Source organism: Anarhichas minor, unplaced genomic scaffold (genome assembly GCF_050575085.1).
Source record: "Anarhichas minor isolate MPS153535 unplaced genomic scaffold, ASM5057508v1 ptg000012l, whole genome shotgun sequence".
In the NCBI taxonomy this organism is placed as follows: Eukaryota; Metazoa; Chordata; class Actinopteri; order Perciformes; family Anarhichadidae; genus Anarhichas; species Anarhichas minor.
The window spans coordinates 640,510-776,433 of NW_027466458.1; the positions used below are offsets into that span (position 1 = coordinate 640,510).

The 135,924-nt window shown below is 45.1% G+C and overlaps 1 protein-coding gene across 1 annotated transcript; it reads right to left on the reverse strand.

Annotated features, from left to right (window-relative positions):
* Positions 1-29,045: 29,045 nt before the first annotated feature.
* adgrl3.1 (adhesion G protein-coupled receptor L3.1) lies at positions 29,046-111,633 on the reverse strand. The gene is made up of 24 exons (XM_076090829.1): positions 111,579-111,633; positions 105,180-105,393; positions 91,880-91,989; positions 83,179-83,193; positions 81,263-82,051; positions 68,488-68,910; positions 67,194-67,297; positions 66,061-66,246; positions 64,722-64,760; positions 57,898-58,081; positions 53,419-53,541; positions 53,026-53,231; positions 50,604-50,780; positions 49,437-49,646; positions 44,660-44,880; positions 41,933-41,999; positions 40,747-40,838; positions 37,679-37,847; positions 35,830-35,958; positions 34,625-34,718; positions 32,047-32,175; positions 31,332-31,349; positions 30,470-30,757; positions 29,046-29,647 (listed from the first exon to the last, which is right to left on the reverse strand). Exons 1-24 carry the CDS (start codon positions 111,631-111,633, stop codon positions 29,046-29,048), a joined length of 4,644 nt encoding a protein of 1,547 aa, XP_075946944.1.
* Between the last annotated feature and the right edge of the window lie 24,291 nt (positions 111,634-135,924).

Here is a 135,924-nt window from a genome sequence, read left to right on the forward strand (position 1 = left end):
ACGTTAGTCCCATTACCCTGAGAAATGGAGGGAGAAGTGGCTGAATTTGGCCCGACCCTTCAAGATCCAGAGGTAAACATCATGGAGGAGTGTATTAATATTCCATAACACCAACGTATGGAAGATGAGCAGGAAGTTGAAAAGCAACGAGAAGAGCTGGAAACAGGATGTTCAGGAATAAAATAGACAAGAGATGAGACCAGAAACAAAAGTAAGGTAGATGTGAATACTGAGGAGGAAAAGAAAAGAGAAACACAGCGGAGCAAAGGATTTTTTTTTTTTTCATCTCACTTTCATTCAATCTCACTTTCTATTTCTCTCCCCTACTGCTGCTCTCATGGGAAACAAGTTTTGAGTTGCTTGAGCTGTTTTGAGGTGCTGCGAGTGTTTACCAGTGTGTGTGTGTGTGTGTGTGTGTGTGTGTGTGTGTGTGTGCGTGTGCACGTGGGAGGTGGTAAATTGAGCAGCTGTATCAGGAACAAAAGAGCGCGGAGGATCAGTGAGTCAACTATTGCCGTGCTGTGTGTGTTCAAGCGCATTTTGCGAGTGTGTGTGTGTGTGTGAGAGAAGGAGAAAGAGAAGGAGAGAGCGTAATAAAACTGTCGACCTGGGGGATTTGTCAGGGGAAACAGCACACGACGAATCCCACTTAATGTACAAGTGAATACACACAAGTGCACAAACACCGCACCGGATTATGTTGATTTTTTTTTTTAGGAATTCCAGTAGGCACTCGGTGATGCAAATATGTTTCTGATTGTCTCTTGGTTTGAGGTGAAGGAGTGGCTCTTGACAAACAGAAAGTATTCCAAGAGCTAAGTTTTTATTTATTGAACGTCAGCCTCTATAAACTTTATAAAGCGTTGCGTCTTCTGTTCATATACAGGGGAAGGCAAATGCCTAACTGGAGAAACTTGAGCTCCAGGTAATAGTAGGAAAGAGCTCCATCTTCTTGGGAAACAGAATCCTTCAGACATATTTACATATGTATTTAGGCAGATACACAATTTGTCAAAAAACAAAACAAAACAACCCCCAACAAACTCATTTTTTTTCTTCCGTTTGAACCCTCTCTTTCAGAACTTTAATGAGGTGCAGCGTGGGTGATGCTTCTCTCTCTCTCACCAGTCTTTTCCTGCATCCCTCCACTATATTGCTCTACCCCAGTCCAGTTAAACTGCCTCCACATTCTACAGGGGGCACCCATAGACGCAGCTGTTGATTACACAAACAGAACATTTCAAATTCCTCTTAAAAGCTCGATCAATTTTAAACACACACTCATCTGTGTTTATTATCTACGCCCAACAATTTACGTATGTTACGAGCAACCACGGATGCATTGGGCTGAAAGTCACCAGTTGACACGGCCCCTCGTTAAACTGAAACACCTGTTCAAGTTCTGTAGAACTTGAATCCGCTGTTGGAATAATTTATTCTGACAACCGAGCGTGCAACAACCAGACATTTTGAAGCTGCAAACAGTTTTAATTCAGTGTTTAAAGCTGGCCACTTCCGTTGCCAACATGAGCATGCATATTTCCGAGGACGTTGGCTGTGAAAGGGTCTTCGTACGTGGTCAGTTCGTAACTGTCGGTGAGCACACATTCTGTATTGTAGGGTAGTGGTGAGCTGGGCTGTGGCTGTTCAGTGCTGCCAGACTATGCTTATTAAAAGATACAGACAGTTTGATTAACGCAAACGTTTAATTGTCATAAACCTCCACAGTCAGTCAACACAGAAATAATCTTGTAATCAAAATGTCTGCATGTTAGCGGTGCCATCCAATACACTTGTTTTGGTCAGGGTATATATTTCTTGTTGTGTTTTGATGCATCTTGCTAATATATTTTTTTGGAATAGTGACTAGCACATTTTAAAAGGGGTTTGTTGTCCTATTGGCTGTCAGGAACGATTTATCACCTGTTTGTTTTTTTATTTTTATTAGTCACTTCACCTTGTGTGCTTTACTGCTTTTAACTCCGCTGGGATTCGATCCATGTTCACCGTGTTCTTCTGGGAGATTCTGGGGGCGGTGAGACTCACCGCAAAGAGTATCATCCTCAGCAGTCACGAACACACAAAACCAGAGAGAAAAAGAGGAGTCCTGAGGACGCTGTGGGAAATGTACCTTCATGGCGATAAGTTTACACGCATCGTGACATTCACAACACTTTTCCCCTGGATTTGCACTGGATTTAGAATCAGAATCAGCTTCATTGGCCAACTTTGTGTGCACATACAATGAATTTGACTCTTTATTTTTTTTGCATCACCCTCTGTTTGGTCCCTCTGCTGCTTCCGTGCTTTCTGTCCCCAGGGCTCCAGACCTGATTGAGTGTAACTAGCGGTATGGGACACAGCTGGGGCCCGGTTGTTGCCCATGCATAAAAACCTGCAGCAGCAGCAGCAGCCCTTTGATGGCAGAACTCCTCCTCTGTGTCGTGGCTTTTTGGGGTTCTTCTGCACAACATGCAATCTCTACACCACCGACTTTACAGATTCCTTCCATCCATTCATTTGACTAATTTTGACTTACTTTTTGGTTTATAAACCACTTTCATTACATTAGAGAGGCAGCCGCTCTTGACATTTTCAAGCATCACTTAAAAACATATTTTGCCTTTCTTTTTTAACAGCACTTTATCTGTCTTTCAAATCTTTTATGTATTTAAGCACATTTAAGTCTAAACATTTTAATATTTTTTTTCTTTTGTCATTTTAAATGTAAAATGTTTTCTTGTTTTTAAATCATCTTTTGACATTTTTAAATTACACTTAAAATGTAATGCTTTCTTCCTACCACTTTTATTTAACCTGTAAAAGGAAGGTTTTATATTTTCATTTATTTTTAAATGTACAGCACGTTGAGCTACATAGTACATATGACATGTCGGAGATAATAAAATATTATTATTATTATTATTATTATAAGTTTACCAGTGTGTCTCCCATTTTTTTCACAGCTTTAGAGCCGGGCTGTGACACACACACAATAAAGCATTGTGTTTGCTTTATTGCAAGGCAGCTCTCTCATTAAAATTCCTGTCGGTGGGTGTGTTGGAAGGTCTGTTTGTGTTTGTGTCGCACCGGTCACGGTGTAACAAAACTTTTCTTGCTGAGGATTAAGAAAAGTGTCATATTAAGAGAGAAATGACATTATGTGTAAGGTTTTCATGTGACAGATGGGATGTGGGTGTCAATATCTCAGCCTGTGCTGTCTCCTTTATGGATGCATGTTCTGTAGGCGTTCAGACCTTCTTACCTGCATTCTCTCTCTCTCTGCATGTTCCATCATCCCTCCTTCTCTCTTTAACTATGCAGTGAATGTTTGTGTGTCGTGTGTACAGATAAGTCAGGGGTAGGAGGGACAGCGTGGTTCTATGTGGGTGTTTAAGAGGGATGGATCGAAACGATGGAGCAAGAGGAAACGATGGAGCAAGAGGAAAGAGGTAGAGATAGAGACATTTGTGCATAGCATGCATGCGGGTTACACGCAATTTCACTGAATGTGTGTCTCTTGACAATGGTACATTTTGTATGCAGCATTTTTTACACCTTTAAATTTAGATATTACATTTAACAGCACAGGGAGTGTCTTCAAGTCATTATAATCAACACTAATTCTATGGAAGCTTTTGGTGCAGTATTTCTCTATTCTTGACATATATAGTTTAGTTTAGTGACCAGACTCTGTGTTGCAGGATGATGTGATGCAAACTGGTCCGAAAAGCCTCTTTACCGTACACATTACATCAGGAGTAATCCCAATAAACACATTCTGCATTAATATGTAGAATATGTAGGCAACAGGACAAGATTTTGGGATCAGAAGCGTACTGGTTTCCATTTGCCCACGCACATTAAGCAGGCCTTGGTTGAATGCAGGTAAACCGGCACACTCTCATACCAACTCATCACAAACTGACATTTGGACCCTTTCTAACGCACTGGCTAGCCCAGCGCGTCAAAATATGACGTTCCACTACTGTCGCAGTAAACACGTGGTTAACGTTGTGACTTCCAACAAAAGCACTTCGTTAGGCTTAGGAAAAAACGTCATTAGTTGAGCTTAAAATTAAAAACTTTGAAAAATAAGTGTGTAAACTAAGCAAAACATAAACGACGGAACGTAAGTATGCAAAACACGTCGCAAACATCCATAACGTAACTTTAAAATAGCACTTTGGGACAGGAACACCGGTCACCTTGTTGAAAGTCCTGTGTTTGTTTGTCCCCTCCCTCCTCCCTTGGCTGGGTTTTTAACAGTCTTTATACTACATCATCACCTCAGCATTTTCTTTGAGCATCTACTAATGACATGAATGGGTTACGTCGTAGTTGTGCTTGAAAGTCTGGTACATCTCAATGGTGCCTTGTGTGTCGGTATCAGACGCCGAGGGGCAAGAAGAAGAAAGAAAAAGTCTGAGCCGGATATCCGATGGCTGCACCGGCAGAAAATAGGCCCATGGGAGAAGTTTGCCTTCAGTGCTTTCTGCCAGAAATCTCCTTAGGTTTAGGCAACAAACTTAAATTAGGTTTAGGAAAAGATCATGGTTTGGGTTAAAATAAAGTCCTTGTGGCAAAGTTCTCCCATGTGCGAAATATAGCCCCTTGCCCAAAGAGGCTTATCCGTCGTCAGAGCGATAGCCAATGGTTTCCAAGATTGCATAAGAAGCAGCTGTAACACGTCATTAACACTCCAACTTGCATAGTTTTGAATAGGACGCTATCTTGGAATGTGGTATTCAAACAACGTACTTTGTCATTTCATTTGGAGGACTTGTTGTTTTGGTACCAGTAAATAAGAACGTCATCGATTTGGAAAATAAAATCAATAACCCCATCTCTAGTATTTCTCTCGAGAACTTCAGATGGCATCAGCTCATCTCACTTTATCCTAGAAGTTAAATGTCTTTTTTAAATGCACATGTGCCTGCTGGGATCCATGGTGTCTGTAGGCGTGTCTCTTTCAGGCCTTAGGTGTTGTTTCATGTGTGTTGGTGGACTCTCCAACTTAAAGTGTGATATGAAATGAATATGTGGGCAGACATGTGTCTGCCGTTGGCAAAAGTCTGAATTTAAATGCCTTTTGCATCGTGCTGGCCACCTGGACTGTTAGCCCACTTATGCTATGTGTGGCAAAAACTTACCAACGCTTGCTGTGATCGACTCCAGCTGCCCGGGTTCACATTGTAAACAGTGTAAATGTATTGTTTGCTATACTCTAAATGAAGCCTTTTGAAATTAAATTAAAGTTCTAACCAGATTTCAGCAGGATATAAAGAATATACACTAAATACTGTTCAAAACGAATCTGAGTCTTTCTGTCCAGGATCCATTATGAACATTACCAACAGACATTTGCATTGCATAAAGGAGTAAGACTGATTCATTGCTCAGACCTGACCAGTTATTTTAGAAAAATATCACTTCAGGCATGTGGCATCAGTGATGAGTCGAGCGTGCCAGTTTTAGCTGGGCATGTTTTTGTCAGGCGGCTCTGCCATCCAAGGTCATACAATTAATGCGGAAATAACAAAATATAAAGTGGAACATTTCAATTCAGTGGGTTTAGGTCAGTGAGACAGAAAATGTGTCAGAAGGAGACGATGCAGGTGAAATGAGATGAAAGATGAATGAATGACACATTGTCAGATATGGAGAGACAGAAAGACTCCAGACAAGCGGCCAGATGAACAGTGGAGTATTGATTCGGGTTGACACTTGCTTCGGCTAAAAGCTACTGCCAAACTCGTTGCGGTTTCCAAAAAGTCCACGGATTTTCCGATCACTTTCCAAAGATGTTGTGTTCAAAGGTGCTAAATACGAGACTGGGAGCATTTCTATTGGCTCTCAAAGGCTCTCAACATTGCGACGGCTGAGCTGGCGGCTAACAGTGCTAACAGTGCAAACTACGGCAAAGCTAACAGTGTTTACCAGGGGGAACCGGAGGGTAAGTCCTATGGTTGGACATTATCAGCATTAACCACCATATGAGCGTAGTGCAGATCGGGTCATGACCTTAGTGGCGCACGCTCACATGCACTAACATGCCTTAAAAGCACACACGGCCATTTTAACAAAGCAAGGAGAAGCTTGTATAACAACACACAACTTAATTGTCTGCTCAAGTAGACATTACTCCACTATATCTTTTACATAGCAAATAGGTGTGTGCTTCTATACTAATGCTCTAAAGTTAATGCTGATGTTAAATTTACAATTACATTGGTACTGGTGCTCTTTCCTCCCTCACCCAGTGCTTGTCCCTTTTTGATTTTGTCCTAAATCGCTTCCTTTTGTCTAATCTGACTGCAAAAGATACAAAATGCAAAGGTGGGAAAGATCAGTAACAATATCAAGAGTTTTGCTATTTAGGCCCATATCTTTGTTACTGGGGCTTCTTTGCAATTTTACTTATCCTTATTGCTTGCGATATTTAGTGATTTAAGCAGTGTTCCTTATAAATAACATTCAAGCTTTTATTCATATATGCCATTTCTAAAACAAATCCTGGAGCTTCCTATGGTAATATTATTGGAGTGCCATTTTTATTTTTCTATTCTAATTCTAATGCCGTGTTCCAATCTCTTTTTTTCCATCATGGATTCATTAGAAATAAAATGTGCAGTTTGGGAGCTCAAGAGGGGATAAAGAGGCGGAGAGAGAGAGAGAACATGAGGACCAGAATTAGATAAAGCAAGGAGGAGGAGATGTGGGATTAAAAAGAAGACATGAGGAAGGAGATGAGAAGAGGAGATGTCGTGTTGTGAGTGGCTGGATGATGAGACAAGTGGGCTTGAGACTGAAGTTGCTGTTTTTTTTCTGCACTTCTCCCACCAGCAGTGAGCAGATGTTGGACCCACAGGCCTCTACCAGCATGGAGCCCCCTAAAGCTGGCACTGCAGCAAAACACACATGTGCAGCATACATGCTCGTATATATGTGTGTAGCACATATACGAGGTCATAGAGCTGGGTGAATTCACAGTGAAAGCAGTGTCAAGCGCATTGAACGGTTTCATTCCCACACAGTTGATTGCGGGTTAAAGGTGCAACTGTTATTATTTTGTCAGCTGTTTCTCGTCCCCATGGCTTCATCGGGGTGAATATGAATTTGAATGATGATGAAACTACAAGGCTCATAATGGCATTCCGCATTAATTACAAAGCAAAATGAGTTTGTGTTTTCCTAATGTAATCCACGACATACTGTAAAACAATCAGTTTCCTATAAAATCCACTCCCAGGGGACGCTATGAGGGTCTCATCTTTCTCGTTGATGATCTCATTTGTTTATGTCCCGTCTCAAAATCAATCCCCGATTGATGGTAAAATGCTACATGAAGCTATAATAAAATGATTTACACATACAGAAAAGCAGCAACTTTGCCGTCTGCCTTAATATCCATAAGAACATGATGACAAAAGTTGACACAAAAACACACGCTCGTGTTTTCATGACTTTTGGGGACATTCCATTGACTTACATTCATTTCCTGGAGACTTACCCTAACCACAACCGCAACCAGCCTTACCCTTACACTAATCTAAACCTAAACCTAAATGTAACCTTACCCTAATCTTAAACCAAGGGTTCAATCTAAAAATAATGATTTCCATTATGGTAACTTGTGTTTTATCCCCATAAAGTAAAAGGCGAATCCCCACAAAGTGACTCTGTAAACAGATTCATGTCCCCACAACATGGATAAAACGCATCCACCCCCGCCACCCCCCCTTCACACACACGGAAATGACAGCAGGGGCACTGGGTCGATGAACATGTGGCAGAAGATGAGAGACCACAAGAGTGCATGATAAATATTTGAAGCTTAGCACAGCAGATCTGTAAGCCATCAATCAATCTGCAGATTCCATGGTGAGATATGTTTGTGAGGCTATTTGTGTGTGTGTGTCGGGGTTGTGGCTGCATGTCAGTGTTTTATACCTGTGAGTTGCAGAGACAGTTTACAAATATGCATTTCGATGCCTTCGTGCACTGCACTACTGTATATATGACGGCTGCCGGTGTCCCAAATTTAGCCGGAAGTTTCAATACATTTAAGAGGCATCACTTCTGGCACACACATCTGCGAGGTCTTGCAGTCTTTGTGTCCTTTTACCTCCTGAGCGTTCCCAATGTGAAAAAGGCCAGATCTTCAAAAGAAAGGTCAACGATGCCATCCGGTCAGCGGGTCACAGATTGGTCACCGCGCTGCACTGGCAGCTTTTGTAAGCTTTTGTAAGCTTTTCCTTTAAGGCCATTGTCCGCCAACACTGTCTCACAACAGACACAAGCAGAAAAGGTGATTCCTATTCCAGCCCTGTCTACTAGAAATGACCTTCCCATATAATGAAACTGCAATGTGAATTATGTTTAGAGGGAAACCTATTTTGTCCTGGATTACGTTTGCTTTTGACATATCACAAATTAGTTTCAAATGAGTCCACTTAAGAAAGGGGTCAGAGTGGCGGAAGGGTCAAAAAACACAGGTCCTTTCACCCAGGAGACCACTGTTTGTCTCGAACCAAGTACTTTTGTTTACGCTTTGTTTGATTTTCATCATTTTAAGCCAAATAGTTTTAAAGCATTTCTTGTTTTGTTTTGTTTCAGTTTACAACGTTAACCACAAGTTTCAAACTGTTTCAAACTGTTTCAAACTGCGACCAAAAACCTGGGAGAAAACACATTTCCCTTGAAACGGGAATGGTTGCCGCACTATGCACACTGCTCCAGTGTGGTTGCTTTGTATTTATTGTAATTATCTATCACCATCTGAAAGTCCAGCCAGGTTCAATTGAATAATATACTAATATGTTCTCTAAGAAGAGCCTCCCATAAAAAATACAATTGCGCATGAAGGAAAAAAACGGAAGTAACCTTAGGGAATGCAGTTCAAAGAGAGATCCCCTCCATGGACATCATTAGGAGCAATATCAAAGTAATTACAATTCATCCTGAGGGCAACATGAATATTTGTACCAGATTTCACGGCAACCCATTCATTACCCTCAAAATATTTCAGTCGGAACCAAAACTGTTCAACACGCTCTCATTCCCAACAACATTCAGTCAAATACTGATGCTTGGTCAGTGGCCCCACACTTTAAAATATGACGCTCTAAGTTCCCCTCTAGCGTCAGTCGGGGACAATGTTTCAGTTTTGGCTCGTTACATCCTGAGTGGCTTTTCAAAGTAAACTTTTGTGTTCACAGGAAACCTACAGTTTCTGCTTGTGAAATACATAATGTCTTTTCAAAATATATCGGTGTTCACAGAAAACTGTTTCTGCTCGTTATATGCATAGTGTCTTTTCAAAATAAACTTCTGTGTTCAAAGGAAATGTAGTTTCTGCTCTTAACATGCATAATTTATTTTCAAAATAAACTTCCGTGTTCACAGGAAACGTATAGTTTCTGCTCGTTTTATGAATAGTGGCTTTTCAAAGAAATCTTTTGTTCACAGGAAACGTAGTTTCTGCTTGTGACATATTTAGGTTTTTTTCAAAATAAACTATGGCGTGTTCACAGGAAGTGTACAGATTCCGCTCTTAACATGCTGTCTTTTCAGAATAAACTTCCGTGTTCACAGGAAACTTACAGTTTCTGCTTGTGATATATTTAGGTTTTTTTCAAAATAAACTACCGCATGTTCACAGAAGTGTACAGATTCCGCTCTTAACATGCACAGTGTCTTTTCAGAATAAACTTCCGTGTTCACAGGAAACTTACAGTTTCTGCTTGTGACATACATAGTGTCTTTTCAAAATAAACTTCTAATGTAGGTTTACTTAGTTTTGAGGTTGTCTTACACAACAAAACTACTCGTAGGTGAAGGACAAGATTGTGGTTTGGTTTAAAATAAGAATGTTTGTTTTGTAACTGGTGTTAGTTAAGTTTGGAAGTTATTTAACAAAACAAAGTTGACTTTGACTTTTGGTTTTGCACCAGACACAAACAGCGGCCTCCTGGGTCTCCTTGCAGGTGGAGCTGGAGGCTGGAGACTTTCTACTTGAACCAAAACTCACCATAAATGGTGGGAGAACCAGGGGATCGACAAAGTCAGTTGGCTTCATGACCATGAATGTCAGTGCAACACATCATTGCACTCCATCCAATGTTGGTGAGATAGATTGACAGACTGACATCCCCTGAGCCACACTGCTAGTGTGGGTAAGAACGGAACAAACCTCAGAGGAGGCAATTAAAAGAGATACCCCCTGTCAGATAGCTATATGAACCATAGGTAGAGAAAAGCAATTAAAAAAAATCATATTAGACTGTGTTGGTGTATGTCCATCTAATCATATGACACAGCTATGACAATGACAACATTAGTGACTTTGTACGTGCGGTATTTTTACTTCTTATCTTGACATCTATTGAAGACACAAACAGGTCACATATATGTGGAAGCACCTGTTTCCTTTCTCATTGGTATTCAGTCCGGTCTACTCAGACGGATACAACAGGATGATATTGGTATTCAGCCCAGTAGTCTGAATTCCGGGTATCGGTACACAGCCCAGCAGTCTGCTGCCCCTGACCTGATGAGCTGAGACGGCTGTCTGTCCAGATGAGAGCTCGGATCCTTTGGGTTGGATTTGTTCTGATGACGGAGCAATCCCCAGATTGTCGTCCTGCGCCAGGCCCTGTATGATTGGATCAGCAGGCATGGATGAAGGACTTTGTGTGCCTTTGTTTGTGTGTGTGTGTGTGTGTGTGTGTGCGTGTGTGTGTGTGTGTGTGTGTGTGTGTGTGTGTGTGTATCCGATGTATCGGTGTGAGTTTGTATGACCTGAATGCAAAAACGTTGACCCCCGTGTTTCTTCTTTTTCCTTTCTGGAGTTTAACTGTTTTCTTTCATTCTTGTATTTTCTTAGGCTTGACTTGTGGTAGCAACCAAATAGAATAAAGTAGACTGACTTGGAATCACATTGAAAAGCGAGGTCTGAGCTCAGGTATTAATTATACATTTGATTTTGCTTGGGAAATTGAGCTTGTGGAAAGGGTTTATAATTGTATTTTATAACACCACAGAAACATAGAAACAAAATGGGTAAAAAACAAAAACAGATAATCACTTATCCGTGCAAATTCCAAAGTTTAATTAAGATTAAGCAAGTTAATTAAAAGAGAATAATTAAATGATTCCTTATTTTAGTGGCTTAGCTAATGCTAGATAAATGACAATACACAAATGAAAATCCAGTTAATGTATCCCTAAGTTTTTGTGTACTTCCTGATTGTAAGCTTCTTAAATAAGAAAGATACAATCTTGTGAACGGGCATAGGCACTGCAGTAAGCTGACAAACCAATCTGCATACCTTGGGGCCTGTTGCCAGAGCTTTTCATTTTAAATCTTCCTCAATAATATTCTCACTTTAAACTGAATTGGCCCTTGGCTAAACCCCACCTCCTGCTGCTGCTCCGTCAAGCTGTTAGGGCTACCGTAGAGCCCATACTGTCACTAACTGCACCCCCTCAGTAAATATCAAATTTTTGGAAGAACAAAAAAGTGATTTCAGAAGGTCTTACAATATGTTTGAAGGATATGCCCAGCATGTCAAACTAATTCAGCAACGAAAAACAGGTTAAATAGATAAAGATGGAAGCTAAAGCGTACAGATCACAGTGTAAAAGTGAACCACACATCACCTGGCGATCGAGACCGAAGACAATGAAATGAAGAAACAACGGGTAGGGTAGGTCTTTGTTCACTGTTACAATCATTACAAAGCAAAAGCAGCATTCAGTATACCTTCAGTAGCTAGCGTAGCATAGACGTGATAACGCTATTAGAAACGTATATCCCCATTCCAACCTCTCCGAGTATGACTATTACACAACGTTTAACCATGAATAGCATCAAATCCACAAAACCAGCCTGAAAATGAAGAAAATCTGAAACGACTGCATGAGAGTCTATGAAGCAGAGCCGGATAGTTGTCGGACCCTGTTCAGAGCTGGCTGATGCTACGCTAGTGACCGGCCAGTGTGCATTCGAGGGGCAGGACTCCCGTTCAACTTTGTTTCACCTTCTTGCCCCCGACAGGATGTTTGAAGCTGGACTCCTGAAAATGTTTCAAATGAAACTTTGAAATGAAAACCATTTATAGGTGGTCCTGGAGTTTAACAGAAGCTGTCTCCTCGCAACATTGTTTTCCAATAAAACAACCCCCGTCGCCCGTCCTTGAGAGTCTCTTCTCAGTCAAACAGCCAAGAGATCAAAACCCCCCTCATGCCGTCCCTCGACATACAGCGGTAGCATTTGTACAAAGCGATCCTCAATCAAAGGTTGAGATACGCTTGTAGATTTGAGGGTTAAGAGTCCGTGTGTGCGCATGTGTGTGTGTGTGTGTGTGTGTGTGTGTGTGTGTGCATCCGAATGAGGGGTAATCGAGGCGCTTCATCCCTTAGTTTTGATAAGGGGACTAATGGTGCATGTGGTTGCTGTGGAAACCTTTGTTTGAACATAACAGTACAAGGATCTACATTCCTCCACACAACACACATATAGTCTCTCTCTCTCTCTCTCTCTCTCTCTCTCTCTCTGTCATATGAGAGCGTACTTCTTGCATCAGTGATTTGAAAAGAGGCAGGAGATACATAATGAAGAGTCCTTGGATGTGGCAGCAAACAGACAGCGTTTTAATCCTTCTCCTGCCTTTAAGGGTGTCTACCAACACAGCAGTATCGAGGGTTTGAGTCGGGCCAGATCTCGGGAGGATGTTGAACAAGTGCAAAAAATAAATATATATATGTATATATACTGTACATATATATATGGGCCGCAGCTCGTCAAAACACATAGAAAAAATGAATGTAGTGACACACACAATACAACCCACACACACTTTATCTTCCCAGGTGACCCGGCATTGACGCTGAGAGCGTGTTGGTAAATTGTTAATATTGCGAGGTGCATTGCGCCTTATACATTTGAATGGTTCCTAAATTACATTTTAAATTTAGATGAGCTGCTTCGGTTAGCTGACAAATGTGTTGTCCTGTTTGCTGAGGGAGGGCTCGGGGGCATCTCGCTCCTACGGAGGCAGTTCAGGAAGGACCGAGCAGCCAATCGAAACGCACAACACATCTTTTCTTTTTTTCCGCACACAACATGCGCCTGTGTAATGTTTAAGTCTTTGGGCTGTGGAAATTAATTAACAGTCTTTCAATCAGGCACATCCATTATGGCAGGTAATCATGCTAGCAGAAAATATCATCAAATTGAATGTTTGATGATGCTTCTCCAATTTCTTCTGTAAACTCCCAACATTTGCACAGCTACTTCTCGCACAAAACCCCTACCGGTTATTGTCAACAGTCTACCCGTGCCGACCCGGCCCACCCACCGACTCTATGCAAATATCTATGATCTATGCAAATAATGCAGGTACATGCACGATGGAGATATGAGCCTGTAAATGTTTGCACCCAAAATTCAACCCACATACTTCAGCAGCAGTGCACCCAAAAGCCAAATACTTTGTTTTCAGGATCCTTGTGTAGGTGCTCCGTATTCTTGCATTCACTGATTTATGTGAGCTAAGTATAGCTCACATAAATCTCCTGACTGGAGTTTGAGATTCAGAGCCCTGGTGCTGCATATATACCCACACACACACACATATATATATATATATATATATATATTCTTTTAAAAAATATATATATCGATGCATACATATCAGCATGCGCCGACTTAAATGGTTTTCAAGGGTGTGTTCAATCTAACTCTTAGGACATGCAACAGAAAAATAAATTGATAAATAAAAAGGAAAACCTTGAACATGTGACTTATTCAACCTTGGGCTTGAACCTTCAATCCTCACAATACACACTCAACTTCATATGAGGTCTATTCACGCGGTGCTGAAGAGTGGACGATGTCAAGGGTCAACTGGAACGGCATTCATGAGAGGAGGGAAAGACGGACTGAAGAAATAAGTCTCACCGGTCACATCTATCTCACAAGGTGTCTCTCTAGAGCCACGATGTAGTGTAGCCATAGCAACTGGCGCCCAGCATCTCCTGAAGGGGAATGCGAAAAAAAGGATCCGTGATTCATATCCAAACAACAACAGCCTGAGAATCCAAATATACTGAGGTAAACTGCCACCCCCAGACAGTCAAGCTGACAGCTGTGAGGAGGAGGGGCCAAGCAGAAAACAAACAAACAAAAACAATCAGCCTCGTCCTCCGTTCGCTCCACCGGAACCGCATCACTCGTGGTCATTGTTTCTTTGTTTGCCTCTTGTGATCTCAGCCGTGTTGACTCGTACCGACAAAACTGCATGATGGTAAGAAGTAATAACTTCGTCATGCCAGCAGAGCGGAATGAAGGACAGTAAGACTGGCAGCTTTAATGCACGCTATGGCCCTGGTCAGAGAAAGGGCCTCATAGCAGCCTGGGGCAGCTTTTTTAGGGGTCGTTCAAAATGACGTGTTTTTTTGTTTTTGCTCCCTCAAATCTATTGTTGTAAATGTAGCGCGAGCTATGCTGTCGCATTGCGCAAGCGTTCCCAAGGGCCTTTTTTTCAGGTCACGACGGCTGCGCTCCGAGATAAAAATAGTTCAACTTAATTCAAAGAGAAGTTAATCCTTTTAGTTTAGGACTACTCGGAGCTTTGCTATCCGTCCCACGGAATATTTAACTTGCTTCACCTTACAGTCGAAGGAAGCCGCAACATCCGGTTGACAGGTCGGACAAATTGCCAAGGACAAATCAAAACAGTAAAGCTACTGTGAGTGATTCATGGTGCTGGAAATCCATTTGTCTTTGTTTAGTTTTGTCGGTGAGACTTACTGGTAAATTATCGCAACTTCATCATCATCGTCATCGCAGCGCACAGGTACTTGTTGCTTATTAACGGTAGGCGCGACAGTAGCGCAACCCTCCCCAAGCCTCTAGGATGAATTGATGAAAGTGTCACAGTGGGCATTTTCCACGCGTTTTTAGACGAAACATGTGAACGTAATTGTCAAACTGCAATTGTCAAACTGAGTTTTATATGAGTCACATATAATTGGATGTACGCCATTCAAAAGAATAGCTATCAACCTCCAACTACAGCTGTTTCACCCCACTTCCAGCTTCGCAGCTGTGCAACTTTCCATATTTATTTTTACAAAACCATAAACCAGAAGGAACAGCCATGTTTACAGCCGCCCCCCCCCCCCCCCAAAAAAGAAGAAGTATTTAGCAAAGAGCTGTATCATAATAACCAAGATTGGGATCTCTTCATTAGCAAAAGTCACACTCACACCTTGCTATCCAGCCGGCTTCGACACATTTTGCCTGCTCAAGTGATCAGCAATCAGTGCCCTGCCTGCTGGGCCCACTGTAAGGCAGCTGTGCCCCATTACCAGTCCCAATCAGAAGCAAAAAGGGAGACATGGTCCCTGGGGGACACTCGTTTGGACTGCGGTGCGACAGTATGTGGAGATGAAGCGTGGAGGTTGCTCTTCCTCTCTCCTGTCCCTGTCTGTCATTCGCACCACTCTGCTGCTAGGTAGCCTTGTCTCTTCTTTTGTCATATTACGTTTTTGCATTCCTTTTCCATGGTGTTGTTCTTTTCCCATCACTATGTTTATCCTGAACCCCCCCCCTGTCATGGTCCCAGGTGTGTCTGCCTGGGCGTGGCCTTCCTTTCCCCCTCCTGCTGCCAATCAACTCACACACATGGAACTCATTCCCTCATCAAGCTCCCACAGTATATCTACTCAGCTCTCCCTCAACTCCTCGCCAGATCGTTTGTTCTCTCTCCGTGAACGACAGCTCCCACACCTCTCTCTGGCAAATAAAGAAAATTGTGTTTAACTCCAACTCCGAGTCCTTGCTTTTGGGTCCAGCCCCGCACTACCATGACAGAACGATCTGGCCATGTGGACCCAGCAGTGGACCCAGCAGAACCGGTGCAGAAGCCCACCGTCTCGACGGCGCTTTCCAGCCAAGGAGCCTTACTCGGACAACATCAAGCGTATCTCCACACCCTATTTGACAACGACCGGGCAATGGTAGACCAAATCGCGGAATTAACAAGGAAAGTGTCTCTGTTAACCTCTCGGTTGCCTCCCTCAGCTGATCCTGCACAGCCCGGCCTCCAGCCCTCTCCAGCTCTGCTCCCGGAAGTACCCACTCCATTTAGAGAGTCCTATGCTCCGGACCCTGAACCCTTCTCCGGAGACCTGGGTAGGTGCCGAGGTTTTCTTCTCCAGTGTTCTCTGGTTTTTAGCCAGCGGCCGTTGACCTTCCCCTCCGATGTTTCCAAGGTACGCTATATTTTGGGACTGTTGAGAGGAAGGGCTTTAGCCTGGGCAGAAGCCGTTAATTCTAATCTGGCAGTTACAGCCCTTTCCTATGAAGACTTCCTTTGCAGGATGAAGGTGGTTTTCGACCACCCGGACCACGTTGGTAATGCGGCTAGACGCTTGCTTAACCTTCGCCAGGGCCCCAGAAGTGCGGCTGATTACTCTGTGGAGTTTAGAACACTCGCAGCGGATTCCAGATGGAACGATGAGGCCTTGCAAGGGGCGTTTTTGAATGGGCTCAGCGAACACCTAAAGGATGAACTGGCTTCTCGTGATGAACCTGTAGACTTTGATTCTCTGGTTTCCCTAGCTATCCGGCTCGATAACCGCCTGCGTGAGCGACACAAGGCGAGGGCCGGCCGTCCCAGTCAGTTTGCCAGCTCCCACTCGTCACCACCTCAAGCTAACTGGGGAGTGCAACCCCCCATCCCGGTTCAGTACCCCATGCCGGCTCATCCCTCCACGCCTCCAGACCCTGCTCCTCCTGGCGAGGAGCCCATGCAGCTGGGCCGGGCTCATCTTTCTCCTGCTGAACGGTTGCGCAGGATGAGGGTGGGTGAGTGCCTGTACTGCGGCCAGTCCGGTCACTTCATTGCTCTCTGCCCAGTCCGCCCAAAAGACAGGGCTCGCCAGTAGTAGTAGGGGTTCTGGCGAGCCAACCCAGTTCCCCATCTAGTTCCCTGTCTAGTTCAGAGTCCAGCTCCCCGAGCCAGTCACTCCCATCTAGGTTGCTGATTCAAGCCACTCTTTGTCACAAACAACTATCCTTGCCCCTCCTAGCCTTGGTCGACTCTGGCGCTGAGAATAGTTTCTTAGATAGAGATGTGGCCATCCAGGCTGGTTTTCCCTTAGAACGATTACAGTCCCCCCTCTTGGCAGCTGCTTTAGATGGCAAGCCGTTTGCGCAAGTTACCCATCATTCAGTCCCTTTGTCCCTTGTCCTGTCTGGTAACCATAGTGAGATTATTCGGCTCAACATAATTTCTTCCCCTAACTCGCCGCTAGTCTTGGGCCATCCCTGGTTAAGGTTGCACAACCCACACATCGACTGGTCGGCAGGGAGAGTCCTTAGCTGGAGCCCCTTTTGTCTCTCTGCCTGCTTGCAGTCAGCACTGCCCCCTGCAGAGGGCACCACATCACCACCGAGCCCTCAGCCTCCTGACCTGTCCGCCATCCCAGCGGAGTATCACGATCTTGGGACTGTGTTCAGTAAGGACTTAGCCCTCTCCTTGCCTCCTCACCGCCCTTACGACTGTGCCATAGATCTTCTCCCGGGCGCTCCTCTCCCGTCTAGTCGGCTTTATAACCTGTCCCGTCCTGAGAGGGAGGCCATGGAGAAATACATCAAGGAGTCGTTGGCAGCTGGCATAGTCAGACCATCCTCATCCCCTGTCGGAGCTGGATTCTTTTTTGTTTCCAAAAAGGACCACTCTTTGCGACCCTGTATTGATTTTCGTGGATTAAACAATATTACAATAAAAAACAAGTACCCCTTACCCCTAATAAACTCTGCTTTTGAGCCTCTTCAGGGTGCTACGGTTTTCACGAAGCTGGACCTCAGGAATGCCTACCATCTGGTCAGAATCAGGGAAGGGGACGAATGGAAGACCGGCTTCAACACTCCACTCGGACATTTTGAGTATCTGGTAATGCCTTTCGGCCTCACTAACGCTCCCGCTGTTTTTCAAGCCTTAGTTAATGATGTGCTAAGAGACTTCCTCCATCGTTTTGTCTTTGTGTACTTGGACGACATCCTTATTTTCTCCCAGAACATGTCCGACCATGTCTCCCATGTCCGCCAGGTCCTTCAGAGACTGTTGGAGAACCGGCTCTTCGTCAAAGCAGAGAAATGCGAGTTCCATGCTAGTTCAGTCGGCTTTCTGGGTTACATCATTGAGAGTGGGAGGGTAAGGGCCGACCCAGACAAGATCAAGGCAGTGACGGAGTGGCCCCGACCCTCCAACCGAAAGCAGCTACAGCGCTTTCTGGGCTTCGCAAATTTCTATCGCAGATTCATCAGAGACTACAGCAGGGTGGCAGCACCTCTAACCAGACTCACGTCCACCTCCATCCCCTTCGCTTGGACCCCTGAGGCGGAGTCTGCCTTCAACGACCTAAAGGGTAGCTTCACCTCAGCCCCCATCCTGATTCAGCCCGATTCCTCTCGTCAATTCATTGTGGAGGTGGATGCTTCAGACAGTGGAGTGGGGGCAATCCTTTCGCAACGCTCTACCTCCGACCAGAAACTCCATCCCTGTGCCTTTTTCTCCCATCGCCTCTCCCCAGCCGAGCGCAACTATGACGTTGGCAACAGAGAGTTACTCGCAGTCAAGCTGGCGTTGGAGGAGTGGAGGCACTGGCTGGAAGGAGTAGAGCAACCTTTTGTGGTTTGGACCGACCACAGGAACTTGGCGTATATCCAGTCGGCCAAACGCCTCAACTCCCATCAAGCCCGCTGGGCATTGTTTTTTGGCCGCTTTAATTTTACCCTCACCTATCGGCCCGGCTCTAGAAATACGAAACCTGATGCCCTCTCTCGCCTTTATGTCTCGGTGGATTCTCTACCCAGCCAAGACTCCATCCTTCCTCCTACCTGTGTGGTAGCGGCAGTTACTTGGGAGATCGAATCCATGGTCAGGGAGGCTCAACGGACACAGCCAGACCCAGGTAACGGCCCCCCAAACTGTTTGTTTGTCCCTAACTCTGTCCGGTCTCAGGTTCTCCAGTGGGTGCACACTTCCCGTTTTGCCTGCCATCCAGGGATGAACCGTACCCTGTCCCTCCTGAAGCGACATTTCTGGTGGCCATCCATGGAAGCAGACACCCGGGCCTATGTTGCTGCATGCACGGTCTGTGCACGAGGGAAGACCTCCCATCGTCCGCCGGCTGGGTTACTACGTCCACTTCCCGTTCCTAGCCGTCCCTGGTCCCACATTGCTCTAGACTTTGTAACCGGTCTACCCCCGTCTCAAGGTAACACAGTCATACTCACCATCGTCGACCGTTTTTCTAAAGCTGTTCATTTTGTGGCCCTTCCTAAGCTGCCCACTGCCCGTGAGACCGCCGACGTTTTAGTGAGCCATGTTTTCCGCCTCCATGGCATTCCTCTGGACATAGTCTCTGACCGTGGCCCACAGTTCATCTCACAGGTATGGAGGTTATTCTGCCGTGCTCTTGGCGCAACGGTCAGTCTTTCCTCCGGTTTTCACCCGCAAACCAATGGCCAGTCGGAGAGGGCTAACCAGGACCTTGAGGCTGCTCTACGGTGTGTAACCGCCACCAATTCCACCACCTGGAGCTCGCAACTGGCATGGGTGGAGTACGCCCACAACTCGCTGACCAGTGCTGCCACGGGTTTGTCTCCGTTTGAATCTTCTGTGGGCTATCAGCCACCTCTGTTTCCCTCCCAGGAGTGCGAGTTGGCTGTCCCATCGGTGCAGATGCACCTCCGCCGCTGCCGGAAGGTCTGGAGAGACACCCGCGAAGCCCTACTCCGCTCTGCCGACAGCAACCGGCGCATTGCTAACCGCCGCCGGACCCCTGCCCCAGCATACCAACCAGGTCAGAGTGTTTGGCTTTCTTCCAAAAATATCCCGCTGAAGACCGACTCTAGGAAACTGTCACCCCGTTACATTGGCCCTTTTGTCATAGAACGGATAATCAACCCAACTGCTCTCAGGCTAAAACTACCTCACACTATGAAGATCCACCCCACGTTTCATGTCTCGCAATTAAAACCAGTTTCTTCCAGCCCTCTTTGCCCTCCTTCCGATCCCCCACCTCCCGCCCGGGTGGTCGACAACCACCCAGCCTTCTCTGTTCGACGGATCTTGGACGTACGTCGTCGGGGCAGAGGGTACCAGTACCTGGTGGACTGGGAGGGATATGGCCCAGAGGAGCGGCAATGGGTACCTCGGTCCTTCATCCTGGATCCTGAGTTCGTCCGGGAGTTCCACCGGACCCATCCTGACAAGCCCGGCGGGTCGCCCGGAGGCTCCCGTTGAGGGGGGGGTACTGTCATGGTCCCAGGTGTGTCTGCCTGGGCGTGGCCTTCCTTTCCCCCTCCTGCTGCCAATCAACTCACACACATGGAACTCATTCCCTCATCAAGCTCCCACAGTATATCTACTCAGCTCTCCCTCAACTCCTCGCCAGATCGTTTGTTCTCTCTCCGTGAACGACAGCTCCCACACCTCTCTCTGGCAAATAAAGAAAATTGTGTTTAACTCCAACTCCGAGTCCTTGCTTTTGGGTCCAGCCCCGCACTACCATGACACCCCCCCCAAAAAAAGCATCTGTCACAGTAAGAAGCTACCTCTGTTCTGCTCTATTGCAGATATGCACTACTTTCAAAAATGCATTAAAACAAGGTGCAGAGTCACATTGCACCTTTACCTAATTTAATACATTACGGCGAACATGATGGGAGCAGAGCCTGGGGTACACATGAGGGTTGTTATTGGGTATTTCAAAAGCCAGTGAATTAAAAATCATAGGCAGCCTGATTCTCCATCACATTCTAAATCATCTCCTGGAAGTATTTATTATTTATAATTATTATTATTTAATCACTCATGTTGAATACTCCTGACATCCTTTTTATGGCTTATCTTTGTTTCTGTCCTTGCTCGTGTATTTATATTTTTTATATGCTGTATAACATAGACCTATGTGCCTGGTGCAACGAATCCAACAGACTGACAGCTTCATTTGACAAATGCTTGTTGCGTACGTATTTTTAAATTAGTGCACAGGAGCCGCAGCAAACACACCAGTCAAAGGCCAATTAAAGGTGAAATCGGAACACTGAAGACAGAGTGAGCGAGGCTTCAAAGATCTCCCAATGAGGATGGTGGAAGACAAAGAAAAGCGAGGTTAGGAAATAAAAGTAGAGGTTATCTTGGTTACAGTGCGAGGTGCTTGTGCGTGTTCAGCAGTCTCTGCATTACAATAGAGAACACGTGGACAAAGACACATTTTCTGTTCTTATTGCAAAAGAGGCTTTTTTTACTTTTCTGTTAGCTGGAAAAACATCGCTCATGTTATGAATGAATTAACTTTGGACTAGACCTAACGTTCATGTCACCAGCTACAATCTCTATTACAGCTTAGTGGTGCATGCAATTACTTAGCGTTGGTGATAAAAAAACACACCAATTATGTGTAATTTAATTTAATTATCCTGGTGGTAGAAATCAAGAGCAAGGTGGGAAAGGCACAGTAGAGGCAGACACACTGGGTCCGTTTAGCATCCAGTAGGAATAAAAGTAAAACTGTCTGTAAAACTGTCCTCACAAAGAAACAGAAACTGCATGGTCTCGCTTTAAAATGCAGTCCAATACCTTGCTACAGGAAAAAGGTTCCAGAGTGCCGCGAGACCTGACGGTACATCTCTTCATGTGCGCTGGCTCTCCTCCTGTCCTGTGCGACCACTACATATTATTAATTGGAAGTGTTTCCTCATCCCAACCTTTGCTCCGTTGTGTCGTTAGAATTAAGTGGGATTTGCACATTCGGGACGATGTAATCTGTTCTTTTGCTGGTGAAGCTCGCTCCGTGAAGCAAATGAATCCTCAGAAAGTCATTTCACACATGGGTCTGGCCTACTGTACTGGCTCCCCACACAAAGCACACTCGCCGTGTCTGTCTGTCATATACACTGGTGACTAGCCCTCTCCCCCCTCTCCCAGCCATCCCGGCGATCGTCTAAATGTCAGTGTTTTCCGGGGCTCCTAATGCGTTCCTAAAATAGCATCGCCATCGCTGAGTCTCCGTGGAAAAAGGCGCGCTCCAGAAAAAGGCACGGAGAGTCTGACTCACAGCAGAGGCAGCAGAAACACCATGCCATCCCAAAGCCAATTAAACATGCATGGGGGTGTGTGTGACCTCAAAAAGAATTCGATGGATGGCCAGTCTTTTCCCCCGTCTTTCCCACTCTGCATCTCACCCGTCTGTCACTCTTCTTCTACAGCCCTCTTTTAGCCAATTAGAGTGAATTATTCAGGGTTTCCTGTGTGTACCTGTTGAGTGTTTTTTTTTCTCTCTCCAATGAGCACTCTAAATTGAGGTGAGGAGACGATGAGCCGATGAGGCTTTGCAGACATGGCTGTGCGTGCACACACATACAGCGGAGGGACCACTGTCCATTTTGATGTGTCTCCTGAGGTCAGGGCAAGGCTAGAAGCTAATGTGATGGCCTGGAGAAATACTAATTAGCTTTCTCTCACAGCGAGCCTCGAATCAACTAAGCAACGGCCGGATGACGATGGATGGATTTCCCGGACGGTACAATTAAAATCCTGTAATTTGACACAATAAATAAAATCCAATGACAGGAATTCTAGAATGTGAGGTCATGTGTTCCATTCCATTGTCTACCTAAACTGGAGCGCCAGAACGGGAGACATGCCTCTTGTGCTTTATAATGCCTAACAGTGCAGAAGAAGGAAATGGGATGGAAATCTTGAAATGTCATACCGTATATGGATGGGCTGATTTTCCGCATTTAATCAAATTCAAACTCGGCCTTAAATGTCATAGTTGCCTTAATTAACGGAGACCACAATGTAATATCCGTTTCACAATGGGGGCTGCTTGATGCCGTGCCATTCATTCGCATTCATCGCCGACGCCGGATTCCACTTGAGCGGCAGGTTGCATTTGCATTTTTGGGGCCAAGTCGCCGGGAGAGAGGAGCGAGCACACTGAACAGCTTGGGAGCCAATTAATAAACCTTTGCTGACACAAACAAAATGAAAACTTGAGTATGATATGGGCAGCCTCTCATCGCAAGCCGTGAAATAGCCACGAAAATGCAATCTATTGGTTTCGTGGACATGTGTCGCTCAGGACGAAAATAATGCCAATGGAAACTCAATTAGGATTCCTTTTTTCTTGGCGGACACACAAATTAAATGCGTCCACGTGACTAAGCAACAGACAGAGCAAGTGAGTATCCAAAAAGGCCGCTTATGGTGGGCGGGAGGGGAGGTAACACAGGACTTTCAACCACGAGAACGGTGTTTGACACCTCGTTGAGGTTTCTATTTCTCAGCCTCGGCTAAAAGAACTGCGAGAACTTTTCTGAACATTCCTCTCAGGACTATTTTCAGCGACGAGCGGCTTTCCAGGAAGAATTCGCTGCTGTGCGCTCTTTGCTCTGTTTGCCGTTTAGTAGTCCCTGCATTGTAGGCGCCACATTTAGATTCCCCCAGCTTGCCACAGTCATTAATTAATCATACACAATAAACAGATTGATTCCCCCTTTAATTCACAGCCCCTGCTCGTCCTTGCAGCAGTCTCCTGCCTCCTGGTTCGTGAGCCGAGTCTGAGAGACGTGTCACCTTGTAAGACACACTGAATGCCTTCCCTTGAAGGGAGGGAAACAGAGAGAGCGGGAAGATAACACAGCCAGGCAGCACTAACCGATCAGAGCACTCCAGCAGAGATATGACCCACATAGACCGACGCTGGTTCAATCAGCCTGCTACTGGCAGCGTGGCGGGGAAAGGGAGAGAGCGGGAGTGAAGGAGGGACAGGGGGAGTGTCAGATGGCTCCAGTTAGTTTTAAAGTAAATCCAGCGTGTACTATGAAGAAAAGACCAATGTGCAAACATGCACGCAGGACTCCATTATTTACAAATCTGCTACATACACACCTTTAAGTCCATTTTCTTTGTGCGATTCATTCGCTCGTCAGTATACTTTTTCAAAACTGTTGTTTTTCCCATAAATACTTTCACACACAACTGTGAAAAAGTGGAACAAGGATGATTTTTCTGATGGTTCGCGCTGCAAATATAGGCATCAACCAATCACATTGTGGAACGGGTTGAGTTGCGCCTCCGTTTATGGAACAAACAACATGGAGACTCTGTACTCCGAACCAAGACGACAAACCTTATCACGCCTTTCAACCTCAACAAAGGCAGCGCATACCAGATCTACTGTCTCCGTTCCTTCCTTTCACAATAACATCATCACGCGCCCCTATGTGCAAAGGCCACACACAAGTACTGCTGCTAAGAGCAAATGCGTCGGGCGCTACCAAGGTGTTGCCAATCTCGCTATAGCACTACAACCAAATGAAAAGAGCGCAAAGGCTGCTCGGTCCTCCCCTCAAGAGGAAAAAACGAAAGGAAAGGGTAACCCCAGTGGGATTTACCACAGTCCACTTAGGGAATCATTAAGAGTGGTTATTGCTGGGCAACGCCAAGCCCCTGCTCCCTAAAGGAGGTTCCTACCGCCACAGTACATTAAGCAGGTAGTTCTGTGTAAATGTTGAGTCGACAGACCGAGTAGAAGAGGCACGTGTCTCAGCAAGAGTGGACCTAGACGCCACAATGCCCATGATGCCAGGGGCCTGAATGAGCCCGAACAATTCATGGATGATAAAAAAAAAGAGAGCTGTTTTGTAGCATCCAGTGGGTGATAGGCTTGAAAGAGACAAATGAAACCGTCTAATTTCTGGTGGGCTTGTCTTTCATGTACAAGCACACACTTTTAGAGTGCTGTTCAGGACTGACTGCAGGATTTGATTGCAGGACCACACCCTGCACTTTTAGACAGAAGCCTGCACTGCCTACATTTTTGGAACACTCCAGCAACAGCAAGAGAGCTGCCTCATATAAGTGGATATTTTGCAATTCTTGCAATTTTATTTTCATCCAGCATTTGCTTGAGAGTAGAATGGGACAGAGTCTAGGAACCCTTGAAAAAAAGCAGGATCACCAGCCAGTTCTCATCCCCAGGGCGACAAACACAGATGCTTTGTCAGGCAACCTCGCATCTGATATCGATGCACAAGGCACCCTGTAGCGTCATTTTTCAGTTAAGTTTGTGATGTTTGTGACAATGTTTCTGTAATTATGTTACGTTGTTTACGTTTTACTTAGTTTACATACTTATTTTATTTTATTCACAGCGTTAACCACGTGTTTACTGCTATGAGTCTGTACGGAGCATGGTTCCGTATATGTCGAACAACGGCATAGTCAATAGCCCACCTCCTCTCGAGGGAGGAAGGAAAGGACATGCGTGTAACCGCGACTGAGGCTTCCTTTCCAAGGTGGCTTGTTCCCTAGAGAGGACAGCTGACCATCAGTCTGTCCTTCTGGATTATTGTATTGTCCCTGCACATGGACCACCCTCGGAGGTACAAAGCGATCTTTGGGCCATTTTGCAGAAGCTTGGGGAGGGAACCTAACCTACCTTGCCTGTTGATGTTGCTGCAATCATGCCTTCCAGACACAGAGGGAAATGGCAGAGGACTCGCTGTATTGTCCTCATCTCCAGCAGAACTTCCTTTTAGACTACACAATCTCGTCCCTGGGGCACTACAACCAGTGGGTTCGTCATGGTCATGGTTGTCTCTCTTATAATGTAAACATATTATATACCAAACCAAGAGCACAGCTGCTGATGTGACATGTTTCTGTACTATCCAGCAGGCCAAACTAGAATGCTATACCTTTCCTGACTTTCTTTATCTTGAGGTGACTGGAAAAGTAGACACCTGTACCATAACATACGCAATGTACAGGCGAACAAACTGAATCTTGTATTGTGATACGCCTTCTTTTCATCTAGTATCCATACTGTTGTGGCATCGGGGTATACATTACATTCTGCAACGCACATTGCTTCAGATGAAAGATGTTACAGCAGGTTTTTGACCTTTGACACAAACATATGCCTATTACCACAACCTGCTCTCAACCTGACCAATGAAGGTTGGGCACACCGGGGCTTTTATGTTGTGCATAGCCTCTTCACAGGTGGTTCGTGTGAAAGTAATTACACTCATCAACGGATCCTTGGGGGTCAGACTGCCATACATATGCAATATGTAAATGGCTTGGAGAGTTAGTCTTAAGGGGATAGTTCACGGCAAAATCAAAGATGAACATTTTCTTACCTGTAATGCTATTTATCAGTCCACATTGTTTTGGTGTGAGTTGCCTAGTTTAGCGGATATCGGCCTTAGAGACGTCTGCCTTCTCTCCAATAAAATGGGACTAGATGGCACTCGGCTTGTGGTGCACAAAACAGATGGAAAAATACATTTCAATAACTCAACAGCAATGTTTCGTTCCAGAAATCATGACGCAGTTACTCAAGATAACCCACAGACCGGGATGTTTCATGTAGGAACTATTTTCTTTCAACCATAGTTCCCTGGCGCTTTGAGCACCGCACGCTGAGTGCCATATAGTGCCATTACATTTGAGAGAAGACAGATATCTCTACGGCCGATATCTCCCGAACTAGGCGACTCACACCAAAACAATCTGGACTGATAAATAGCGCTACAGTTAAAAGGAACAATATGTGTTTTTGATTTGTTGGTGAACTGTCCCTTTAATGCGATGGAGAACTGTGGCATATGTGCCAGACAGTCAAAGTTCTTCCAAAAAGACTTAATATTAATCTATACACGTTTGCCTTCCCATACAGAAACAGGAGTCTGCTCCATTTCTGTTTCATTCTGGGATAAATATTCTGTAAAAAACATTCAAAGTGTCAACACACCAACGTTGCCTCATCTTCCGAAATGCCGACAGTAGAAATGATTATCTGAAGTGAAAACACAGTTGGGTTGAACTCAATGTTTGAATGTTTGCATTCGATTTCAACGTAATGACTGATAACACTCAAGAGGCGGGAAAACCGCAAAGCTATGTCAGTAATTTATTTGTTGGCAAACAACTTTCACTGTTACAACAAATATTAGTTATGAGATCATTCAACTTGGAACCCATACAAAAAGAATAAATAATTAGCAATAATATTGTAATTATAATCATGATCATAATAATTTAAAAAAAAAAGAGCCATAAAACAAACCCAGTGCCCTTTTATTTACTCCTGCCTAAAGCCAGCGTGCTCTCCTCCAAGCCTGTTTTGCCGCCTTCAAACCAATAAACAGATAAATAAATAATTTCTCTCGGGGACATGGAGGGGGGCTTGTGGGATACATGTGCAAGCTACACTTCATACACTTATGATTTTTTTTGTTCTTCTCCTAAATAAGTAAACATTGGCTTTCCACATTGGACAGTGCTACCGTGTGCAGAGTTTTCACATCTTCAGTTCACATATATACGGTGTATTTATGGCATTCTTTCAAATAGCGGACATTTTCTTCCTTTTTAGTTTAAGAGAATGACATTTCTTTATCCTCAGCATTCTTCTTCTATACAAGCTCAACCAGCACAGCAAGGTAATATCAATTGGTAGAACATTTGGCAATAGAGAGGGTATGCTTCATAAACCATTCTTGCGTTGCTCCAAATATCTGCTATCTCTGTAAAACAACAACAAAAAAAAACTTCACCCAGGCTTGTGCCTAAAGGAAGGAAACGCTTTATTCAAGAACAAATGAGATGAGACCCACTTCCAGCAAAGACTAAATGGCAGCATTTCCATAGCAACCGCCTCTTTCATAACTTAGCCACTTCATTGCCTCTTTAGTTTTCCATCTACACAGTGGTAAAGCATATGATAACAGCTGATTTGCAAAAATGTAAGTGACAGTGGTGTGGCTATAAAAGGACCAGAATGAAGTGGGCGTGGGGTATATGCGTATTAATTAAGGAGTGCTTAACTGTCTCTGCGTTTACGGAAAGGAACGACAAAGACAAATTGTTCCTCGCTCGTTCTGCCATCTACACGTCACCAGAACTCCTCGTGACGTTTCAGAACAGCTCCGCGGACAAAAGGTTTGCAACTTAAAAAGAAGTTCAAAAAAATAAAAGACTTGGTCATACGCAACATTTGTATCTGTATCTGTATTCTGTACAATACATAGAAACAGTTTGTGAATTCTTTATAATCCTTTGATAACTGAAAACTTTTACAGAAGAAAGGAGAAGAAACTGAACCCATTCTTTTTTTTTTTTTTTTTTTTTTCAATTCAGTCTGTTGTAATATGATCTTCCTTCTTTGTTTTTCACTACAACTTGCAGGAATGTTACACCAGCCCAGACACAACTCCAGTTTAGCAGATACGAAAGTGAAGGGGAATTCAGAACATCGGCGTGATATGGTTACAGTTCGGTTGCCCAATAAAATAGTTCTTTGGATGATCGGTCGTGAGGGCATATATCGTACATCCTCCACTTGATTGGCAGGTAGTGGGGCGGGGCCTCTTCAAGGCCAGTTTATGTCACGGACACCGGAGTTCAATACCCTGCTCTGAGGTGGAAACATCATCCCAGCACGTGTCAGACGAACAGACGAACAGACAGGCAGCTTCTTTTTAAACCAGGGCTGGGGGGCCACGCCCCCCCCCCCCCCCCGTTGTGGTGGTAGTGGAGACTATACACTATGATCTGCTAGAGGTCCATATTGGGGAACTTGTAGGGCTACGGTCAATCCAAGATTCCATATCAAAGTAACAGGTAGGGTGAAATTACAGAATCCCTCCCCCTTCCGCTCCTTTCCAGGGTTTAAAGTTCCGTTTCTGTTTGATCTTCCCTAAAAAGTCTCTCAGAACCGCCCTTTCGCTCGGCACCATTTGTGACAATACATTCAGTCCCCGCTTTCATCAGACCGGTGAATTCCCAACCCTATTGTCATGAGCCACAGTTAATGTCACACACAGTATATCGATCCAGGTGCGGGCCAGCTCAGTCTGTCGGTCAACAACACAGAATGTTTTTCGTTGGAAGATTGGAAGTGTGAGAATGGGCTGGGGAGGGATAGGAGTCTCTCGGTCGGCTCTATAGACTGGTGACTAGGTGGGAAGGGTCTATTGGCGGCTCCTCGGGCGACGAGTCGGACTCGTCCTTGCTGCCGGACACCATGTAGCCATCGCTGCCACCGCGGCCCATGTGGTAGTAGCTCTGCAGGTCGTGGAGATGATTCCTGGAGCCCAGGTTTGGCATGCTCTTGTAATAGACGTCGTCCAGCTCCGGAGCGGTGGCGCTCTTACAGGGCTGCAGCTCGCCGGAGCTGTCCTCCTCTCCGTCCGTTAAGCCGTTCACTTGCCCGTCCGGAAGGTCCGTCAGCACCGGCATGCTGGTGTACAGCGAGTCTCTGTGGTTGGGCGAATGCGTGTGCTCGTCGGTGTGCTCGTTGGTCAGCAGGGGGAAGAAGCTCTCGCTGGTCTCTTGGGGAATGCGCCGCGGCCGGGAGAAGCTGTGCGGCGGTGGCGGAGGCGGCGGGTGGCTGTCGGGCGGAGGGGGCCGCGGCGGCAGGAGCGGGGCGTTGGATTCCTCCCTGATGATCTCCAAACCAAGGTTCTCCTCGTGGGGAAAGGCTGCGGGGTTGTCCAGCACCATTGGCCCGTTGTCCTCTTTACCGCTGCCCACGCACCCACTAACTCCACTGCTGCTGCTGCTGCTGCTACCTCCCGCCATGCTCCCTGAAAATGAACCAGGCAGGAAAAACAGTTACAGCATGTTTCAACAAGGAGTAGTGCTATGGCTGGTACGGTGACATGGGGATGAATTCAGCACTTCACAGTAGAGATCTCAGTGTTAAAAAAGACTCAAATGGCTCAAATGAACATTGTTATACTAAAAGCAGATACAATGTGTAATGTGAAATGGGTTGCTCGTACCAACCCACAGAAAAACGTTTTGGCTGAGCTCACCGCTCTCTTTACGTTTTTTTAAAAAACTTTTTGCTGTTTTGTTTTTAAGTCTGTAATTTGTGCTTTTATGCCTGAAACTTTAATGCTTGGATTTTAATTCTCAGTGGGACTATCCCGGATAAGTAAGAGTTAAATAAAAATACATTTAAAAATACAATAAAGTTAAAAGGTAATGATTTGTTAGTATTGTGTTTACAGGGTGTTTCAGCTGCCCCCAAGTGTCCCAAACAAATCTGGTAATGCAGGTTTCAAGCCACTGACCACCCACACAGGTATTTTCACCTACGCTGGCTGAGTAGACCAGTCATGTTGCTTAGTTCAAAGCTTCAACAACATGTTTTGCAACCCATGTATGTATCAATAGTACGACTGTATTTGTATGCCAGCAAAACGCATACAAAGCAAAGTTTCTCTCCTTCTCCCGGTTTGGAAAATGTTGAGGCACAAAAGTGTTTCAGGCACCCTACTTAGATGTGGACTTTACAAAGAGGTGTCCCCGTCTAAACCTGAAACAACTGAAACCAAAGCAGTCACCTCCGTTGGCCATGCTGCTGTTCACCAGCTTGTTCATCAGGTTGTGGTTGCGCTCGGTGGTGGCCCTCTCGTGGTTGTTGAGGTAGGACGGGATGTAATTGGAGGTCAGCTCCTTCAGGATCTTCTTCTCCAGGGTGGTCTCCTTGTGGTTGCTGTGGGTGCCGTAGCCGCCGCTACGGTCCAGAATCTGGACGCAGTCGCTCAAGTACTCGCTGCTGGCCATGCTGTAGTTGTTGGCGTGGTTGCCATTGAGAGGGAGTGTATCCATCACGCTGGAGTCTCTCGCGTTGTTCAGGATACCCTCTGAGGAACAAATAATCATTTAAAAAAAAAAAAAGTTATTTGTTAGGATTAATTATTAGGATTTCTTAAATAAACTAATTGGAATCCTCAGAAGAGTAGATTTTAATTATTGTTTGATATCATAGCGTGCGCTGTGAAGTGAGGATTAAAAAGTAGCAATGATAATTTTCTTGGAGGGAGAAGTGCTCCGAGCGTCCGTAATTCATTCATGAGAAGCCTCAGAAGTACTTTTTATTTTCTCAATTACTGCCAGCACGACAGCGATACGCACACAAAGAGCTCGAATTTCACTGCAAAAATAAGTATGTTCTGGAGTGACATTTAAAGTGATTACATTGTCAGTAATTTTGAGGGCAAACCTATTCCATCTCAGTTCTAACAATTTGCACATTTGATTAACAATATTTCAATTAAATGAGATTCAATTGTAATGCTTCTTTTTCTTTTAGAATACTATGCTCAAGAAAATTGCATATCCTAGAAAAGAAATCTGTGACAAATCTAATAAGACAGCCGTGTCACATGCGGAGGAGGTCGATGCTATTGAAGCAGTAGTATAAAATCTAGCCCATACTTGTGTCTCGGTACGGTGCTAATGGGCAGCATGAGGGAGAAGAGAGAAAACAAACAGACGTGAGTTCAAACGCGGAGAGAGACAACTTTCAGCAGCAACAGAATCAACAGTTGGACGGTAATTGGAAGGCCTGATGGAAAATGTCTTCACAAAGAAACCCTGTCTGGTAATCAATATCAAAGTCTGCTTCCCGAGGCCTCGTTGGTAACTTGTTATTACGTGGTTCATTAGTTATTTAATACAGAGAAAACATAAAAAAATACACTTGAAACATACAGTAGACGTGCACTAAGCCAAGCAATGCAAGTCCCAACCGACGCACAAAAAATGACATTTCGAAGCACATGCTGCATGAAAGTGAAAATAATACAAAACACATCATGGCTCCCAAGTAGCTTATAAAACGGCAACATGCTGCGTGCATAGCGCACAATAAATCAGCACGTTATGCTGTTTTGATAAATCGTCGGCGGAATTTTTTTTTTCCCCGTCTCCACCTTGGTGCGCTGTGACAGCCGCCCCGGTGGGTGTCCTTTGTGCGAGATTGTTGCAGCGTGATTGATCGCCTCCACTCGGGAGCCACAATAAGGCGATATCAGATAGGCGGCTAAAAGTGTATCACAGTAGCACAGTGTTTAAAATGACATAACCATGCAAAAGCAATGTAGTGCAAAAAAAAAAAGATGTATGTTTATAGTAGGAACATCAGGCACACCTTGGGTGTTGTACATGCCCACGGCTGGGTTGTTATAGACTGCCGAGTCCCCCAGGAGAGTGTTATAAGGATTGTTAGTACCATGGGGACGAAGGAGAGCATTAGTTATAAGATGATTAGCCATGGCTCCTGGTACAGGCAGATAGAGAAAAGGGAGAGGAGGAAGGAGGAAGAGCAACAGCCGGAGTGGAGAGAGGAGGAAGAGAGAGAGAGAGAGAGAGAGAGAGAGAGAGAGAGGGAAAGAGAGAGAGAGAGAGGGAAGCACTCGAGGAAAAGAACAAAAAACAAAAAAACACAAACAAAGGGGCAGAGTGGAGAGGTTGAAGGAGAGAGCACGTAGACGTTGCAGAGTGGAGGTAAGCAAGAGGGGGGGGGGGAGAGAAAGAGGTAGAGTGAGATGGAAAGGTGAGTGTGTGGAAGAAGGAGGGAGAGAAGAGGACAAGTAAATCAAACAAGCAAACAGTTTTGAGTGTGAAAGCCAAGAAAAAGCTTGGCATGTCGTTCTCGCAGCCGCCGCATACAGGCTGAGGGAGGGGAGAGAGAGGGAGAGAGAGGGAGAGAGAGAGAGAGGGAGAGAGAGAGAGAGAGTGGCGTGGCTTGGAGAAGACTGTGCTGCAGTTCAATACGCTTGAGCAGAGCAGCAGCATGACTACAGGATAGTTAATGGACAGTGAGGCCACAGAAAAATGGTCTCGGTGCATTTCCTTCCCCAGGTGGGAGACAGATCATGTACACATGACGACGCTGCAGACGAGCAGAAGACAAATGGCCGTGACAGCATCCATCCCAGTGTTGCGTCAAACAACCCGCTACCTCTACCGCCACTACTAAGTGTGCATGTATGTCATACGGCATCCAAACGTCTCTGTGGTGATTTTCTTTGTTTTTGCTAAGAGGCAGAGTGTCGAGGTGTTTAGCAAAAAGAAAATGCCACAACATTTAAGTTGTCTGACTCCTTAATGTAATGTTTTAGGATACCACAGTTTAGTTCATATTTGTAGGAATTCATGACTATTTCGGAAACGAGAAGTCGGCCAGCGGCCCCGAGCTTGGCCGACGAAATAGAGAATAAATTAGAAAGGCTGAAGAAAGTGCCGTCAGACTTGATTATCTGGTTAAAAAATTAAATTAAATTAAAAAAATAGATAAATAAATAGATAAATAAATAGATAAATTAATGAATAAAATAATAAATAGATAAATTAATAGATAAATAAAAACTGGGAAGAGACCCCGGGGAAGACCCAGAACACGCTGGAGGGATTACATCTCCCAGCTGGCCTGGGAACGCCTCGGGATCCCCCAGAATGAGCTGGAACATGTTGCCGGTGAGAGGGAGGTCTGGGTCAGCCTGCTTGGCCTGTTGCCACCGCGACCCGACCCCGGATAAGCGGAGGAAAATGGATGGATGGATGGATAAATAAAAAGTAAAATAATAAATAGATAAATAAATAGAAAAATAGATAAATAAAGAAATTAATAAACAAATACATATGTGAGTAGATAAATATAAATGTACTTATATACTTTATATATACGGTACTAATTTGCACTCCCACACAACAAAAAAGAGACAAAAGTAATACGATATATTAGACATAATAATGTCTTCAAACTGAACTTTAAAGTTGAAACGAACACATTTTACTCTCTCCCAATTTCAACAAGTCAATCTGCTATCAGCACATCCAATTCATTCCATCCCATCCTTATTCACTACTATTCAGTACATAGCCATTCGAAATCTACTGGCTAAGTAGCTCTCTGCACCATACTTTAAAGTGTGAGGGAGGGGGGGGGGGGGGGGGGGGTCTTAAGCCCTGCCTCGCTAAGTGTGTGATAATTCAGGCGCTGACACACACCGTGTCTGCTCGGGCATCAATCTGTCATGCTAACAGCTTATTAGTGGCCCGAAGGAAGCGAGGGCCACACCTCGACTTGGAGACTAACAAATGGCAGTGTGTGCTTGTGTCAAAAATGTCTAGGTGTCTATGTCCTCGTTACCCTCGCCCCCAGACAGCTATGCTGATGGAATCCATTCTTACAGCGACATTCTCTTGAGGGGCAGCTCAGAATACAGTAGAAATACAGCGAGCTGAGCCTAATGCACACTTAAAAAGCTCTGCGACTAACAGCAGCCTTCCGATGATGAGATGGACATTTCTGGTACTGTGGTGAAAACAGTGCATTTGAGAATCGGCAACCTGAAGCGACATGTTTGGCTAATGATAAAGCATGATTTCTAAAAACCTAAAAGTATAATAATAAAAGGGACTAGACTGATGTAAGGCTCGAGACTCTCACACATACTTTAACGAATTATCACGGACAAATGCTTCAAAAGATGACCCCTAACTCCGGAAAAAGTCAACCTTTGATGCCTGCAGCACAAAAAACATAAAGCACTGAGTCTGTTCTGCTAATCTTCCTCTCTACAAGAACACAGTACCATTATCAGGAGCTTAGCGCTTCTATCACTTTACTAAATGACAGTGCTGCAGGAGCATCCCCCACTATTAAATAAAGTAGATATGGTGACAGTGATGAGGATGCGAATGCTGCGGTATCCCGCGGTTACCTCTGTTGAGCGTGGCGGAGCTGTTGATGTCTCCGGTGATGAAGGAGGACTCCTGTTTCCTCACGGTGTCGTTCCACATCCGCCTGATGCGACTCTATAGGCGGGAGAAAGGAAGCGAGAGGGGGAAAAAGGGAAGGAGTGGACAATGACAGAGAGGAGTAGCAATGATGAGAGGGAGAAGGAGGTAAAAACAAAGGAAGAAGCGGGAGGGAAAGTCAGGAGAGGGAGGACGCGGCGACGAAACATGGTAAGAAATGTAATATATGAAGGTGTGATGTGCAAAAGGAGGGCAGGTTAGTGCGGGAGAGGCAGTGAGGGAGAAAGCAAAGAGACGGCCAGCAAGAGAGAAACAGGTGGAGGGGGCGGAATAATCACCCGTCAATGCGACTTATACTCCATCTGTCAGCATCAATATGTGAAGGTCTAAGTCAGTGTTTGGGCGATCTCACTTTCCACATTTTTTAAAGGAACAGTGTGTAACACTTAATTAATTGGCAGAAATGGAATATAATATCCACAACTATGTTGTATCAGTGTATAATCACCTGCAACTAAGAATCGGTAGTGTTTCAGTTAGCTTAGAAAAAGGCATTTACAGTATATCTACACAGGGAGCGGGTCGTCATTCCACGGAGTCCGCCATCTTGCACCGCCATGTTGGCCTTCTGCGTTTTACGTTATCTGAAGGTTAGGGATGCGTTCTGAACCCGGTACTAAACGAACCCCCAGGGCTAAATTATTAAAGACCGGGGGTATTGATAAGCCCCGACGTTACTGGGGCTTTTTATTAGTACTTTTTAAATGCTTAGGCGTCATTTATTATCACGCTGCAGCACACACCTGCTCTGCTCTCTTTGTCGGGCTGATCTCCTCCAACTACACACACACACACACACACACACGTAGCGCGAGTAGAGAGGCCGCTGTGGCGAGGTGGACCAGGTGACGTGAAGGATACTCGAGTGGACAGCAGCCACCCTTGTTACTGTACCTGCGATAAAATATTTGGACGGGGACGGGGGGACGGGGGGGGGGGCTGAGGCTCATGTTGTTGCTTACTACAACCTCACCACTAGATGCCACTAAATATTACACACTGTTCCTTTAAACTGTTTTTGTCCCCCCCCCCCCCCCATGGCGCTCTCCGGCCTCACCTGAGAGTCTGCTGTGCTGTAGCGTCCAGGTGTGCAGGCAGGTAAGCTCACCTGTGAGCCCGTGGAGTAGCGGCCCGGCGTCCGCGACGTGGTGGTCTTGCTGGAGGAGGAGATGGACGTCTCCACGCTCTTGCCGCTGCAGCAGTGGGTGCGCAGGCATTTGCCGTACTCTTTGCGCACCTAAGCAGCGGAAGGTGAGAGGTGGAGAGAGTTACGGACTGACACACAACACACATTGATATATGCGTATATTTAAAAAGCACAGGAATTGACTTATGTTCCACTTTAAACTCGCATATTTCTAAGATGACGCACCAGAAAAGTCTGGAACGGCTTTAACTTGATATGGCGACCCCCTTTAACTTCTTGCACTCAAATTCCTTGCGCAAACATTTACTCCATAAAAGAAAATGTGGACATTAACAGATTAACTTCATAACCCCCCCCCTACAGACACACATCAACATCAACCCCAAATGTTATTACTGCCACAAATCCATCTGAAATGGACGCGCCCCCCCCCCCCCTTGAGGGAGACACCCGATGCGGCGCGTACACACTGAACATCTGCATTTAGATCCCAATCAAGTTTCGAACAAACAGGGCCGTGATTGCTTTTTAACAAGCTCGTTGGACTGGCGGGGCGGGCGGCCGTGTGTTTGCCGCGCACTCTGTTTGAACAGCTGTGTAGTGAGCTGCTCCATGCGTCTTGGGAGAAAATGGTGTTGGATGGCGGCCAAAGAAAACCTCAGCACTGTTCTGAGGACATCTCTCAGGACACCTGATTCCATGGCCTAACACACACTTAAGTGCACTGCACACACACACACACACACACACACACAAAGTGCACTTGTTTACTGGTTGTACACTTAAGAATAAAAACTCTCTGCGGGGCTGCAGCCAGACGAGAGCATTAAGCATCTGATGAATTTTCTTTCCATGTCCTACTCCTCTTCCGTGCTCCCCGGCACTGACAGTGTGTGGGAGACTCCCAAAAATATCTCAGGATGTGTAGGCTCTCTTCAACTCCTTGAGGGCAACCAAACACTGAACATATATAAAGGAGATCATCTTTTTCGAAAATGAGAGGGGGGATCTCGAGGGGGGAGCTGTGCGTCAATGTGAGTGGGGTTAAAACAGAAAGGAGGAGTGTGAATGCAGACACGTGTTTTTCTCCGTCTGTGTGGAAGATTTGAACAAGCTATATGCAACGGCCGAAAACTCTGAATTTCTCAAAACTAAAATCATGAATTATACTCTGGATATTCTCTGAGATGGCAAGTGCCAAATGTACGAGGAAAAACTCACAAATTTGCGAGATTATGAAGTCGTAAATTTATGAGGAAAACAAACTCGGAGCGCAAAATCTCTGTCACTTCCTTTTGCAAAGTTGAATCCACCTCGTCGAACCACAGATCCCACCGCGGCAACGTGACTTTCCATCCGTCCAGGTCAGGTCACAGGAGCAGCAGGCTACGCAGGGTATTCCCTCTCTTTCCAGAAAACTCTAAGAAAATATTTGACCAAAATCTGTGCTTCACAACACAAGCAGTGATTTTTATAATCCTGCAATTTTTTGGGGGGATTTTTCTCGCAAATTTGCCACTTTAATCGTGGAAATTCGGAGTCTTTTTCTCAGAATATTATCCCGTTCCCTTGGCTCTGTAATTATTATTGAATTTTCTGTTGGGGGGAAGACAGAAACACTGTTTGTTACCTGCTACCAAGAGGCCAGACAGACCGTTAAAGAGAGAGAGAAAGAGAGGTAGTCGGTGTGAAAACGAGAGAGAACTAAGCAGCCGGTTGGGGGATACCGAGCGTCCGATCAAACCTGTGACAGCTCGGTGGGTGTTTTTCGATGCTATAAAGTGTGTCTGCGCAGCTTCGTCTCGCTCACCTTCTTCTGCAGTATGCAGTGAAAGATGAAGATGAACATGCCCTGCAGGGAGTTGAAGATGGTGAAGAGGTAGGCCATGATGACGGTGCTCTCGTTGATGTACATCAGGCCGAAGGCCCAGGTCAGGCCCAGCAGACACAGCAGGGCTATGGCCCCGATCACCCAGGACCTGGAAGAAGAGGAGACACGACTTTAGACGGAGAAATGCCGTCCCTATCAGTTACAAATGTCATTCAATGTGCTATAATCTTGACATTTGCTACGTCAGATAATACGTTAAGTATATATTGCAATTCGTAACATGAGAGCATGAGAGGCTCTCTTTTTTATTTTTACTGGATCAGAAAAGCTGTTCCGCCAAGTTTAATGCACGTGGGATCATGAGGCGGGAGAAAGTGGGTTAGCGAGGGTTCATTCGGAGTCCCAACACCGTGGGAGTAGGATGGAGAAAAACAGCGGGAGGCTTTGCCCTAAAAGAATCCTACTCTTACGAAAAAAGGGCGAGAGAGAACAGAGAGAGAAAGTGCATTTGATACCATCTCCAGAGAGGGAGGCGGCGGTCAGAAGCCAGCTGACGTCAGCCAAGAGAAGGGCCAACCGCGCGGGACCCCTTCCTAGCTCCGCTGTTCGGAGGGTCAAGAGGCTTTCACAGGCAGAAGTGGGTGCTGGAGTCTGTTAGTGCAACTGCGACTGTAACACTTTAATGGAACGGACTTTAATCCAAGTTTTCAAGGCTGTGAACCTCCATTTCTTATAAAGCCTAATATGCAGGAGTGAGTCATTAGGGCCAAATGTCAGAGGAATGTGGTCGTGTCGGGGCATGTGTATGCATCGTAAGTCCCTGTCTGAGCGTGTGCATGCGTGTGTGTGCGAGTGTGTGTGCGAGTGGGCTCCACTGGGCAGTAAGTAGAGGGACATTACAGCCATTATAAATGACATTTCCCACTAAAGGTCACCGTTTTCTGGTCTGTCGAGGCCGCGATGATGGCTGTTAATTTGATTGGCTGACTGGACAGCGATCACCTCTCATGCGAGGAATGGGAGACAAAGGGAGGGAGGGGTGAGGGGGGGGGGGGCAAGAGGAGAGGAGAGTTTGAGATATTAGAAGAGTTAGCAGGAAGGAAGAGGGAAAGAGGAGGAGAGTAAGTGAGCGAGACCGCCGGTGATTGATTCGATGTTGCCCTCTGTGGCACCGCTCAGGCGAGACAGAACCTCCAATAAAGCTCGTTTGACGACCCTCTTCGATAAAGGGTACACTCATCTCTCACCCCCCCCCCCCCCCCCCCACTGTCTCTCCGTTCTACCTTTTCCTTCCCGCATCTACTCTCTGTTTCCCCCTCATTTCACGTCGCGCCATTATAATATTTCAATAGCGCGTCGGGTTTATGGGTCAGAGGGGGCTCACAAATCACACATGAACACGTAATCCATTCCACAAGGCAGGTTAATGGTAAATGTAGGGATATGCACGGACTCCGGGCAGGTTCTACGGACAAACACGACGACAAGCAAACCAATGACAAATGTCTCCAAGAAGACGAAAGTATCCTGATTGGAGAGAGGCCTTACCGGAGCCAATCCACAACAAAGACAACTTATGGTGGCTTGGATTCAGAAGGAAACAAAAGGAAGAAAGAAAATAATAAGATAAAAAGGAGCACGATGATGATGATGATTAACAAGTAAATGAACCACAGTAAAGACATGACTAATGAAGTGAAATATATTAAAATCTACTCAGCCTTTCGTGTGCTCAAAAAGACAAACGAAAGTCATTAAAAAGGGGGAGGAAATAAAATGCGTCACGATCTAAATTGTCTTTGATTTTTCATCAGGGATTTTTTGATTGAGCACAGTTCAGGGGGAGCTCAGTTGGTTTCATGAAACTTGCTTCCCACTTGGAAGACCAACTCAAAACTGCTGTCTTTAAATATACATCGGCAGTAATATTTAAATGATAAATCAAACGGGGTAAGCCACTCCGTGATTTACATGACAAATTGCGAGCTGTGCCTCAGTCGGGCGTCGAGCTAAAGCCACGGCACACTGTTTGAATTAGACTGGGCCTTTTGTCTTGAGCTGCACTGGAACGAGAAATAACACAATCCTGATTGGTTAGCTTAGTAGACAGAGTTCAGTGGAAATGAAGTCATATTTCGTTCTCTGAGGGCAATGTGAGTAATGACATGACTGGGGAATTCAACGAGGAGCATCTTGAACTGATGTGGGACAAAAGTCTGCTTCGTGTTGCTGCTAACATACAAAAAAAAAGGACAATGGACATTCGATTTCAAGGAATAGTACTTGGGGAATACACTTCTTTGCGTCCTTGCTGAGCGTTTGATGAGAAGATGGATGCCACTCTTAACTCTGCGAAATAAATATGAAGTTGGAGCCAGCAGCCCATCAGATTGGTTTAGCATAAAGACTAGAAACAGTTAGCCTGGATGTGTAACAAAATATAAAGTTTGCTATTAACATGTTGTTTGTTTGATCATCTAAAAAAAGTGTAAAAACAAAAATTTGCAATTTTACATGAGGTTGACAACAGGACTATTTCTCTCCCGGCTAAGAAATAGTCTGGCACATAATCTCCCGTAAATCCAACGGTTGTTGTTTTTACTCTTTGGTTCATGCGCAAACAAATGGGATAAACTATATATATATATATATATATATATATATATATATATATATATATATATATATATATATATATATATATATATATATATATATATATATATATATATATATATATATATATATATATATACTATATTAGTTTCAAGGTAGGTCTTGGAAGGATAATTTTGTTGGGAACTATTAAGTCTGAAAAGTGAAGCCAATGCAGAAGTGCCTTAAACTTGCATTCTCTCTACTGGACAGACAGACATGAAAGTCCTCTCTATCTTCAGATTTAACTCTCGTCAAGAAAGCAAACGAGCCTGTTTTCCAAAATGGTGAATTATTCCTCTTCCACACACACACACACACACACACACAAGCATGCATAATCACAATGCACTGTGGTGTGACGGCAGGACTGCATGCACACATGTACTTACTTGATGTTGTCCAGACATCCAGAGTCTGGTTTGAGAATGGCCGTGTGATGGAACATCTTATAAAGGGCGATGCCGAGGAAGATTACATTCAGCTGAAACACATGCGCACACAAGTTAATATTCTTCAGTAACAAGCCTAATTAAAGACACAATGTCACCACAACAATTCACTCACACTCACACACACACACACACACACACACACACACACACACACACACACACACAGTGCATATTATTTTATTTCGACCCCTTCCAGCAGTAATTGGCTCGGGGAGACCGTATCAGCCCACGATCACCAGCCCTTTATGTGCTCAAAATACTGCAGCTCAAGCATCGGGGGGAAATACAGCAGGCGCTACATCCATCGACGGTCAATTGTTACAATAGAAAATCCAATTCTCGCCGATGGGGCCTATTTTATCGGCCTGGAAATGCACAGATAGGGTGGTCTGACAATGGCCGTGTTACCAATAGGCGTAGAGGCATAACAGAGCGGTCCCACCTGCACCGCTTCCACTTAGATCAGCGACGGCCTGCCTGACATTTCCAAAAATGAGTGCCGAGCGTCGGTGTGCATACTGACATTCACCTAATTGGGAACATGTCCTCATTGCTTTCATTCTCTCTTACCCAAACGCAGCTTTTTAGATATTCTTTTTGCTTTTTCTGTCCGTCTTCCCAGTCGTCTAACTCTTGTCTGTGTTTACTCCTTTCGAGCTATAAGGACCGTTCCCGCTCCTCAGAACGGTTTATTGATATGAAAAGGAAAACGGTCGGACTGAGCTCTTCCTCTTCATACTGTGTAACGGGCTGCCTCGTAATAAAGCAGCCGGGCCGGGAGGAAGCACAGTGCCTGGATCATCAAATAAGTGGCAACATAACTTTTGTAGAGTTCTTATCGTAATCTGCGGTTTGCGCTTGATCTCCTTTCCGAAAAGATTTCCAGCTCGTTGGAACGTGTGCCCACTTGAGAGTTAATCCACGAGCGGGATTTATTAAGATTGACATATAAAGTTCCTTCCGCTTCCAACGTACACTGGCGAGGAGCTCCGGCGAACCTCGCGGTGTGATTAATGAACACCTTATATGTAAACTTTCCCGCGCGAACATGTGGCAGTCTACTACTACTGCGCATGGAGAGCCTGTGTGAGCATGCGCCTGTGTGTGTGTGTGTGTATCTCACCATAATGATGAGCGTAGCAGGGCCTATAAAGCTCCAGATAAAGTACGTGTCCAATCGCAGCCAGCACCTAGAGAGACAGAGACATGGAGAGAGAGAGAGAGAGAGAGAGAGAGAGTGAGCGAGAGGGAGAGCCATCATGCACAAGAAACAGAAGGGGGGGGGGGGGGGGGGGGGAGAGGACGCATAGGGGATTAAAAACATACTCCGGTCTCCAGATGGATGTAGGGTAGCAAGGATTTACCATCGGAGGACAGGGCATGCATCATAGATACACATGCACACACCCACACACACACCCACACCCACACACACACACACACACAGGAGGCACGGTGGTGGGAAAAAAAGTAGCACATCACTTTACGCCATTTATCAAATGAATCACGATGGAGGGAGGACAAAAGAAAAAAGTGATAAGAGAGTTGTGGGATGAATGGAACAGACTAAACGCACATCACAAAAGGAAGGGGGGGATGGGGGGTCAGCGAGGGATGAGCTCCCATGATAAATTCACCTTTACACCCCTTTAAGGGCACATAAACTGATTATATATATATATATATATATATATATATATATATATATATAAATATATTCGACACGCCCACCATCCTCGTGGTCTTGAAAATATGACACGATGGCGTTCATTTAAATAGTGAGTTATGGATGCAGCCCTCGCACAGTGGGGCTATTTATGGAGTCTGGGAATGGGCTGAGGTTAAAGGAGAGGGGAAGGAGGGGGAGGGGGAGACATGCATGAACACACACACCCTCACACACCCACGCATTCATTCTCTGGCCACAAGGTTAGCATTGGTAGAAGATATACTGCTCTATTCTAAATCATATCACCCGAACATCTTTACTCGTCAGTGGCAGCAAGCAGGAGAGGGGGAAAAAGAAGGGAAAAAAAGCGCCTCCCTCATCCCTCCTCCTCCCCCGAGTGCCCTCCACTGAGGTCAGACCCGACGGGTTGCAGTGGGAAAGGCGCGGAGAGAAAAAAAAAAGCCGCTGGAGCAAAAATGGCTCACTGATTCATGACCAGCTGCTTTTGCATTATTAATCTTTCAATTTCCAGCACATTAGAGAGCCCTCCATTATGGGTCCCCGGCCGTGTCACTGTATCCTCCATTAGGGCTCCTTTGCGAAGTCACTGCCACCTTCATTACGGGAGGCGAATGAGACTCAGCGCCACTGGCTAATAAGTGGGAGAGGGCGGGGGGGGGGGGGTGCGTTATGTGACAAGGTGACACAGCAGGCATGGCAGATGATATTTCCAGAGGTTTTGTCTCGTGTCGCGCCGTGTCAAGACCTGAACTAGCGGCGCCATTTTCGGGGGGGTTGGACCGATTAAGGTGTCATAAAACGTACTTCCTGATTTGACTTTCCCATCCAATAAGGACATTAAAGGAAGAAAATGGATTGCTTGGGTGACTTTTTTTTTTCTTTCTACAAGAACAAATCATGTTGGGCATAATATCTTTTTCACTCCCACTGATTTTAGTGTGACTATGTTATTTTCACTAAACACATCACGCCATTTTGCTTCTTTTTTTGCACAGCTAGCTACCGTCTCAAGGCAAGTCTCCCAGTCTGTTAGCTAATGGCACGCGGTCTGATTATTCATCCCGAGCTTGGCATTCAGACTCTCATGTTTTAGTGATCAGAGCCACGATGAAATATTGATCTAAGTTGGCATACGGATTGGCGTGGCTTGACGGTTAAACAGTGCTAACTTAAACCCTTCTTCCCCCCCTGTCTTCAAACCCCTAAGATCTGATGTGTAGCTTAGCGGAGAGCTACCAGGTCTTAAATACAAAAGGCCCCACGGAGCGCGTGAATCATTTAACACTCCTGTAGTGTTCTGTCATCTTCTCTTCCTCTTTCTATACGGAGCTGCTCATTCATAAGTCATCGGGTTAGGAGATATTTTTGCAAGTTTTGAAATGCAACAGCCACATTGTTAATGTCCCCCTTTAGTCCTTGATGATATTATGCGGTCCCAGAAAAGAGCAGAGGTCGCGGAAACATATACATTATATGCGTATTATGAGCGAAACATGCATATGCATTGCATGAATAAAATGTTGACCTCTTAACGGCCGCATTAGGGTGACCGGCTCACACATGTGAAAGGCATATTATGCTAAATCCGGTGTATTTAAGGGTGACCTATTATGCATGTGCTCCATATGAATGAGATGCCGGCCGACTTCTGCTGGATTCGTGTCTCGGGGTTGGACAAGTCAAGCATGCATGAATACGTAACCGCGTGTGCTCTTAATGTATACTGTATGTCCCCCGTCCCTCTGGCTTCCTCTGCACTTTCTCCAGGGTGGGGGGGGGGAGGCAGCGTGGACGTGTACACACTCTGGCTATTCCATCACTCCCTTTTTTCCCCGTCCATCCATTCTTACACTCGCACTCCTATTTCTCCCTCAATCTGCTCCGCTGTGCACTTCCTTCCCACCCCTTTAAATCCTTCCATATTCACACATTGTCGCTGCTGTGCTCACGCAGGCACTCTGCGGCACTTCATCCTCTGCTCGTCCGCATGCTTCCCTCCCCCCGCCGCCTCTCTCCCCCTTCCCAATCTCGCCGTATTGACTCTTCAGAAGTGCCACAGCTCGGTGGAGTCCACTGTGGCAGCCAAAATGACAGCAGGCACTCCGGCCTCCCTCCCTCCCTCTTTTCCTCCCTTCACACTACACTCTCCTCCGTCCTTACACTCGGTCGGTGCCGTAGCTCCTGTAGTCCACTGCAGCGGAGACGGCCACTATGACAGCAGGCACTCCGTAGCCTGCCAGGTAGAAGTACTTAGTCCTGGAGTGTTCGCTCTCAAACACCTCCACCAGCATGATGTAGAGCTGCACCCCTTCCAGGAACATCCAGGTGAAGGCTGCCAAGAAGAAGAAATGGAGCAGGGCCGCGAAGACCGCACAGGCAATCTGGTGAGAGAGAGAGAGAGAGAGAGAGAGAGAGAGAGAGAGAGAGAGAGAGAGAGAGAGAGAGAGAGAGAGAGAGAGAGAGAGAGAGAGAGAGAGTAGGTGGAGGGGATTTTAAAAAACACACAGTAACACTTTACACGAGAAAATGCACAAGCAGTATTTAATCTGCGTGAGTTGGAAAGTAGAAAAAAAATACACAAACTGTGCGGGCGATAAGAAAGTAATCATTTATCACATTAAAAGAAGGAAATGTGAGGGATTAACAATTGGGCCGCCGATACTGGAATAGACAGGAGAGGGAGAGGATAAGGCAAACAGAAAGGGGAACTCACAATCACAGCGCACTATAACAACAATTATAGGCGACAGACTGACTCAAATTCACTTCCAGATAGCGACATTAGTTGCGCTCCCCTTCACATTTCCCTCCACGTCTACATCTACGAGTCATCTAAGAAGATAAATGAGGAAATAGAAGTGACAAGTCGGTGCTGCCACCGCCTCTGATTGTCCACATTTCAAACAGAAGTAGCAAAGCACTTCTTTCAAAATGGGCTGAGAGAGAAGGAGAGAAGGAGGGGGACTTCAACACTGTTAAAAATACAATGTGATTTTTTTTTTGGTCAACGTCAACAATGAACAAAACGAGTGGAACAACTGCAAAAATAACTCATTGGCTCTGCATGAAAGAGACAAAGCGCACAAACAATTTGGCACTTTTTTGGGAAAAGCCATCAATTTTCATAATACTGGATAGTTTGGGATTTTATGCCATCATTAGAGCTGAACTGTATGTTTTAATGATCATAATACTGTGAGCTAATTGTCCAATATAAAAAATCTAAATAGATACCATTGGTACCCACCTGTACCAAGCATTGGTGAGACATTCACACTGAAAGTGAGTAAGTGGGTCTTTAAATCACATTGTTAGTAGCCAGTGGAAAGTGACGGATAAAAGGAATGTAAAAGAGTTAGAGAGGTGGATGATAAAATACTTAGAGAGCCCTGTGAGAGAGTTTCCTGAATGTAAAAGAGACAGAGAAACACAGAGCAGCAAAGGGGGATGAGCGGCAGGAAAAATGAAAGAGGGGTATCAAACCTGAAACTGCATTAACAATTTTGGCAAACGGATGAGAAGAAAAGAGGGGTGCTTAAGAAAAGCAGGCGGGTGAGATGTGGCCCGTCACGTTCATGGCGACGTTCTAATCTACAGAGTCGCTCCTAAATCTTTGGATGGAAGAGCTAACAGACAGATTTTTACAAGCGAGGGTTTTGCAGCGAAAGACAATTACCTAATGTCTGAGAGACAATGAGTTTAGGGGGCGAGGGAGTCACTCATTTCCATTTCTAATGATCGCACAGTGTGGCTTACACACACAAAGACGCGCACACGCACACGCACGCACACACAGGTAAAAAAAAAAAAAAAAAGAGTGTCTGCTTCTGTAAAGTCATTTCGTTTTTCCTGCTGGAATTACTGGCTTAACCGTCTGCGAGCTAAGTGACGCCAAAGATGTTAATGGAGGTCACAAATAGTCACCGGTAATTAACGGCACACACAAATACGACAGCGCATGTACAAATGAAGCAACATGATCCCTCCCACGCAAACACACACCCACATACACAGACAGAGAATTACGCAAAACTCTAAAAAATGTTTTCTCATTGAACGCTCAGAGGGACGCGAAGAACTGAGGCTGCTCTAATGCTTCAGACGCAGGAGATAAATGATACGGCCCTGAGCACTTCCTCCAAGAGACATGCGGTCCGTAATGATTCAAACAGCATCAAGGTTTCCTCCAGCATACGTTGACCTTGCCCAGTGGAATTAAAGGACAATGTTTCATCTCAGAATCTGACCCATTGGATTTTTTTGTGTAAGTGCTTGCATCCAAGTGAGGTTTAAAGCACTGGTGGACTCAGGGTTCGCCCCCAGTTTGTGCCCTCATGTTCAAAAGAAACACAGCAAAACAGCCCTCTTGGACACCCCTATGGTAGATCAAATATGATGAAGTGCCCTCTAGGATGCCCTTCCAGTGGAGAAAACATGAGAATGTGCCCTCTAGAGTGCTCTATCAATGGAGAAAACATGATAAAGTGCCCTCTAGAGTGCTCTATCAATGGAGAAAACATGATAAAGTGCCCTCTAGAGTGCTCTATCAATGGAGAAAACATGATAATGTGCCCTCTAGAGTGCTCTATCAATGGAGAAAACATGATATAGTGCCCTCTAGAGTGCTCTATCAATGGAGAAAACATGATAAAGTGCTCTCTAAGGAGAAAATATGATGAAGTACCCTCGAGGACGCCCCTCCAGTGGAGAAACCCTTATAAAGAGCTGTCATAGGTGCCGTCCAGTGGAGAAAACATGATGCTGTGCACTAATGGGTGCTCTTAAATGGAGAAAATGTGATGCAGTGCCATAAAGGCTGCCCTACATGCTAGAAAACATTCCGCGTGCTGGTGCCCTTTTTATTTCATTTTTTTTCGCCCCTGCCCCTCAGATCACCTGAGTCCGCCACTGGTCCATACGGATTTAACAACATGGGCTGTGACTGGAATGCAGACCATGGCCGAGCCACAACAGCACTGTGCATCATTAGGGATGGAGATTGATATCGGTTGGATCTTTCCATTTTGATTTTGTTCCTCCTCATCTTCTGCGTTTTTGAGTTGCAAAAGCTGAGTGCAATTCCACACGAGCAGCCGAGGTCATGCATCATTAACCGCAATAGAAAGTCCAATCTGTTAAGGTTTGGGTAGTGGGAGTGGAACATAGAAAGTGAGCAATTAGGTTATAACTAGTGAAGTTATTTTAGCTTTTTTTTTTGCACAGGCCTCAATGACTGCAGAGAGCGGCAACGCTGTCGGAATCAAATTGAGTCCACTTGAGCCGGTCAACCTGCTACTCTAACGAAGCTATCAGCAGAGGGCCTAATAACTGCTCTGTGGTAGAGATGTGGAGCATGCTGCATTCATGAACAGGTTCTACTTGAATGCCTCACTGACTCAGAAGGATGAGGATCATTGTATTACTTCCTTGACATTTTGATGCACACAATGACACACTGCCAATTCAGAGTGACACAGAGACCCAGAATTAACCCCAAGGTTGGTCTGAACATCAACATGCATCATCTGAACCGGCCTGGCTCTGCTCATGAGTCGTTTACGACACAGTACTGTATTTCGTAATCTCAGGTTCAATGTGTTTCAATGCTAGCAATTGAATTCATGTGAAGTTTCTGTAACACTTTCTAAGATCCCCATGTCTATACTGCATTATAAACATACTAATAATGCGTTATTACCTGCTTATAGCACTGAGTAATTATAGATATAAGCACTCCTGAATATTCAAAATACTTTATAAAAATAATCAAAACACAATAAAAAGGAAAGTACATTATAATACATTATTAATTAAAGTAAAAATATTTTTAAAAAATGTGTCATGTGTTGTTTTTGCATAGGTTAGATGATATTATTTATTTATTAATTGTGAATATTAAACAGTAATAACTATACCATAACTACCATGCTATAAGGAGATTATAACGCATTAAAAGTATGTTATTATAATACTAGGTAATTCTACAGCTCTAGCAGTGATGTGTGCACACTCTGGCCTTCCGTGAAACTCTAATATCAACGGTCAAATGCAGGTTGAACTCGTCTTCACTACCCTGCCTCACATGGGCTTTGTTTGTGAGCATTCTATTTTTCTACAAACATCCCCCTCACAACCAACAGGATTCCCTGGCAAAACGGATAGACTGCAGCTTGTTTAGCCTGAGGGAAGGGGATGACTAATAACAGCAACAGAATACTGAAGCACAGCATAAACATCAGCTAAGCTACAACAAAGCAAATACACAAGCCATAATGCATTATCGAGCCAATCAGGAAGTCTCTGTAATATGCACATTGTAAATCCCTTCCTTTGCAACTGGGGACATATAAGAACATTATATTTATATAGAACCTGACTGTGCTAGTAAACCTAATGTTATAGCAATGTTTTTGTCTGCTTTTCTGCCTTTAGTTGACAATCCTTTCTGAATTCTGCCGCAAACTGTAAAATGATTAATCTGAGGAGGGCCCTCACGCTCAGTACAGTAATGATGTCGTGGAAAACTGAGCATGCAAACTCCGCCTTTTTCCCCGTTTACAACAAATGTTGCATAATCCAGGCTTGTTTGAATACAAAGATTATGGTTTATTTAACAGCCTCTCAGAGAAATTTGTGTTTTCTTGTTTTATTCCGGGAACACTTGAATGTAGCAAATCTGCCATTTCTTATTCATGGCGCTGCGATGTGGTCAACCATTGACAGCAACTGTTTCCTCTGCTAACGATGCAGTATGATGGGTGGTATTGGTCAGTGGGCAGTTATGCTAAGCCTCTGCCAACACAGCATGAATAAAACACTTTGAAACATAGCCTGTGTGCAAAATATTTGCTTGTATTTATCTGTTTCATCTCTATTCCAATAACGATGGACTGTCCACTGCTTACAGTCAAGAGAACAACGTATGCGTGATACCTACCGGTTGATCGGCCCTGTTGATCCCCACCAGGAACAGTGACTCGGCGATGAAGAGGCTGATGCAGAGGTTCTTGTGGATGGTGTTGCGATCACTCTGCAGCCCGCGGAAGAAGCAGAAGGTGAAGATGCAGATGAGCAGGCACACCAGCGACAACAGGATCCCGACCCATGTGATGACGTCCAGCAGCAGGTCGTGCATGCTGTCCGATTTCTGTGGCGAGAGAAGTGAGAGACGAGCTTGTTGTGGATTCATTCGATTCGCCATTTGCAGCCACTATATTTAGCTATGTGTTTCGCTCGGGCTTGCTAGAAACATACACGAGTCATGTTGTTGTGACATGAAACATACTGTAGGAACAGACACACTTCCTCATCCCGTCCCCTCCCCTGACTGAGTCTGTGGTACCGAGCGTTCAGGGCCACAGCGGTACGCCGAGTTGCACAGGTGTGCCGGCTCTATCCATCAGTGTCCCCGCAGCCTGGCAGGCGGAGCAATGTTCAACATGGCGCCGGTGTGATGGATCTACTGCCCAAACCCTCACACTGTGTTCACAAAAGGGCCGCCGAGCTAGCTCTGACCATGACCCCTTCAGAAGTAACACACGGCGGCCGCCGGCCCGGAGGGAGAGATCGGGTGTCAGGCGACATCCAGAGTTACGAGAGACATTTTTTTTGAGGGAGGAACTTAAAGTTACAAAAGAGAGGAGACAAAGAGGGCTTATCCCACACGCAGCGGGACAATAAGGTTTTCATCCGCCGCCCACAGCGGCTCATGGATATCAAAATAAATGGGCCACGTTCACCTTCTGATCAGTCATTTTCACAATAAAATAGGAGCTGCAGCTTTTGTCTTTCTCATCTCTGTTTTGGAACCTCCAGAGACTGAATGTTTGAAGTGCATTTTTTTTTGTCAACCCAATGTCATCATCTGGTTTGACGAATCAATTGTAAAAAGTTTCTCCTGCCAAGTATGATTACTCAGTACTGGAGAGTCTGGAGAGGTCTAATCTATTTTCCAGATGTTGTGGTCTCCTTCTCCCCCCCCCCCTTTTTTCTTTTTTAATCTGTTGACCAGCCTTCGCCAGCCACCGCTGATCGAACGATGAACAACTGACTCTTTGATCCCGCCCATCCCCGGCATGGAAGGCGCCGCAGTGTGAACGCCTACCTTCACTTCCACGTGGGCCATGAGCACCGCGAAGCTGGTGAGGTGTGTGCAGGAGCAGGTGGTGTGCGTGCGATTGGTGGCCAGCAGACGACAGTCCTGGGTAGACCAAAATCCCGTCATGGTGCGCTTGGAGTAGCTCCAGAACGAACAGTTGGGATTGAAGTTCTCTTCCGAATGCTGGGGGCGAGGGAGGGAAGGGAGGAGGAGGGAGAGGGAGAAAGCGAGAAGGCGGGGGAAAAAAAATTGAGAGAGAGAGAGAGAGAGAGTGAGAGGGACAAAAGGGAGGAGGGGTGGGAGGGGGAGCAAGGAGGCATAGAACGGATATTTAGTCATGGGGAGGTGGGAGGTAGAAAAGATGGAGTGCCGGGAGAGCCAAGGAAAGTGAGAAAGCGGTGGGAGGAATTGGTGGAGAAAAGGATGGAGAGGAAGGAACACAGAGAGGGGAGTCAAGCACACACAACAACAAAGCAACAAACAGAAGGGACAGAATGCAGCAACAAATAAACACGGAGCCGTGGCAGGAGGCGGCGGTACCGCGTCCGTGATTGCTGTGTGAGATTCTGAAGTGTAGGAGCCGCTTGTGTTGTGTAAACTGATGGAGTTGTGTGTGTGTGTGTGTGTGTGTGTGTGCGTGGTTTGTAAAGTTACTCTCAAAATGAGCAAGTGAAACAGAGAGGATTTCTTTGCTGCCAACAAGCTGGTTCACCAACTGGATCAACATTTGCTTGGTGAATGAGCAACACAACATACAAAGTGTTGCATGGAGCACCGCAATTCCTACAGTATGAAGCAATGTGGCATCATACCCTTATTCAGTCTGTAGCTGTGGTCAATACCGGAGCTGTTCCTGTGTCATTTGGGGCAAGTCAACGTCAATCAAGTCTGGTAGTGTCAAAGCAATTCACAATTCTTGTTCAGAAAAGCGCAAGTCTTTCAGATCGCTAAACAATGACGCAGCATTATAACATTTTCTTGTAATAGGTCCATTCATTTACTTATGACCACAGCTATAAAAAGCAATTGAAATGTCATAATTTTTGTGAGTCTATCAGTCTCAAGTCTAGAGTCTATCAAAGGATTTTGTTGTTCAGTATTGTTCTTATTGTCAACAAATTCCATGAAAAGGACCAAACCCAACATTAGTCCATTAGTCAGTACTTTCCGACTTCCCCAACCTGTTTGTGGCACTTAAGCCCGGGCGACTCATAACCTAATCCTTAAACAGCTAGGGCACTGTGGGTTTCAGCAAACGTTACTAAAACAAGAGTAAAAAGTCCTTTTTATGGGAACTATTCTCAGCTGTGGATTAACACACAATTGGTGCTCTAGTGAGTGTTTATAGCACCGGGACGGCATGTGTGGGAAATTGAATCGAAATACAGTGCAGAGCCAATGTCAACCAGTTCAACTGTGTGGCACATTTATGTGTTTCTTAAGTTTTTGGGTGGCAGTGGAGGTGTATGGCAGAGTGGAATAAAGTACAAATAAAGTACAAATTTAATTTAAAAATAAAAAATAAAAAATTCTTATCATTGTGCGATCGGTCGTGTGTGTGCGTGTGCACATGAGCGAGTGTGCACCTCTGTATCTGTCCACGGCTAATCTTGTATTCTGTTGCACTAAACTGCAGAATATTTTGGGTGGCCAAAGACCTCTCATCGTTGCGGCGACTCACACTTTCCCTGTTCTATACTGCCATTGTCTGCCTGCCTAAGGGTAGGGTCCGCTAGTGATGACACAGCTGAGTGCATCGCCGACCCCCTGCCGCTACTCTGCACCCTGAGAGGGACGGGGGGTTGAATTGTGGGTTGAATTCATTCTATCACACAATACTGCAGTGGTTTTTGCAGACACACCTGATGGAGATCTTCACTCAACTGAGGCCACCTTTGTAGATATGTATTAAACCACAAATTGAGCTCAATAACTGAAAAGAACAGTGTAAAAATAACCATTTGCAAATATGAGCTGTGCAAATTTAATCTGTAATACTCACAAATATATTGGCAAAAATAGAGAGCAATGTGAATCAAATATATAAATGAAGGATAACAATAAAGAGTAAACAATAGTGTAAACTGACAACAGCCTTATTGAGCCCTACAATGTGAAAATAGTCACAAGGGATTACACTAAATTGTGCTGGTTCAAAGTCATAGCGATGCTGTTTAAAGTATTTGTACTTTATTAGTACTTGACTGCTTGCCCTATCCTTAAAGAGCAACTGATTTTTTACTTCAACATTACCACCATTGAGTTTCTTGACCCAGTGCAGCACTCCCTACTTTTTCTTAATGGTTTCCGCTACACAGACACTATCTATCTGCCTTATCCTTTAACCTCCACTTTAGTCCCATTATCTCACCTAAAGTTATCCTTTCATTGATCGCAAAAGAAGTCGTCAACCTGGCATCTCCCTCACCTGCAGGTGTTTGACAATGAAGATCACGGGCTCGGACAGGTACACCTTATTGCTCTCCTTGTTGATGGACACCGTGATGACCGGGGAGTTGACGATGACGGAGTAATTGGGGTAGACCGCCTCGCTGCCCAGCCGGACGCTTGCGTTCTCCGTGGACAGGTAGGCCCCTAAGTTCCTGTACATGACGAAGGCCATCCTGATCTCCCCTGTGAGGAGAACACACGGGAAACACGGAGGAGGTTCGGTTATCGTCGGCTCAATGCGTGACGACAGAAATAGACGGCGGATGTGAGAAAGAAACATTGCAAGATGGTTGGACAGAGATAAGGAGGGGGGGGGGGGGGGGGGGTCACAGACTTCATAGCGAGAGAGAATGTGAGATTTCTCTTCTACCGTTTCTGCCGTGCTGCTTGAGGGTGCTGGCTGACAGCTGGATGGCGTTTCCATGTAGCTCTGACTGAGGGAATGTCAGGTCGGCAAGGTTCCCCTCCGTGCTTAGCCTGGCCACTTCTAGCTCTGGAACACACACGCACACACGCACACACACACACACACACACACACACACACACACACACACACACACACACGATGTCAAGTCAAAGCATAGCACACATCAGGTTTGTTGTGCAGCCTCTTGTAATAACCATGTTTTCTCACTAAGTGCTTCACAGCCGAACAAAGAAAAGAAAGAAGAAAAAAAAGTCTGACACACATCAAAGTGAAATAACTTCTGTCTCCAGGCAACTGGGTCCAACACATGGAGGTATATAATCCAGCCTCTCTCTTGCATCGTGGGAATCACATTTCTCCATCCAGGTTCGTTAGCACATTTTCCGATCACGGCGGTGTAATATATTAGATAGAGTTTCTAATTAAGGACTAATTACACCTCCGTCGTATCGCTTGTGCTTCTGAGTGATTTGGTGATTTAGACACTGCTTTCAGGGTAAAAACAGCTCCTTGATCGAATAAACAACACAAGGACGTGCTCGGATAGAAATGAGAGAGGAGGAGCAGGGGGAGTGGAAGGAAAGGAAGTTGAGGAGGTGAGGAAGAAGAACTAGAGAGAGGTAAAAAAAAAAAAAGATAAGAAAAAAAAGGGTATAGTGAGAGCAGAGGACTAGAGTGGCGAGAAGACTGTATCCTCCCATAGGGTACAATGGATAGGGCACAAAGGCAAGAGATGCTGAGGCCTGGGAGAGGAGGAAATGGATGCAGAGAGAAGCAGGCAGGCAGACATAAACACAGACACTGATATGCAAATACTGGCAGAGAGGAAGAGAAACACTGCTCAAGTGTGCCTTAGTTGTGCACGAGCCAAGCTAAACACACATGTACACACACACACACACACACACACACATCCACGCCCACGCTCAAGCAGCAGGGCATCAGAAACACGCTGAGTCTAATCTAATTAAAGCATCCTTGTCATGACGATCCTCCTCCGAAGAAACACACTCGTTCATTATCGTTATCACACGTGCACGCTGTTACCGCTGTGTTATCCCTTCAAATCATTGTTTTGGTTCTAATAATAACACCATTTATTCATCTGCCGGGTACTGTGGCGCGCAGTCACACAAACAAATCTAACATGATAATATCACCTGTAGTGGCTTCTTTAAAACGTGTCATTCAAGATAATTTATTCCCTTCTCTCAGTCTGCACTGAAAGAATTGGAAAATGGGGGGCTTAAAAAAGTGCAGGGAGGAGAGTGGCGAGGGAGGGAGGGAGAGACAGAGAATGAGAGAGAGAAGGAAGTGAGGATGGGAGGAGGGGAGGAGAGAGATGAGAGGCGGTTGTGAATAAAAGGGAGAGATAATCACACTGGATCTGCCCACTGGATTAGCTGGGAGGGAAGATTAACGGCACAAAAAAGGAGAAGACGATAATTTCCACAAAAAATATGGTTTCCTCTATTTTCTAACTTCCTCAGAGATGTGCTATAGCCTACATCTCGATGACTGTTTATGTAACTTCATGTAGTGCGTTCAGGAGGGCCCCCCCCCCCCCCCCCCTCCTGAACGCACCACATGAAGTTACATAAACAGTCATAAACAGGGGGGGATCGGTGGAGACGCAAGTCTAAAAATGATGTAAGGTGAAATTGTGTAGGACGGCAGTTGCTGGGAATGAACCGTTGCTCCTAAACTCAAGGGACAACGAGACAAAGTCATGTGAGGACTGTACAATCTGTCTCCGCTGTCTGTCTGACAGAAAGAGACATACTGTAATGTTATCGCCCCGTCATGTGATTTAAATAGATGTGATTTCATTGGCTACTGATGCGAGAGTGAGCAGAAAAAAAAAAAAAGAGCCTCAAAGCATCATTCGACATTCCACCACCGCCATCACCCTCAAGCACACGCTCATCCACTCTTCTTCTTTCCTCATCATCCTCCGTCCCGCCGCTCCTCATCTCTTAAGTGGGTTGTGCGCACGAGCCCAGTGAATGTGGAGATGAATTGCAGGAACGTTTTGAAATCTCAAATCAGAAGGGGAGTAAACAGGAAGATGATGAAGGGGGAACGTAAGTGATTGCAACTTTACTGGTCATGGGTGCAGATGAAAACCGTCGACTAAAAGGCCCGAAAAGAGGGTTTTTGTTCTCCGGCGTTTCTGCCTCATTCTATGGCCCGATGATGAGAGGATCAGTGAGGAGAGACGCAGGGAGGAGAAAGAGAGAGGACGGGGGGAAAGTGATGTGCACAACGCCATAATAACCAGCTTTGTTCTGCTTTGTCTATTCCGCCTACAAGCTGAGGGAGGCAAATATGGGGAAAATAAATAAATAATAATTCTGGTCCCTGGCAAACAATTCATCCCTGCCTTAGGCCATCTTTTTCCCTTTGCATTTTGTCAGATGAGGATGGGTCTATGTGGATTTGACCCTTCAAAATCATCCACACAACAACCTGGACCTCTTCATTATGACCTCTGTTTGACAGCTCGACAAGCTCTACATAATAAAGCAGGCGCGTAGAGCTGGAAATACATTCAGTCCACTGAACATGTTGTCTTGGTAATGCCATAAATGTCTGGCAAATGCAATCACAGCTATATTTATTTTAGTTATTATTAGTTTCTTTTATTTTCTGAGAGTTATTGCATTTTTAAAATTCAGTAATATTTTGGCACAAATTTGTAACTTTTCTCAGTCAGGGGCAGACTACCAGTCAATGGCGGCAGGCTAGAGCCTGTGTTTTAGTAAAAGAGTTGTGACATTGACTAAATACATTTCCTCAGAATCCTATGGTTATGTATGTTATTCATATAAATAGCCCATTCGCCACTCTTTATCATACTGTGATATAAAACCGGAAGTTGTTTCCGTTATTCAGAATTGAAACGTTAAAACGCGGTTATTGCTGACGTCCCTTTAAAGGTGCAACAAAAAAAAATAGGGTATACCCTTTTTGGTTGATGGTAAAACCTTTTGTAAAGGTTCCACCTGGAACCCTTTCAGAGGGGTTATACCTAAAACCACCTGTGAATGGTTCTACCCAGAACCCCCTATGATGGTTTCTACTGTTGTAATGGTTCTACCCAGAACCCTCTCAGGAGTTTCTATGCAGAAGCTCTGCACCTTGTAAGGGTGCTAACAAGAATGCATCTCGGGGTTCTTCCCTTTTATATTGCAAGGGTTTCATCTAGAACCCAACCAATGGATTCTATCAAGACCCCATTCTATATTCTAAGGGTTTCATCAATATCCCTTAAGGGCCAGGCTGATCCCACAACAATCATGGTTCACAATCACAGTTTTTTTGGGGGGTGTTTTGGCTGGATTGTGGGTGTTCCCTTTTAACACCCATGCTTTTAACAATCATTGAAGAACTCTTCCTTCCAAAAAGGGTTCCTTGGATGAAATGGGTTCTTAATGGAACCTTTTGTGTCACAAAGAACCCTTGGAAAAAAACTTTCTTCAGAAAAGGGTTCTTCAGAAGCAAATGGTTCATGGGAAGAACCTCAGCTCTTCAAGAAGAACTCTTTTGGAAGCCTCATTTCTAGGGGTGCAAAAATATTTTACACTTGTGTTTCAGTCTGAAATTCTTCTTGTCAGAACAATATCTCTAACCTAAAATCTACATAATATAAACATACAATCACATAATGCCATAAACATGTTGACATCTTTATCCAATCATTGTATGGGCCTGGTGCAGTTTAGCTCGGATTCATGCGGTCACACTACAAGCTAATCTTGCATGCGTTTCTCTCTTAACCACCTAAGCTGTAAAACAATAGGATTATTCTGCCCCACTTCCATTCATGACCACTCGTGTCCGTTCTCATGAACAGAACGCGTGTGGGTAACTGCGCACATGAGGGATGGTGATACAATTCGATGCACTGTGAAGTTTTACAGTGTACTTTGTTTCTGGTTTGTATTATAATGTAAGACATAGATCTGAGGCGGCGGGTTCAGTAATGCCTGCTGTCAGCTTTGCCTCTTACTTTGATATTACATCATATTCTTAGATCTTCAGCAGCCTGGGCTGGTTAACGTTATTATAGGATCACGAAAAGGAAAAAAAAAAGAGAAGAAAGAAAGAAAATACTGTGAAATCTAAGAACCACATTTATGCAAAATGAGAACACGTCGTAAAACGCTTCCTTATATTGCGTTGTAATCGGGTAAAGTCAACAAAATAAAAAATGTTGTTTCAGCTGAGCCATATTTTGTGCTCCTATAATTTAACACCTGAGGAATGCCCATTCCAGCCACACTGTGTAGCTTCACCGGAGCAAATGGAGGTTTAAGTCTCTTGCTTGGGGGAATCTCAACAGGCTCCTTGACGGTTGCAAGGTCCAACTGAGTTTGGAGGACAGGAAGGAACCAAAAAAAAAAGACATTGTACTCACGGATGTTGTCAGTGGTCTCCTGCACAGTGTCAGTCTTGAGGAGGTTGTCAGCTAACATAAAAGCCCCAGTCTCCACCGTGTCGAGGAGAAGAGTGGCCGAGTGTAGCTGCCCGCTGATGGGCAGTTCCCTCCACGCCGCCTGGGCTCTCGGCTGCAGCAAATTATTCACCGTCTCCACCATAGCCTGTGGCAGCAGCAGAAAACACGGCGGTCACACGGAGGAAGCCACTGCTAACACTTTTATCACTTTCGGACAATGACGCTGATGTAAAAATGAATGCAAACCCGTTCACAGTACAAATAACATCGTTACACCACAACTACTGAAGACAGCAGTAAGTGGGATGCAACAGTGAGAATGCAGTGGCTTTTCATTTATCACGCTGATAAATTATGACGACGGCAAAAAGAAAATGTTAGCGGTGCAAAATGCGGCATTCCCATGCAGACGTTACAAAGGCAAAAACACAGAAGCTGTTCAATAAAAAGTACAGTTTTTACAGCATTACAGAAACGGCCAGAGCTTTGGTTGGCTCGTGGGGCACAAGCGTGCACACTTTCACTACTTCTATTCTCTCTCAATGCACAGCTGGTTCTGGCTGTTAGTTATTAACGTAGAGTTCACTCCCCGCCGCTGGCAGACTACTTTGCCGGGAGCAGAGCAGACGGGAGCTCCGGAGGAGAAGCTTGCCAGTGGCAGGGAGTGAGGCGGAGGCTGCACTAGCGAGCTAACGCTAATTCTTGTCTTATTTGTGGTCTGATAAACAGTACATCAGTCCATCAACGTACCATACGTACTTAATGGTGTGATGAAAGACACACAACAAATGACAACAGACAACAAACCAAGATGGGCTTCATTCATATGACACTGGTCAATAGTTATCTTGTGTAGGCTATGTGAGGATGTTATTCAATTATCAGCATCAATGGAAGTTGAATTGCTTGCGAGAAGCGAGCTAGCTTTGTTAAACTAGCAAGCGAGCTAGCTTTGTTAAAATCAAGTTAAGTAATTTAAATGAATTATGTTAATGTAACTCTCAGCCAAGTTAGCTTAGTTTGTCTCACATGTCTCATCAAAGTCACAAATATTGTTGAAAATGAATTAAGAATTTGACAAAAAGTGAGTTAAATTGTACTTCAAGCCGAATGTAATACAACAGGACAATAACGTTTTCGTTCCACGTGAACCAATGATCTACTTGGAACGCCTCGCCGCAGCTGCAATCAGACCAGTCTCGAAAATCAAGCTAAGCTAATTAGCTGATTGCAATCACCATGTGTCTACACCCCCAAACCTGGTTCATTTCGGTCTACATTTTCTTTATTAAGCAACAGTCTTATCTTTGAGTTGAAAAAACTTGTGCTTGAGGGTCTGAGAAGAAATGAGTGTTTTATCAGATAATGTCTGCTGGGTCGTAGCCAGACGTGCACAGCGGTCTTGAATCCAAAAATATTACCAAACGGAGAAGAGTTGGCTCGCGTGGATGAATCGCTCCCCGTGTAACAATACTTATTTTGTCTCCGGCTCACATTCCTTTATGCTCTTAAGAATTCACCTCCTCATTTTCAGACATGAACACCACACACACACACACACACACAGACACACACACACACCCGTCTTAAAAGACCCTGGGAGAGATAAAGAAACTGAGAGAAAAGAGAGCCGGTGGAGAAGGGGGGAGAAGAAGGAGAGCCTTGGGAGAGCGATAAAACAGTCCAGTGAGTCCGTGGTGACAGGCGTCCGCTGGGAACAGGCGGGGGGGGGGGGAGGGAGCGAATACAGGTGCTATCAAACGCACACATCTCACACTGCCTGACTGTCTCTTTATTTTCTCTTTCTACGACTGTAAACCACTGTCCCCGCGTACGCATTACCATCCCTCACTTATCTCTCGCTCTTTCAGCGCTTCTCCCCCTTGAGGAGGAGGGTGGACGGGATGGGGAGGTGAAAAGAAAAAGGAACGCAGGTGCCATTATACAAGCAATGGGGGGGGGTGGTCCAGTGGGGAATTGCAAGGGCGAGAAGGAAGAGTGAGAGACATCGGTTTATTGGTGTTCACAAATTAACCATTTGACTTCCCTCTCTGCCCCTTTTCCACTCAGGGGTTATGGAGAAACGAGAGAGCAGGAGGGGGGAGGGAAGAGATGCAACAGGGATCGTCGAGAAGTCAACATTTTGTGTGTGTGCGCAGCGGGTACAGAAAAAGCGTCCCTGGATAGAAAAACTATTGTTGTGCTACAAAACGTGCGGTTGTCCTCTGGAATCAGAGCTAATCCCACCTGTTTATTTTTGAGGAGTGTGACATCCACATGTAGATACAGTAAACATCACACACATGATAATGATAATGTTATGTCCTCTTTTAGCACTAGCAGCTAATTAGCTGGAATGCATATCGGATGAGTTTGGGAGGGGATATGAAGCGCACACACGCGGGCGGGTATACACCCAGCTACTCGTTTCTGTCTACGTCGTTTTCATTGGCTGTGACAGAAGACGACGAGCTTCTTTAAACAAAATAACTAAACATTCTCTTGTTCCAGTTTTTATGCTTTTCTTACTGCATTTTGGAATATTCTCTGACAGTTTATTACCAAAATGACAATAATTAATTAAAATAGTTATGAAAAATAAAAAATAATCAATAGTTGTAGCCCTAGTGGATGAACACTGTCAACAGTATTATAATGATTAATACTTTCTGTATGTACTTCTAATGATAGCCATTTTTTACACTATCTTCTGCCATTTTACATGCATTTTGTCCACTATATTTTATCAAATTACCCTAAAGTACAGCATGCAACTTGTATTATAAAACAATGTGGATAGATCAGTAAGCTATGCAGTAAAAAGTTTGAACGGAACCCGGAGTGGATTGAGGGGCGGCGCACGAGACTCGCCGAACGACGTACAAACAGGTGAAAACTAGCTTAGCCCACTTACCACGCGGTGTAATAAAAGATAAAACAACCACGGTGGTTGTGTGCGTGCGTTCGTGCGCGTCTGTGTCTGCGCGGTGTGCAAAAGCTATTGCATTTTGTACACGTCCTGCTGTTGATTTTACAATAGGTGTCGGTCATTTCAGTCGCTTAATATTTTTCTTCAACCCGCCGCGGTGCGAATAGATTTTCTATTTATTGATTTAATTTTGAGCTTTTATTTATTTTTTTCTGGTTGTGCAATTGATAATTAGTTGCATTGTACAGGCTGCAGAGTGCTCTTAATACTAAATAAATTAATCCTATTGTTGTTTTGGACGGTGGGGTGATGTGTAGTCCTATATGTTGACTTGTAACTCCCTCCACCCCTCTTTCCCCCTTTATTTTTTAAATATAAGGCTTTACCCAGAGTACATTGGAACTGATCTACTTTTTTTACACAAATTATTTAAATGTACTTGTACTCGAGTAACAGCACATTTAACGTCAGTAACATATTGTACATTTTCCATCCCTGCCCAAAACTTTTGGCAACAATTCCACAATGCATTACTGATATAAATGATGGCCCAAACTCCCAATTTGTATGAAACAAGAACTTCTTTGTTAGCTTCTTCTTCTATTATGGGGAATTGTCCATTTTAATCTGTGCTCCATTGTGATGTGCATGGATGAGCCCATATACAGTGACATATACATTCCATACATCAAGTGTTTTTGTATGTGCTGGTATGTGTGTTGGCATTAAACTGTGTGTGTGTGTGTGTGTGTGTGTGTGCCTGTTTGAGGGCGTGCACAAGGGGGGGGGGGGGCCGGGAGAAGCATTGCAGCGCATCATTCTGCTCCACTTGCTGTACAGTAGCAGCTCAGGCTGACGGAGAGAGAGAGGAGAGGGGTGCTCTGTGGGGCTCTGCTGATATGACGGCAGTGCCACTGCTTTCTGTTCGCTTAAGTTCACTTTGATGTGTTTTTAGATAACCCCCCTCCCCCCCCCCCCCCCCCCCCGTACTCTCATTAAACTTTTTTCATTGCCTTTCATTGAACTTTTGATTATCTCACATTTTCAATTTCATATTATTTTTTTCATTGAAATTTAATTCGCTGGGCGCGGAGATTGGGATCTGGAGAGGAAGAGAGAGAGAGAGAGAGAGATAGGTAAAGGGGAGAAGAAGGGGTGTGATTTCCTTGAGGTCCAGACATTTCCACATCAGAAACTAGAAGATGGAGTATATGTGTTTGTGTGTGTGTGTGAGCTCCGGTGCCTGTTGGTGACATTTCTATCAAGTATGAGGACTTGAGGGCTAAAATGGAGACAGGTTTTTTTTTTTTTTCAGAGGTCTTCAAAGAGAGGAGAGACTCTGCAGAGACAGATAAGGGTGTCGTTTTGTGTGTGTGTGTGTGCGCGCGCGTGTGTGTGAGACTATGTATTACAGAGTAGGCATGTGCACTTGCTCACACACACACACACACACACACACACACACACACACACACACACACACACACACACACACACACACACACACACACACACACAGACATGGGCGCCAGTAAATGGGGCAGAAGTGAAATGCTTTGAAGCGTTGGGGTAATCCAGCGTAAACAGCAGTGCCAAGACAGACTGGAGCTGGGCCGTTCTACTACTCCCAGCCACACAGTAGAAGGGGGGGGGGGGGTGAGCACGCACATGCGCACGGATGTACAGACGTACAGTATGTGCACATACACGCTTTGTAAAATGACGGAGTTGGGATGTTCAGAAGTACCAAAAAAGTGTGTGTGGGGGTCGAGAGCAGAGGAAAAAATGGATTCTTGTCTTGTTTTTCTTTCTCTTTCTAGCCGCCTGGCTGAGCTCTGAGAAAAGTGCATGTTTTGAAAATGTTTCTCATCAGAGGGAGCGGGGCTTATCTGTCAGTTGTTGTTGTTGGGAGTTTGTCTTTTCTGACAGGATGAGTTCGCAGCTAAATCAGGCTTTAAATTCACAGCGCGCCACATTCTGACCCGCCGTCCATAAATAGAGGGCAAATTAGACATTGTCATTGAGCATCACTGTCTCCTCGCTGCGCCCCCCCCCCCCCCTCTCACGTTCCATTTCTCTTTCTGTGACTCTCCTCTCGTTCTCTGTTTAAATCGTACTATACCCCACCTCGCCATCTCTGTTTTTTCCTTTTCTCAGTCTACCTTGCAGACTCCACCTCCCTCCATCAATTCCAGCCTACAGCATGAAAGCCTCTCCACACCACCAACTTCATCATGAATAAATTGCCAATTTAGTATACATGAAACGAGTCCCCAGCTCCCCAAACCAAGCGAGAGAGGAGGAGAGATGAAGTGTGAGCGGGAGAGAGAGAGAGAAGGAGAGAGAAAGAGAGAGAGAGAGAGAGAAGGAGAGAGAAAGAGAGAGAGAGAGAAGGAAAGAGAGAATTCAATTATTTTTTTGTCTCTATTAAGAACTCAAACCTCCTGCCCACTCTCCTCACTTGGCAATTAGTGCAGTAGATAATTAACGAGGAGAGGGCAGCACCACGCCACATCCCTAATCACGCACATTTCTATCTGGGCAAGAGTAAGAGACTGTTGGTATAATTTTGTTTCACATTACTGAGGCTAATTATAGAATCGATCCCCCCCCCCCCTCCCCCCTCCCCCGTGCAGAGCCACAAGGTGTGTGGCGCGGAGTGTTTTCCCCATTTGAACCTGCGACTTAAAGACAGCCACTCCTTACAATTCGGCAGGTATTCAGATCAAGGAGGCGCATCCACCAAAAAAAAAGATGTCCGACCCCTTGGACGAGGCGGCGCGAGATCAATGTCGATGATATGTTTGTGGCGTGCGTGCTAGAGCGCGTGTCGGCTCGCATACAGTCCTAAGTCCATGTTCTGTGATGTGACATTGCTGACTGGTGCTGACGTTAAGACTTTTCAGGGGGGAAGAGCGGGGGGGGGGGGGGGGGGGGGTGGGGGAGAAAAAAAAAAGCCTGCATCAGGAGAAAAAGAGCTAGCCCATCAAGGGTGTGTGTGTGTGTGTGTGTGTGTGTGTGTGTGTGTGTGTGTGTGTGTAGGGAGGATGCAGAGCTACTCTGCAGTCTATCTACAGCACACGGATGAGGAAGGCGGTGTCCCCTTGATGTTCTGAATAGTGATTATTTTTATTTTTTGAAGCTGACCAGAAACATGCCCATATAACGTTTCCGTTCAAGGTGTGAGCCCGTGGCGTCGACACGGACAAACATCAATACAAGCAAGGACGGGGGGAATAAATCAACTCTGTGAGCCACAACACACAAGCTGGTATTCTTCTCTTTTTGTTGTTGTTGTTGAAAGCACCGTGACCGAGCAATATGCAACAGTAGTATCCATCACGCTCGGTTGTTTCTCGCCCCGGTACAGCAGCAGAGCGGACGTTTCATTGAATGGAGATGGATAGGCAGGCCTGTTTTACAATTCTGCAGACAGAACTGCAAAAATAAATGAGCTATTATTGATATCGACCGTGGCCTCATATCAGTGCCATTGATTCTGTAGGGGTTGGGGAATAAAATAAAAAGTGATATTAAAAACAAAAGAATGCAAAACCCTTTGAGGAGACTCAAACTTCTTTTTGTTTTTGGCACCAGTGATTCTGACACAACACTTGTGGTTCAATGTATAGCCGCCGGATCAACGCCCTCCTCAAAGGGTTGGGGGGGGGGGGGGGGTTTGCAAATCACGAGACAACCGCTGCGGAGCGTCGCAACGTGTGATCACACGCACTCACGCAAGCTTGCTTTGCTGAAGCACATGCAGAGTGTGAGGACAGAGGGAGAGAAAGAGAGAGAAAAAAAACATGGTCTATGGTGTGGCAAAGCAATCAACGATACCAGGAAGTGGAAATACCTGTGTGAAAAACCTGCAGGACCTTTCTCTCTTCTGAAGCTGCAAATTCAAACAGTTCAGCTGTTAGCGAACACCTCTCAGTCGCACACACACACACACACATATATATATATACAGTATACACACTCGCGTGCAAAACCACTTCATTAACATTACAATAAAACCACTTTTGTACGTATTGTTACTACCCCCCCTCACCCCTCCATTTCCATTCATCCTCCCGTAACCGTCTTTCTCCAGATCGTTTTTCATCATCTTTCCGTTCCTCCGTTCCTTTTTTTTCTTCATTCTCTGCATCCACTGTCAACTTAATTGATGGCATTAATTACCACACCACTCGTGCGTGATTGGTTGCATGCGACTTCCTTCGCAGAAATTAGCATAATAAGCGGGCGAATTACTCAATTAGGTACATATAATTGGGCCATTATTGAAAACAAGAGGAACACTTTTCCTCTTCTATGGAGGACTTTTTTTTTTTCTTTCTCCAACATATTTAACCCTTTTATTTTTAAACAGGCCAATTGGTCAACAGCCAAACGCAGATTAATTTATTCCACTTACACATGTTGCCGATTTACTTGTGGGAGGGGGGAATGTGTGTCAGCGAGACTCAAGGTGAAAAAGGGAGAGAAAAAAGCCAGTGACCGTATAAGAGGAGGCAGCCGCTGTCAATCTGGCTGCCTATCACCGTTGACCTCAGCAGAGGGGATCAAGAAACGGTCCGCCCATCCAGTCAGCTGCTCATCAATGATTTAACTCGCTTTAATCAAATGCCTACATGAACGAAGCACAGAGCTAAATTCTTCCCTTGTCCACCGGCGTAGTGGAACAGATCCTTCGCCTGGCTCAGGATCCAGTTTCCATTTATGTAATCCCGAAGTAATCGACAGCATCTCCACAGCCGTGGATCAAAAGGCCCGAAGTTCATTAAACAATGAGCTACGACTCATCTCTGTTTTCATCTCGAGCACCGTGTGTTTTAATGACAACAACTCCCACGGCGAGTCCGAGTTTTTATTAAATTCTGGGTCCTGATCTGAAAAGAGTTGCCAAATACTAAAAGCAGTTATCTATCATTTGTAACTTGTTACGAAAGAAGTTCCTCAGAAGAGGAGGAAACAATGTTTAAAAGCAGCTGTTTGTCATCTGGAACCAGAAGAACGAACGTAAGACAAAACCTACAACCGCCTAAATTCATCTCGCCGTTAACTTCTTCTGTCCGTCCCTTTCGCTGATATTCTTTCATTTCACCTCGCATCCTTCCCCATGATTCATATCCCCCTCACTCAATCACTCGCAACTCAATCACTCCCAAGTGTTTTTCTCGAGGCAGTACCTTGGTGAGGCTGCGGGCGGCGCTGTCCTTTCCCCCAGGGGTGAGGTTCCTGAGCTGGACGTCCAGCAGCTCCACCAGCTGGGCCATGGCGCGCACCGTGGACGGCACGTCGCCGGGGCGCAGGAGGCCTTTGGTCTGCTCCGCCAGCTCTCTGGCCACGATTGCCGCCGTCTCGCCCGACCGGAGCTGGGAGCAAAACGGGGACGGTGATGTGGAGGGAGGGGGGGGGGGGGGGGGGCAAATACAGTCAGAGAATGAGGGAGATGGATGGAGGTTTAAAAGATAAAAAAACAAACAAAAAGAAAGTCAGACGAGGTGACAAGTTAAAGGGAAAGTTGGGAGCAAAGTTAGCGAGAGTGTGAAGAGGAGGACAGAGAGGAGGACGAAAGAGTACAGTGAAAGACAGATGGGGGGTGGAGGGGGGGGGGGGGGGTAAGGGACAGATGGAGTGAGAGAAGTACATGTGGAGGAACGGGCAAGATGAGAACAAGGAGGAGGAGAGTGATTAGGTTATTTGCGGGGGCAGAGAGGAAGTCAGTGTTGTGTTTCCAGGACCTTTTTATAACTGTTATCATAAAAATATTTAAGAATGCTTTACAGAGACGACTCCCGCTTTAGAACCTCTGCTGCAAATGTCTATTTCACAGGGACTATTTCTTCTTGTTTGGTCTTGTAAAGAAAACCCTTAAAGCCTTGTGGCTCATGTGAAAACGGACACAACGCCATAAATTGAAAACTGTGGGGGAGTTATAACTTGGGCAGCACTTTTCTTCTTTTTTGTTTCAGAATAAAAGTATCTGAAAGAAGCAAACACAATAATGTTTACCCTCGCACAATGCAATGCAATTCTCGTGATGCGTGTTACGCCGATAACACAGGCGAGAGTGAATGACCTTATTGGACGTTTCCACTCCCCGACGGCTGTGTAAAAAAAAAAACACGGAACACGGGTCAGGGTTAACAAATGAAGATGGATACGCGGCCGCGGTCCTCCCCCGCAGCCGGTGCGTCTCCATGCGTGAGAACTCGCTCCCGGGAATAGATCCGTAACACACACCCACCCACCCTCATGCCCTTAAAGCCAGGGCTCGGCGTGGAATCTGTAAGGGGCCAGCGGCGGCGTTCAGACTTACTTTCTGCATGATGTGGTTGACCCACGGCGACGTGCAGTTGCTGAGGTCGGGGCCTTGAGGATTCCAGTAGCCCAAGTGGGCCACGCACACGTATGTGGCCACGCCTTCAAGACAAGCAAAACAAACGGGGTGAGACAGTGCTGACATTCACCAGAGAGACACCAGGATGCTTGAGGTGCCTGGGGTTCACTAAGCTGTGTGTGTGTGTGTGTGTGTGTGTGTGTGTGTGTGTGTGTGTGTGTGTGTGTGTGTGTGTGTGTGTGTGTGTGTGTGTGTGATGAAAGAAGGATTTAAGAATCATCTTTGTCACGTGGCCTAATTGATTAAAGTAGGAGTAGGATAATTTGTCCACTTATTGTCCATGTTGTAACGTATATACAGTAATACAGTTATATATATAACTGTATTACTTACAGAAAAAAAAGATGTCATCAGATTACCGATACATTTGTTGTATCCCCATTTCTGCTTTAAATCCAAACTAATGGCAAAGTTCCAGCATGCTTTTTTTCTCTTGTCTTTATTTGCGTATTTGGTATTGAGGATATCCAAAAGTAAGGGAAAGTAATCAGATTACATTACTCGGAATAGGTTAGTGATTACATTTTGTGTAACGGGCAATTCGTTATCGGATTTCATTTTTAAAGTGACCTTCCCATCCCTGTGTGTGTGTGTGTGTGTTTGTGAAGCACGTAAATCAATTGTCTTTCGTTTTAAATATTTAATTGACAAGTCAATTACTTCATGGCACACATTTAAAAACAGCAAATGTCGACCAAAGGGCTTGACAGAGGAAATCAAACAGCAGCAATTAGAATAAATTGAAAGTACTTACGTTATATGTAATGCACTTCATTGTGTTTTAATGTGTACAATAAATAAATTGACTTGACTGCATTGAATTATTGGCGGTAATAGCGAGGTACTTTACATGATAAGGTTTCACATTCAAGCACACACACAATGTGATGCCCTGTTTGCATTGCTAGCAAGCAGCATGGGTAGTATAGGGCAGCTATATTATTATTATATTATATTATACATCTTTAACTTTGTACAGGTTAAGGCTGTGATCATAGGGGATGCTGTGCTTTGAAAATGTTTCCACCCTTGCCAATGAAACACCTTTAACATGGTTGGTTACGGTTGTTTTTCTACAACAAGGGTTTTGCAAAGGAGAACAAGCAGACTATTTCACGGGGCGAAGCTTTCACACACACACTCTAACCAACCATTCCCTAGTCCTACCACGTCCATCTTCTCTACATTCCACCCACCCGTCCAGTGTCCTTACCCAGCGTCCCTACGGGGCAGGGCTGCTTGGCCATATGGCCTTGCTGCGTCCGGGGCCACGATATGTCGGCCGTCACCCTCGGATTGCAGAAGTCTTGGGGAGGCAGGACGGGGGGCTGCGGAGCCGCCGGAGGGGGCTGCACCGGAGGGGAGCGTCCCCCGGCTTTCTGGTTGGTGTCGGGAATCTGGTTGGTGTCAGACGACGAGCCGCCGTCGGGAGCCAGGGCGGGCTGGCGAACCGTGGTGGTGGTTCGAAAGCGCTGGCCGGGGGAGGTGGTGAGGATAGACCGCGGGGTGGTGTAGTAGGGAGGGGAGCGAGTGGTGGTGGTGCGGCCGGTAGACGAAGAGGATGAACCGCCACCGCCAACTGGACCCCCCCCTCCTCCTCCGCGATTAGGAGGCATTATGGGAGGTGGGCGATAGTCTGAAGGGAAAGAGAGACGGTTTAAGTTTACAAAAACACAGCGCCTTAGTTCTTCAACAAAGAGCCGGGGGCCCGGAAATGTGTTGGGCAGATTTGTGGGTCCCAACATGACTGGAGTCCGGATGTTTTTCTGAGCTCCACATGCCAGAACGTGAGTTCAAAATGTATTCCCAGGAGTCAAAAGTAAGAACAACAGAGTTAAAAGAACCGTGATCAAGCAAACCATCTGTGTCAGCACCGAGGGATGTGAGCAATGGCGTTCAGCGTGAATGATATTATAGTGGCAGACATCATTTACACAGCACTGAATAGCTGTGACAGAGAGTATAGGATGACATTATCGTTCAATCAATATTTGTTGGCCATGATAATGGTCCTCGCATGTTCACAAACAATATGCAATTATGCAACGCCTGTTGTGAATGTTCTGCTATATTCACACCTACTCTTGCTTTGCTGCATTGTTGTAGCGTTTCCAAAAAAAGTAACAACATGCGTCTGATTTTGTGTTACTGTGGTTATATAAATGTAATTTATGGTGCTGCTAGATCACACGGTTAATACAGGTGCTTGGGAAAGAGTGAACAGCTTTTGACCTCAGTGAAAATGTTGTTTTCTGAAAGGCTAAACGCCAACAAATGCGAATTGAAGCAAATATTTCTTAAAAACCTGGACTGAAGCAATTGTAGTGACGAGGACACAGCTCTGTGTCGCTCGCTGTGTGTGTGTGTTTGAGAGACACGGAGCGGGGGAGGGAAGGTGGATGCCGGTGGACGGTTGCAAGCAATGTTTCTGCAAGCTGTGGATGATAATAATTCGAATGTCAATGTTGTGAAGCTTGTAATTATTTGGTACAGCCCTAATGATTATACATGTAGCCCTAACTCCAAGCAGGAAAGATGTCTGCTCTCGTTAGCAAAAAAACGAATACAAGTGCGCTTCTTTGGCGCTTCTTTGGGTTTAAACCACAACAATACAGGAGAGCCAGGCAACGTGAATCAAGTGGTTTGTAAGCTGGACAATAAACAAGTGAGGCTAAAGTTAGAAACGCCGCAAATCTACGCTCCCATTTTAAACTTCACAGCCGCACACAATACGCAAGTCTGCCATCGACTCCATCCGCGAAGAGCTGCCGAACACAAAACTCCCATCAACCCCGAATCATTGGGGCTTTTGCAAAAGCAACAAAAAATAAACATGACGGTGAACATTGGCAGGACCGTACGAGGGGCAATTACTACCAGTTTAGTCATCTTTTCTATCTCTTGGTCTCAGCATGCTTTTGTGTAAAATAGTGCAAATATAAGTCCAAAGATACTTATAGCTAAGTTAGCTCCATCGCCAGCTTTGTTTCAAACGATAATTTCGTGTACTGTTGTTTTCCTTAAATCAACATCATCAGCCCGACCCCCCAGTATAAATTCAGAATCTCCAAGTAAGACAATTGGTTTATCCTGCAAACGTGCACAAGGTCAGCAGCCTCTCCGATGGGACTGGGACACAGCAGTGTCTCTGGCTGCCTAACCTGGCAGAAAAAAAAACCTTCTCTCAGTGTCGTGCATGATTCATAACACTTTGATGGCACGCGAGGCAGGGAGGTCACTTAAATGCATATGACACACTCTTTTACTGTCAATATTTCATTGTAAAAAGGCTCAATTATTCACATTGACCCCGTTCAGGTGACAGAAATAAAGAGCGGGCGGATGAGAGAGGAGAGCGAATAGAGCATGTGTTTGTGAAGGGTTGGCGTCCTCTTGTGAACGTACTATAGCGGCTCTATCAACTGCACGCGGCACAATCAATATTGTGGGATCGAAAGTTGGACAGAGGGAAATGACTATTTACAGCATTCCCTCACTTTCTCTGTGAATTACGTTATCGGCCTCAAATCATTTGGAAGTCATTATGTGTAATAATGCAAACAGGTGGGGCCCATTTTCACTTTAACAAAAGCAGGGGACTGCTCCGTCTCTCACTGCCAAACACTGTTATTATACACCCGAGATTGCCTAAAAGTATTTTTGAATAAACACGTCAATTATACTCGAATGAATATCTTCAGGAACTTGTAATTACAGGAGACAAAAGTTACGTTTGAACCTGCAGAGGCTCCGCATTATGTGAATTACGAACGTTAATTGTATCCATTTTATAAAACTACAACCGAGTGATTATGCCAAATCAACACAGCGCACTAAATATACTTTGCCCGCGGGCCTGTACAGCTGATAACAGCAGTGTTTTGACTTCATCTCCCTATTAAAATATCCATAATATGTGGATTGCCCGAAGTACGCATAAAGGCAGGGACACAAACAAACAGACACAAACACAGAGGCAATGATTGCATGCACTTTAACATGAGGAATATAGATTTCATAATCAGTATGCTTAGTTCTCGGCTGAAAATACAAAGGAAACCCAACAGTGCAATGCTCAGTCCAGGGGCCGCTGAACCCGGCCTAAAAACATTTAGCCCGCCAGCAGCTATGAATACGATGTTTTCCTTCTCTGAAGAGCGAGCAACACGGGGACATCGCGCTGCAGGATTCCTGGGAGATGGGGTCCTTCGGGCCTCACATCGCTTCTAGCGCCCCCCCCCCCCAGATGAGGAAATTCTTGATCCCACGATTTTCAGCGCAAATGGAAAGCACATGTGCTTCCTTAAGGGACCCTGACGTTGAATGGTTGTAGAGTTTGTCATCTCTCAGTGTGTCAGGAAAGGGGGCGTGATTGTGCAGTTTGTAACTTCCAGTGGGGGTACTGTATATTGTTTAATTTGGGGTGTGATGTGAAGAAAATTACTTCCCTGCAGTGTTTTTTTGGTTTTTGTTGTTTTTGATGCTTTAATCTTGTTCCTTGTTTTAGAGGTGAAGGGAAGTGTGCGGACGTGTGGGAGTTTTAGGAGAGAGTGGGTGGTTTGTATTGTTTACTGTGAACAGAAGTCATCCCTCGCTGTGGATTTTAAGTTTACTCAAAGACTCGGTACTTCTCTCTATCTCTCTCCCTCTGGCTGTCTGTCTGTCTGTCTGTCTGTCTGTCTGTCTGGTTGACTGACAGCCATGAAACGCCACGTACTCTCTTGTTCTCTCCCTCCGCAACCCAATGGAGTGTTTCCGTACCTAAACGCCACGGCTCCCCGTTCCCGAATCACCGCCGCCCCTCCTGTCTCGTGCATTCTCCACGGAACATTGCCATCAATCATGCGTAGCAGCAGAGGCCTAGGGACTGGCTGTCAATCTCTGTGTGTGTGTGTGTGTGTGTGTACTTATGAAACGGCGAGCGAGTGTGTCTATCTGCAGCCAAACTGGAAGCTCCATTAAAGGCTCTGCCACACCAATAGATGAGTGTGTGTGTGTGTGTGTGTGAGGTTGATGTCTGCTGTCATTTAAGTACAGGTCAGAGAACACAGGCAGCTTTCTCTTGACATTTTCCATCCGACTCGATCAGCCGCTCGTAACTTTGTTTCCCCTCTCTGCCACATGTACCTATTTTATTGTCCATATTTCCCATCACTCTCTTTTCAAGCGTGCTCGCCCGTGTCTTTAGCCCGTCCTCCTTTGCAAAATAGAAAAAGGAAAGATCTTGTAATGTTGTGATGAATTCATCACCGGCATCACTCAGGACGCCCGCGAAAGCCGCTGTAGGGAAGTTCAGGAACATGACATAACGGCCTGATGAAACATTTATAGAGGGGGGAAAAAGGCTAGAGGCTGTACTCGTGGGGACTGACGTATCCTCCGAGCTCAGGAAGCCTGGAGTAAATGCGCCACGACGTCTCCACGATGCCGGCTAAGTCTAAACGTTGGGCTCTTTCGCACGGGACTGTTGCCGCAGGAACGAGCGCGCGACACAAACAGTGAAAACACGGTTCCAAATTCAGTTCAGATTTTTGCTCCACGTGTGTGTGACGTGCACATGTGTGTAGGTGACACATTTTGACAGATGTGTTGTCATATCACATTGTACCGGTGGTTGTGTGATAAACGTGTCTCTTGGACGAACACATTCTACCGCAGAAATGTAAGAAATCTTTATATTCTTTCTGGGCTGGGTGATGATTCAATGTAGTTTATTGTCTTTCAATGGAATAGAGATATCGTGATAAATAATGACCTTATCTTAATTAATAACAAGCACATACTAACTCAGATTTCTCTGATATTCTAATCATTTTGCAGTAAAGTTCTAAATTAATTGAGAAAATACTCTTCTTTTTTTTAAATACGTATGTTTCATTTGTCAAGTATCAAACACTGGGAAATATGCTTTAAAATCAATGAAATGATACTCATAAGTCTATATGTCACAATATTGGCCATGCAAAATAGATGGCGCTATGTAGATTATATGCAAATCAAATGTAGGTGGTGTGATGTTGACAGTAGAGTGACAGTAGAGTGACACTGACAGTTGTCAGTGGAAAGATGCCGATGGCTGTTAAAAAACTTTGACATGAATTTCCTGTTTTAGAGGTTGAACTGCACGTGCATGTCAGACGCAGTGACGGAACATGGTCGGGAGTTTGGTTTTATTTCAGCTCAGTGTGTCTCTGCTGGGTTTTGCCGTCATTTACGGTCTTTCCGCTTGTTTCTGTTTTCTCCTCTGGTCTCCGTTTCGATGAGGGCGGAGCTTACACACACACACACACACACACACACACACACACACACACACACTCCTTTTGCGCGGAGTTGAGACGTTGCTCGCCGGTCCGCCAGCTTGTTGCCCTCGCTTCCGATATTAGTTGCCCTTTTTGAATAACAATTTGCTTGCAGTCATTTTGTGAAACAACAACACAATTTGAGCAAATCATAATGATACAATATCACTAACAGCTGTTGAGCTTGAAGTCTATTCTACTGGTCAAATTCCATTCAAAGGAGAAAAAAAAAAAAGAGTTTCATACTTCTGAAAGTCCCTGCTGTCTACAAGGTCAAATATAAACGTTCAACTTCCTTGTTGAAATATATGAGGAGTCCTTAAAACTTCTACTGCTCTTCTGTTCTGTTTGGAATGATTGAAAAGCTCCGGAACAGCTGGAATGTTCAGAGTATTCTACTCTCTATCCGGTATGTTTTCCCGACCCGCAGCAAGCCCAGGGGAAGGTGAGACAATGGCAGGCTGGCAGTAAACTTGTTCCCGGAGTTGTTCTCTGTCTGTCACCACACCGGCGGCGGGGGCCGCAGAGACGCTGTCAGTCAGCCTGATGAAGCTGGCACATGATCATCTGACTTGCAGACACAGGATGTGTGTGTGTGTGTGTGTGTGTGTGTGTGTGTGTGTGCGTGCGTCAGACTGTGTGTGTGTGGCGGTGTTTTTCTGTGCGGGTACGACTGCCTGTCTCCGCCTCTGCTCCGTTTGCCGAGAATGCCCTTGTTGACTTCTCACTCGGTAAACAGAGTGGATCGTAAATCCACAAGCGCCAAAAAGGTAGAAGGCAGGGAGGAGGAGAGGGAGAATGAACTTCCCGCCTGGCAACGTTCCCACATTGGCAGACCGCGAGTGAGAGAGAGAGAGAGAGAGAGAGAGAAGGGGGGGGGGGGGGGGGAGTGAAATGGAAGCAAAGAGAAGAGGGATTTGAATCAAGACAGAAGTTCCCTGCAGAACTGAGAACACGTGTCTATTATACTGCTACGGTCTGCTTCTTAATATGCTAAGATGATTACTTTCTTACAGTTTTCCTTTAAAAGTTACTGCCTCCTTGCCTCCAAACACACACACACACACACACGCACACACACAGACATCCTGGATCCAGAGGGGTAACAGCAAAACGATAATCTGACTGGAGGGCACAAAGCTTTCTAGGCTGGATGGTAGCGCAGACATTGAATAGGGCTGCATACTGCGATAACGCACTGCCCCTATGGCTGGAGTGCGCACACACACACACACACACACGTAAAGACGCAAATGCACGCACACACACTTTTACTTTTCACTAACTGGCGCGCAGAGCTCGCGGCGTGCGGCTCGAGCTCGCTGATAAGACCGAACGGAGCACTTCAAAGCGCCGATACTTGGGAGATAGAGGACAACCTCGCTCCAAAACGGCCGCAGGGCACCGCCGCCACCGCGTACCACCGGCTAACGTCTCCACACACGGACGCGTCGCCGCTCGGCACGTTGGTTGTGTGAGCCCCCCTTTACTGAGGTCGGAGATACCTGAGGCAAGTGTGTTGATTAAGTGCTGCCTTCTTAATGGCGGGAAGTTCCCTTCCATTTTTCTTTTTTTGTTTTCCTACTTAATAATGGAGGGAATCATCAGCATATTCATTTAAAGTCCAGACTGGGGCCTCACCTGTTCCAGACATGCGTTGAATTTATGTCAATTCTACGAGGACAACAGGTATGAATACATAGTAGGTATTGAGCAAAATCATATTTCCGTGTTAGGAGAGCTGTAGTGGCTATTTGATATTTTGCTCCCCATAATTCACAATGGCCCATCATTTGAAAATTGAGATTGTATCCATTTTGCTACCTCTTGCACATTTTTTAAACACATTTTAAAAAATGCAATAGAGCACAGCGACACTCTGCTCACGCTGCTCTCTTCTGTGTTTAGTTACCGCGAGGCTGTGGGTTTTCCCTGTCTACCCCGGTTGTCCTGGCGAGGCCCGCTCAATTTTGGCACGTGATTTATTTATTTATTTATTGGCAGAGGGGGAAGAGGCGCCAAGGCCAAATGCGCGCGGAGGGCCCGGCTGGGGCAATCCAATCGATAAGGACACACTGCAGGCAGGGAACAGGTGCACCAGACTCTCTGAAGCCGAGTTCAGTCTCCCCGCGCGTCGCAAACTATTTGGGAATGAGGGAGACGGGCGGGGAGGGGAGAGGACAGGAGGGGAGAGACGAAGGAGGGAGAGGGGGAGTGTAGACGAAGGTGCGAAAGACACCATGCAGTCATGTCAGTAGTCATGCTGGTGTACAGGAGTGTGGACTCCTTTTATCTAGCGTATGAATTGGACCGTTTCATTGGATTTCTTAGGATTAGCAACCATACAATTGCTTTTCAAACATATATATACTATATATATATATATATATGGTTTCTACTTTGCAAACAGAACATGGTGAATAAAAGCCCGCCTTCATTTTTGACAGAGCTGAATCATGTCAAGTGGTGTCAAAAAATGTGCTGAGGGTTAGCCTAATCAGTGATCGGGTGAGAGAGGGTCTCCACTTCAACCATTAACTCTTGTTATTCCCTCCACTTTAGCTTGCGTCCAACATTTCCTGCACTGCTTGGACTCGTCACTTGATTGCACTCTGGTGCCCGAGGAAGGCAAAGAGGGAGGAGGGAGGTGCGGGGAGGGTGGCGTAAATGAGCGGAGAGGGGCTAAAGACAATAGGAACGCTTGACTTCCTTAGGAAATGGAACTCTGTGATTCGGGCCATTAAGAGTTCAAAGGTGAACCTCTAAATTTCCGTAAACTGACAGAGTGGGAAGAGTGGCAAATAGAGGTCATCTCTGTATATTTAAGAGATTAGAATAGGATGCCAGCGTTTGATTACTCTACTAATTCAGTCATTCCCAAAGACAGGAGATTTTATTTGGGCCGCCAAAAAAATAAAGTTTGGGAAACGATGTTAGATTTGACCCTCCGCTAAGTCCTGCCCCTCGAGCGCAGACAATCATAGCGTAGCATCGCCAGCTCCAACTAAAAATGAGATGATATTAATTCAGCGAGTGCAGTTAGTGACAGTGTGGGCTCCATGGTAAAGTAGCTCTGACAGCTTGACTGAGTAGCAGCCAAGGGTCGATTGAGGATATCCTTTAAGACACTTTAAATCTTTCCAGTAACAAATGTGCTATGACAATTGAGTTTTTATTTGTGGTTACATGGATGTCAAGCTAAATCTCAACACTAAAATAATGCTGGAACAGATTGCAGCCAAGCTCTGAAATCAATGCATGAAGAATAGCCAGTGCTATTGGGCCTCTGAATATCTTTTTTTTGTTCATTTTCTTGTACTTGGGTAATTTTCAGAAGCAAACTGTCCACTTTGAGTTATTTTTCACAGCATAATTTAGAGGTGGGAAACATAACCCATAGGTGTGAAACGATGTGGGGGTTGACTTTGAGAAACAGAACTGTAGCAACAAGTTTTTTAAAAAGTTTTGATGTATGTGAAAGCATTGAAATAAGCGTGCAAAGAATGAATGTTGCATAAGTTGTTTTGATAAAGTCGTAGTCATTATAAAATGTAAAACACCTTGTAAAACTGTATTTCGGTCTCCTTCTGATTAACTTTAACAGTGTATATTTGACGGAACAAAAATACCTCCAGGGTTGCTCAGAAAACCTTCATAACGACGTGCCTTTCCTCTCACACCGAGGTGTTCAGGTGCTCCGTAGAATATGCAATCAGATTGTCTCACCTGAACTTAAGTAGATCCTCAACCTTGAAGTTCATAAGGAGAGGGGCAGTCGGAGAAAATGAGGCCAAAATACAATAAGTGTGAAGCCGACGGGAAAAAGGGCAGCGTGCACGAGTAGCAATCTATTTAGCTTCATCCCTGTTCGCCACTCCCTTCATGCAGATGCAGATAACATGAATAATTTTGCGACTTTGTTGGGAAAAACTTTCTAAAGTGTGGCAAGGCAGACTGGAGATGATAAATTATTCAAATGTTTCATCGGAGCCATGCCGCTTGCGTAGGGCAGGCCTCTATAATATGCATGTAAGAAGACATGATGAAACAACTCCATAAACAGTAGAGAGCGAGAGAGTGTTTGGGGAGCGCGGGGCGGGAGGACGGGGGCGATGCAGAGACAAGTGACTTTGACTCTGACTCTGTGTAGGCCTTCGTGCACGAGGCCTCTATAATATATACATCTGAGGACACTCAATGAAATAGCTTCGTGTGATGTGGGAGAGGGTCGGGCGCGGAAAAAAGGGAGGGCAGATTAAGCCGGAGATGAGGACGACGGAGAGAAAAAAAAAAACAAGCGGGAATCACGGAGTTAAAGAAAGATGTCCTGCCATTGTGAGCGCGCGTGTTTGTCTGAGAGACGGGGAGAGAAGGGTATTCAACAGGCAAAGAAGAAACACTATTCTTATGTATCAAGGGAGGAGAAATATGCATTTCAAAAAGATCATATTCTGCTGCGGGATGTGACGGAATGCATGGGAGTAAACTTTTTATATTGTCTGTTGGCCTACGGTCAACGAAAATCTGCTTTTTATCATTTCTACCCTGTGATGTTTAAATTCGTATGCTTTAAGCAAACCTCATGTGATGGGGCTAGGTAAAGACGTTTACGTTTTTTCAATAGCGGGGTTACTTCGAATTATTTGAACACCGAATACTTTAAAGGTGCAATATGCGGGATTCAGAGCATTGATAGAGCAGCAAACAACTATGTGCTTCGTAAGGATATAATGGAGTAATGTCGTCCTGAGCAGAAAATGAAGACGCCCCCCCCCCTCGGTGTGTAGTAATCTAAGCTTATATCTTACTTTGTTGACCATCCGCATGCGCATTTAGTGCATTTTGGTGCATGTGCACGTCGTCGTAAAAAGCATACCAGTTCCCCCTCAGGTAAACACTGATAACACCTGCCATTACTCGCCATTTTTACCGTAGTTTGCTCTGTTAGCGCCGTTAGCTGCGAGCCGCCGACTCAGCCGCCGCCATGTAGAGAGCCATTTAGAAGTAATCAAAATGTTCCAAATCATGTAAATAGCAACTTTAAACACTTTTTCTAAAGACTTTTTTTTGCTTAACTAAAAAAAAAGTTGATAAATTAAATAAATAAGTTATATTACAAGCACCAACACTACAACTGCTAAAATGTAGTAGTGCAGAATTTGCAACGTTAGGACTTAACTGAAGATACAGCTGATCAACATATAAACTGCAGAGTCCAAACAGTGCCAATGTATCAGTATGACCTTTTTTTTAAGTGTCCGGTGAGCTGCCATTGTTCGCCAGTTGGACGGATAAAACACAGTAATTGGTGCTCTCTGTGTTGCACGCCAGTTGCACTCAGTCCTCAGTGGCCCACTCTTACTCCACGGCCCATTTCCTGTCTCATTTTCTATCTTTTAAGAAGTCCATCATAGCCGAAACAAAAACAGGGCGAGCATTATGCTACATCAGTAATAAGTGGAAACCCTCAGAATGGCCTCTTTCCTTGGCCTGTTTCCTGAACTGAGTATGAAAAAGAACAAAAAGAAAACAGAGCAGGGCAGGAACATGGAAAGTTTACCTTTACAGTATACACTTACTAATTTATACTGATCCTAAACAGAAAAGCATAGACACAATATAGAAAAATATAGGGTCTGCATTCAACAACAAAATCAGACTTGAATGAATCGACTTGTCGCGTTTTCTGACGAATGGGAAAATCATGCAGTTAAGGGGGTTCATTTATTCCTCGTCTTCATTGAGTGAGGGAGCGGAGCGAGGAGGGGAGTAAAGGAGCGGGGCGGCATTGATTGTATGTATTTATCTCCCGTTGGTCAGCACTCTGGCTTGTTGCTGTGCACTGGAGGTCATTCTCTACATTGAATCCCCATTGATCTCCTCTTTAGAGCCTCCTGAGACACCCCCAAAGCTCCATTATGAGAGTGATCACACTCTTAAAGCGTGCACCAATAAACACGTGTGCACGCTCATGAATAGAGCAACACAAAACCCATGCCGCAAGTACATTAGCACGCTTTTTTGCACAGGGGCATGTGCATCATTATGCATGCACAAACAACCGCACACATTTTTGCAGCGAGGCCCCCCCCCCCCCTTCACACTCGCACACTGATCGGTAGAAACCAAGTTTAACGCTGCCTCTCTCAATAATTCCTTGTACTGCGCCTCCTAACTGCGTGTAAGAGCATGCATTAATTCAGACATCATTTAATAAGACACCCAGCCAGACTGTCTTGACCACTCCATAGAAAGGTGCTGAAAGGCAATTACGCTGGGCAAATAGCCCTTCAGGCTCCAGGGGCCTAAGCCCTTCCATCCAGAGGAGGGGAGGAGGGGGGGTGGACTTTAAACACCAGAGTTGAAAGAGTCACTCTGGGTTACACAGTATTCCTCGCCCTTTCAGTCAGACGCAGCGATGGTGGATCTAAATGAGTCGACCTGCAAACTGGAGTCACGACCTACCCGACCTGGGTCGAAAATGGGTCAGAACAAACCGTCAACACAACATTGGCACATTATCACCTCATAAAATTACTGTTGCAAGCGTGTTAGCAAACAGCTACGTATTTATGCATTGAGCAGGCAAACGTAAGTACAATATTCCTTCTCCTTTTTGCTCTGTTTTGGTCTCCACCAACGCCTTCAGAAAATACTTGACTTTTAGCAGCCAAATGCTCCACAATGTCCACCAGCTGGCTAACCTATTCTGTATGCTACCTGCACAGCACCAAACCGCCAACAATCAGTTTGTCAAAGCTTTTTGTTAAAAAACGGCTGACTGCGATCGTGTTTTAGGGGTAATATGTATGTAACTCCATTGGCAGATTTGGGTCTCTGTGAAGAGATAAACCTTTCAACAGCAGTGTTGTATAAATTAGTCAATAATAAAGCAACTTCAAACACAGGTTGAAGTGTCCTCAGCCCGTAATCATAAGTGGATGTCCTGTATGAAAGCGGTATCGGTTCCTGCTCCCTCCAGACACTCCTGGCTCCGTTCTCGAGGAGTGCATTACAATTAAAGTAAAGCCGCTGGGGGGGAACTAAAGAGAAGGCTGGCAAGTGGTACAGTAAAAGGCAAGAGGCATTTACAGTATGAAAGGCTCAGCATAATATCATTAGAGTTATATTCCTCTAAAGGTGCAGATCAAGGTAGTCTTTACAAGTTATTCCTTTGGTTGACTGAAGCAGGAACGTTTGCAGCTCTGCAGACAATTTAAACGGCACTGATATATCCAGGACCCTCTCTAAAAGTTTTTTGTTGGTTTGTTTTTTAATTCTGCAGAAACACGTAGATACCATGGTGGTGGGGGAGCAGTCATAATTGAGAATCACGACGGCACAGATGGTGCTTTTCCTTTTTCTTCCTCCTTTAAGTCATTTTGCAGAATTAATTATTAGAGGAAGATTAGTGGCTGTAAGTATTCCGTATGTCACAACAACAGAAAAAGCATTCATCATTATGAATATTAAAATGAATGGATATTAAAAGCATTACGAATATGCCAAGGTATTCCACGTGAAGAATACCACAGCCTGTCCAATAAATTTAGCTGGGAACAATACTCAAGTCTGCAGCTTTTTCCTGCTGAATACCCATGGTACTAAATAGAAAAAAGTACTTGTGAATGGCAGGAGGAGGAGGGGGAAGGTGGAAAAGTGAATAGAGTTGAAAGTGGGACCTACCATTGTTGCCGAAGTCCAGCGAGTACTTGACCACGTGGTAGTTATTCCACACGTACAGCAGGTTGTCCCTTGGGTTGTAATCCACTGCAGCGATGTACTGGTAGGAATTCGGGAACGGTATGCCAACCGTCACCTCCTTGCTCTTATCCGTGTTGTACATGTAGTCGATTTTGTTCCCCGTCCCTTCGTTGTCGTCGTCTTCGTAGACGGTCTTGACCACGTACAGGACTCCGCAGATCATGAACGCGTTGGACGCGGATCGTTTGTCGTAGCTGGTGTCCCACGAGCCCTCGATGCGCAGGGTGTAGGGGTTGAGCTGGCTCACCACGATGCGCCCGTTGTTCTGCTCTGTCGCGTAGATCACCCACAGTCCGTTCTCATCCACCGCCAGGTCGATGTCGGACTTGCCTCCCCAGCGGTAAGGCGAGGTGTCGTGGTAGTTGGCGTTGGCGATGATGGCCTCGCCGCTCTTGATGCGGGTGCGCAGGTCGAACTTGACAATGTTGCGGGTGCGCTCCTTATTGAAGAACAGCGCGCCGTCGTAGACGACAAAACCGGTCCCATCCACCCGGTGTGGCAGTTTGTAGGTGGTGGTGGGACGGCCCGCAATGAAGTCCTCCTTTGACGAGTACTCTGTCAGCGTGTCCGTGCGGTACGGTGTCCAGGGCATGTAGTAGATCTTGTCCGAGGCCTGCAGCGGGTCTTTGCACCACGCGCCTGACTGGTGGTCCGACTCGAAGAGATGCTCACTTTGGTACACTCCTCGCAGAATGCCAGGGCAGAGAAATACTGATGGAACAAATAACAACGCATTAGATCCATTTTTATTGCGTAAAATGCCAACCATTTTCTCCCCGGATTTTGTGACAGTGCCTTAGAAACGTTTGCCTCTTTTCATAAATGTCGAATTGTGTTGCAACTCAAGCTTAACCACCAGTGAGTGACGATGACACGATAGGCCTACTGTGTTGTGATTCGGATGTTGTATAGTTACTGTCATTCTTAAGAACAGCAACAGCATGCCTCCCATTCAACAGATAATGCCCTGCTCTCACAGCTAAGAGAAAAAGAGAAAATGGCACATTTTGTTCTACTCCCCACCCCTTTCCTTCAATTCCCTGCTTCTCCCTCCCTCCCTCCCCGGCTCCTCATTAGTCTCATAGCTGTTTCTTTCTTTTCCCTTCCCTTTCTATCTCTGTCAGGAGCAACCAACTGTAGAGCCGAACATGCCTTTTATCGCCTGCTGTTTCTGCAATTGTTACAATAATTCATTTCCCACTCGGTTCGCGGTATTCCCATCTTTGAATACTGGGGTTATGTTTTACGAGTGATGTGGGAGACGTAATAAATTCTGGGAAGCCAGTGCGACCGGAGTGGTGGGGACCTCTTTGTAATTTAACTGGAATGTTGTCCCATACACAGAGAGACGGGCCAGATGTGCACTGTGGTCTCCCAATCCGTCCCCAATAACAATTTCCGATCCCACGCAAAAAAAGGGGGGGGGGGCCGGGAATGTTGATTGAGTTTTCATTGGCTGTTTCAAAGCACTGGAGCAATTTCCATATCATGGGAAAGCATTTTGAAATATTAAATGTCAATGCGATTCTCTGTTCATTGGCCCCTCATAAAAACGTGCTCGACCCGCAGAGAGTTTGTTGAGTGACATTCTGCGCGATACCATGAAATAATATGGGCCCGGAGTGTGTCTAATGAGAACCAGTGTTTCTAAATTGCCTCTATACGCTGAGATCAAGCTGGCTTAAAATAGCAGCAGTGACTTTGAAAGGGATTTCATTCCGCCACGAGGTACAAAACGCTTCAGGCGCTGGCATCAAAAAGTGACACCCCTAACCCCGCCGTTATTTATTTTTTTTTAGCATGCGTGAATGCGGGGCGTGCTCATTTCACAGGCTTACCTTTTTGTTCCACTTCTGCATGAGCCATAGGCAAAGAGATTTGAAGAGGGGGAGAAAAAAAGAGACAGAGAGAGAGACAAGAGACAAAAATAGATTAATGATGCAATAATAAGGAAATCATGATAATACAATCTCAGATCTTCATAATCATTCTCATATTTCATCCTAACCTTGTGAGAGTGCCAGGATGCTCTCCATGTGTGATCGGTAATAACATTACGTAAGCGTCTGAGGGGGCTGCGCTGCAACGGGGTAGCTATCTGACAGTAATGCATCTTGCATATGTCCCGCACACATATGGGGGGGGGGGGCAGACACACACGTGCCATGCAGACACAGAGAGAGGCAGAGAAATGCTGATAGCATGATTCACAGTAGCTATGGCGACCCTATAGTGCGGGACGAAATAGATAACGAGCTCTTTAACGTATGCTAATAGCAACAGAGCAACGAAAACCGGAAAATTTATTTGATCACTGGGATTGCATTTCAGTGGACCGGCCCCAACCCCCCCCCCCCCCGCCACATTAAAAAGCTTCCTGTGTGTCACCTACTCTGCGCGACTCCGTGTATGAGCGCGCAGGTGGGAGCCTACTGAATGCACTGGTTTGCTTCAACAACCCCCCCCCCCCCCCAACAATCAATTCCCCATCACATCCAAACCGCTATCCCTCAGAGCCTCGGCGGAGTCGCCCCGCAACGAAACGTGCACACTCATATGGAGCCTCTTAAACATATGAATTCCATACCACCTTGCTCTCAGGGGGGACTGAGTGGAATGTGAACATGGCAGAAACCTAATCCTGCAGGCAGTGCCCTTGTGTCTTTCAAGACCGTTAGAGACCTGCTGAATGGAACCGGTCCCCCGAGAGAGGATTGGAGGGGAGGGAAGAGGAGACGGTCCTCAAAGGAAAAACATTTGGAAGGACTTCCGGCTGGCACGTGTTTATTTATAAATATGTATATATATATATATATATATATAGCACAAGTGCTGTACATATTGCATGGTCCATGCATAAATTCTTTACATCCAAAAGTCATCACCAGCCTGGAGACGTGTATATATACAAACACTTGTGATGCGCAGAAACATGCACGCACACACACACACATCAAATCCTCGGCTCATGAAAAATGCATGATAACTGGTGCAGCTTAGCACAACTCCCCGATAAATAAGCAATCTCTGGGAGGAGATCGTGTTAAACCTAAAACAAGTGTGTGTGTGTGTGTGTGTGTGTGTGTGTGTGTGTGTGTGTGCCGTTACTAGTAAAGATATAAAACGGTTCACCACAAGGAAGCAGTTCCCCTGTGAGAGAAAGCTGTGAGAGAGAGCAGATAGTGTGTCCGTGCAGAGCATGGAACGACGGGATATTGATGTAGCGAAGACGCACACACATAAACAATACAAAGAGACACATTGTGGTTGAGGCGAGGGGGATTAATGACACAGAACAACAAGGACACCTGAGGTTCTCATACAGCCTTCCCAGACACAAAGCAAAAACGCGCAGTTCAAGGTTGACAGCGGCTAATAGATTTCAAAATGAAAGTGTGGCAGCAACAAGTACACCAAATGGCAAACAAAATGTCAAACAAATGTCATTCAATTTGTGCCGCCGCTTGTTGTTTCGCCGGATTAGGGGACGACCCCGTCGGTGACCTCATCGCCAGATTTGGTTTTGATCTCCGTTTTTTCCCCCACAAATCGCAGCCGTTCATCGGCTGGATTCGACAGAGTGCATACATACAGTAGGCCGGCTGGCACGTTCAATGAAAGGTTTTCCCAAGGTCGGCTCAAGCACGCGCGCCGATGCGACAGATGAGAGGCCTTTTGTAGCGCTGCCGATTTAGCAACAGGAGTGCTGAGAAGAAAAGAAAAGCATGGACTACGACAACTCAACTTCTTTCCAGAAAAGCGTCAGAGAGAGTATCTTTGACCGATCGTTTGCAAAACCACTTAGACTGCACTATTGACGAGTTCAAAAAAAAGAAAAAAAGGTCCTCTCATTTATTCCTAGCAAGGCTTTGGATGAATAGTAGAAAACAATGGCCCTAACAGAAGCGCTCTGCTGTGACAGCGTGTCGCTTGTCTCGTTTCATATTCGTTAAAAATCATCTAAATATTCATTAGTATCTGCGTTACTTTCTCCTCTCAATCTTTTCCCTGAACTTTAATCACATGAACAGCTCGGATGCCTTCTCCGTCTTCTCTCTCTCTGTTTCCTAAACACACTCGCACAGAAGCCGCGTAAACCCGACTGTGAGGCGGTGTAAAGATAATCAGCATTTTTATTGAAAGCATATGGTTTATTAAGTAGGTATTCGTTGAGGAGGAAAGACTGGCTGTGTGTGTGTGTGTGTGTGTGTGTGTGTGTGTGTGTGTGTGTGTGTGTTTGCGTGGGCACGCTCGTGTTCCTGCAGACGAGTGGCGACAGCGGTCCTCACCACCACTATCTCTGATCTCCGATCAGCTCAGCCCGGCTAAAGCCCAAGGTCATTTGTGGGAACAAGGAAACAAGGGACCGCCCCCCCCCCCCCTGGCCCCTCTCTCTTCATTATTCTATTATTCCTCTCCGTCCTCACTCTGTCCTCGCTCGCCCCCTTCACGCTGGGCCCCTTCTCCTCGTTCTCAGTCACGTCCTCTGTATCTCTCCTCTGTATCCACCCCCCCCCTCCTCCCTCACCCTCAAACCCAAACCCCGTCCACCTCTCGCACCGTGTCCTTTTTTTTTATCAGTTAATTCAGTCTTTCTGCTCTTCGTCTGCTGCCCTCGTCTAACCTATTTTCTCTCTCTATCTCCGTCTCGGCCGTCGCTCTCGCTCCCTTTTCGCTTCAGTCTCTCTCTCTCTCTCTCTCTCCTTCTGTCTCTTTGGTTCCCGTCCATCTTTTCCCCTCGATGTCTCCAGCAAGCACGCAAGCGCCTCGCACATGTGCACACACAAACACTCACATACAGTAAACTGTACATGCACGCACAAGAACAGAATCCTGGCCAATTGTTTCCACGACAACACACACACACACACACACACACACACACACACGCGTGGCTCTTCTCATGTTATCATGATGAAGTTATTCCAAGGGTCCAATCTGACAGAAGTCTTTAATTGGACAGACAAGAAGGTGATTTTATCTTTTAATTAGCTCTCCTACTGAGCCACGTCTATTGTCTAAAATAGACTGCATGGGTATTGCATAACATATCACTGGCTTTTCTGATTAATACACTAAATGAGGTAGTAGGCTAATTGCTTCATAACGACAGTCGGAGAGACGGGGGTCCGCTGCATGAAGATGAGGAAATGGATAGACACAATCCCGGCCTTTTTTCTTTTAACATGACCACGAATGGTACGATACTCATCATCATATATCTTTTTTCCTTTTTTTCTGCAGCATTAGCTCATCTGTAGAGATTAACATGCATCTGCCTTGGAGAAGTACTTTGTACAGTAGCGTGCTAATGTATTGGATATTTATAGTCCGCCTGCAGTGCCATGAACAAGTATACACAGGTGGCTAATTACTGCCAAAGCTAGCCGTGCTAGTTTTGGCACACGACCGCCACACACTCGTACCGCGAGGAGAGCCAGAGATGGAAAAGGGAGAGAGCACTTGATTTTAGCTTTGGAAAAGAGCCAAAAAAACCTGCAGTGCAAAAGGGAGGAGAGATGAAGAGCTGTGAAGGTAGAGCGAGCCAAAAAAAATCTTCAAGGAAAAAAAAAAGAAAAAAAGGAGGGGGGGGGGGAGGGGCACAATTTCCCAGAAAAACTGAGCCGCACATAATTTAACTAGCTGTTTTACAACCCACTTTGAGATTTGTTTACAATATCCATGTAGTGGGAAACATCAGTGCTGAGGGGAAAAGTACATCTGCAGCATGAGGTGGTGTCTCTTTTGGCTCATTTTCGTGTCCATGCAGTCGTTGTCTAATTAGCAACCACCCGGCCTCAGAGGTGATCGCTCGGGGGGGGACCTACTTAAGTTACGGACGTCCCCCCTTGACGTTACAACCATTTGAGTGCACTAAAGCCAACCCTGCCTCCAGATGTAAATACGATGATTTGTTGTTGAGTGTTTTAGGAACGCGTCGGTTTGAGTACACGCTCGTATATTTCAGAAAACGAGCCTCCTATTATTGATCCCTCTTGATTTATGGCAACATTTTGGAGATGTATCGCCACTTAATGTCTTGCAAAATGTATCTTTCACAACAACGCAGCTGACAGCATTGATTTGCTGCGCCAAGCACGCCTTGATCGTACACGGGCTGGATCTCCGGTCTGAATGTCAGCGAGCCAGAGTATCTTGTTCTAAGGTTCACTAAGGACACTATTACGCCCCTTCAAGGAAAATTGATTTCATAAATATTTTAAGGATGCGCTATGAGGGCTCTGTGCAGGGCCTTGCCGTGTAAAGCTTGAGGTATTCTCAGACAAAACTAATCTTAAGTCTGGAGTCATGGTGTCCAAAAACTAGGGGTGGGAAACCTTTCGATTCAGAGGGCTACGATGTCACTATAAAACCATTATCGATTCTTCTTCATGCGTCAACATTTTTCCATACATGATTTTTTTCTCACTGTGACTATCCGCTATTTTAAAAGCACAGCATATTTGTAATGATTCATTATTAAAAAAACAGATGAATTTACTTCTATTATCTTCTATTAATTCAATATAAGTAACAAATAGAAGAGATGGGTTACACTTACAAGCATTGCAAAGAGAACCAAGCCTGCCTGTAGCAGCATCCTTGTAGTAAAACAACACATAATTCAGCATGTTCTGAGTCATTTAACATAAAAAGCTGCCCTTATTCACTAATGAATACAAAAATAACGCTTTCTGGAACATGCAACACAAAAACTATACATGTGCGCGGTTACGGTGACACATGATTCGGAGGCAACGGATGCCACGCATGGCGTATAACTACTATCCTCCCCGCTTTCCTCAGTGATTCCGTGACTTTAGCTTTGGTTTAGTTGTATCTCTGTGTCCGTAAAAACGTTGAGATGAATGTTGTATCTCGGTTCCAAAGTGTGCAACACAGCACGAAAGCTCTGATGATTCTCAATGACTGAGTAGGGGCGCAAATCGTTGGCAAAAAGAAGTTGCAGTCTACTTTGTGATTTGCTTCGTCCTTTCAGAGTTTGGCGGAAGAAGAAGAAGCGAAATGCTTCCATACGTGCCGTCGGATCGTATCCATATTCGGCTGCTCAAGCTTAGGCACCTCACAAAACTCAGTGTATTACGTGTATTACGTCTGTTGCGTTCACTGGCAGCGGTAGGAACGGACAGCCCGGTGTCACAGAATTGTTACAGGCGATCATAACGTTGAGAATTGAGTTTGAGTTTTCTGAAGCGAGTCATAATCGTTCAAGAGAGAATCGTGACGCATCTAAGACAGGTTACCAAAATCTAGTTTATATAACGGCGTTTGAGCGCAATTGTAGGTAAAAGAAAATTGATTACTACGGAGCCGGGGGAGGGGGTAATATTTGAAGAACAAAACTCTCAATTTGCGAGATTATGAAGTCACAATTTCGGGAAAAATGAAGTTGGATATTCTCTGAAGTTAAAGCGGCAAATCAACGAGAAAAGAAAACACAAATTTGCGAGGTTATAAAGTCATGAATTTACGACAAAACAACCTACACATTTGCAACATTAGAAATTCATACATTTATAAGAAAAAAACTTTTTTCAAGGTTAAAGGAGGTTAAATTGGCAAATTTACTAAAAGAAAGTCACAAATATGCGAGATTATAAAGTCGTAGATTTCCGAGAAAAATATTTGGATATTCTGAGATTAAAGTGGCAAATCGAAGAGAAAACAAATCATGAATTTGCGAGATTATAAAATAAAAATAAAAACAGCTTTGTACATATTTTGTATTTTGTACCTATGGCCCTAACAACGACGATAAGTTTGACCTTTGTTTGCACATCATATTTTTCGTTACAACGTTGAGCAACATTTCACATGGCTAAACACACCCACAGGAGCCAGGTAGTGTATCATCACAGTGCTACCTGATCCAGCCCCAACACTTAGTCAGTACACGAAAACTGCTAATGTACTGTCAAAGGCTCTCTCTCTCTCTCTCCCTCCCTCCCTCCCTCTCTCTCCAATGCTCCATCTCTCTCCATCTCTATCTTTTCCTCCCATGTCCCCGCCTCTGTTAGCTGAGCTCTCGAATGACTTTTGTTTCAGACGCTGTCTATTTTTGCTGGGGGGGGGGGGGGACGTTACCCTGACGGCCCCATTGTTTATCAGATCAGCATGCGACTCATCTTCCTTTTGCGCCGAGTTGTTCCTGAGCTCCCGCTCCTTCCAGCCATTCATCTACGAAATGCGCAGTCTTGTATTAGAGTATTTTTTTTTTCAAACGGAACAGAAAACACACACCTACACACACCCTCGATGCTCGCGCTGTGTATGGCGCACGAGTGCGTGCGCGCGTGCACTCGGAGGGGGCATTAAGCAGGTATCAGGTTGTGTTTCCATCTGCTCCAGAGAGCGCTCTGATAGTCCTATTATTTAATCTGCTGGTCATTCTAGACGCCAGGCAAGGGCCGTTTAGCCGGACATAATTGAATGCTTCAGTGTGGGAGATCACCTTGGCCGTCTGCACGCGCCGTCGTGCCAGGGCTGTACGCTCGGACAAAAAATAAAGTTTCTGGGATTTCTGCAGCTCGGAAACTAAAGGAAAAAAAAAAAAAATCTGTTCAATCATTTGTTATTGTAGGAAGATGGAGAAAAAAATAAAGTTTCCCCAGTGCATGTAAAACGAATTCTGCTTAAAGAGAAGCTAATTTACTTTGCTTTGTTTTTTTAAAAAAGACACTAACTTCAAACAAGGCAGTTGACTCTTAACAAGATTTAGCTTCAAATTTCTTCGAAACAACCGAGGCTCAATCCACTTTGGCAGAAAAGTAAGATTTATAGACAGCACTAAATTGACTTTGGATGAATCCTAACTATTTTATCTCAACTCTGCATGTCCTCCTGTCTTTTATGACTTCCACCGTAGAGATGTTTGTAGCGAACAAAAGGAGAAGAAGAAGAAACAAAAAAAACAGACGGCAATAAGACGTGCAGCGCTTCACGTGTACAAAAATAGACACATTTTCTCGTTCCACAGCACCCACTCAGCCTCTTGTGCTACGTTCCTGCGAGCTTGTACAGTGTAATGTGGAGTAGTATGAAGTATTCGGCGCAACATTATATATACAAAAACTAATTATCATCTATTTTCATCTGAAGGTTATGCTTGGAATCTGCCACTCGAGTGCAGTAGGTGTATTTTTCAATTGAGAAAGTTTTTTTTTTTTACTACATTCAGTGCCTGTAACCTTTTTACTTTTTGAGTAATATGTTCTCTATAAATGTTCTATCATTTTGGCAGAATGTTTTTTTTTTGTAAGGTTTTCCACCACAACATGTGGCAAAAAAAAAATCAAATATAACTACTGTCGAACAAAGTGAAACACTTGAGATTTAGCTTTTTTGTAAAAACAGACAGAAGCAGCATTTTTCGCTTTGCCTTTGGACAAACCCTCCAAGCAGGAATGCAGTGTTAAATAAACATCAAGGGCAAATAGACGTCTTTAATTCACTCAGTCTCCACCCTGAATCCTTTTGCATTTATTATGCAATGAGCTGTAACCTAGATTTTGGGGAAAACTCTGCTGGTTTAAAAAAGAAAAGTTTCCCAGTTGTTGTTATATTTAGCGACTACGTCCCGTGAACGTTTCACTGCAGTGAATACGACCTCCCAGTCTGTTATCGTGCGGTCAAAGGTCAAATCACCATCTGCCGTGGTTGGAGACCATCCGTCTCTCTCGTCCTTCCTCCCTTGGAGTTTCCCATTGAACGGTGTCTCCCATATGAAGGGACTGTGACTTTTGATGAATCGGCTTAAAAAAACTGCAGGCTTTTCAGAATTTAACTTTAGAAAACAGCAAATATGTACTGAGATCTTAAAAATGAGATTATTTCAAAGACATCTACGTTGACAACCAGGATGAATGTTGTCACTGAAAAACATGGACTGTATTCAAGAAGGGGACAAAGTCCCAGTGATGTCATTCCTTGGTGTGTACTACGGTCCCCATTTTCATTCATTTCCCTCGGCATCTTTGTTTTTGACCGTAGCCATCTTGGCGAAAAAAAAAATATATATATATATTTTTTGCAACCAGAAGTGACACGAGATCCTAGAACCCAATGCTGAATAAGACATTTTAAGCAATTACATTTTTACAAATAACTTTCATGAATTGAAAACACACTGTGAAAGGGTTAAAGTTCAAAGACGAAAACACGGACAGCTCCGTGGTAGCGACCTGTCAATCACAAGGTAGCCCCGCCCTAAAGCATACTCTGCTTTATGGTCTATTTTACTCTAAATGGACCATCATTTGGGCAACGAACAGCGGTCTCCGTTTGCTGGACCCATCCACTTCCCCTTCGGCCTGCCAGCTGTGTGATTTAGCGGCCTTTGTAGGTCCTTGTTCAAGATTACATGGATAACTCACGGAAGAAATTTGTGGGACAAATTGCGGCGCTGGATGCTGGATGAGACCAGCCTGACTCAAACATGTGACTAGTAGTGCCATTACAGTGATAAGAGGTCAAAATACTGTCAAAACTACTTTTTGAAAAAATAAAAAAGGGACTTACTGTATGGGACACACTCATATTGGACCTCCAGGTACTTGTATGTGCCAGGGCAGGGGTCGGGGAAGACGTCGGGCCCGGCCACCACCGCACACTGCGTACGGTTGTTGCATCTGCAACGGGAAGAGACACACATGTTAGCCGAAGACATTCAGATGCACGGATATAGTAAATGCTCCGAAACAGACAGATGAGTTTTTTGAAGGCCAAAGCACTCGATAAAACAGAACACAGACATGTTATATACACCGAGATGTTTTTTATCCCCTCATACAGTTCGCTCCACTCACCCTGACGCTTGAGAGTCATCCGTGTTTAAGGGCCCTTTAGGTTGACAAAAGAGCACACAATGTGTCCTTACTGGTACCTGGAGTGGACATTACATTAATGGAATCCTTGAGTTCGCTCGAGCACAAGGTGGTCCACAATAGCGACTGAAGAGCCGGCTGTGTGAGAACACCTCTGCTGTGTGTGTGTGTGTGTGTGTGTGTGTGTGTGTGTGTGTGTGTGTGTGTGTGTGTGTGTGTGTGCGCAGCAGTGAGAACAATAACCTATGGCTTTAACATTATTTTTCTCCAGACTCCAGATAATTAATTTTAATTATCAAGGGGGGGGGCCCTCTCCTCTGACACACAAAAAGTAAGTATTCCTCACTCTTATTAATGCGGGTTGGCACCATGTATATTCACTACACGCCTGTGGGGGATCGTCTTGTCACGCATGTACAGTAGACGTGCGGCTATAAAAAATGCACACGTGACATTTATGTGATAGTAATTAAACATGCTGCAGGCCCGGTCCTCACAGGGAAAGATTATTTGTCGGCGGACGGCTGGAGACCATAAATTATCACGACAGATGCACGTAATGACATGAAAAATGCTACCACGCGCCGAAGTGCCACTTTGTCTCAGTGACCCGTCCTGGTTTTAAATAATTCATTGAAACAACGCGAGTGAAGAACTGCATCACATGCGGGACCAAAAGGCCCTATTTCAAGAAGACCGACGAGTATTTTCTTTCAATTAGTACAATTCTCCCGTCTGTCCCACTTTCCCGGCGCACCTGTCAAACAGACGACATTTACATTTTTTTTAAAATTCTCCCATTGAGATATATATATATATTTTTTTAATGAGTGAACCGAAACCCCTCAAGTCTCTTTTCTTACAGTATCGGTCCATTTTGCATAATGGAATATGCATGGGAGCTAACTTAATTTTCAGTTCAATATTCACTTAAAAACACAGAGAGTCAACACACACACACACACATGCGTATTGGTGTGTATCGGGGGCGTCTGTGGTCAAAGTGAGAGGGGTTATGGAAGTTTAAAAGGTTTAGAACTCCAATGTGTCGCACTGCCTGTCATATTATAATAACAACACCCGCCAGTCTCCTGTTCTTTCCTCCTCCCTCCCCTTCTTTTTTCTCGCCTCTGTGCTTTTTAATTTCTTGCCCCGGTGCCTTCATCATCGGTCACCTGTCATCAGTGCAAGTTGTGGACTGGGGGGGGGGGGGGGGGGGGGGGTTGAAGGGACAGACAAACTGACACACAACTTTGCTCGCAACACATGACCGTCTGACGCGACTGGCTGGCCCACAATGGTGAATCAGTGCGCAAAAAGAACTCCTATTTAATGACCTCACATGTAGCGCAAACCCCCGCCCCCCTCCTGTAGTTATGATGTCATCATGCCGCGACAAGCGATTAGAGCTACATGTTTCTCTCAAAACTTACTCCCAAGTGGGGCGTTGAGTGTAGGATTGAATATTTCCACACACTAAACTTTTAGGACAAAAAAAAAAAAAACACGACAAGTGTTTCTTGGTGGGATTATAAAAAATAAAAAATAAATAAAAGTCTCATTTCTCAAGAAGAAGGGAGAAAAAAAAAAAAAAAGCCAACTGACAAAAGGATGCTAGCGGACTGGGCAGCGAGGTCGTTTGCACTAGCTGTGCGTGATTGTGTGTGTTTATGTTTGTTTCTACTTTATGCTCCAGCCAAAAAACAAAAAGTCTCTGTTCCCTGGGACTTTCACGGCTAAGTCATGCAGCACCGAAGGTTATTGACTGCTATTTAAAATAGAGGGTATAGTGCAAAGATTCGACATAATCTCCCTCCGCTATCGCTCCCTCTTCCTCCGTCTATTTCTGTCCGCACCACCTTTTTCTCTCTTCCGTCACCCCACACTCTTCTAAGCCAAGATAATAAACCAATTTCTCCCTCGGCCTTTGTCTTCATCCGAACCCGCCGAGGAATTATTCCTCTCCGTTCCTCCGTCTTTGTCTCTCATTCCGACTGTGTGTTTATCTGCCTTAAACCCACTTAGCTGCAGTTTTTTTCCCGAAGTCACACCCAGATATATGCGGCGGGCCTCTTATTACTTGCTTCCCTCTCCCTCCGTGTCCATCCTCTCTCTCTCCCACCCCCCACACTTTTAATATCGTTCCTGCCTCCCCTCGGGGCGTCATCTCCAGCCTCCCTCTGTTCCTCCCTCCATCCCTCCATCCTCTGCAAAGCCTGTGCTGACGTCACCGCTCCGTCTGAGCCAGCAGTCTGAGTCAGATCCAAAAAAGACTCCCTCATGTCCCCAGTACCTCCGTCTCTTTCTCACTCCAGCCCGACAACACATAAAGACATCGCAAAAACAATCCCCCAAATTCACCTCCTCTCTGCGCTCTGACCCACGTCCAAAGATGCAGAACATGAACCTCTTATTTCCCCCCCCGCATTCTTTTAAACCCAAATAGCTCTTTATTTTTTCCCTGTGTGGTTTTTCTTGGTGTTGGCAGAAATGCTTCTTTTTAAAAAAAAATTTAATTAGCATGACCACATCAAAACAAGGCAGTGGCCTGGATACCGCCTACGCCTGCTGGCTTTCTTCCCTGCGACGTGCAACACATGCACCGACACACAAACAAAACCCACTCGCTAACAAAAGCCGATGCCGTGGCAGGCGGGAAGAGGGAACGCAGCGACGCTGCAGCGGGTGCCGCCGCTGTCATCGTCTCTGATGTTTTTTTTCCCACTTTGTTTGGCAGACCTCCCTTCACTCCGTCTCGGTCTCCATCTCCCCGTATAAACACGACCGACCGACTGATGGTTTGATGAGGCTGACGGAGTGTGTGTGTGTGTGTGCGTGCATATGTGCTAGCACACGCGTGTGTCTGCTGGCAGATGTACGACGGAATAAATACTTGCCTGTGTGTGTGTGTGTGTGTGTGTGTGTGTGTGTGTGTGTGTGTGTGTGTGTGTGTGTGTGTGTGTGTGTGCGCGTCCGGCTGCGTGTGTGCTTGTGCTCGAGTGCAGATGTGTTTGAGAACTATATAATTACAGAGCGAGTGAGAGCTAATCCTCGTGAGTTAAAAGAGGTGTCTGAGAGTGAGTGAAGCACAAAGCCTTGGCGCGGCCCTCCGGAACCCACATCCGAATGCAGTCGGGCCGCTCCGCGACACCGTCTGAGTCATCCGCAGCACTGTGAGCATGCTTACCACATACAAAAACTCTCTGCAATGGTGTCTGAGTGTCAAACACGCACACACAAAAGCCGGAAAATTCTAAAAGCGTCCAAACATTCCACACATGTACTAACATTGTAGAACACCCATGCTGCGTCCGATATCACATACTATGCAATACATACTCATTATGTGTGATGTTGTTCAACATTGTATGATTAAGCATTAATATGCATCTTTGTTGGACGCACTGAACTGTAATTGTCAGGTGTCAACCTCCCGTTCTGCCGAGTGAAGCTGGTATCGAGGCGTCTTAAAACTTGCATTCTCTCTAATGGCCAGCAGGGGGCGACTCCTCTGGTTTCAAAGAGAAGTCAGATTGTATAGAAGTCTATGAGAAAATGACTCTACTTCTCTCTTGATTTATTACCTCAGTAAACATTGTAAACATGAGTTTATGGTCTCAATCTCTAGTTTCAAGTCTTCTTCAATACAGCATGATGTTCATTTAGTAAGTTATGGTCCATTTAGAATAAAATAGACCATAAAGCAGGGTATGCTTTAGGGCGGGGCTACCTTGTGATTGACAGGTCTGGCAGGTCATAAAACCAAGGTCTGGCAGGTCATAAAACCATGGCGTTTTTGCGTGTTTTCGTCTTAGTACTTTCACCCTTTCACAGTGTGTTTGCACTTCATGAAAGTCAATTGTAACCTTTGTTACAAAAGGTTTCAATGTCTTAATCAGCGTTTAATGCCAAACTCTAGGCTTCAAAATGGCAGTCGACAAACCAATGGGTGACGTCAAGGTAACTACTTTCACGTCTTATACACAGTCTATAATTACAGAACAGTGGTGTGACTCTATTTTATAGGGAGTGGGCTATTGGGCACTGCAAAAATATATTCCCAATTTCCTTCTTTTTTTTTTATTTGACTTGTGCATATTGAAGAACACAGAACAGAGCTCATAACTATTTTGTAACGTGTTTCGTAGCTGCATGACTGAGCCTCTACTGGCTTCTCTTTTCAAACGCTACGTTCACACTGCAGCACATAATGTGACTCGCACAAATCACATGGAATCAGATCTTCAATCTGGATTCGGCCACTTTCATATGTGGATGCATGTCTTGATTTTTTTGCAATGCGACCTCAGTCTGAAGAGTCATGCCAAAAGTCCTGCTACTTTTACGTCAGTCTAAATCGGTATTCGTCAATTCTGAGCTGGATGGAGTCACTTGGTGAATACAAAAAGGGAAGACGGCTGCGATGGAGGTAGTCCGTGGAGGGACAGTCGGGTGTATTATTATTATTATTAGTAGTATTATTATTCCTCCACACATAACATCACATTGAAGAAATAATATGAACAGCCAGAATCTGATCTGAACAATTAATCAGAATTGAACTTGAAGGCTTGCAGCATGAACGCAGCCAAACCAGCAGGAACGTCGATGGTTGAGAAGATTAAGAAATCTCTCTCCGTTAGAGTCGGAACATGCCGGTCGGACTAATACTAACACTGTGGGGGAACTTGCAGAAGACGGACCGGGAAAAACATCATTTTTTTCTGCTGTTGACATTGATTAACACATGAACCCAGAATGAGGAAGAGGAAATGGAGATAGTTCAGCAGAGACTGAACATATTTGAAACAGAAATATAAAAAGTGGAAAATAAATGATTTTATGTCAAAGTACAAAGTGTTATTCACGCGGGTGATCACATTTTTCAATGAAAACAAGAATACATTTAGTTTTTTCTCTCCGCTTTATAAAATCTTGTGACCTTGAGAGATTATTTCTTTATGAATAACATACATCCAATATTTTCTCCAATGTTTAATGTTGAGAAATGGAGCTGCAGTTTGATTTGAGGCAATAAAAAGCACAGCGTGAGGCAGCATTTAGTTCCACAGACTATACACAACTTGACAAGAATGAATGCTCGATGATACCATTATAGATTGCACTGTCCTAGGAGTCCAAATTATCCATAACAATTTAATGAATTCAGTATCGTTATAAGCCTAAAAATATTTCCCATGGACAAAGGTGAGGGTTCTGGGACAGAGGATGTCGTATGTGTACAGATTGTAAAGCCCTAAATTTGTGATTTGTGATTTTGGGCTAAATATTAAATTGAATTACATAAAAGAAGATACGTTTTATAAAATTAAATTCTATCAAAATCCCAAAACTGGAAAAAGTCAACCAGTTGGTAAAAACATGAATTCAAATTCTGTAAATAACAAAAGGAAGAGGGGAGAGATGACTTCACTGGGCTCTTTGTGTCCTGAGGGAGTTCAGGAAAACCCATTTGACAGCAGAAAGAGCAGAGTTACTGTATCTAGCTGCAGGATAAAAAGCTGTTAGGCTGGCCGTACACACTCTCCCTCTCTCTCTCTCTCACGCACACACACACACACACACACGCACCACATATGAGATTCCTCTGCTACTGCCCTCATTTCTGCTTTATTAGCTCCCTGATGTGGTTATACACACACACACACACACACACGTACAGTAGTGCTATCCGGAGATGGACAAATGGAGTGATGGAAACGATGGAAGGATGCAGACGAACAGGGATGTAGTAAGTAGTTGAGGAGTGGTGCAGGGGTTTGTGATGGATGGCGGTAAAAGAAAAGGGAGGAAGAGAAGGGTATGTGTTGTTTGTGTGTGTGTGTGAGTCCATATATATACGTCTACTCCGGGGTATAGCGTAGCGCACGCCACCAACACACCACGCTTGTGAAGAAAATGACAGATCCGTCTCTCTTGTTCTCTTTCTCCCACACGCGCGCACACACGCACACAAACACTAACACACTCCTCTGCGTTTTTGTCAGCTCTCTTGCAGCCTGTCAAACGAGCCACAGGTAAAATAATGTTGTTTTTCCCCACTGAAAAAAAAAAATAATAATAAATGAAATGAAATGTGTTACATTATTAATATTTTTGGCTGGAGGGTGTCATTCTCTCCCGTTTTTTCTCCCATTCTGACTGAGCACGTCAAGTGTCATTGTTAACATACAATGCACCGTATACTGTGTGTACCATGAATACTGTATGTATTCTGTGTGTGTGCACCCCCCCCCCCCCCCCCCTTCTGAACCTGCCATCTTCATGCCAGGTGGGAATGAACCGAGTATGAATACTTACTGCATACTTTTTCTATTAACTTTTGGTCCATGCTTGAGCCGCCCTTGCAAAGTACGCACTGCTGCATGCGGTACACCGTCAGTTATTATCATACTGCTTCGTCACACTTGATCTCTGACCCTCTTGCTCATATATCTGCAGCGCAGAGGATTGTGGGTCGGAATAGCCAGAAAAGCATTTAGGCTTGCATGCTGCAGAATGCGACCTGGTGCAGTAAGAACATCCTGGTACTTTTGTCATACTGTACTCACTCTTTTTCTGGCATACTAAGTAGTATATATGAAGCATGTTAATTCAGCCTTTTAAAACCGACCTTCGTTGTCTGTGATTGTGAATCACATTTACATTCTGTCTGCGGGACATTATCTTTAATGTTACTGAACTGCTTTACTAGAAAAAAAAGGGGTCGGTAATAATATTTAATGTGTTTTAACACACAAACACATTATGGCCTCTCTCTTGCAAGCACGGCTCACGGCAGAGTACAGTTTTCTGAGCCCCACAATCCCTCCTCCCCTCCCCTCCCCTCCCCTGCTCCTCTCCTCTTCCACCGGTAACCATAGCAACCTCCACGTCGTCCGATTCCAGGACACACTCGGGGAGTCTTCCTCCCGATTCCACCCAGCAACATTCCCCCTCCGTGCGTTTCTCCCCCTGCCTTTCCATCCGTGTGTCCCGTCTTTCTACACGGTTTAACCAAAGACCACCTGCCTTGCACAAAATCCCCCCATAAAGCTAAAAGACGAGCAGCGTGTCGGACAGCCAGGCTGTCGCTCTCGGTTGGGCGAAAAGCAGAGAGGCGCTCGACACGCAGCCGCCCCAGACGACAGAGCCGCGCCGCACCGAGACACTGTCTCACAGGATTTAGTCAGACTCACCTCATGATGCACACATGAAAAAAGAGTATATGCACATGCGTGTGTGTGTGTGTATGTGTGGGCAGGAGGGCCGTTACATGTGTCCTGGTTTAGTTCTGCGCGTCAATGTCAAAGTATCAAGTCAGTCACTGTCTACTTGTCTGAGGCGCTGATTCACATGCTAGTCTCTGGATGTGTCAGGCTTTATGTGTGTGTGTGTGTGTTTGTATGTGAGAGAGAGAGAGAGAGAGAGAGGAGCGCGGCATCTAGACCTTTCCTGAAAACGTTCTCAGGCAGCCGCGCGGCTTAGGTGCTCGGCGAAGCATGATAACTAAGGTTAGCAGAGCTGCGATGACGGCAGGAAACGGGTCAGACGGCGGGGACTTTGACATGTGGAAGTACAGAGGCTCGGGCAGAGCGCCACAGCTGTCAGTCAGGGTGGGGAAAACAAACGGCGCGCGAGTGGGCGGATGGAGAATGCAGCTACACATGTAAGGGGCAGTGATATTTTGTGATGACGAGCTTAAAAAAACCGGAAAAAACTTGAATGTTTGCGTTCGTTGCCGTCACGTATCTGGAGGAAATGTTTCCATGCGTGCCTTTCAGGACCGACTGTGTGCCGGAATCTCTCCATCTTTAAGTGTGCCTGCACTTCTAAGTTCTCTAGATATATGCATCTATCTGTGTGTGTGTGTATGTGTACATTTGCATGCGTGTGTGTGGGCCCTAATTACCGCACTGAGCAAGGGTGACAGTTGGGCCCCCAGGGTGCCGCAGGGCATCTCCTGTAACCGTGGTGACTGTGTGGCACGCACACACACACACACACGCACACACACATTAAATAGGACATTTCCAGATATGACCTCCTTCAGCAGGGAAGCAGGGTAGTTAATGGAGAGAGGAGAGACGAAGAGCGGGCAGGCTGAGACAGAAAAAAAGTCGGGAGAGATAATAACGAGACATAATTGTAAATATCCTGGTGAGTCCACCTCTGCAAGACCTCACACACTCACACACGCACGCAAAACACACAGTAGCCGCAGCCTCGGCGCAAACCTCCAATTTAGCAGATAATGTTGTTTTTGTTCTTGGAGTCACTGGGCTGGAATAATGATCAAAAATGTAAGATTGATGTAAGGTTTAGAGTGCTCATTTCTCCATCTGTGTTTTACAGAGATAGATTAGAATCAAACGTGGAGGACGGATGAAGTGCAGGTATGCGCTGGGAAAAAAAATTCTAATCATAAAAAAAGCGGCAGACTGTTTGACATAGTTCAATGGTTGCAGTGCACGGCCAGCACTAGATCGCAGTCTATGATTCAAGAGGTTTTCTATAATTCAGAGAGTCAAAGGAAAATAACTTCAGAGGTTTTCTTTACAGTCTCCCGCGTGAAATGGTTCAAAGGGTGCGCGCTCGCTCACCAGCCTGGATGCACGCATCTGCGTGCACATACATTACACACACACGCGCGCACGCACACACGGTCACGAGCTAGCACACTAGCCCGGTTGCTTTGAAGGCCGAGACTCGGTTCCAAAGAGACAGGCTGCCAGAAGAAGTTGACCGTGCTCGGGAGCTGATGAGCAACTCTCTCAATTTCTCTTTGAGCCCGTTCGTGAAGGCATGCGTGCGTACTCATTAGCGCATGTGCACACAGGGCTGGCGCATAGCTGTGTGTTTGCAGCGAATGTGCACCTATGGTTGCCCCGAGGGGAGGGGGGGGGGGCTGCTGCTGCAGGCTGGGGGATCTAATCCTGCAACCAGCTGTGCATTTGGTCAGGACGATGCTTAGTTATAGAAAACATGGTGTAACATGCAGGCAACATGCTGCAGCCCCCTGCACTTCAGCCGCCGCCTCACCTTTCCCCCTGGGCTGGGGGGGGGGGGGGGGGAAGAAAGAAAAGTGAATGGGGGCGGGGGGGGGGGGGGGGGGGGCAGGAAAGGGGCTCGTGAAAACTAAAAACAGATGGTGAGGGAGAAAGGAAAAGTGACAGAGAGGATGAGAAGCAATTTAAGGAATGAGGGGAGGGGGGAAAAAAAGGAGTGCCAAAAAATGGAGATATGAAGAGATTGACGGATAGGAGAATAATAAATGAAAGACGTTGTTATTTAACACTTCCAAAAGCAGAGGGAGAGATGGGGGAGGCAACTCCCTTGTCTTTCTTGTCAACGTGGTTTCTCTTTGCGTTGAGGGACTTCTTCAAGGGGGGAAGGATGGAGCAGGAGAGAGAAAGAAAGGGACATGTGCAAACAAAGGGACAAGGTGGGAGAGACTGTAAAGAGGTGTCGGGGGGAGGAGGGAGGGGTGCACTGTCACATTGTTCACAGTGTCTGCTCCTTCCAGCCTCAAGTACCCGAATGCATGCGTGAGATGGAGAGAGAAGGCCAGCGAAGCGCTCCAGTATCAGTAAAGCGACAAGGAGCGCATTGTGAGGCATCAAGTCACTTTTATGTCAGCGGATCGCTGTAACTTGGGAGGCATGGCAACATTTTGGCTCCCAGCCCCTTCCCCGTGTACAATGCAACAGGCCAAACCTTGTGATTCTTCAGTTGTCTTGACGTCGCTAACTTTTCTCCCCCAGTGACACTTCAACCCAGCCACACCCTCGGCTGTAGCCAACTCAGCCGCTTTGAAAAAGCAACAGTGAAAGTGATACATTTATTTTTTGGGAAACACACCTAGAGTGCAGCGGAGCTTGGGTTGAGCTTAATAAAACTATATATTTCCAAAAATATTGGAAACATATGTACATTTTCTTAATTTAAGGTGCAGGATCCGAGATTGGGAGCATTTCAATTGCGTCTGAACGGCTCTCAACCACAGACTGTATATGAGATGTGGACGTAGTCATTGTGACGTCACCCATTGGTTTGTGGACGGCATGTTGTTGTTTTTTGCAACCGATGAACGGAAGTTACCGTATTTGGAATGCGGAGTAGTGACGTAGTGGCAGCGAACTGTCAATCACAGTAAGCCCGCCCTAAAGCCTACCCTGCTTTGTGTTTATTTGACTCTAAATGGACCATAACTTACTAAATGAACATCATGCTGTATTGAAGAAGACTTGGAACTAGCTTTAGATCATAAACTCATGTTCACAATGTTTACTGAGGTAATAAATCAAGTGAGAACTAGAGTCATTTTCTCATAGACTTCTATACAATCTGACTTCTTTTTGCAACAGGAGTCGCCCCCTGCTGGTCAATAGAGAGAAGCTTCACTCGGCGGAGCAGGAGGTTGTCGCCGGCGTCTCACAGCTAACGGTGCTAACGTTGCAAAATGTGGCGATTTTGCGGACAGAGCTAACGGTGTTAACCTGAGTGGTTACCGAAGACTTGGTGCTACACTTCCTCCACACTGCAGTCGGTCGAGGTGGCGCTATCGGCTGTAACCGCCGTGTGAGAGCAGTGCAGAGCGGTGGCCGCGAGCTAGCCAGCGGGGCACGCTAACATGCGTGCAAAGAACGCCTGGACGGCCCGGCTATGTCAACAAAGCAAGGAGGAGATCGGATAACAACAAACACAAAAAGAGAGCGACTTCATTGTCTGGTCAGGTAGACATTACTCCACTACATCTTTACATAGCAAATATTGGTTTGCTGCAATATTAATGGTCTGAATGTTGAATACAACTGCTTTAAATAATAAGGGTAAAACGGAAAACAACATAGAAGTGAGCTGCAACCTTAAGACAAAGAATGCTCAGTAGCCATTTTTAAATAGAGTCATCTCAGTTCAAAACACGATAAAAACAGAGTGAGTCATTGAACTGGGGCCGGCATATCGCTAAAACAGATTAAGCGGAACTTTCATGGCTGCTGCTTCGTTTCCCCTTCAACCCAGTGTATCCCAATGGGGAGATAATCTGGGAAATGCAGCGCTATCGGGTCCTCTCTAGGTTGCCTGAGAAGCCTTGTGAGACCCTCTGGAGATATGAGGCTTTGATATCAAGACCAATTATGTGGTGTGGGGCGTACACACACACACACACACACACACACACACACACACACACACACACACACACTCCCTGGCCTTGGAGAGTAGTGGAGAGGAAAACAAAAGGGAGAATGTGATACTGAGGAAACACTGGGCAGGCGGAACATGCTCTGATTTTATCAGCCAGTTGAGCTGGGGATCGAAAAAAAAACAGAGACGATACAGACATAGAGGGAATGAGAGAGTGGAAGGCAGTCGGGCCGAAGCACACTGACGAAGAGGGGGTATGAGAAAGAGCTAAAAAAAAAAAATATTGAAATGCACGCACGGACACACAAGCCCCCAACACGGCCTCCAGTGCACATTAACAAGCATGAGCACACACTCAAGGATTTCACATCCACGTAACGCCGGTGCTTTAAAACGCATGAGCATTGCAGCATTATACGCACAGACACACACACACACAAACAGGCTCAGTCTTGCAACAAACACGCACGGAAAATATATGTGATAAACAGTTTTATCCAGTCTGAGTCACCTCCACGGAGGATCCCTCAAGATTAAGTCTGGCCTCTGGCTCTGCTAATTGGAGCTTAAAGTCTGGTGTAGCCCCTGGGCAGTCTATGCTGCGTGTGGCACATGCTGTGAGTATCTGTGTGTGTGTGTGTGTGTGCACGCATGTGTATAAATTATGGATGGCTAGGGCCGCAGGAGAGGGGTGGCCACACAAGCTGCAGCTGCCGGAGCGAGCGGAGAGGAGGCCGAGCCAGGCCAGAGCAATCGCAATCAGAGCGCTGCCACACAACAGAGACAGGTGGTTCGATGGAGAGAGAGAGGAAGACGACAGCAGCAATATTGGGACAGGAAAAGAGCACTCAAAGTTGGGTGACGCGTGAAAAATAGAGATACTAATGGTGACGTTAGTGAATAATTTATATCCGGACGTTCTCATTACACAGAGCATTGCTTTCCCCTCGTCGCTATTTTTGTTTTGCTATTATTTTTCAGCTCGCGCTCGTGATCATACCTGCACCGCGTATAGGTTGTAGGTATGATGTATGGCGTTCTAGTCGTACCCATCACTGTTGACCAAGCCTTTTTTTTTTTAGCTGTCAATAATTTGAATTGCTGTTTCGTCATGACTAGTTTCACCCAAAATGTAAATATTATGCAGCCGAAAAGTTCTTTTTTTCGGGAACTTTTTTTTTTTTTTTAGCTTTCGCATCCATGAAAAAAATACTTCAACCAATCACATTGTGCGGAATGGACATATATTGAAAACATACACCATAGTGTACAATTACACCGTTCAACTTGAACAAAGGGCAACACAGACCTGATCCCACGTAGTCAGTATATCCACATTAGTGATGACTATTTTATCAAAAATCTTATTGTTAAACATTTTGTAAAAGCATAAAATAGTCAACTCTACAATTTTGTCTCATTATTGATATTGAGGTATGTGGTATTTGGTGTTATGCTTAATTTTTAACATCAAAACTATGTATTGTAACCCCTGTTCAATGCTATACTGCTGACTCTGTGGAGCCCTCTTTCTGTCTTCGGCTGAGCTCCTAATGGCACTGTCAGGAGAGGAGGCTATCACACGGGCCAGCTGTAGAGGAAGTGTTACTTGAGCAACTCCCATTGTGTGATAAGGTTTCTACAGCTGTATGGTCGCTGTACGCATGAACAGGAACAGAGAGGGTGCGTGACTCACGGGTTACTCACCACAGAATTTCCATCACCTTTCTCCTATTATTTCTTATTTTTTACCCCCCCCTGGTACACTACGTTGGAAAGGCGTGTGTCCTTTCTCTTCGCTTTCACCCACACACAAACGCACACACACACACACATACACTGACCTGAGCGACATGATCTTGTACGCGTCGGGCAGGTAGCAGCGGGTGTTCTCCATCTGGGCGGGGTCAGAGTCGCAGATCTTGTCGTCGGTGCGGCCGTAGTTGGCGCTCTCGATCATGATGACGTCCGTGCCCGGGCAGCGCAGCTCGATGGGGTAGGACTCGCAGGACAGCTCCCTCCGCACCACCGCCATGGGGATCGGGGCGCGGCCGAAGGCTGGACACACAAAAGAGGATTGCTTGATGATACCCGCTGAAAACACACACTATTTGTGGAGCTGTCTTTTGAAAAATGTGCACTGGAGGACTAAATTGTACAAGCACAGATTGTGTTCCACTAAGACTGCATTTGTACGCTTGTCATATAGACTAATTATCCACACTATATGAAAACGATAGCACCACGGACGAATATTTATAAGGGCACGTCCACTGTTGCGAGTGAGTCGACTTGGTAATTACTGTTTTGCAGTTAGCAGTTTTAGACATCACTCCAGATAGAGAGTAAATTGCCTGGCTTTTTAGTGTTGCCGAGATTAATCTAAAGATGGCAATGCCTCGTTATTCTCAGAAGTTCCAAATTCGATGCAAACATCCACTCTTACTGTACTGAAGCAGGGAGAGTTAACATGTCATTAGTTCCAATGAGATTGGAGCTACTGATCTGCCCCGGATCTTTTTATTTTTTATTTCCTGCTATTGCTTTGCTCCATTGCTTGTTTGATGATGAAGGCTCTCGGATGATGAAACATCTGCAAGACCAAACAGCAATCAAGCTTCCATTGACTAATCACGTCTAGATATCTTATGACCTGAATGTCTGTTCACAAAGGGAGACGGCAGCAGCTTCCGCACCACAGTTCTCACCTGTGGTGCAGAGAGACATGGGATATGAACAGGCCTGTGCTCTTAAAAGTCCCAAGACAATAAACACTGCAATCACAAAATGATACAAAACAAAAAGTGCTTCAGGAGAAAACGCCTCTGGGATGCCTCACCTTGCAGCAGGTGCCGCTGTCACCCTTCAGACTTTTTTGGCTTGTCATGGCGGTAAAAGTGCAGGTGACACACATTTTGTTTCAGGATGGCTCAGTGTCCCAGTGAGCCATGACACTGAGCCATCACACACAATACCTGGACCCTGAAACCCTGAATGCAGTCGTTTTTAAAGTTATCGATGACACCTGTGCTTTTCCTGCTGTGACAAGTCGAAATGTCTGCTGTGAAAAAGGTCCCTCTTGGCTGTAATGTGATATGGATCTCATGCGGTTTATTGTGTCAAGTCTGTGCTGAATGCGGTAAATATCAATCAGAATATTTCCTTAAGAACATGAACAACGGGTATCTTTGTCATCTCGGCCAGGATGATCATGCGATCAGGCGTGTGCGTGTGTGTGTGAGTGCACCTCTGTGTCTGTCCACGGCTAATCTCTGTTGCAGAGTAATTTGGGTGGCCAGTTATGGCTGCATGTGGTCGCGGTGACTCACACTTCCAGAGCACACACTGCTGAGAACATCACTGGTACTCGCAGCTACGCAGTCAGACAGCTTGATGAGGTTTGTTTTTGGCAAGATTCTATGAAATGTCATTTCCGACCACTTGGAGCCGATTGCGTGCTTACATCGCCGCTTCTTTTTTAGTTGGAATGAAGTGTGTTTTATGACGCTTCACAGCCCACTGGTGTCTAGACGGGGAGTTGGCCAGTTTTGGGCCGATACAGATGTGGTCATTGCAGACACACCTGGCGGAGATCCGCACTCAACTATGTACACCTTTCTAGTTAGAAGAGTATACTATTAAAACATTATTTAATTTAATAAACTAATTAAAACTATTTCTGATGTTTTATTTGTTGATTTTCATGAATGGGTTAAAAGATAATCTTTCCTAACAAACCCTATGAATCTACATTCTGGTACCCTATCTTATCCTGCCATCAGTTATTGACTGTGTGGTCACAGCCTTATATAACTTCTGCATATGCCATAAAACTCCACCGCCATCCGATTACGAATGCAATACAAATGGCTCTTTATTTTGTCCTCATCCTTTTAATCATGTGTTTATTAACACTCTCTACATATTGTCTTGTGATGATAAGACCGTGCTATTGATGCTCTCGGGCTGGATGGTCCCAGGGACTTCGGTTGTTGTGGTGAAGCCTGGATGTTGTTATTCTCTGTTCCTGAGAGCAACGAGTCCTGGGAGCACCAGCCGTCCTCCCTTGATAGATGGATAGGTTATCAGCCGAGGTGCTCGCTCGTGTTGTTCGCCTTTGTCATCCCCTAGCCCTGCTGCGATCGCAGTGTAGTTTTTATCGTTTCATTTCATATTCACCTCATATTGTCACAGGCTACCCCTACCCAAGGACCACGACTGAGAATTGAAGCTATATCCGGTGCAATATACATGATATGCATTGTCCCTGTCCAATAAACAAATAGAATATATTAAGTCTGCTGTTTATGTATACAGGCCCGGTGATCGTGACTGCTTGTTGTTCTGTCACTTTCCTTTTTATTGACGAATTCATCCTGTCAAGGCCTTTCCGAATCATTTCTCAAAAGCACACGCGCACACACGTCAAGCGCACGACCGCTCAACAATCAGGCCTCCGAACATCCCTGAAAAGCGAGGCATGGCATCACCTCCCTTTGCTCTCCCTGTCACTATAACCATAGCAACCCTGTCCTCCCCCCCCCCCCCCCCCCCCCTTGGCGCTCTCATTGGCTGGGGGAGCGTCATGGTTACACGAATGCGGCAAAGAATCTGAATGAGCTCGATGACACTCTGGCCGGGCTCTATTTTAATACTGTCCTTCACCACAACACACACACACACACACACACACACACACATGCGGTGAGTGATGACATGTAGAGGCAGAAACCTGCTTGGCGCTGGTACCTGAGGGAACTACATTGATAAGGACAGGCGCTAGCTCAGAGATAAGACTGATATATAAGTGACATTTACTGAAAATGTCCTTTCTAATGAACACACACACGTACATCACTGCAGGCTGTGATTATACTTTAAGCACACATTCAGATAGGATGTGTGTCTCAGTGGGGGCTGAAGATTTGAGGAACTTTTTGTGTGTGTGTGTGTGTGTGTGTGTGTGAGGGGGAGCGCTTAGGGCAGTGGGTCATAATTCTGTTCATAAGAGTGTTAGTTTATTAGTTTCACAATGGCCACGTCACGTCCGCCTCCGTGAGCACGAATGTGAATTTGTGAAGAAAGGGGGGGTTAACCGAAGCGCGAGCGGATCAATACGCCGTATTGTACGGCAGCTGTCTAGACTGGCTTTGGATCAGATGTCGTACAGTGTTGCCTTACAGGGCATAAAGAGAGCATTATGGCACAAACACACACACACACACACACGAGATTCAAATAAGGGGTCTATCTATATTCCAATTAAAAGACACTCTTGCCTTCATACGCTGCAGTAAATGCTCTGTCCTGTCTCATCTGTCACCGTTTGATTCATCTATTTATATCAGCTGCCTCACCTATAAAACATGCACTGTTTGAATCTGTCTTTTTTTTTTTTTTTTCACACAAACAATCATGTGCAGTCACGCAGCACCTCTTCTGATACAGACGCGTAAACCCGCCCGATGTTTACCCCTCCGTCTCCACACACACGCCGCTAAGGTGTGAGCCGGCGAGCGCATGTTAATGTGTCTGTCATTAGTCGTCTAGGAGTGGGTGACAGAAACCTGGCAGCAGCGGACAGCTCGGACGATCTTATTCAGACACTCTCATTGCCTCGGGTGGGGGGGGGGGGGGGGGGGCTGAGACAAAAGGCAATCGATTTTTACATTTGGGCCAACAACGAGAGAGTGGAGAAGAGGAGGTGGATGAATGGAAAAGGAGGAGAAGGTGAGAGGGAAGGGGAGAGAGATTTTAAAAGGTGATCTCTCACTCTGATCGCCAAACCAGTGCTGGTGTCTGCGATGTGGAGTTAGAACAGAAAATATCCACCAGAGTTATGATTTTTGAAAGGATATTTAGTTTTTTCTTGCTGTCAATAAATCCCATTAAAAAAAATAAAAAATGACCCAACAATGAGTTGATCCTAATAACAAATACTGCCAAATATAGCTTCTTCCGCTACGCTACAGTGCTCCGTTGTTGTCCAAAAACAAGTAGTTTTTGCTCACCAGCTAAAGGCTTGTTGGACTTAACGTATGATAGGAAAAGCATCCGCCCACTTAAGCCTGTGTAATTTCATTGAGGCGAACTTCTGGTCAGGGACCTTCCTCCCTTGGGACTATTGAAAAAGGAACCCAACGAAAGAAGTTGCCTCAATAAATATTGCAGACGTTTTTTCCTATAATCACACCATAGCACCGGGGTTCTTTGTTAGGATGACCATGGGCATTTGAAATGTATTATTCAATTCTAAGCTTGTATAATTTAGTTTTTGGTGAGGAACTTGAATAAATCCACTTGTTTCAAGGAGATGTTTTCACAGCAAAGCCGATATTAGAAAGGGAATTGTGATCCGTTTAACTTCTTAACACTATAGCCACAACTCATTTGAATTGTGTATTTTATGCAAATAACCACTATAGATAAAACTAACAAAGTAAAAAGATAGCATATAGAATTTTTGACAGTTTTCATTGACGATTGAAATAATAATAATACTTTTTTTGGACTATTTCCATTCAGTGGTAGAAAAAGAAAAAGTATTAAGCCTCGCTGTCGGAGTTATTAGGAAATTGGAATCAGCAAAAATCGTACTCGGCAGGTCAGACTTTAAAAGAAATTGGAAAAATCTGAATGGGCCGAGAAAATCGCAATCTGTGCATCTCTGACGGAAAGTATTGAGTAGTGGAAGGATGTTGTTTTCTTGTCAACGAATACCATGAAAACACAACAGCCTCACCTGTGAACAATGTGAAAAGTTTTTTTCTGTGGCTTTTGTCCCAAAAAAACAATTCCACGCTTTCCTTTTCTCTTTTATTTGTCTCCACGTAACCCTGAAATGATGACAAGACGCAGCTCTGCAGGAAACACGGAGCTGCTCTCTGCTGTGTGTCTAAACTGTCTTTGTTTCAACTAATCCCCGCTCAGTATAAACAGCACCATTTGCATATGTCGACTTATTCTTTAGACATTGATGCAAATACCTTTGACTGAAACTCATCTCTCCGTGTTGAGGCAAAGCCCTCTGTGTGTGCGTGTGTCTAAGTGGCGGCCTGTGAGCACTTCCTGTGTGTGTGTGTGTGTGCTCGACTGTTTATGTGTGTTTTTTTAAGGGGGATCTGTGTCTCTACGGGTGTACAGTATTTCGGTGTTCAAAGTATATCATCTGTGCACATGCTTGTTGGCAGGTATGTGTACAAGAACATGCTTGAGTGTGTGTGTGTGTGTGTGTGTGTGTGTGTGTTTGCACATGTTGCAGCAGTTTTTCCTTCACAACAGCGTGATTGACAGCAGCCATTAATAGGATTAAGTCCAAGTGGGCCAGAGCTCCCTGTAGGAGTCTTCAAAGCCCACCGTCACGGGGGAGAGGAGGAAACATACAGACAGCCTACTGTGTGTATGCGTGTGCGCGCAGTCTAAATGTGTGTGTGTGTGAGAGAGGGAAGTTAGAAGAGCTGGTGAATGTGCACTGCAATAAGATAGAAGCTACGTGTAAACGAGAGTAAGTGAGTTAAGGGTTTCGCAGCTGCAGTGTTGCTTTGGTGTGTGTGTGTGTGTGTGTGTGTGTGTGTGTGTGTGTGTGACGGGGGGGGTGTTTGGATGAGGAGTCAAAGTCTACAGTCATTACTTCAATTTGTGGTTGCGGGCAGATAAAGTCAATCCGAACATGTGGAACCCAACTTTATAGTTTGTAAAAAATGTGTTTTTGTCTGCCAGTGTGTGCAGATCCCCCCCCCCCCCCCCCCCCCCCCCCGCTGCAATAAGCCTTTATCTTAGCAGCCATTAAAGACGGCCCTTCTCTTTTAAAACGTCCTAATTAGCCGTGAAAGCGAGCCGCCGTGAGCAACACCTGGACCCCAAGACCGAAGCACATGAATGGATTTCAGCCCATCGTTAATTGTATCATCTACACCTGTGCTAAATCCTACTGTGACATTTCAAAAACCCATTCCATGAACAATGAGCTGAATCCCGTCCAGCTCCTCTGCGAGGTCCATAGTGTCGCATGCAGTTTCTGGCGCTAACGCTAAGCTAGCTAGTTGGTGGTCAGTATACCTCTAAACCGCTGGCTGGCTACAAATTAGCATCTCATTTTCTCTTTCAACATGCGTTCAATTGAAAATAACAAAACAACGATAAAAAACAACTTGCCAACACTTTAGTACATTTATAGTACAGGCCGACAAACCAGCACCGCCTCAAAAATGTGTATCTGTGCTGCGGGTGGTCCCGTTTCTTACCAATGGCGATGGAAGCAAACAAGGTCGAGACGAAGAGCAGGCATCTGGTCCACATGACGTCTGAGGTTGACCTGGAAGTAAATACGGCGGCACTTCCTGCTGAGCCCAGACGGTCTTGTGGCGAGCTGTTTTCCTCACAGCTCAGTGTTCCTGACACCATACAGGCCCTGCAGAATGGACGCACAGAGGGGGGTTTGTTCACTTGGATGCCTTATCTCTCTGTGCATAGGACATATACACTGTTACACATGGCTATGCTCTCTGTATAACAACACAATGTATTCACACCCCTAACTCTCTCAGCTGCAGTATAGGTAGTAACGATTAGACCTCTAATTATTATATTACTGTTAGATACGGGTCAAATGCGATCCGGTATCTGTAATGGTTTCTGAAATAACGTAATTCACGTATTGGACTGAGGATACCAATCCATTTAAGTATGTAACAATAGTGCCGAATGTCCTTTCATTTTATTTAAAAAAATTTTAGTGTAGAAAAGTGAGTACAAAACAAGTGCAGACAAGTACATGAACACATTAACAACTAAAGACATTTTACAGAGTAAGACAAAGACAGACGTCAGAAACAAAGGGGACAAAAGCAAACACAGGTTTCGACTGAAGAACATCCAAACGGCTTGAACATCAAACAAGTTGTTACACTTGCAGAGTTTATGCAGCGGAAGGAAACATTTCCCTGACATCCTGTTACTCTATTTACTTCTGACGGATGGATGCTTTAACAAAAGCAGCACTTTAAGGTCAATGCAGCTTCCTGTAGACATCTTCCAGGAGACTAGACAGTAATCAATAATTATCTTAACTGATGCTGAAAGAATGATGGAATGATTAAGAAGCATATGGTTGTTGTCAAAACCCTAGCCCAACTTTCTAGTTCGTAGAATATCAAGTAAATTCGATTTGGGCTGGCGGTTCATAGAGCATTCCTTTTGGGACTATTTATCAGTGTGCTATATATAGACATGTCGATCAACGAGAAGTAGGAGATAAGGTCGATGATCGTCAAACTGATCCCCTTAATTATGCATGTTTGCACACTGCTAGATGGCAAACATTGTGCATTATGTAATTGGCAATAGCTGGGGAACTATTTTTTTTATTTCACAGGCATTCGTTTGAGACGCAACCGAGTATTTCATCCATCGTTAAGTTGTACGAGACAAATATGTATAAATGGATATTTCACAAGACAACAGACCCTATGCAGAATGATCCGCGAGACTTTGCGACAATGATGCTGCTGTCTGTCTTAAGGTTTCGCCAGCACTTTGAAATTCTGCATCGGCATCAAAGTGTGAAATGTATTGATGTTCCGATCTAATTGTTCATTTCATGGTCCATCAGCGATAAACAATTACTAGGACGGCGGTCTTTAAGAGTATTTATAGCAGTGGCAGACTGGTGAGCATCACTTCTCCCCCCCCCCCCCCTGAACTTATTAAGCCGACCCGCGTTGTTCAACCGACAATTAACTCTCTTTCTTTCTGCAACCCTGGACATCTGATGTTTACCCGTTTTCTTTGTAAAAGACTGAGTTGTGCGTTCGTATCACGTTGTCTGCAGAAGGGTCACCGCATCACATTCAGTCATTACGCAATCGTCCTAGTTGATGTGGAACAAACATTCTATTTTCCACGGGAGCAGTTCAAAAGGTAACAGCAGTCCTGTTTTGTGCCTAAATGTTCACAGTTCTCAAGGGAACCCAGCTCCGAATAAACAGCGTGCGTGCGTGCGTGCGTGCGTGTGTGTGTGTGCGTGTGTGTGTGTGTGTGTGCGTGTGTGTGTGTCAGACCGAGCGAGAGAGGGACTGCAGCAATTTGCAACAGCCAGGGACAGATGGAGCAAAGCTGACAGCCAGAGCCATGGGAAATGCATCATGTGTAACAGAGACTATTGATCAGTGTGACCATATAATTTTTGGCCCAGCAGAGACTGAGACAATAGCCGGCTATCTCCATCACGCTCTTCGCAGCGAGGGCAGAAATCTCTGCGTTGGCAGCGGTCCCCGCCTCGGATATTATTGTAAAAGCTACAACTACTGCTCTGACAAGACCAGATCTTATCTATAGAAACTGTCTTATTAGAATGACAGGGACCTTTCCATAAACACCATGAGAGTCACAAGGAGATATGTATGATGCATCTTCGGAACATCTGCAATGACAGGACAGATGTACAGATGCACCCGAGGCATATCTCTGGGAACAGACACACACCAGAGACGGACAGCACAAGAAGTTATCATTGTCAAAATAAATCGTCGAAATTGAAAATCCATTTAAAATTATTGCGATAAAAAACAACCTCAAATTGGTTTGAGCAAAGTCAGAGCGGTTGTAGGAAACATGTTTTTTGCATATAAGCAGTCAAACTATATTTCATCCAGTCAGTTCATTTTTTTTATTTTTTCAAGACTTTTAATTTTATTTCTAATATAACTAGAAAGTCCATTTCTCTTAAATCCTTTAAAGGCTTGTTATCAGCTGAGAGGAAGTTTAACAATGCTGACCTGTGATAGTGAGAAATAATAATGGAACTGCTGCGCATCTTCAATATCTGAAGGTCTTTATTTGGGGGGGGGGGGGGGGGGGGGGGGGGGGGGTATGTGATCTTTATTTAACCAGGCCGGTCTCTTGATATCAAAAATCATTTTTTTTCAATAAAGTGCCAGTCAGAATGGCAGCACAGTTTTTTGTTACACAAACCAACACAGAAGCAAACAGAAGGAGAAGTGAGCCCTTAAACTGCCACTTTGGATCGTCCTCGGGCTTTCTAGCAGACCCTTACTAACACTTTCTCAATTATCAGGTGGCGCGACTGATTGGACGATTTCATATCTCCGCAAACAGTTCCCCTGTCGAATCCATAAAGCGATCGAATCGCAGATGACCCCACCCTCCGCTTAAACAACTCAACAGGCTTCTGATTGATTGGTCCCTAACTCTGTTGAACGCGCGCCATCTGACCAGCTGTCTCCCGAGCCGCAGACGCAGGAGGCGCGCGCTGACATATGGCCGAACGCCACCAGCCGCAGCGTTCGTCGCTGTTCCATAATTCAAAAGCTATTCCATCACCCCGCGTGCCGCACAGGCCATCAGTTAATTAACCCTCTCGTTTCCACCATCCTTTTACCAGACGATAGATGTGTGCCGGCGGTCCCCTGGAGGCAGGCACCGGGACTAATCCGAGCTCAAAGTCGAGTTCATAATTCAGCGGGGCGGCGTGCTCCCATATGCTCGGGTAATGACGTGCGGATAATGCAGTCCAGAGTGCACACGGGACGGTGATCGCCCCAAAGCCTTGCCCCACGCCTCCAACCTGTTTCCTTAATGCGTCGATCGGTTAATATTACGAGTAAACAGACGGTAATGGCGCTGATTATCAGAACATGTGCGATTGCGCCCCGGTAGCTACTCATCAGACGACGTGTGTGTGTGTGCGCGCGAGGTTTCGCGAACATCTCGTGGCCCCGTCTGAACCCGCTCAAGATAAAATGGCGGAGCTGTTTCATGTTTGAGATGAATTCAGTATTTTTCCGATCCTGAGCGAGCCGCGTCCCGGCGGAGGCCCTTCCCTGGCAGATGAGCGGCATCTGCATAAAACCGAGCAAAACACCATCTAATAAGCAGCATCAGACCAAAACAAATAGCCCGTCCCCTGGATCAAGGTCCTCCACCTGCTGTCTCCATCCGTCTATGGCCCAGCTACATCTGCTCGCTAGACGGTTGGTAGTTATTCCAGAAATATAATCATCCTTTCAGACTATTTTTGCCGCCCAAGTTTACAGTACGTGAAACTCATCTGTGGCCAAAAAAAAAAGAGAAGAAAATATTTTTTGATCAGATTAGTGTGATCTTATCAAATAAGAACCTGTTATTTAGTGCACAGCGACGACGAGTTGCTCCCCGAAAGTGGACTCGGTTTTCTCTATTTTCATACCGAGTCTTCGTTTCCTGCAGGGCCGGCATCAACGGAGCTGTTGCCGGGGCCACTGCACTCGCAAGACTATATTGCATGCATCCATGGACTAATTGATGTCTGGCTGATTCTATGCACCGAGGGCAGCCTGACCCTGTGTGTGTGTGTGTGTGTGTGTGTGTGTGTGTTTGTCCCCTAACGAGAGAGTCCTTCCTGTCACAGCGCACCTCATCCGGGGATTCTCTCTTTCACTAATGAGTGTTGACCGCACTGGGCTACTTTGTCAGCGCACGTGCACACGCACTTACACTCGCAAGCGCCCTCACACACCCACATCTTCACACACACACATGCTTATTGCTAGGAGACCAGATGCCCTACTCCCTCAGCCTCCAGGCAGAGAGTCTCATATGTGTCCAAGCAGCATTAGTAGTTCATGCTGTGTGTTTGCCTAAAAGAATGCACCAAGGGCTCGACGAATGTGCTGCATTTGTCAACATTGAGAGGAATAATGAAGTTTGCCGTCTTGGTCCAGCTTCCGTGTAGTTGTTTAGTAAATAAAGACGAGAACCATAGTTCACTAAATGAACATCATGCTGTATTGAAACTAGAGATTGAGTCCATAAACTCATGTTTACTGAGGCAATAAATCAAGTGAGAATTAGAGGAGTCGCCCCCTGATGGCCATTAGAAAGAATGCAAGTTTAAAGCACTTCCGCGTTGGCTTCACTCTTCAGAGCCGGAGGTTTCTGCCTGTGCTATACAAATCCTTGTATTTTGCACTCCATCTGTAGCTGTATTTAAAAGCTCTCATTAAGAGTGGAAGCAAACAAGGTGAATGGATTTAAAGACCACATGCTCATCATTAGTTAGATCCTTCCAATCTGAAGAAATTATTATAAATATTTGTTGACGAAGTCCAGTCAGCGGAGGCGTTGGATGTGTTCATCCAAAAATAGACTGATGCATCGTCAAACGATGTATTATATTATATATATACATTTATATGTGGACTAGGCTATAAGTACACAGGAAGAAGCTCAGCTCCCACCCCCCTCCCCCTTTGCCATTTCTCCTCATTTGTTTTTCTTCACCTGTTTCTTTTCCTCCCCCCTCTTTAGACTCTTCAGTTGTTCATTCTTTGCTCTGTTGGAGAGAACTCTGAGCGGAACAAAGCTCAGGGGGCCATGCAACGTGTTCAGTAAAATGGCATGTATCCGCCAAGCCACGGTAAATTACCTCCAGTTGGCTTGCTAGGGTAGGTTTAACCACTGTGGACCGTTTCTCTCTCTCTCACTCTGTGTGTGCGTGTGTGTGTGTGTGTGTGCGTGCGTGCGTGTGTGTGTGTGTGTGTGAGAGAGTGTGATGGAGAGGGTTGGACTGAGGCTGTGTGGGTGAGTGTGAGTGGGTAAATTATCATCAGGGCAGGTAGACAGGCTGGGAGAATTTTGATTAGAGTGACCATGCACACACACACACACACACACACACACAATTCAGGTAGCTAATTTGTCAGTAAGGAGCTGAAGAGATGAGTAATCAGTGTAGCCTGGTGGGAGTCTGGCCTGTGCGCGGCCTATAATGAGAGACACAAGATGCAAGCCGGCGCGTGCGTGCAAACAAACACACGTGCACGCAGTCGCGCTCAACACACGCACTGCGACAGGAGTGATTTTTTTTGCGTAATCGGCCCCACGCTGATGACGCCGATACTTAGCGGGCGAGTGGCCCCCTCAGCGCGACCGGAGGCTCGGGGAAAAACATACTGTCAGCTCCCGACAATATGGATGTCTCGACATGTCGGCCCACAACATGTATCCATACTGTTGCATGGGCCGGGGTGTTTTGGGGAAGGGGGAGTCAGGGGGGGGAGGTTCCCATACAAGCCCCCTCGCAGCACATTAAAATCACAATTAACGAGTCAAAGTCACATGTTTGTGCCAACCGAATCTTAACTCGACAAGACAAACAAGTCACGTCAGCTTGTGTCTCTCATTTTCAATGTATACATTTGGCTGGTGCAGACAGATGCAGTATGGCTGCACCCACTGGCTATTTTCTAATACTGTACAGGCTCAGTGTGTGTGTGTGTGTGTGTGTGTGAGGGTAGGTGGGTGAGGGGCTGGTTCACCGCAGGAATGTGCACAATTGTCACTGCGCCCTGAAGACAAGTGGCCCGGCTGGCGATTTATTTCCTACAGCGGCTGGTTGTAAATCCTTTTGTGTGGCGTCGCAGCAGAGAGCCCGCAGAGTGTAGCCTTAAAGGTATAGGTCACCCTCCACATCAGCGTGACACGTGTTGGTCAGTGTGCTCTCAATTCCAGTGTTTTGTAGAATAATGGTAGATTTGCTTTTTTGGAATCGCCCCTATTTGTTCATTTTCTCTTTGTGCCCCTTTTATAGCTTTTTAAAAATAGGCTATTATTCTGTTTTACCATGTCGTGATCAGAACGTTTGTGACAGAGCGGAGCAAGGCCGTACCCGTGCTCCTTTCGCATATAGCACAAGAAACATTTTCATTTGAAAAAGGGTTATGTCCCTTTAAAATCATTTCCACACCAAAAAGTAGTTCAAACGCTCTCGGCTGCGCACCTCATCCTCTCCCACCGCGTTAGACATTCTATGCCCGTCAGAAAATTACATCTGGGGAGGCTCCGGCTTTGGCCGGACCACTGCCGTTTCCGCACGGCTCCCTCTGGCTGCTCAGAGGACGCTCCCAGAAATCCGATGCACCCAGAAAAAAAAAAGAAAAAAAAGAAACGGCCTTGAAAAATCCACCGCCGACAACGACCTCGTCTGCGAGGCGCTGCCGTTTTGATTCCTGCACCGCCTGGCGGCTAGACACCACGCTCTGTTCTGCTCCGCTCTGAACTTCTAATGCTCCAGTCTAATCAACTCTGCGCACCCATCCTCCCTCCCTCCATCCCTTCCCTGTGAGACAAGACAAGCTAGGGCGGAGATGTGCAAAGGGAGAAACGGAGGGAGGGGAGGTGGAGGAGAACAGAAGGGAGGGGAGGGATGAAGTATACGAGCAGGGGGGGGGCGCTGAAGAAGATAAAGGAGGAGATACATAGATGAGGTCAGGAAGGAAAAAAGGCTGAGGATGATAGAGATGGAAAGATGGGATAAAGGAGGGGATGGAGACAGAGAGGATGGAGGGAGGCAGCGGGAGAGATAGGGAGTGACAAAAGCGATCAGAGTGAGCCGAGGAGAATCTTAAAGCAAGTTAATAACCGAAGGCATTTATCTTTTTCTTCCCTCTACCCTCAAATACTTGGACAAAGATTCGTAAAACAAAACCTGTCGACATCAGATAGTGGTATAAAAAGATCAAAGTGTTGAATGTTATGGGAGAATTACATCTCAAACCACAACTTCAGGAATTAGCTGCGTAGGCCTGGAGTGGGGTGGGGTTGGATAAAGGGTGGGGTTGGATGTCCGAGGGGGGGGGGGGGAGCACCGACCCAGTATACCAGCTGGGCAGCAAGCTCACATCCTGCAGCCAAAAGTCCCCTCGTTAATGGGACGGATTAAAGAATAAAAATAACAATAATATACTTGGGCGGACATTAATATACCTGGGCGGCCCGCCCAAGTAAAGTCAATGTGTGGGAAACCACTGTGTGAATTTGTTTAAAACCAGCCTACTTTAGTGTAGCAGGCTATGTCATCACGCTTACATATCCCACAGAGACCAGTAAAGAATGAGTTCCATGAATTCCATTATATCTAGTTAAGTAGAGATTTTTTAATAGGATAGCCTTATCTGATGTCTAGCCCCGCCCATATATGGTAGCAAAGATCAGAATCTGACTTTTTTACATCTACTCTGACACATAAAAACGATCACGGACTAGAAATGTACAGCAAAACACACAGCTAGTTAAGGCTAGCCGAAGAGTAGCCACTGCTAGTCTCTGCTAAAGCTAATTTACAGACGTTTTCCAACCTGATTCCTGTCATGGTTATCGATTTGGATGCTTCATTTTAGTACTTGGGGTTGTGTTATCACATCCCCAGATAAATTAGTCCTGCTAAATGCTAACTAGCCTAGCTTTAACTCCCCATTACATTGTCCAATCACACAGTGCATCACCCTTTTTTATCACCTATTTTTTGTAGTTACTGCCGTCCACATTTTGCGAGGTGCTACAATATATAACAATAATATTATTAATTTAAGCAAATTTAATTGTTGCAAATTGGAATTATTAATCATTCTTTGTCATGTTAGTGGAGGTTGACTCATGCGAGAATCATTGGCTAATGACGCCGTCGGAAAACAACAAAGCACAAATAAACAAATGAATGCAGGAAACCAAAACTGTGCCCTGTGAAAACCCAGCACACAGTCATGCGCACGCCTTTCAATTCTGTGTGGCAGTGCAGCTGTGTAACCCATAAGGGGGGAGGGGGGTGGGGGAGTTAATGGTTTACAAAACTGCCTCTGATACAATCAATTATGTCGGCGTGAGATGCAGTGATGCTGATTCTACCACCGCTGTTGTTCCCCTCCCTTTGATTTATCCGTCAACTCCTTCATGCCAACCTCTCTCTCTCTCTCTCTCTCTCTCTCTCTCCCCCCCCCCCCCCCCCCCCCCCCTCCCTCCCTCCCTCTCTCTGTCACCGGGCTCCGAACCCAGTACTGTCACAATGGATTCTGTCAAAGCCGTGCCTTAAAGCCAGTGGCGGGGAGAGGCAAAGTTTGTGTGTGTGTATGCGTGATTGTGTTCGGCGAGACACAGGGGGAGAGAGAAGGGGGAGAGAAAGTTGTCCTGTACAGTACAGAGAACAGCCACCTCAGCAGCGAATAACGCTGCATCAAAGAGGAGACAGACGGGCCGGCAGGATACGACACTCGTGGCCTAGATTTAAACCCTCATGAAGAGGCTTGTTTAGCAGGAGAATGCACTCAAATGTTCAAACGGAGCCTTTTTTTTATAGCTTTTTGTTCAATTTATCAATTATATTTTCGGTTCCGTTCTCTTCCCTCAATTTATTGTCGTCTCCTGTTGTTATCCTGCATCAAGTCCTGTTTTGCTTATCTGCGTTTAACTTTTTCCTGCGTCGTCTCTCCTCCGTCCCCTCTGTCATCCGCCCTCGTTAAATCCAGCTCCCTCTTGTCGCTCCGTTAAGAAGATTAAAAAAATGTTTTGCCGACACCCATTGTTCCCCATTTCTAAATAACCTCACAATAAAAAGACTTGGGAAGATTCGAGATGGACCTAAATAATGAGATTCCGACGAAGGCGGTATTTGTTGTTTGTTCCCCCCACCCCCACCCCCACCCACACATGCCAGCGAGATCCCAGTACGTTCCAACACATGAAAACTATTTCAAAGATTTGTTCCGAATCAGCAAATTAAAGTTCAAAAAGTCTGAGATTGTTTATTCCACTGATTCAGTCAGAGAGAGAGAGAGAAAAAAAAGTGATTTCTGCATAAGACATTAGGACCAAAGCTTGCATCGCAGAGCGAATATAAACTGTGTATATCAGAGCTCTGAAATATTTATTTCAAAGAAGGCCTTTCTCGGGCGCTTACTGGGCCCTGTTCATAATTGAATAATGCATAAGCACCAACACTGGTATATGAATATAAAAGGAGGCACTTAACGCTGGATTGCCTAACTGCTGAGAAAATGTCATTGGAAATCTACCTGGGAGGAGAACGCATCCATTTGCATGCTGTCACCTCGACACAAAAAAAAAGTATTTCCCTCACAGGTATAGCGGAGTAACATCAAAATCTTTTTGAGTCACGTTGGAGGCCGAGCAATGATGTGTGCAAAACCGTCTCATGACAGATGTCCACGGAGATTTGGGGAGTATTTGCCAGCAAACTGGTTTTGTTAGATACTGCGTTGTCACTTCACACCACGGAAACAAAAGCGCAAAAAAATATCTCAAGCGGAGATATTTTCTTCAAAGCTTGCTGGGATTGAAGAGCTGCAGCGGTGGTGCGAGAAATGTACCTGGGATATTAAAAAATATAAAATAAATCCATACTTATTATTATGGTTCCCTGCTGGGTTGACGCTGAGCTGTAGTTTTAACCATGCAGGGGGGGAAAAAAGGGTTTTGGCATATCATTGGATTTAGGTTCAGTCTCTTGGAGGAAGCTATAAATAGCATTCCTGTGTTACCATACATATGTTAAAGACCCATCTTAGAGTCATCGCCCCCCCTCCCCCTTATGCATTGCATCCAATTTCTTTGTAATGACATTCAATGGTGTTTGAAATGCAGGCCTGTAAGAACCGCTGTCCCGTGATTGCGAGGCAACGTGATTATTTTCCGCACCGGCACAAGATGATAAGCCGCATCCATCACTTTTCCGAAATGGCACGAAAACGGATGATACAATGAGCTCCGGCGGGATGTATGGGCGGTGATTCTGAAGCAATCAATGGAGACAGCGAAAGGTAAACACAGTGCTAAATGTCAGCTACGGTGATTGCGCCCGCCACAATATCATCTCGGGGCGGGAGACCCAAATAACCAAAATCAATAATCTAATCATTTCTTATTCAAATCACACACGGTAGAGGTCTGGATCTTATTGCACTTTCATATCCCCGGTGTGCAGATGTATTCCAATCAACAAGCCAGAGCGGCCAGATGCATTGAAAATACAGCAATTCAAAGGTGGGCGGACTGCAAATGTTACTGTGCGTCTCCATCCTGAAATAGACTTTTGAATGTTTATTTGTTTCCCTGTATCTGATTGATGCTGATGTACATATAATATGCCATACTTTATACATAATACATGTCTTGTTGTTGCTTTGTATAATGCTATTGCAATAATACCCAAAAGGGCATTTTGCACAACGTTATGTGCGTCACATAAGTTTTGTATTTTAAAAGTGACACGTACTATATTTTATATTACAATGAATCTGAATCAGCTTTTATTGGCCACATATGCGTGCACATACAAGGGATTTGATTCAGTCATTTTGCATCTCTCTCAGTGTACTTGCACAGAAATAGAGTAACAGCCAAGGGACAAACATCTGGACAGATAGAGGTAAATAACAGACAGGACTGCTACACAAGCAGTGGAAAAAAATAGGTGTAGAGGTAAACACTATGAAAATGTATATGTACAAAGCACCGAAGACAAAGAATATAACATGCAATAAAAACGACTCTATAAAAGTCAAGTGTTGTAAACACAAATTGTAAAGAATACAAATAGTGCTTGAGAAATAATCGCTGAATGGACAGTCAGTAGTGGTGCAACGGATCCTAAAACTCACGGTTCGGATCGTATCACGGATCAGAGTCACGGATCGGATCACATATCGGATCAGCACAAAAGAAAAAAGGGAGCAAATATAACTTTTAGAGATCCTAGATCACGTTTTTTTTGCTGACTATACTAATTGACGATCTTTGATGATCCATATTGGCAGATATTGATCCCTTTGTTGTTTGATTATACAACTGCTCTGAAGTCCATGTAAAGCATCAACAACTATGTTATCCTTTTACTTTGTTATAGTCATCTATGGTGTTTTTTTTTTGTTCTTTATAAAAACACACAATTCAAATGATTAGGAAACAAAAGATTGTATTTTTATGGATTCAAACAAATCTTGTCAGTAGTTTTAATGATGTATTATAAGCTGCTGGAGTTATTGTAAACAGCTCATAATTCATCTCTAATATCTATTTATGTTGCTGTGAAAACATCTCCTTCAAAGAACTGGATTTATTCAAGATTCTCACAAACACTACATTTTACGAGATTACAACGTTATAATTTACCTTCACCCAATGCTCATTTTCACTGAACAGAGCCTGAACGCATCATAAAGTAACCAAAGGGAGCCTTGTTCGTTAGCCGTTAGCGGTGCTGTCATCGTTACTGTCATCGTTACTAGCCCTCCTCGTGTAAATTTAAACACAGATTGGTTGTTTACAATGTAACATTCTCAGAGATCGGCGACTAGAAAAGCATAAATGATGTCCTGATCGCATATTTTAATGAATATCTGGGGATAACGATCGTCGGTAAAAATTGATGTCAAACTGTGATGGTTAACGTTAAACTGTGTTAATAATCTGCAGTTCACATGCAGATTCATTTCCACTGTTCAATAAGAAAAATGTAATACTAGAATGTTAACTTAACGAGTTTAGAATATTCAGTTAAAGTTATAGAATGCTAAATTACAGTTCTAGCATGTTAATTTACAGTTCTAGAATGTTAAGGTACGGATCTAGAATGTTAAATTGCAGTTCTAGCATGTTGAGTTAGAGTTTTAGAATGTTAACTTACAGTTCTAGACGTTATAATTATAAAATGGGATCACAGGATTACATTACTATTATTAATAATCGTAATTGTCGGCCACTGTATTTCCACTACACGCTTGGCACACACACACACACACTGCACCTTTAATTGAGCATATGGTAAACATTTGATCTTCTTTTGCTGCTTAGATCTCATATTCAGGTTGGAACAGTGATTCCCTTTCAAAATTGTAATTCTGGATAGATTCAGGTTCCGAAAAGCCAAGTTGAATGTATGAGTCGTAAAAGGATGCCAGCTGGGTAATCTTTTCCTACAATAACTGAAAATGCACACAAAAAGCACATTCATACGATTTATTCTTCTTTGATAATGGGTAGGATCGTTTATTCCTGTTTCTTTGTGTATTTACTGTAAGTTTTGCCAATTATAGTGTTTCTTAACTTTTTAATTCTAGGTATCCGGCTTTCCTGTGCCTGCAAGGACGGACTTAACGCAGGCTTGTAATACTTCCCCCAACTGGTGTTTTTCCCTGAATCCATGCTGAAGCGCCCGAATAGAACAACAAACCTCTACAGTACGCGATAGGGATAATTGAACCGGTAAACACACACGTGGAGGGCAAACATCTGTGAGCACATCTGCTCCATCATCGCACCGAGCCTGTTGGAAATCTACGCTCACAATACACCCTAGCTCCTGCTTCACACAATTAGCACCGTCTCACAAGCAGAACAGCCGCAAATGCGAAAAGGAGGCAGCGGGGAAGGCAGAATCATAAGTGCCGTAACTTGTTTTGCTTCGCACAAATAAGACTTATCCTTCCAGGAATACGCCGGCCCTAAATAGACACTTTTCCTCCAAGTTGTTGACAAAAAGCATCTCAGTGGAGACCGTTCTGTTGTCAAGTGTACACGGAGGGGGGTTTGGGCCGCTGCACTCAGGTGGCCATGTGTGTGTAAGTGGTGTGAGTCTTTGTCTGTGCATTTACGTCACCGTGTGTGTGTGTTTGCTCCCCTGATGCCCTGCCTCGATCCAAGGAGGGGTAAGAGAAAAAAAAAGAGTGCACAAAGGACAGACTGGTATCTTTAGCACAGTCAACAGGATGCTCGGCAACCAGGCAGCAGACGACGCTCAAATTGCCTGTGTCGACAATAAACAGCAGATCCAGGATCAAAGGAATTCATCTCGACTCGTCACCGACGCAGCTCGACACTCAAAGCTGTGAAGTCATAAAGCCTCGTTTAGCGTGGCTCATTGGAGAGAAATCATTTGTGCTCGCATGAACGGCAGAGGGAGGAAGGTCGGACCATATTCACACATTGACGCGGTCACACCTGGGAGCGCCGCGGCCTCGGCCGTCTCGCGCCATCGGGGCACCGAGCCGCTCCGCTGGAACGGTTAAAGGTTAAGTGTGCCGGGGGTCGTGGCCCTGTGGTTGGAGTTGTTTTTGGGGGGGGAAGGTTGAGCCGCCAGGATTTTCACAGCTACTGTACCGCTCTGATTTTTTAAACTGTGACCTTTTAGTCACAAGCTCATTCCCTCCGAGGTTATCTGTTACTGCGGGTCAATACGTGAGCGGTGAGGCAGAATGTGGAGACGCCGCACTGAGATAGACGGGCCGCCTTCTGCTGTTGTTTACGTGCGGAGATGTGTAGCCCTTTAAGACAGCTTGAAACATGAGTCATCGGTTTGCTATCTCTCATGACAAAGAAAAACATAATAAGTCCTCAAATGAAAAATGACCCATTATGAAATCATCAAAACGGTTTCAACTCTTGTTTCCAATTGTTATTACAATATAACCCCCCCATATATTCCAATGTCAATATACTGTATATCATAAGTATATCAAATAGATGCAAAATCACATGCTAAGAGATCAAACGAATGTTCAAAGCTTTGAACCATTCTCCACCTTCACACATTACACGGTACAGGTGTGAGACAAAAACTTGAATAACTAATGTTGTTATAAACACACTTATAATGCGTTATATATTCAACTTTATTTCCAGACACATGAGTGGCATAATTATAGTTGTATGCACTCATAAATATGCATAAAACATAAAACATAATCATAACCCATTATAAAGAATATAATGACTTGTTATAATATCTTCATGATTTCGGGTCACTCACTGACATATAATGCATTATAATGTTTTATTAATGCATTATAATCACTTTCATAATGCATTACAATGTGATTATAAGTTACTCTAAATGGTCATTGTTTGCTTTCAGTGTAAATTAATAGATATGATATTTTTCTCAAAACTCAAAACATAACTTTTTTAGAGTAACTTATGACCACATTTTAATACGTTATAACAGCGATTGCAATGCAATAATATGTATTAAAACTAAGGGTATTAAACTGTACTATGTAAAACAAATGTCGGTGAGTGACCCATTATGAAGTATGATGTAATTCATTATAAACTGCTTTATCATGCGTTATGATTATTGTTATAAAGCGTTATAAATGTATTTACATGTGTAATGAACACATGTTTATAACGCACTACAGACATGGGTGTCATAGAAGTGTTGGACGATTCGGTTTGTGGTGCTGTTGATCTATATTGCATTACACTGTGAACATTATTGTGCATTATTAAGTGTTTCCATTATTTTGTCCTTTGTGCAAAACAAAATCTTCAACATGTAATTTAGTTATTTTTTCATGACAGCTTGTTCATGAATATTTACTTTTGGTTCTGTTGAAAGTCAATACATGACGGTGTTGATTTATCAGCCAGCCCTGACGGATACATCGGTAGATCAACTTTTTAATTTAGTGGTTACCCTGGCAACTCATCTCTCAATGTCCTCCTCCATTACAGTATCTTCCAGGTCTAGTGTTTCAGAGACATCTGCCTTATGCCCGGCCCTGGGCGTGTATGTGTGCGTGTGTGTGTGTGTGTGTGCGCGTGCGTGCGTCTGGATTTGCCGGTGTCTGTTTGTGTGCACGCATGCACACAAGGGAAGACGGCTGAGTCTAATTGGACAAACCCATCTGCTGATTCTGGAAAACAGGCCTGTATCTTACAGACACAAACGGTTACTGAGGAAAAATACACAGGCACAGCCAAACACACACACACACACACACATACGCCACAAGTGCCTGCCTCAAAGCCTTCAACTTGGACCCCGAACAATCTGGCCCCTCTGGCAGCTGTGTGGACGGCATTGACTGGCATGGTTTACAATATGGACTCCATTGTCTTAGGACAAAGGCCTCTCCACTCAAAGCAAAGGTCACATTATAAGACAATAGCCTGTGTTCATGGGGGGTGGCGACAGGGGGGTGGCGAAGGAGAGTGTGTGTGTGTGTGACGTCATGTGCAATTTGTGTAAGGGCTGCCTCAGCTAGAATTTGAATTATTCTAATGCAAGTATTTTAATATTACTAAGTCCAAAATATCATTTTTAAAATGACTCATTCCCTCTTTTTTTTTTAAAGATGGACTTAATGAAAGACATTTTTCCATCACCTTAACTTAATGTTACGTTCAGTTTCTCACCTAGTTTTCAGTTGCAGCATGTTACATGAACGCACCGTGCCCAGATGAGCTTTCTATCTGCTCACAGTATCAGTCCACGCATCCGTTTACAGCGCTGCCGCTCGACTCGCTTCACATGCAATCGCTGTTTAACCCTGCGAAACCGATACGGATCGCCTTTCAATCTGCGCTCTCATTAGCAATGTGGAAAATGAAGGGCTGCGTGTTTTGTGCATGCGGAGCGGGAAACACCTGTTCCACACATTTTCACCCCGTCCCCCCCTCCCTTACATGAAGAATGATATATCCCCCTTTCCTGTTGTTCTTTCTTTTCACTCATTGTCACTGTGAAATAAAGACAAAACGCAGCCCCGTTATCACAGAATTAGATTTCAAAGCAAGCATCCTGGGTCATATGAGAGTCGAGGAAGGAAAGCACGCGGTGTGACACACAAACACACACACGCACACACACTGGACAGGAAGTGCATTTCAAATGGAAACACAAACTCGCCACGTTCACACAGTCATTAAATACATTAAAACTAAGAAAAACACTGACGTAATGACGATAAACACGTTTTTAAGCTTCAAACAGAAATAAAAAAAGCTCAAACCAAAAATGAACCACACTGACACAACCTCTATTACCAAAAAATAAATGAATAAACTTTAAGAAATTCAAAACTATTCAATGTGTCCTTGTGTAATACACTCAAGTAAAGATGACCTTAGCCGTTAAAGAGATAAAGTTTAACTGACTGCATAGCAAAGTGGCAACCAAACACACACACACACACACACACACACACACACACACAGCATCCTAATTCACATGACTCTGAGGCGGCTCAATCAATTAAGAACAGGATCCTGCATGAAAACATGGCCTCTGGGTTTTTAATAAAAAAGAAGAAATAGGTTGCCTCTTTGCTGTATAAAAACTTTTTATACAGCAAAGAGGCAACCTATTTCTCCTGCCGTTGGGGGGAAAAAAACCTGCCGAGACGCTCCGACTTGCTGTCAATACCCGAGAGCTGCGCCCTCCCCCCACGTCAATAAATTGAACGTGCGATTCATCAGCCTGACTCTAGGAGACAGTATTTCTAATTAAAAAGGAGCTCGTAAACTTAGCGTTTTACAGGCCAAGCTCAGCTTGTAAATACACTGTAAATAAATTGCAGTGAGTGGCTTCATGGGCGGATGAAGGGCCGGGGATTTGCGGTTTAACTCCCGTCGATGTGTTCAAGGAACAGCGGGCCGTTCGCAGTTAATGTGCTGTTTCAGTTTTTGTGCTTCATTATATTCTCTCCAGCTCTTTGCGGCGCACACCTTCTTCGCTGTTCCATCCTCGTTCAACCCCGACTGTGGTCCGCTGCGTTCTCTTTGAAGCTCGGTGGCTCATATCTGATTGGATTACCGGTTTGAGAGGACACATTTGTCGGGGGCCAATTAGAGCGCTCCTGTGGCATCACAGATGGAAAACTGGGCTCTCTGGGGGGAGAACGCTGGGTCATATTTGGGTTCTAAAAAGCATGATGCATACTGTAGATTCTGCAAAAACAACACGCCAGGTGTGAGTGTGTGTGTGTATATATCTTTATATATATATATATATATATATATATATATATATTTGCGTGACTATCCCCCAGGCCTAAATGAGCCTGCTGTAAAATAAGAATGCATCCTGAGTCAACATCCCTTGGTTTAAATGTGCCTAAAATCGTCACAGGGGTGAGATACACAAAAATATTCTTACCAGTTTTGGTGTACTCTGCTTGGTCAAGGTGAAATGAAACCCCCCAGAGAATCACATCTCAATGGCAGCTTGACGTCCGAGTTCTGCAGAGAGAGAGAGAGAGAGAGAGAGAGAGAGAGAGAGAGAGAGAGAGAGAGATGGAGGAGATGGAAAGGAGAAAAATAAAGAGAGGGGGAAAAGGGTGGGGGTGTTATTCAAGCTCAGTGAACTGAAGTCCCTGTCATTTTTCACAATAGAGACGGATAGCCATAATATGTAGTGAACGTGTGGGGTGCGATGTGAATAATGCCCCCCCCCTTTCACACACTATGTGAATAGCCACTCAAACGCAAGAACCAAGTCGTTCGCGAGCCACTTCCGCTCGTGATCGCTTGTTTAGCATTTGAGTGTGTGTGTGTGTGTGTGTGTGTGTGTGCGCGCGGGGCGCGCCTCGTAATGACCTCTTAAGTGTCAGGGTATCAAAGTCTATAATGGTCCATCTCGGCGCTGGCTGGCGGTTTACAGCTTAAAAAGCTCTCTCGCGCCATGATAACTGGTTTATATGGGTGGCATTTCACTGCCAAATGCCAGAGACACTTTTCGGGAAAAGGGAAATTGTTAGCTCTGTTACTAGAACGTAGAGTGGCAGTTATTCACAGTTAGAATGTCTCTTTTATCTTTTTTTTTTTTTTTCTATCCGCGCCTCCCCCCCTCCCCCCATCTCCCCTTCTGCATCGTCCCCTTTTTGCCATTACTGTGTTTTCTTCACAATATTCTCCCTTCTGCCTCGGAGACACCCTTTCTGGCTTCCCCTTTTTATTCCCTCTCTTTCTCTCTCTCTTCACTCCCCCACCCCTCCCCCTACCTATTTCTCTTGAGTGTAAACTTTGCAGCCTCATCTCACCAGGGTCAGTACGTGTGTTGCGTCTGAGATTAGAAGTGAGTTTTTTGCGTGCGCTCCTCTTTGGCATGCAAACAGCGTTTTTGCTGTTTACGTGACGGTGCACGAGGCAAACGCCTCGGTGGCCTCGGATTTTCTCTTCCAGAGTCTTTTGTCTGCATGCTTTGCAAGGCTTTTTTTTTTTTACAGGCCCACAAAAACAAGTGCATCAACATACTGTAATAACACACACACACTCACATACATAATGTCAGAGCCTGGACCTCTGTGGAGCTGTCAGGCAGTGTTGTAATTGGGTCTATTAGCCAGTGCAGGAGGCCGGGAGAGCCATATCTATACGGGCGGGTGGTCAGATGCTGCGACAAAAAGCGGTGTGACTGCACCGCATTTGTGCACACGCTTGCGTTTGCACGTATTCAAGCGGAAGACCACGCACTACCCCATGTAATATGCGCACGCACGCACTACAATGCGGGAGAATTGCCAGAGGCAACGCAGCATCTGCGAGAAATAAGTTGGGCGCTAAGCCCCCCACCGCCACCCACCTATGCAGCATCATTCATTCATGTCTCGCTCGCTTGCCCTCCTTCAAACACGTTATGCATTATTCACGCGGAGCCGGTCGACAATGGAGGGATCGATGAATGAGGGATTGGAGGGAGAGGGTTTGGAGGCACAGGCCGGGTGGCGGAGGAACGAGTCTGCAAGAGGAGCGAAACTATAGGTGGGGGAAAGAGATTTTTCATTAGGACTCATTTACGTGACGTGGGAAAGGGGAAAGGGGGAGAAAAGTCCATGCATACATCAGCGGCGCACCTTCGATTTGTTCCATCACTGAAGAGGAATTTTTCATTAAGTCCTGATTTGTTCTGTCTTTCTGCTGTCGGACGGCACACGTCTTCAGTTTGGGAAGCTTCAACTGGATGAAACAAGTGTTTCATTTTGCCTAAAGACACACCAATCTAGTGTCACGAAGGAATCACATTCCATATTGCATGATTCCATACTTGCAATGTCACGTCCAGTGTTAAAATTCAGTGCCAGGGCAGGAGGCAGTACGCCCGTTAGGGAGGTAAGGATGTTGAGGTCGGGATGAAGATGGGTTTTCTTTCGGTTCTAAGATGCATCGAGATTCTGCATCGGTGCGGTGACGGAACATAACCGTGCGTTTGGTTCCATTTCAGCTTAGAGTGTGACGGGCGCTCAACAGTCCGCCAACTTGTCGCTCCTGCTACCAACATCAGCTGCTCTGTTTCAACAATGTTGGGCTCAAAAAAACACATGCATGCAGGCTAACATTCAACTGTGGTGTTCTGTCAGAAGATGCAGTGACTTAAACTAAGGAGTCCGCAATCCGCTAGACCAGGGGGGGGGGGGTCACCAACCCTCTTGAGACTGAGAGCTTTCTGAAGGGTAGAGAGTTATGTGTCTACTTTTTTGATATAATCTTCCAGAATTATAAATTAGCTCTGTGTACCTTTTCAAATGATGAATTTCATACATTTAATAGGCCACATATATTAGGGACTGTCATTGTTCACTGATTACTGTTAATGATTCCTCATAATCATTGCATGCAAGTTTAATAACATCTCTCTGATTATCATAAATTAATCTCTTTCAAAATTTCAAAGTCACACCACATTGCGTTTGTCACATTTGTTATTGTGTTGCAAAGCAGTTTTTTTTTTTCCACAGCTAAAAGTGGCCAGCTGAAGAACTTTGGTTGCGTCCGGTTGCCATGATACGGAATACCTGCGGAAGTAAAGATGTCGGCACAAGGTACAAGCCCTAGTTGAAGGGAAGGCTGAAGCACGTATGGGAGAGAGGACGGAGTGGACTACTTTCCTCAGCAGTGATTGGACAGATGGGTAAAAAGTGACGCAGCGTTTTACCCGAAAGTTTAGCATTTTTTTTTGCTCCTAGCGTCTTTGACCGAACAACTCTACCGGTGACTCGTGCTACATTTAGAACAAGCCTGCCGGCGACTCATTGGCTCCCTGCAGGCGGCCGAGGTGCTCACGGGCACCGCGTTGGATACCTCTGCGCTAGGCTAATTTGTGCAGTTTAAAATGCCAAAGGCATTCAGTGCCCTGTCTTTAGAGCTGCTATGTGAAAACCTTATATTTTGTACATTACAGCACACGTGTGATGCACTGCAGAAGGATTTAGGTTTTGTTTTTGTCAAATTGTGTGCGCTGAGTTGGCCCACACAGATACTGGTGTTGAAAAAAAGCAGCTTTTTATATTATAGACTGTTGTAGTGTGATTTGAAAGCACTTTCTAAATAACAAGATTGGTATTAATCGATGAAAAAGTAGCCATGTGGAGAGGTATAGAATATTGAGCATGTGATAGATCAAGATGCATTTGACTTTTAAAGATTCACACCACTAGATACAGTCTCTCTCGAACCTTAACCAAGTACTTTAGTGACATAACTTTAACCATATCATATTTTTCATGCACAGATATGGTAGCAAGAAGAATTTCCTTTTTTTAACTGTGGCATCTTCTTTTCTTCTGATGATAGAATTTAGAGGACTACGTTGGAAAAGCAGGCAAGCAGGACAGTATTTTCTCAAATTTTCTTTTTTTGTTTGTTGCTGCTGTTGAAGATTTTGCTAACCATGGTCAACATTTGAATGAATGTCTATATTGATACCAACAGATAGCTCAATTTCCCTACTAAGATACATTTTTCCCCCCAGCAGCCGTAGGAGCAGACTATACCGCTTTGAGTACAGGGTTAAGATTTAACACCGTTTGAGTTTATAGGGGGGAGATAGCAGCACGATTTTGATCAAATGAAGGTGAGAGGGCTCCTCTGAGAGCAACCAGCAGAGGAGCAAAGACGAAGACGACGGACAGATTTAGATGGGAAAGTTTCCACCACTGGAAGAGCTGGGGAGGGGCGCTGGCTGAGAGGGTTTTGGACGGCGAGTAGCCTGGCTGAACGATAGATGGACGGGATGAGGAGAAGGAAGAGTTTTTCTTTTCCTAAAGTCTCTGGACACAATGTCTTCCTGAAATAAAAAATGAAAAAGACGTAAATATATTCATCATGATGGACGCTGCCCATTTTCTCACAGTAAAACAATGGTGTTTTCTATTATGAGCGGCAGTGGTTGTATCGATGTCGCCACCATTACTCATGAGCCCGCTGTATGTAATTAACACGACTCCACAGTATGCTTTTATAATGGTTTTCCATGTATACCCCTTTGTAATTACGCTTCGAAACAGATTGCGCCACAAGACACCAGAAATCGCATTGATGCCTGTTGGTGGAGATTCATGGCGCTTCCCGAGGGGAACTCTGCTACGCCTTCCTTTTTTCTTTTTAAAGGGAGGCGTCCCCCTATACGGTCACGCTAAAACCACAATTCTTCCCCTTGGATTCCATATAAGTATGAAGAATATGGAGCAATAGTGTAGATGGTTTACCCAGGCGTAAAATTAAAGAGTCTTGTCTATGTGCCCCACATAAATCTTTGAAAGAGAGAGAGAAAAGAAAGAGAGAGAGAGAGATGGGTGATGAGAAAGGGAGGTGTACATGATGAAACAAAAAAAAAAACTGGTTGATTTGTCCGGTGATTGTGAACCGATGAACTGTAATGAACTGTACTCAACCCTGGACAAGGAGACATTTCAATCCATGCGTGCACACACACACACACAAAGAAAAAGACGCAGGCCGACATATATCGTCCCACCCATGAGAATAGCTTACAGTAATTGCCTGATATGGGTTTTACACACAGATTGGTTTCTAAAATACCAAATATCATTTATCAAAGGCTTGCTTCAGCACACCCTCACTCCGCAATAAAGGTCCTCGCCCAATTCCCTCTCATCTTGATACACTGCAGGCACACTGCAGGAGAGCAGGCCGTACAATTTCTTACATGGTTAGAAAACAGACGCGTGGTCGGTGTAAGTTATTGCTGCAGGCCCACGGGCCAGAGCGGTGCTCATCTGTCTTGGTGTGACACTATCAGGGCTCCCTTGCAAAAACACGGAGGTGGTAAAATGGTTTTATTGCAAAAATGTGAAAGATACGTCAGGGACGAATTGACGGGTGCTGAAACATGCCAAAGGGGCGCGGTGCTTTTATCTCAAGCGAGTTGTAACGTCCTCTGCAGAAAACCACACAGAACCACACAGCTCAGCTTTGACTCGTGCGTTTTGAATGTGCTAAGTGGGACCCAGCAGATGATCTGAGCACCGTGCTCTCACAGAGGTATTCACCAGCCAGTCAAAGACGCCGCCTCTCATTTGTTTTTATGAAAACAATGACATGGCTTGATAGTCTTCTGTTAAACATTCTATAACATTATATTTACCGTTTATCAACCATGTTATTGACTTTGAATCTTGCTAGCATAATGTTAGCTTTGTGCTAGCGTTATGCTAATCAAGACTTTGTAAAAAATCTTGTCGTTGATTTGGAGACAGTAACATGGCTGGCTAGCTAGCTAGCCTTGTTGTTAAACATGCTATTAAATTATATGTACAGTTTGTCAACCATATGCAATGTTATTGACTTTGAATCTTGCTAGCGTTATCTTCATGCTAGTTTTATGATGTTATGAAGGATTTGGGGAGGATGACATGGCTGGATAGCTAGCTAGTCTTGTTGTTAAACATAATGTTATATTTACTGTTTGTCAAACATAAGCAGTGTTATTGACGGTGTGGAAAAAAACTTTTAATTTGATTTTTGGTTGCAAAATGCATGAAAATATAAATCAATCGTCTTTTTTGTTCTTTGTCATGTGACCGCTGCAACGTTGGACGGTTCAGGCCTCCGCATCATCCATCAAGTCCTGATAATGGATACTTCGCCGCGCATTATCCATTACTCAGACAAAGCTAGTCCGCTCGATAACATGAGGGGAGGAACACAAAACAGCGCAAATGATGTACACGTGCATTATCAAGCCATTGATCACTACTACATCTGTTAATATCTCTGTTCCATCAAGCATAACCATCTAGTCGCCCGCCTTCAGCCTATCACACTGCACCATCAAACTAAGCTCCGGATCAATACTCCCTGGCACATATTCTCACTCTCAAAGACGTGGAATGAAAACGCCATTCGATATCGCTCAAGATCGCAGCTGTGCCACTGAACAGGCACAATAAATGACAATATTCTATATATTTCTTTTTAATTCCCCATCTAACGACCAGTCGCATCAAATCACAGCGCTATGAGTTGGATCGTTCTGTCTGGTTTATGCTGAAAGGAAGCAGATGAACAGGGAGTGGAAGATGTATGTAATGCAGTTAAAGTAAAAGCCCAGTAAGCAGGAAATTTAAGAGGGGCCTGGGGATGATGGTATTACATCAGACACTGATTGTGGACAATCTGCTGAAGAAGGAAAAGATATGGAAAATATCATTGGATGCAGTATGGTGGATGTAAGAGGCGTGTGAACACATGAAAAGCTGGAGGGGGGGGGGGGGGGCGGAAGAGGAAATATTGCAACAAATTGCCAATCTGTAAAGAATCCGGTGTGCTCTGTGCAACTGTTGTAAGTTGAAGTAAACGGTCCTCGAAATACAATGTCATTACAACAATCGAACCAGAATTCCCCTTCCATTGTCTCAGTCGACCAACCCGGTCCTTTTATTCCAATCCGTCTCCTTAACAATACTGCATTTCCAGAATCCTGCTGCAGTTTCCTCCATTGATAAGAAATACTGTGTCATACCGCGGCACCGGGAGATTTATGCCCCCAGCCCCGCAATGACCTCATTGTTCACTGCCCCATAATTCAAATCTGCTCCGCCGTGTTGCATCACATTGTGTGTGTGACTCATTTCCGAGCACCCCATTCTCTCAACAAGCCCCGGCCTCCACAGAACGCCACAGTCGACCGCACAAACGACACACAGATAAGAATCCCCCCCCCCCCCCCCCACATGCACACTGTGGCGACTGACTTTAACGCTTGCGTAATGCACAGCTTGC

Excerpts from the sequence above, each read along its gene's own strand:
- adgrl3.1 (XM_076090829.1), bottom strand. The coding sequence starts at position 111,633 with ATGTGGACCAGATGCCTGCTCTTCGTCTCGACCTTGTTTGCTTCCATC. Across the intron at positions 105,394-111,578 it reads GTTTGCTTCCATCGCCATTG|CCTTCGGCCGCGCCCCGATC; the intron begins GTAAGAAACGGG and ends TTGTGTGTCCAG. Across the intron at positions 37,848-40,746 it reads GGATGTCTGGACAACATCAA|GTCCTGGGTGATCGGGGCCA; the intron begins GTAAGTACATGT and ends CTCTTCTTCCAG.